This window comes from Pseudopodoces humilis, chromosome 2 (assembly GCF_049639895.1).
Source record: "Pseudopodoces humilis isolate 2021_Gansu_Grassland_sample_001 chromosome 2, ASM4963989v1, whole genome shotgun sequence".
NCBI lineage: Eukaryota > Metazoa > Chordata > Aves > Passeriformes > Paridae > Pseudopodoces > Pseudopodoces humilis.
In genome coordinates this window covers 62,181,946-62,326,124 of record NC_142201.1, presented here as the reverse complement: position 1 = coordinate 62,326,124, position 144,179 = coordinate 62,181,946, and the positions used below count along the sequence as shown (strand labels likewise).

The following is a 144,179-nucleotide window of genomic DNA, read 5'->3' as shown; positions in this document are numbered from 1 at the left end:
AATGCAAAGCACTGCTCTCTCACACACAGTGTGGGGCTGTGGCCCTTCTGTGAGGCCAGACCCTGCCCCAGGGCTGGGCAAAAGTGCAGAGCTCTCCAGGCAGGACAGCGGGCAGGGTGTAGTCAGGCACACGGAGCGCCCACTGCCCTCATGGCGCCGGCACACGTTGTCCCATCTGACAAACTTTGCCTGCACAGAAAGGTCAAATTCAGAGGCTAAAGAAAAAGGCTCCCCACCATTTATTTCAGAAACACACTTCTAAATGTTTCCTGTTCTCCTCCCTATCTCAGCAGAGCCCCATCTTCAGAACATGGGTGTGAGAAGAGGTCCCATTCACTGGGACATGCTGCAAACACAGGCACAACACAAATGTCTTCTCAATGAACAGCATCTGCCCTACTTGCACCGCAGTGTCACACAGCCAGAAGTGTCTGTGTCATACAGAAACTAGGTTAAATGAAAAGGGTGCAGCTCTGTGAACCTTAATTTCAGCATTGTTTTGCACCTTCTGGGTCAGGATCTGAAGGTTTTTATCCATTCTTGTACAGATAGGAGTAGGTCCGCAGGAGGTTTGCCTGAGTAAGAGCTAAAGCAGGAAATAGGGATTTGAGCCGACTGCTGTGAGGGGAAAAAAACACCATCCTGAAAAATAAGCCTCATCAGTGTCCAAGTGCTACTGTGTGTGCATGTTTTATTGTGTTTTTAGCTGCCCCGCTGAACCCAGCCTTCTCAAAGGATGCATCTGAACGTCAAGCGGCGAAGCTGCTGATTCCCCAGCTTTCCAACTACTCCAAGTCTCCCTGTCAAAATAATAAATACTTGAAAAGGTAAACAAGTTAGCACACTGTGCTGGGGGCAGGTGATTCCCCTGCTGGTATGGATGTACTCCCCATCCCTCTCCCCCCAACTCTCACATGTCCTCTCTGCCCAGGGACAGGTACCACCTTCCCAAAAGCCACTATTCACAACCTCCAGGGACAGGATGCGCACTGACATTAAAAAAGACTGTTGGGTTAGAAGATGTAGGAGAGCTATGAGCAGCCTGAAGCATAACTCTGGGCAGGTTACTCATGACTAACTCCTACATGGGCCACATCTTACTCTGCAAACATGGGGCAGGGGCCCAGGCTGCGCTTTCACAAGCAGTTCAGCTCAGTGAGAGTGAGAAAGTCTGCTTTACTCCTCATGGCAACAAATCAGTACACAGCTTTCCCAGGTGATGTCACACCTCCCATGCTTTCAGCAATTGCCATTTACACTGGGAAGGAAGGAAGAGGGGACTTATGCAGTCCTGGGCTTGTCTTTAAAGTGGGTATTGACCTTAAAAGGTGATCTAAAGTTTAGCTACACAAAATTTAATTTGTAAGACATCAGGACATACACTCCCAATGAACTTTCAGGTGGACATGAGTTGGGTAGGTAGGTTGGTTTACACTGTCTGTAAACTCAGGTTTTATGACAGGTAAGATATTTAAATGCTGCTTGTTCATGTCGAATGCCAATGACATTGTGCTGCAGTACTTGGTTTTTCCATATGTATCCATAATGTGGTCAGCAGCACCAATTGTGGTTTTTATGGCCTAGGTTGCGGCTTGTCTTTACTTTCCTCCTCCAAACTGTGCTCACTAGTACTGGCTACTGAAAAACAAGCCCATTAGCAGATTCAGAACATCCTCCCATCTCTCTACCTTCTTTTCCTTCCTGGAAACCTCCTACTAAAACACTGCTTAATACATCTAGAGAACAAGAGGAAATCAACATCATGCAATTGTGTTTTAAGCCCAAATACCAACCAAAAAGATTCTGCCATATTAAAAATTATGTTTACAATGTGATAACAGCATTTTCTCAGTATGAATGGTACGGGCAATCATAAAAACAAACACCTTAGGCCATGTCTACTGAGCACAGCTTAAGGTATTCGTCCTGGGGGAGCACGAGTGCTCCCGTGCTCAGTGGAGGAGCTCTGGTATAACATATCCACTGACCTGCACTTGAACCTACCACTTGCTGTTTTCCTCTTATAATCTAAATCTGGAAATGTGCTGTCTGGTCAGTAGCGTACTACCAAATCATTCAGCGAAATGCTCTGGATGCCATAAAAGCGTGCCTGTGCTTGCAGCGCCCTAGCAAACAAACTTGTAAAATATAGCCGGAGCACGGCTCCCAGCCACTGGCATCGCAGCCGGAGCATGTGCTGCTGCGAGGCACCTTTGTAATGCAGCCAGGCAGCAGCTGTGTGCATTGCAGACATTGTGGGTGGGTGGCTGTCTGCGAGCTCAACAGCTGTCCCCGCCGCCACGCCGGGCCAGCGCCCGGCCTCCCAGGAGAGCGCCCTGCATCGCTCAGCCAGAGACCGATTTCAGAGCTCCCCGTTAGAGCGGTACTGCTGCTCACACCCATCCTCCTTAGTGGACTTTTGAGGGATGTGGCTGCCCCAGTCACAGGGAGAACCTGGGCAGCCTGGGCACAGGGCTCAGCTCTGAGTAACTTGGTTGGCTGCTGCGTCCATCTTCACAAAGATGACTGCAGACACCGACTATCTGGCAGATATATTTGTGTTAAAAAACACCAGGCAGTAAACTGCAGCTTTGTAATTTTGCTTGTTTTTATTCCCCAGCCCTGAAGTTCGGTCAAATCCATGCATTTTGGTGAGCATGCACGTCTGCTGCCTTTCGGTAAATCCCATGTGTGGACCCTGGTTGCACTAAAGTTGCAGGTGTGTTTGTGACTGCAGCTTTTGTAAAGGTTACAGTTAATCCTTCCATAAACCCCCTTACCTTACACCACTGAGCAAGAAAAGCAGCTCTTAGTTTTTGTCACCCAAAGAAGTTCAAAAGCCTTCATTTCCAAGTCTACTTGATCTGCCATGAGTGGAGGCGTGATCTTGCCCACATTTGTAGAAGCCCCTGGCTTTCGGTGTGAGGGGGCTGGGGCAGGCCAGCATCTCAGAAACGTGAACCTCCAGAACTGCATCTTCTCACTGAAATTCAGAAATTGCTGCAGCAGATGTAGAGGCTACCAAAGGCTTGGATGGCATGAACCCCAAGGATAATGGCAGTCAGAGAGAGCAAAGTGCATGACCTCACCTAAAACCGCCTGAAATCACTCTGCATCTTTCTATTGCCTTCAGTGATCTTTGCCTCCTTCCCTGAATGAGTAACAAGGATCCCCACAGATTAGGCAAGTGAGAAGCATGAACAGACAGCAATGACAGCTTTGAAAGTGCTTACTTATATTTAGATACTTTTAGCTTTCTACAAAAGTCTGACAAGCTCCATGAGTCGTCATGGGTTGGCTTCTGGGGTGTTTTCCAGTTTCGTAGCAGAATCCCGACCAGCCATTTCAATTGATCCTGTGAGCACAGGAGCATTTTTCACTTTGAAGTGGGGGTTTTTCAGGCTGTATTTTGCACTGACACTTGAATAACATCAAGCAAACAGCTGACTCTTTTTAAGCTGTAATGTGTCACTTAGAAAGCCTTTAAGCAGGACCATACACTTTGTTCATTCTGATTAAAACACTGGAGTTTTTAAAGCTGCACAATATGCAGGAAAGCACCAACTGTGCAAGCAAAACCTTATTTTTCCATCCCAGGGGAACTGGTGAGCTCTACTGGATTTTCCATTCTGGTGATTTCCTCTGGCCACAGAGGCAGGGCTGTGGCCCTTGGGGTAAGAGGGGCTGGCAGGGCTGGGCACACAGAGATCTGAATCTTCAGGACTATTTGGGGAGTGCACAAAACATGAATGTGGGGGCTAATTTTAAAAACAGCATCTTCCTTGCAACTGTCAATACTGAAGCTCCAGCTCAGAACACAGGGATCACAATGATGCAAGTGAAGGCTAAGCAGCTTCAGTGCTGGACTAAGAAACCATAGCTCTAAACCCTTCCACAATGTCTTACTGAAAAAAAAGGACTTCCTACAGGGGCTTGATGTACATACTGAAGGGGATTTTTCTAGGCTTGGAAGAGCAAGGGAAGATGGAAAAATTAACAGGATTTTAAAAAATCCTTCTCTGTCTTCTTTTTATTTTTTCACATCAGAATATTCATTTCTTCTTTCCTCTCTCTTCATATGGCAAAGCAGCTGTGCTGCCCCCAAAGAGAGGCAGGCACGGGCTAGGTATTGGGGCCAGCTGGGCAAGCCTCATTGCCTGGCTGAGGTCCTTTCTTAGCCTTGAGTCTGCTCTGCCTTACCAAGAAACACCTTCTAAAAGCAAATTGAAATGGGGAAAGGAAAATGGAGTTATTTGAAGGATTTCTGTCCTGCTCACTCCCTCTGACCTAGCAGAGAGGAGAGGAAGGCAGAAGAGGAAAGAAGCTCAGAAAAAGTCTGAGCAGATGTTTTTGTGCTGCCTCAAAGCCCTCTAAGTGCACCAAAGAGAGCCCAGAGCCAGTGGCAGCACAGACACTGCAGGTCTCAGCGAGCCTGACACCCTGTGCAGTTTTGTGATGCTGGAGCTGCTCCATTTAGATAACAGTGACCAACAAGCACCGGTGCCCACGCTTCTCAGCAGGCCTCCAGGGCCTGGCAAAGGGGGCACAGGTCCACTTTGGGGACCTCTCTGTCCCTTGAAAGAACCAACTTACAAGCCAAAGGAGAGAGGTAGAGCTGTGGTTTCCAATGAGGCCTATGGGCCAATGCCAGAAGAAAACCAAATGATGTATTACATGTTGTATGAAATTATCAAATCTTAAACTGTGTGTTAAGAAGTGTCCAGAAACAGTTATTTTCATTACTCATTGAGGACCATCTATCTAGCAGCTGAGAGAGCTTGGAAGTTGTTTCATCAGTGCTTGCCAGACACCCACTTCTCTTATCAGACCTTTGCTCCCAGGGAGCACCAGGCTGGGAGAGTCCTCCTGTGCTCACGACTTCTTCTTGGATCACAATGATTTCTTTATATTTACAAAATCTTTATTAGCCCCCAGAGGCACCAGATAAAGACAAAAGACCATAAAAATGTCCTTAGGAGGTAAGACTAAAGGTCCCTCTAGCCCAATATCCTGTCTCTAAAGCTGACAATGGGGAAGAGTACAAGACTAGGGCAAGCCTATACTAAAACTACCATGATATACTCTGTCAACCTCCAGTGATTTGGAGGTCAGGGACTTCCTGACCCAGAAATGGTATGTTTGTGTTTGAAGGCAGAGAAAGATTTGAACCTCTATTCCAAGCATTTGAATGCTACAGGAAAAAAACACTTAACTCAGCTGGTGAGAGAAATAAAAGTTCAGTGTAAATACAAAGCTGGTGGAAGCAGACCAAAAGTTCATTTCAAAGCCCATGACATTATCTCCAAGAACACACTCAGCTTTCTGAGGCCAAGAAGCATATTTCAGCCTGAGAGGCTCTGACCGCTCAGTATTCCTGAAGCAGCACTCAGCCAGACCTCTTCTTTCTTTCAGCTGATCCTCCAGGAGAAAACAGGGAGGATGATGAGCTCTTAGCATGTAAGGCTGGGGCATTTGAAGCCTTCCTCTTCAACAATTCAGTCAAATGCTAAAGGTTAGGTAGGTGTTTCCTTCAAGCATCAGACCAAAACAGTATCTCATACTGGAATGTGGTGGGCAAGTGAATTATTTACTGGCCAGAGCACAGCTATTCCAGCTGCAGTCAGTGCAAGGAAGTAGCTCAGATATTGAAGTCAAGGGGTTATCACGGTGGTCCAGACCCAGGCCAGACCATTGAGCAATGCCTACACACTTGGCAAGTGTGTGCCAACAGCACCCCAGGACCACACAGCTCCAGCAAAATGCTGCCACACCACAACCAGCAGTGTTGGGACCCAGGTCATGAGGACAGCCACCACAATGGGTCTCAGCAGCAGCACCAACAAAAACAAGCACAGGTCCCTCTGCCACATGAAAGGCTGCACAAAAAATTCGTTGCTTTGCAACTTTTCTGCAGGGCCCTGGTGCTCACATGAAGGAACAACGGCACTTCAGACCTACCCCACTTTTCTCCGTCAGCCACCACATCCCTTATTGAAATAATTTCCTGTTTTATTTTTAAGATTGCTGTTGTCATAAGTTGTTGCTGGCATGGGGGTGGGGATGGGAAGGTGGTGTCTGCCCAGTGAGCACAATAGCCAGCTGTCACCTGCTTCCCAAGGTAGCTTTTACTGCTGCTGCTCTGCAAGAATGCATGGTGGCAGAGGGAACACCATGAGGAGCAAAGAGAATGATGCTTGTCACTTTGTAGCATCTATCCTAGAAAATCAAGGAAAACAGGCTTGATAGGACAAGCATAAAAAGCAGATTTGGTGTTTCAGATCCTTGTGGTGCAAGAACATAAAAGAACATAAAAGGGACAAGAGTATCTCTTTGAGCGTGAGTCTCTGTAATTGTAATAGAGATGCAAACCAAAAATCCAAATTCTAGCTAGCAAGAGTGGCAGCTGGCATAACTGTACCCTCTCCACATAGCACGCACAGCAGGAAACAGAAAAAAGGAAAATTCAAACTGAAAATGGTGTTAATGATATTGTTAAGCTGCATTATTCCTAGTATTACCATTGCCTCTGGGTCCCAGGTTCATGCTCAGTTTACACAGGGACAAGTCTTTTGGTCCTTCATGCCCTCCCATGAGGTTTCTTTATTCATCTTAAAAATATACATAGCAAGTGCCATAGGTTGAGTGAGATGAGGGTCAAATCGGAAGGCAGAACTGAAATTAGTAACAAACCAGCTGCTGGAAATTATTTCACAGACTCTGGGACAAACTACTCAGTTTCACTAGGGGCCACTGTGCAGCACAGGATGGGCCCTTCCGACAGGGCTGGCAAGAAGGACCAGTCACATCGTGGGCACCACTCAGGAGAGGCGGGTATGTTTTGGTGCAACAAATTGATTTGAGGATAGCCAAGATTTTTTCTCAAAGGAATTTCTTAAAAATTCACCAGCAATCCCGGTCTGAAGCCAGAGTAACTGAAAAATTTAAATTTAGCTGCTTTTTTTTTTTTTTTTTTTTAAATGCCAGAACTCATGTAATTTTCATGGCTGTGAATCAGAACATCTTCATTTTTGTGGCATGTTTTTCACTTTTATGAACACTAATTTCACTACATTTTTAGAGTGGTGACTTTAGCCACAGCGTGGCTGCTGCTAAGTTCCCACGGCTACCAGTAGGACTTTTATGTGGGAAATCTGTGGGCAGCAGGGAGCCTCCCTGTTTGTATCAATATGAACTTCCCAAGAACATCAGACTGACATTTTCTCAGCCCCAGTGAAAGCACACATGCTCTCACTTAGAGATCTCTTTTCCTAAGCTGAAGGACATGTGTGATCATTTTAATTTCATCAGTTTTCTACCAGGCCTTTTGCATACACAGAAATGCTGCACAAATGAGGTTTTTTTCTCTCCAGCCAGCAGAAGCCCGATCCTACAAACTGCTGAGTGCCAGTTGTAAGGCCCTAAGGGACTCAAGCAAACACCAGGAGATCCTAGTATGGGGCATCCTTCCAGCTTTCACGGTCCCAGCATTCTGGAAACCCTCAGTGCTGCAGAGACACCCACGATCCCTCTCCACCATCAGAGGCCAGGCTGTCAGTGCTGGCAGGTCATCACTGGCACAGCCGTCCGCAAGAGTTTCCCAGCCTTTCGCTCGGCGGCTACGCATTCCAGAGATGACCAGACACAAACACATCTCCTGTACTTGCATACTGGAGCACTTTCTGCAGCTGGGTAACGAGTCGAAGAGCACATTAGAAACATATATATGCTGTCTCTCCCAGCTGAAAAAAAAAAATCTGATTTTTTTTTTTTTTTTTGGTGGGGGGAGGTTGTTGTTTTTGGTTGGTTGGTTGGTTGGTTGGGTTGGGTTGGGTTTTTTTCCCCTTTGTTTTTTTTTCTCTCTCAGAATGTAAAAATGTAGTGGAAAGACAAAAGGTGAATTTTATGGCTTCAAGTTTCTTAGAGATAATATATTGCAGGGGAAAATTAGCCATGATGGGACACTGTTCAGTCAACCTTTACAGAAGCCCACAGACACAACAGGATCACACTTAGTGATCTTATCTAACTACTGCTTCCTATATGCAGAACTGCAAATCTGTGGAAAGGTTTCAGGTTCATGACCACTAATAGGAGGCATCCATACTCAGGAGTGTGAGGCATTGGGAAGTAGGGAAGCAGAAACACTCAATTGTTTATCACTTTGGTCAAAAAGGCTGATTTGTCAGTGAGAGATGCTCCAGCTTTGCATGAAGCTGAAGCCAAGAGAAATCCTTAAATCCTGATCCTTCAAAACGCTCCCCCTTTTCTATTCAAAGTGTTTAACTCTGTTATGAACCTGTCCTTTGGAAGGTGCTGCAACCTTCACTCTTTGTACCTGACTGCAGGTGAAGTCCACAACACACTGCTCTGGGCATATTCCTCAACATCATGCCACGTGTCCCACATGAAGACAGCAATATTGTGAGATATGCTGCCACTCAGCTAGCAGTGAGAATGTCAACATATAATTTAGAGGGCTTGAAATGGAAAGGAAAATAAAAAGCTGAAGGTAGTTTTTATTGTTGTTGCAGCCAAGATAATCTAGGACTATAAGCATGGTGAGGTTTGGAAAGAGGCCATATCTTTCCCAAGACCAACAGACATATTTGGGGGAAAAACAAGATAACCTTTCTCTAGCTCAAAACTGTCACTTCTGGGCTTTAAAGTTCTACATATTTCACTGCAAAAACCTGGAAACTCTTTTCCCAAGCACAATTGTCTTGCTGCTGTGCTCATTGTAGGCTTACAGCAGAAAAAGGAAGCATGTGCTCAGCTGCTGAGCACTGCACAGGGTTGTGCTGTCATTTCATGATCAGAGGGAGCCCTGGGCATGTCAAACACCCACACCACAGAGTGGCAGTGAGGAGAGAAAAGGTGTTTCCAGCCCATTGCTAAATGGTGTTATGTTTTGGCAGTGCTTTACTTAAAAGGCTCAGGACAATGAGGGTTTTTTTAGGAGTGGAAGTGTTGGAGAGCATACAGCAAAATTCAGAAGCTGTGAGGTGTACCAGGAAGACTTACCACAGAGGGTTTATGTACTTCTCTGACATCAGGACAATGTTTTAATTTACCTGTTAAGAGATGCATTGAGCCATTTGCAATCTCCTTGTTCTCTTTATCTCAGATAATGAGACTGGTAGCACATTCCAGGCCTGTTTCAAATATCCTCCAGTGAAAATCAGAAAGCGAAACATCTAGAGACACTACACCTAGGTCAAATTTCCCTAAAATTTCCCTTGGTGAAAATCCTCACCAAGGGCTAGTGCAACCACTAGTGCAAAAATGACAGCAAGATTTCTCTGCTGTCTATAATTTAGGACTGTTTTGAAGGCAGTGTCAGGGTCTGCATGTGTACATCTGTGTCTTTTCTCTTTGAAATCTGCTGAACTCCTTGGCCAGAGAAGCCAAATGAGATAAAGATCTCAAAGTTACCAGCTTTTCTAGAAGCCACATGAAAGTAATTGACCAAACATGAAGGAGGAGACCAATACACAACCTCTGGGAGAACTCAGGCTGAAAGTGGGGCTGCGGTATGAACCTCCATGTTATTATGTCCCCTGACACCCACCCTAGGGGGAAGAAGCTGTAACACTTCAATAGGGAGAATGGCTTCAACACCTCAGTGTGCTCACCTGTTATACAAAATCCACCTGCTCTCAGCAGCTCTGCTGATTCCTTATGGACATTTAGAAGCATGTTCATTTTCGGGGCATGGATCTACAGATGTGGTTTTCCTGGGGACCTCAGGGCTTCAGCCCTTTGAGTCAGCAGCCAGCTAACCACACTCTACTGACTCTCTGACCTCAAATGCCCACTGGGCAATCCCACCCAGCATCTGCAGGGAGAGGGCAAATGTGGAGGTGAGCCGAGTGCTGGGCTGGCAAGAGGGGCTGGAAAATGAGAAATGTGCAGAAGAATAAAGGGGAGCAACAAAAACGGGGCAGAAAAGAAGGTCAAAACTTCAGTCTCACTCTGCAAAACTTGTAAGAACTTTCTGGTATCAAGTTATATGAAGGGAAAGTGGGTGGCTCTTGAGACACAGTAAAAATGAGATTAACTCACCTACTAAATTCTCAGTCATTCTGCTCTTATAACCACTGCCAGGAAGTATGAATAACCAATCTAAATTTAAATGGAACAAAAAAGAAAATACTATACAGTGTGACTAGCCCACAAAGAAACCATGAATTTGCTCTTTTAATAATTAAAAGCAATACAACAAGTTTTCCAAAGCACTCATCTCTTGTTCATGAAATAAAAGACTATCTTCACTGCCCAAGTATGCCAAGTGTGCTGCATTATCTGCCCAGATAATTGCATTACTTTTCCCATTTGGATTAAATTGCATTTTGTGAGAGTGACAAAGTAATTCCCCAAGTGCCAGTTATTTCTCTGCTTAGAAAATACCATGTACAATTATTCTATTCATGGAAGAATTGAAATGTTTTAACTACCTACTTGCTCATATTTTGTAAATTATGGAAGAAAAAAAATGTTCATTGCCACTACCAGCATGAAACAAATGTTTTACTGCATATGACCAGGGATGACAAAATTTCCACCCCAAGCCCATTTGAGTTCAACTTGGGACAAGCCTTACAGATATTTTTGTTGGTGGTTTTTTTTTTTACTTCTTGCTGTGCAGAACCAGTATGCTCCTACAGCTCAGCTAACAGGCTATGTGTTTTGACCTTCAAAACCAGATTTCTAGATACCTTCACTCTTGGATATTTTTAATGCATTTCCTTCACCAGACATTAGAAATATTATTAGTATCTCTGTGTCAAGAGCTCTCCTCCAGATACTGCCTGCAATGTAGCTCTCTGGGAGCCATTTGGAGAGAGACCATTTTTAATCCCTTTCAGCGGAACTTTTTCACTCAAGGCAGTGAGTGCTGATATTATGCGAAATAAGTAAAGGTGGTAGGAATGAGTTCACAGGCAAAACTCTCCATGAGTCAAACTGTCCCCCAGCTACCACATTAAATTGTGCTGATAAGAGATGAGATTGCCAAATGCCATGAAGAGGGCTTTGGCACATTAGCATCGGAGAGCATTTTTCCCAGACCTAAGTGTGGTCCCAGATCTGAAGTCCATTAAAGCCTTTTAATCACTCTGGAGTTGGCTTTAGAAAAGAAGAGCAGTTTCTGGTGTTGTAGAGTTAGAGTGAGTGTATTGAAACAACCCAAGTCGTTGAACGGTCGGTGCCGCTGCGATGGAAACAAAGGAGGAAGCGGAGCTGAAAGGATTTCTGAGAAATGTCGCAAACCAGTTAAGTGGGCAGGAATTGGACAACCTATCAAGCCATGTGGAAAGAGGCTGCTTTCTAGAGATATGCCACCTACAGCCATTTCGTCTTTCAGTGCTCCACTAATCAGATCCATACATATGGATCATGCTACTGGGCAAGAAAAAATATATCATTCAACAATGTCCATAAATTACAGACATAAAGTAAAAAAATTGCATCTGTTTCTGCACCATTATGCACAGCAGCTCCTGACTAAAAACTAATAGCGTAATGCTTACTGTGTCTACATACTGAACCTCAACAAGTCTAATTTCATGTTAAAATCACAAACCTTTGCCTTTTATCAGAGAGAGAAAAAAGAAATTAGCATTCTCTTTTTCATATTTCAGAACAGAAGTATGAGCTTTGAAGTTCTCCATTTGTGAAAGAAACCATCGTAGCCTGTTAAAATGAGCTTTTGGTAGTGAGAAGGTTAACTAATTTGGTTTCCCCGATAAGTTTATCTATGATCAGAACTGAGTCATACAGAAAATACTCCTACAAGATTTGACCTTTTACTTGTATCCCACACTGAGATAATATACTTAAAATGGATATCAATAAGAACTTTGTTTTAAAAAGCATATTTAAAATAAATTACTTTTAAATAACAGAAACTGTTTTCAATTAGCCCTGTTAAAGGAAATCAGCTAGAAAGTTATGTATGCTTTTTTATTTTCTTTATATAAATTATACCCAGGAGTCCTATGATAGCAGCACTGTACAAACTATGCACTACCTTTATATTTATTTCTTATCAAAATAAACTTAACAAATTAGATTTGTTTTTACAGCACTTTATATCCAATAATGACAATGTTGTATTGGTCCCAGGATAAAAACAATGAAAGTAGCAGCTGAATGGTATTTTTATTAAGAGTTAACAAAAATGTCTTGTGCAAACAGAGTATATAAAGAAAATTAATTCCATAATTCCTCATGATGAAGGCGTTCTTCTCTTTTTTTCTTTTTTTCTCACAATATCAATCTCATTTGGAAAGACCATTTTGAGGGGAAAATTTTAAGTTTTAGCATGACTTACTCAGCAAAATGATATGGCTGAACTTAAACATTGCTGACTGCTAGGATTTAATATTAGGACCTGGCAAATGTTTTGATAACTTAATACTATTTAAAAGAAAACTTGTTTGTTACTGAAGATTTTGGGAGCCCAGAAGAAATATAATCTAAAAAATAACAGAACTAAAGAACCAAAGAGATGTTTCTTCTTTTTCCCATTTTTTTCCATTTCCTCTACCTTAAATTTGTTCCTCCTTGCTAGCATTTTAGAAGCCTTTTTACTGGAGGTAGATTCAGATATCCAAGATATTTACCATACAGCTCAGCAAGAGTCCACAGTTTCCTCCAGCAGTGGAAAAATGGCAGGGCTAATAGTCTGGGCTTTGTTACTAAAAATGAGTCCTTATACAAAAAAAAACCAAAAAATAACCAAAAAAAAAATTAGAACATTGTTTAGAACATGTGGTTTGCTGCTATTAACAGTGGAAAATCTCATTACTTTTAAAGTTAATTTTATTTTGTGGTGGGATTGTTCTCTAGTCTGAAGCAGATTTTGTTTTAAACAGAGCCTCTAATCCTACCTTACAGTCTTCTGTTCAGCAAGTCACTCTGCATAGCTTGGCTAGATGTATGTTTAAAGTCAAGTGATTAATTAAAACGTAAAAAGGAAGAAAAAGAACTTTTCTCCACATGTGCCCCTGGGGCTGCTAGCAGGCAATCGTGTGCCATCTTCTCCAGCTCTTGCTCTAACTACAGGAGTTGTCCAATAAAGATCTTGGGTTAAAGATGTTCTTTTAGCCGTGCTAACAATGTTTCTGCTTCTAATGCAAGATTAGAGTGCTCTGGTGGGACAAATTAGAGGTTGGGCAAATTCTAACACCAGCTCTATGCAGGAAGCACCATGGAGAAGCAGGGGTGTAAAAAAAGTGTAAAGTGGTCTGATGGCCCAAGGGCTCTGAAAATCAAAGGGGTGAAATAGAGAGGAAAGTAGTAGCCTGTAAAGATTTCTAGTCCAGGTTTGTTTTCAAATTTTGGAAGCAACAAGGCTAACCTCTGACTTTTGATTTAGGCTATAATGATTTACAGTAACAGAGAATGAAATCTGCAATTTGAGGGGAAAATGACCCCAAGACAAAAGCCTTGTTTATAGCCTGCATGATATCTATATCTATATCTATATCTATCTATATCTATATCTATCTATATCTATCTATCTATATCTATATCTATATCTATATCTATATCTATATCTATATTCTACTTACAAGTTACGATGACTCAGATCTAAACTCTCATGGTTTAAAATACCAAGTGAGATTCAGTCACATAATATTTGTGTTCCACCAACAGCCCAATGTTTTGGGGCTTTTTTTGGTGACATATGATCATACTACATAAAATTCACTCTTGTTCAAAGGTGAGCCACTATATTGTAAATTCCACTCACAATAACTCTTGTGTAGCTCATTGTGTGAGCTGTATTTCAAGACACCCTTAAAACTTTGTATTCAGCCATTCCCCTTGCACTTTTCTATAACAGTTCACCAGGAAAATTTGATACATGAATAACAAAAACACATGCACACAAGATCACTGATTATTTGATTTTTTTAATATTTTTTTTCTGACCATCTCTCTGGTTCTTCTCGACTAAGTTGCCAAGGTATGAGAGCTACATCTAGAAGCTGACTACCTTAGCCCCACTGCTGCAGAGGTCTTGCTTCTCCATCAGTGACAATTTAGAAAAATCAGGAGTTCAGTCCCTCAGTATCTTTGGAAAAAGAATATGGACAATCTGCCCAGCAAACAAAGGAGTTCTGACCTGTCTGAATTCATAAGCACTCAGCAATGCTCTGTTGAAAGTGTCTCTGTCTCTCACAGCTTAACCCCAGGTGGCAATCAAGTGCCACACAGCCGCTTGCTCACTTCCCCACCCGCACTGATGCGAATTTGAGGAAAAAGCAAACCTCTTGTGTTGAGATGAGCAATGATTGAAACAAAAGAAAATATTAAGATAATAATAATCATAATGAAAATATATTGGGGGGGCTAAGGGGTATGTAAATAAAACCCAGCAGAAACAAGTGATGCTCAATACATTTGTTCACCACACTCTGCTCAGCCCCCGAGCACTGACAGCAGCTCCCAGCCAAACTCCAGCAGTTTATATGCTGGCCATTATGTTCTGTCATATGAAATATCCCTTTGGCTACTTCAGGTCAGCTGTCCTGGCCATGGTCCCTCCAGATTCTTGTGCAGTTGCCCACTGGTAGAGCATAAGACAGTGAAAAGTCCTTGATTCAGAGTAAGCACTACTTAGCAATAACTAAAACATTGGTGTGTTATCAACATAATTCTCATGCTAAATCCAAAACATGGCACTGCACCAGCCACTGAAACCATTTCAACATCAGTGCAGTATCAGTTTGTTGAGTTACACTAAAATTTTACAAAAACTGAAAACAGAGCAGAGGACCTCTCACTGCCCCACTGTGAATAAGAGCACCTCAAGATGAGGTGTCTGATCTTCACAGGAGAATGAGTTCCTGCAGCTCCCATACCAGCTAGGGAGAGCAGCAGGTATTCAGTACCCCTGAAATACCAGGTTTTGAATTTAAAGTATATGAATGCTTGCATGACCACCAAGTGGGGAAGTGTCAACTCCCATTTTGGGACTAGGAGCCATATAGAGCATTGATAAAGACTTGGGAAATGAGTTCTCAGTGCCGGATGCAACCATAAAATACATACAGACTGATTTTGCGTCTCACCACAAATTCCTTGTTTTACAGATGAACAAAAGCTCAATGTAACTAACCTAGAACTGAGAGAATTTCATCTCTTGGCAGATGTCAAAAGTATAAACCAAAACAGAGAATGAGAATGAGACCTTGCTCTGACAGAAGGTGAAGCTTTAGAGCTGTGGCGTTTATCTGTGCCATGGGGTTGTGAAACCAACACATTTTTGATATCTCACACATGTGCAGTTGAAAAGTGAACTTGCAGAAAGGAGTTATTTCAAGAGCTGAGTGAAACTAGCTTGCTCAGTTTGCAGAGTTTTTGTGTTAACTTTCTTATGTTTTGCTTCATACAGTTCTACACTCCAGAAGTTTTGGTTTGACTTTTAGCTTCAAACAAAGCAAAACTGATTGTAAACTGCTGTATTTTGACTTTTCATGTTGAAAGTATATCTCACATGGAAAATTTCAAAAGCCAAAGTGCACAAGACTTGTAACCTGGAGTAGTTCAGCCTGTGTTCAAGCTGACTGAGCTGAGGGTCAGAGGCAAGATCTCCCTACATGCAGTGATGCTGATACCTATTTTTTCTGTGCAGTCCCATGTCTTTATTAAACTAACCAAACCCATCCATTTTTATGTAGTTTTCTTCCAGGAATGATAGAAGAAGCTTATAGACAGAATTGTCAGATTAAACTAACATTAAGTAGTGGAAAACCAGTATTTTTTTATTATTAGGTTTGTTTCCAGCTAGGTCCAATAGTATTATTATAAAGGCTTTTTCAAACAGAAATCCAGACATAGAGATAGCACTATTTTCTGCTAAATGTATGCTAGTTGTTTACCTGTATTGCCAGAAACAGCATGGCAGTGTCCAGAAACACCTTCTTGACAGAAGCTTTCCTTTTTTTTTCCACATTCGTGTTCCTAGCAGCCCTTTGGTCCAACTGTTAACACATTGGAATATTTTAAATGGACACAGGAAATAATTTGTGTCTGATTTCCAACAGCACTTTTTATCATATTTCCATGATCATCATTTAACTTTCCACTATATTAATAACTAAGACAAATTTTACCTAGCAAGCAGCAATCTAAAGCCTCTAAACTTTACAAAAATATCCTGTGCTTATTTCTCTTTCTAACCATCAAAGAAAGTCACTACAACAACCTTGGGTACCAGCATTTTTCCTGTGTGATTCACTTACACCAAGCAAACCCTCTAGACCTACAGTTTTCCTTTTTTTGAACTTCTGCTTAACCAGTATGATCAACAGGTCCCCTCCTCAGTGGGTGGTGGTAATGCCAGTATACCACTGCCCAAATAACCTTTCTATATAGGGAAATACTAACATTTAACTCTTTAAATTTAAGCCACGTGTATTTTGGTCTCATAACTGCACTCTGTATTAACTGATTTTTGTTATTAATTTCTATCACTAAAAATCTTAATGAAACCATTGGAAATGTTAAGTGCAGTAGACAACTAAAATTTGTGTGTGAGCTAACATAATTAAATGGTGACTAAATATTTTCCCCAGCCATTGTAGACATGTTTTCAGAATCGCTGATGACACCGCTTTGAATACGTTCAGTGTAAACCTGTGTCTCAGAAGAGCTGTTCTTTCCAGCTCATTCCAGGAAACGTAAGCAATGGCTTTCAAATTGTTTCTATCTCTTACCTTCACCTTATCCAGAAACATAAAGTGTCATTCAAGTGCTGTCGACATGAGACCTCCACCAAGGAGAGCAAATTCTGTGCACATTGATCACTTCCAGTTTCCCTCCTGGTATTTATTCCCTGTGAGAGGCACAGGGTCGTCGCATGCATTGCCATCAGGTGACCACAAATTCATAGCTGCCAGTGTAGGAAAAATGTTGGCATTTGGGGCAAATACTTGGGGACTTCTTGTTCAAACAACACAAACTACTGATTCAACTGTTTCCCCAAACTAAAGTGTTCCTCAGTAAAATTTAACACAACTGCAAATGTTAAAAAGCTAATACATGGATTAGCTCTAAAAGTTCAATTATATTAAAAACTAGTGGGGGGAGAGATAGAAAGACTGTATAAAATCTTAAAGTGTCTTCTGTAACCTCTAGAAATGAAAGAGTTTATATAATGTTTACACATATGTTTAGGTAGTATTTACACAGTTCTAACACTCATAGCCATTGTTTTGATTATACATTTCATTTTTCATCACACACATGCTATTTAATACATATAAAAATGTAAAATAATTATTTTTAGAACAGCATTTTTTAAAACAGATACCAACTCCCAGGTACAAATTAGCACTGCCATTTTTTTTTTTTTAATCTTAATTCTGTAGCAAATCCCATAAACTATGTTTCACTGCCCAGAATACCCTCCAGTCCCCTGGAGTAATAAAAGGAATGTATTTTCCCAGTCTGTCTGGGGAAGGGTACAGGGGTTTGTAAATTATATTTTAAAACAACAGTCATCTGAGATAGTTCCATCACCTCAAAATATTCCATGGGCTTGGTCACAAATTTCCGAATGTTGAGGTTGTAGTTCTCCACTGCTTCCCATAATGTGAAATCTTTCCCACTTCACAATCTTTCAATTAATTCCCAATTCGTAACCTCTTATCACATGTCCTGATATTTGGTAAAAGTTTTTAAACTGACCCCTCTTAAGAGACAAACCATTCCCAGTTCTGTGTAGGAGTTTTCTTTCACCTTCATTCAAGCTCTAATTCCCAGTGATCAGAGATGAATGACACCAAGAGGGTATCTATTTCTTATTTCAAACAACCTTTGCAGCCATGCCTTGGGAGTCCATCCTGAAAAAGATTGATAAATATTGATATAATAACGGTTATAATAAAGATTATTGATATAATAAATATAAAGATTGATAAATATTTAAAAAAATAAAAAAAAAACAGAGTACATGGAAAAAGTTCTCTCTTTCACTCCCAAACTATAAAATTAATACTGTACATCACTAAATCAGATTCTATGATTGCTTTGTAAGTCACCATTCATCATGACTTTTTTTGTAGCAATTTCATTTCTTTAACTTCTACAAAAGTAGTCCAAACTCCTATCAACCATAATGCTAGTGAGCGATTTTAAAAAGTTCACAGGAAAGTGTTCTCTGCCTACACAATCCTAATTAATGCCTCTGGTGGATTTTATCCAGAATTCACTACTTTCCACTAGCTGTAATTTTATTTTAGGATGGGTTATGTATTTTATACATATACAATATATAATTTTTATGTATTATATGCAACAAATTGCTGTTGTTATAAAATAACAATTCAGAAATGCTCAACCCCACATTGTGCAATTTATATACAATTATACTGACCAGTTAGTCAAGATTTTTAACTTCCTTCTTTTTCAACAGACCATCAAAACTGGACCTGATTAACATACGTTTCTAATTGTGTATGTAATTAATGCACTCTTTAACTTCATTTCTTTAATTAAAAAGGCTTTTGTTTTTGTTTTTTTTTAATTAAAGAAGTATTTCTAGTGTCTATCCTAGTGTCTTGCTCCCTTTAAATTACCACTTTCTTCAGGAAAATTAGTTTGCTGCACCATACCCAAAACTGGCAATTAAGCTTCCTTTAGCCAGACTCCCGAGAGTTTGTAACCTCAAACCACTACAGTCCTGATGAGAAACCCCAGGCTCCTGGCCAGGACCTTCTGTGGTGCATTTGCTCAACAAGAGCCACTCCCAGCTCACACACAGGGTCACTTCAGCCACTGGAATTCAAAACTGACCCAAAAAACAGCATCCCATTGAATACAGCAACTCTGTCCTTGTTAGAAGTGAAAGCACTGTCCTGCCTCTATGCCTTGTTAACCTGAAATAAAACACCTTAGAGGGGATTACCTTCCCAGACATGACATCTTTAATTTTCTTAAGCATTTGCAGAGGCATATTACCTTTTACAGCAGTTTTCTAAAGGGGAAATTCTGGTTCCTGAAAGAAGGTACCTAATGCCTGCTAGGATAGCCTGGAGTACCCAGGATATAAGTGCAGGGCTGGCATGATGTGGGACCCACAGGAGACTTTTGACCTTTGATAAAATCCCACACCTTTGAACTGGAAGTGAGAGGCTAGATGGGGTTCCTATGGGCTCTAAAATGCACAAGCCTATGTTTAGGCACATGAGTTTTTTCTAAAACTAGTAAAATAAACCACTAAAATTAAAAACCAAGAGAGACTAAACATAATTTTATATGATTTCACTTAATTAAAAACCTGGGAAAAAAATAGTAAAAACTTTAAAGAAATAACTTTGTCTGAATCTCATCCTTTACTGTACAAAAACCTGCTGGAGATTATCTTGATCCTATAAATGCCATAATGAACTAGGCATATTCACAATACTTTCATATTTTCTGACTTCAGATTTTAGTATACCACTACATTTTCAAAGTTAAATACTTAAAACATCAGAAAACATTAATACAGGCTTCATGCAAACCCAAGAATACAGCTTTTAGCTATTTTGGAGTGAAGTTTTTAATTCTATGTTTATATACTGTTTTTTCTTACTCAGCAACTGAGTGCTTGGTACTGCTCATAAGAAAAGTATTGTTACATTTGTAATTAAATAACATCTTTGAAAAGGCATGGCTGCCAACAGGACAGCTATTTTACATCCCTTTGTTGCAAATAAAAGCTCTAAAACTGTAAAATAAATTCCCACTTTAATGTGCTCCTTGCAGCCAAGCCTTGGAACTTGTTTCATGTTTTCCCTCAAGCAAATTTCCCTTTTATTCCAGGAAGAGTTTTGGTGGGCCATCATATCACAGTAGAACACAGTCCTTGGTAGTCCTTCTAAAAATGGCAGAGGAGCAGGTAAACTTGGCTGGACTAGACAAAGGGAAGATGATTACGATGAAGTTGAAAGAAAGAAATTAGCTACAGAGCTAAGATGTAGCAGGTGAAGTATTTCTAGAGGGGCATGGAAGCTCCTGCATTAAAGTTGCATGCAAGGCAGCGATGAATGGTGCACACTTCTGTGTGTTTTTGTTTAAAGCAGATCAATTTAACTTCAAGTAATGCCAGGGGATTGGAAACCTAAGCTTCTGGGAGAAAGCAATGCAAGTTGTGTATGTTCAGGCTAGGATGCTCAGGCCCAAAATGTCTCAGCTACATGTCAATGCAAATGGTAGGGGGGAAAGTAATGTAAAAGGACAATAGAGATACAAGGGATCCGGACAAATGCAAAAGACAGAAAGACAGAAAAATATTTATAATCATCAGAGCTGTGATGAGTTGGAGCAAAATTCCAGTAGCCTATAGGGTGGTCAAGGCAGCTCCTGCATGGATTTCACAGTAAGTTTGGTTTTAACAGCCAAAGATTAGACTTGATAGACCAGGAGCCCTCAGCAATGAACCAGCAGGATCTTGGTCCTTTATAACTCTGCCACAGCTTTCTCACTGTGATCATGAGACATCAAAAACAGTCTCTGCATATTAAAGGAGGTTGCAGCTAATACCCAGATGAACACTTAAAGGAAAACATAAACATTATAAGAGGCATTAAAATTATTATGAGATTATTTTCTGTTTGAGGCTTATTTATGGAGTAGAAAGTTAAATACTACTTTTGGTTATTTCAGACTAAATTCCAAACATTTCTGCTTTCAGTTGCTTCAATGAGATTACTTCAAATTTACCTTGAAGTAAATGAGATCTGAATTCAACACCTTAATTCTTTGTTTCTTGTGGGAAGATTGATGAATATTGCTGGTTTCATAGCCTTGGAGGGGAGCAGTGAGTAAGCAGTGGTAAACACATCACAGAAAACATTAAAAAGCAGAAGACAGCTATAAGTAGACATTGCTTTACCTTACCAATTGTCTGCCCTTTGTTATTTATAGGTCAAGACTATACACTGCACAAAGACTAAAAAATGCAGACCAGCCAGCTTTCTCTTGGTTTTGGTTTGGAGTAAAGTATCCTTCAAAAGTTATATTTTAAGGAAACTTTTTTTCTTCTTCTTTGTCACAGCCAAATTCTCCAGTTCAGGAATTTACAATATTTTCCTTTTTCCAGAATGACACCTGCTGGTGGGAAAAGCATGGATGAATTGCAGATATTTCAGAGGTTTGATTGTTGCTAACCAGACATATTCTCTGAGCATGCTCATCACCTGTGTGCAAGCCAGCTGTGGAAAATAAAGATTTGGAAACTGTAAAGGTGCTATAAGGAGTTTGTTTTAGAAGTAATATCATTTTCCAATATGATTTAATATTTACTCTTAGTAAACCACAAAGCTACCTACTAGTAAGACAGTGCTTCCATGGTGTTTCAGTGCTGGACACTAGTCCTATTTTGGGAAGCCCAAAGCATCATTCTGTCAGACTGAGATAAAAGCCAAAAGGAAATCCTCCCTACCCAATGCAAAAAGCTGCTGGGCTGCTTCAAACCCTCAGCTGCAAGTAAAACCAGCTGCAAATGCGACTATTTGTGCTCACCATCCCAAAAGATTAGATCTCAAAGGCAAGTATTGTGCACATGTTCCTGACTCAGTATGGCAGGACACAGCTATGAGAGACAGAAAGCAATATGCACTTTTGCCAAAACTGTGTAAGATTCTGCTCAATGCACCAGCAGCGTTAGGCTCTGTAGTGGGCTTCCATATTCACAGCTCCTCTGCTGCTGGGTCTGTTGCCACAGCCTCCCCTACAGCTAAACCAGACTCAGACCTGAGCTTTGGAGACTTCTAACACATTTATAGCAATATTTCTAAAAGTGATTTTCAATGCTAGGAACAATATATAACTCTATTTCCTTTTTCTGAGCTGCAAACCATCTACTGTCTTCTGTAAAGGCAAGCTGAAGTGTAAGATACTCAGGACCCTGAAGAAGACTCTGAAGTTGGACTCTAAACTGTATGTTTATTTATGAAGAAATTGTTGTGGGGAAAAACAATTTTAAAAAGACAGTTATAAAGAAAACTACTATATATTAAATTCAGAATTAGAATTTAAAGAAATCTTTCAAGGTATTTACAAGACCATAGGCAAATAAACACATTCAAATGTGTTCCTCTTGGATAAATACCTCAGTGTTGTTATGGCATACCTCACTGTAACACCAGAAAGCAAACTTTCTTTTGATTACTTGTTAATGGCATTAGAAGGCAATTTAAGAGAGTTGGCTTATACACCTGGATTTATCATTGGCCTCTTTTATGGCTTTGAACAGGTAACTTCACAGCTCTGTTCCTTTTGTTCTCCCATCTGTGAAAAGAAGGTAGCATTGAACTATTCTGATGGTTAAGAGGTTGATTTCCAAAAATGGATTTTATTTTGGTAAATACAAACACATGAAAAGGGGGTACCTTTCTACAAATTCACTCGTAAATACAAGACACACGAGACTTCAAAGGATAGTTTAGATCTGAAGAGTTTTTTTGAACATATTTTTTGCAAAATTGATCAGAGTTTCAGTCCTACCCATGGTTGTTCATACTTCTGTTTCTAATGTCCTTGTTTGTCACACATATGACTATCAAAATCTGGAAAAATGGTTACTGCCGTTTATCTTTCTTAACCTCCTTAAAAAAGCAATGGCTTCACAAAGAGCCCAGCTGCATCTCAGTGCTTTCAGAGTAGCCCAGGGTAAGCACTTTGCTGTGAACAGTAGCAGGATGGAAGCAGAGAGATTGATCTAACACGAAATCTGTGATAGCCTGGACATCCCTACAAGGTTTGAGCTAGCTGAAAAGCAAAGAGGAAACAACAGAAAAAATTCTTGTGCAAATATGTTCCTATTTTTTAGAGCTGGATCCAGTTTGGGGAAACTGGTTTTCTAGCTTCTTCCACTTAGCTCAAGGAGCGTCTCCTTGAGCACGTAATTTTCAATGACTGACCATGACCATCTCCATTCTGTGCTAGAATCCAGCAAAAAGACACTTCTAATCCCAAAGGGATAACACAGATTTTCGTGTCAGATTAGAGGTCAGCTTGAGTTTGAGCTCAGGTTACTGCTCACCCTTAAGCAGTCATTCCGGTTTTTATTGCCACACATGGGGAATGAAATACATGGAATACAAATAGCCTGGGATTCAAATAAACCTCTGCACAAGCATAAGAGCTCTGAATTTGGCCACATTTTTTGTCCTCTCTACTCCCTACCTATCGAACTCGCATTGTATGCAATAAACTTGGAGTTGGGAATACTTTCATACCCTATTCTCTTCATTTCACCTAGGACACTCTTAACTTCAACCCTTTAAGTCTTGCTGTCTGAGATGATGCTTGAGATATTCATGATTGCTATAGAGTCCTCCAATTTCTTATTCATCAGCTATTGGGAAACTGGTATGGGCCAGAGTAGTGCAGCTGCAATGTTTTTAAGCATTCTCATCACTTCTGGCAATGTATTTCCAGCATTATTTCCCATAGAACTCCTTCCATCCCTTCCCCCACTAAACAGCATCTACTCCTTGATGAGTCACAGCTCATCCAAACTCCCTTAGCTGCTAAACCACACTATGACCAAGAAGCTCTTCCTCAAAGGCATCCTGGCTCCAGCTGACCTCCTAAGGGACAGCCACAGGGTCTGCAGAACTGACCTCTAACATCAAAGTTAAACATTTCTTCAAATTGATACACAAAGAACAAGACACAACCGTACGTGATACCATGACTTCATTTTCTCACTAGTTTTGTGTGTGTAGGTTTTCTTGTGCCCAATGGACACACTTTTCTTCTGTCTGTAACCAGCTTCCTCCAACTTTATCTGGTTCTGTACTTCTAAGAGTACTTTCCTCCCTACAAAAAATATGTCCCTACCTTCCTCTCTTTTGTCTCAAGCTTTCTTTACTTGTCTTACCCGCATAATTTCTGTATTTATATGGATCTTTATCAGCATGTACTTTTTCATTTGCTTCAGAGAAATTTGTCTCCTTCCAACCACAGTCCTTTGCAGTCAAGTCAGAGAGAACTCCTTGTCTATAGGGTGCAGTAACTTCTTTGGGCTGCACAGACACTGTGCAGCCACTTCTGAGCAATCAGGTATTTGTTCCACAAGGATGAATACCAGGTAACATATAAGTTTTGGGCCTATATTGGCCTGAAGAGGTCTGGAATACCTAGTCCATTTCTCCAGAGTACTAAAGGCTGGTGAGTGCTGGGAGTCTCCAGTGTGCAAGGGGATGCAGGGGCAGGGTTTCGCTGGGAAGTGAAATACTGTGTAGGGAACCAGAGCTCCTGGAAACCTGAACCAACTCGTCTGTCTGCACATCTGTTTGTGGGTCAGATCTGATTGCAGACACAAGGTATGTGCTACCCTCACCACCCCTGAGGAAAGCCCACTGTGCTTTTTCCTGGGCAAGGTCTCCCTGTCCAGACCACAGGGCAGCAGAGGAGGTGTACACCACTCTTTCCTTCTTTTGGGAATTGTTAGTGCTATATGGGAGTTTGACTGCCGGAAGTGATAAAGATACAGAATCTCAACAGTTCCCTGCACAGTGGAAGTTAAAAACTTCCTGAGTGCTGCATTTTTTTGTATTTCTGCTTTTTTCATTGTCTTTTTTTCCTTTCCACACTGTTTCCCTTTCTCAGAGTTGTTTGTCATTTTACAATCCTACCCTGAACACCAAAACGACACTTACAGTTCTCCATCTAAAGACAAATACTTTCAGCCAAAATATATTTTTAACTTTGGTAAGAGCAAAACAAGAGAGAATCCACACTGTGAGTACCTTCTGCATCTGCACAAGACTGCTAAATGCTGCAGACTGCAAAGGTTATAATGTCAGTCCATAGGGGAAAAAGCATAATTACCTGACACAAACCAGCAGATAAACTCATTCAGAGAATTCTATTTCCCACTTTTCTCCACCTTGCATTTCCCCTACTTTCATACTTGTCTCCTTCTTCTCAGAGATATATTTTTATGGGGATATATCAAATATGTTCCTGTACCACAGAAACTCTTCACTGAGATCCAGAAAGGTTAGCTTATACAAGATGTCACTTTTCCAGTAAATCAGAGTACCAGATTTGCATACCATATACAAAGTGGAAGCTTTTTTTCCATTAATTTTCCCCCTCCTACCCTACCTTTACTGTATAAAAATGTCTTTCCTTCAATATCTCTTTTAAAGCTTTGCACCCCTGAGGTCAGGATAGGCCAGTCTTCATACCAATCTTTCCTCCCTTCATGCACAGAGGAACTCTCTTGTCACATGGCTCCTTTCCTCTTCAAGAGATATTCACACATATGGTTTCATACACCTGTTCAGTCTGAATTTTGAACAACAGTTATCCCACTATCCTGACTGGAGCCCATGAACTGTCCTAAGCTTTGTTACCTCTCTAGCTGGTTATCTGCCATTTCCACACCTTCAGTAAGCCTCCAGATGTTGCCCAGTTGCTAGATCATCATTAGTTTCTCCCACAAAGATTATAGTTCTTCTTCACAGCACAAGAGTGTTTCTCTTTCCCTTTTCCACATTTTTTTCTAGATAAGAACTTTTTTTTTCTCAAATGCTGCCTGAATATTTTTCTCAAGCTCCTCTCACTTGTTTTTACTTTATTCCTGCATATCCTGGCTCTGAGATACAGCTTTCTATTCTGATCTCTCTTTTTCCTCTGTCCTTGCATGACCTACCAACATTTCTGTGATGATTACCCATCCAATTAGACAAAGTGCTTTTCCAAACTGTCTTTTGTTTGGGTTATAAGTTCTAGGTCTCTTTCACATCTGAAACTTTAAAAACTTTACACCTCCTCTACATTTCAACCCCAAGGCTCCTCAATCCGGGTGACTTGTGTGCCTGAATCATATAGTTAATTAAAATTTTCCTCTTCAAAATCAGGAGCCTTCATTACAGTCCTGTTTCTATTTAGTCTTATATTTAGTGTAAACACAGTAGACCTGTGAACACTTGAAATTTCCTTTCTTTTTATTCTCCCACAGAAGGCATGGTAGTCCTCAAAACTAAGGCAAAACAGGATTGGCTGAGAGGTCATTTGATGAAGTATTTCACCTACCATGTTCATAGGTTCCTTAAGAAATAGATCCCTACTTCTGCACTGCTTCCTCCAGCCTCCATCTAGCAAGTCTGTCTCACTTAGACACATAATTTCCAGTTGTCACTTATTTCTCTAATTATACTACAGACATCTCTCTCCATGTCTAGACTATAAAGATGAACTAAGGGATACACCAGCTGTCTGGAATGATTTCTACAGGCTCTCTTTTACTAAGTTTTACCAAAGTAGTTTTGACACATATGAATTTTGTAATTTTGTCTTAGGCCAACAATAAATACTAATTATTTTTTTCTCTTTTGTTCTTTTTTATTTTTTTTTTTATTTTTTCTTTTTTTTTTTTCTTTTTTCTTTTTTCTTTTTTCTTTTTTCTTTTTTCTTTTTTCTTTTTTCTTTTTTCTTTTTTCTTTTTTTCTTTTTTTCTTTTTTTTCTTTTTTCTTTTTTTCTTTTTTTCTTTTTTTCTTTTTCCTACAGAAGAATTTATGACATACTGGGTACAGTATACAATACAGTATACAATATTTCGGGGTCATGGCCAAAGCAATTGCATCACTGGACTCCTGGTTGCCCTCACATTGGGATACCTCAAAAGAAGCAGTCTCCAGTAAAGCCTTGGGGAAGGATAACCAGAAGGGGCAGCAGCCTGAGGACTCAGTAGGCTTGAGGGGGCAGACCACAAAGGTCTGATCTGCCACCAATCTAGCAGGAGGCAAGGGGAGGGAGCTGCTAGCATGGACAAGGTGGGAGGGGGCTCTGCTAAGGTAGCAGAATTCATTATTTATTACCATGCCATCAGTCTGATCAGCCCAGCAAAGAGGCCAGGGCTGGCTGGGGGCAGCAGTGGGGGCCAGGCAGCAGCCCTTCAGCTCAGCTCAGCTCTCTCTGAGGCTTCAGTGGAGTTGGTGCACCCCAAGGACAGCATTTCCACTCTGCACAAGTTGCATTTTTCAACTGAGCATGGCCCCAAACAAATACTTGTGGCAAACTCTTATCTGCAGTTCTACCAACTCCAGTAACCAACAAAACATCTAAATCTTTCACAAGTATCAAAAGTGTGAAGCAAGACCGGTATTTAAGCCACTAAATGAGTAATATCTGAAGCAGACTCAGCAAGAAGCTTGTGGGAATTTTTGTCTAGCATTATTAACTACTACAAATTACTTACCACATCTAGCCAGTTCAGACTGATGTGCTTGTTACACTAACATGAAAAAAAGCTGAATTCTGGGAGTCTTTTTTTTTTTTTGTGGTGTACTGTCCCTCACTTTCACTAATACAATAAAAATAATGATGCCTGGAATTACAATAGCATGGTGGAAACTTTCTACTACACTGCTGTGAACCTTAAGAGAAAACACGTACATGTGCGCATTTCCAGGGACCTTGTCAAAATGGATCACGTGAAAAAAAAAAACCAATTAGGAAGAAAACTGCTTCATTAACTTCTTCCATTAGTCACACCATAGGGCAGATGTAAGATCAAAACCAAAAGTGTAATTTTCAAAAGCCTTTTGAAAATTTGAACTGGAATTTGGCTGGATTTCTTACCTTGTCACCTCCATGAACCCTGGAGAAAATGAGCAATCTGCAATCTTTCCAGAAGGAAAACACAACCTTAAGTACAAACATGGTTCAGGATTAGGTCCAAACACTGAATTGTTTAATTCAAGAACAAACCTCACTGTGCTTTACAAATGCATCTGCAAACAGAATTAGGAGATGATGAAACCGAAAATTCTCCTTGTGGCTTTGTGTATGTCATGCTTGCCACTTTCATAATTAGAGGACATAGGCTACCATTAAAGTCAATTGCAAAGTTCCCATTCACTTCAGTAGATGCAAACCAGGCTTTAATATTATGCTTTTCAGTTTTCTTGAGGTTTAAACACCTCATAAAATAAATTTACAGATGAACTGGTAAATGTACACTTACAAAGAAACCTCCTGAGGAGTCCCTGAAGCCATATTTTTAAATGCTGCTATTCATTTAAGGTTATATCAGATAGGTTAAGGGACTGTCAAACATAGATCAAGAACAGCAATAAGAAATGATGAAAATATACTCCAGAAATATAATTTTAAAAATATCATTTGATACATTTGACAAAACAGACTTAGAAGAGGGTTTTATATTATGCTACATATTTCACAAGCTCAGAAAACCCTATCTATCTGCCTATCCATTTCAGTGATCTGGAAATGAAAACATGTACCATATATACAGCAAGTTCTAAGAATCATTAAAAAAAAAAAAAAAAACCCACTCACATAAAAAGGCAAGAAAAGCAAGAAAAGCTAATTGAGAAAGAGAGAAAAAGTGTGGGAGTAGAGAGAGTCTAACCAATGAGAAGTCAGAAATACTACCATCCAGAGCTGACATTTCCTACTATAGAGCTATGTGCCCACTGGGCATAATTTTTGGTCTCGCAGATTTTCTACAAGCAAGACTCCAATTGACTTCAGTGTAAATGAATGAACTGCAGGATCTAATTAACCCTGCTGAGGTTTGAAAAACAATCTCATATACTGCCTGAATATTTCAGTATATTTCAGAGATTTTCAAGATAGTTTGCCCAATTCACTGACAAGTACTTATAAGTATGAAGAAGACATATAAATAGAAGGTGAACATTAGATAATAAACAGATATAAGGAAGCAATAATTACCTAACCCAGCTTGATGAAGGCTTTATTAGATGGCACGCCATAGACATTACCAAAGAAAGAGTAGTGATTGCTGGATGACATTTGCAGAGTCATCTTCTTCCAGATACTACTGAACAAGAAGAATCTTCTGGCAATTAATAACCACTGGGGAAAAGTCTGCCCATTAACACACAGGAAGACAATAGAGGAGGCAAGAGCACTGCCCAGCTCTCCAGAATAGACTTCAGATACCTGAACCTAGAGATCTTGTTTCCTTTTTCTACCATGTCCTGCTTCATTCAGAAAATACTTGCACCTGCTCAACAAGTGAGCTAGAGTTCTGCAGTCAGCATCCACCAATCCTCCTCAAAGTTGCTTCATCTCCAGAGCAGATCCATGCTAGATACAGAGATGAAGCCATAGGAGTGAAAACACAGTGTTATCACAAAACTAGAATCAGTGTTTCCACACAAACACATTTTGGAAGCACACTGAGGTTGCAGAGATCATTTTTTTAATCTTCATTTTAGGATACCTGTCCATGCATCTTGAATATTATCTTAATGAGGTGTTTTGAATACATTTGTTTTTAAAAATCAAGTAATAAATACTATTTTCACTATGTGCAACATACCTACAGAAACCCACCGACTAGGATGTTGCCTTTAGGCCTACTCACACCCTTTATGAGTGGAGAAATGGTCAGTAAAGAATCACAGAACCATGGACTCACTCAAGCTGGGAAGGACCCTCAGGATGTTGTCTATTCCCACCCCCTGCTCAAAGCAGGACTCATTTCACCATCAGATGTGGTTGCTCAGGGTCTTGTTGAGGTCGTCCAACACTCTACGTGCGTGGACATAGTCAGGCTAGTGGCAAAGGGAAGCCATGCTGGAGCCTTGCCAACAGCATACAAACTAAAGTTTGGGAGCCCTAAGATGCATTCCAGCTCAGGAAAGACTGGCTCCCTAATAATCCCGGTTTCACTGCAGAGCGCCGCTGCGGCTCAAAGGAACGCCCAGCGACAACGCTACAGGGGTTGCCTCACTTTTGGCCTCTGGTGCCCCCAGCTAGTGACTGTTCAGTCATCCTGTGAGGATGGTGTATGGAAAGTCTGATCATGGGAAGGAGCTGTGCAAGGCGGAGAAGATGAAATCTCTGGAAATATTTGCTGTTAGGCTTTAATAAACCTCTATGGGATATTTGGTAACTGCGTTTTTTTCCATTCTTGAAACAGTCAACCAAACTTGAAAGGCTTTGTGAGGATGGCAAAAGGCACATACCTGATTCAAAGGCAGAGAAAGGCCTGTCTTTGCTCAAAAATACAGGGGGCAGATACTATTTTTTTAAATAAAGCAAAAATCTTCTTCTTCTTATAAACGGTTCAACCACTTTTCAATTCAAAAATGTAAAAAGCTGGAGACTGGCATTGGATAAAAATTAATTTAGCCTAAATACATACACATTGGCAGAGCTCTGAGGGAAGAAAAAAAAAACAAAAACAAACAAACAAAAAAAAAAAACCAACCAGAATATTGAAACAGGAAGCACTGAAAGGCATTCATAATGACAAGAGCTGCCCATCCTGCCTGTAATATTGTTTGTTAAGCACTTTGGAATTCTTAGAAATTAACAAAATCATATCTCTGAAGTTTCTGGACTGCATTTCTCTGCTCCCCATTTTTCTGTTGCAGTATCTTGCTGTTAATTATTGTCATTATAAACCACAGCTGGCTGGTGGGAGCACCAGTCAAGTATGTTTTCCTCTGGAACCAAACTCCAGGAAAATAAAAAACTGAATATGCATTGCATCAAGATGAAAGACAAATTTTGAAGTTTGCCTCCAGAGAAAAGTGCATTTAAAGTGTATTAATGTACAGGGGAGGCAGTGCCAAAGGACGAGAGCACTCCACAAATACAGCTGCAATTCCATGAAGTCAGAGAGAGCAAGCAGCTCCTTGCCCACAAGATGAGGTAAGTAAGGGATGTAGTGTAACAGCCTACAGAACACAAACGGATCTTGCAGTTCTGTCTGAGGCCCCAAAACTAACAATGTTAAATACATCATACATATAGGTTTTGTATTCAGCTTGAGTTTTATTTGACGGTCCTAAACATTGACTTTTTAAAGAATATTCTTTTTATTATCATTATTATTATAAAGGGTTGTTTTTTTCTGAGCTTCCAGTATGCAATGTCACTAGCTGTTAAGGGATGGCTGATGGACTCTCCATCCATACACAGCAGAGTGTTTGGTTTCAGAGGAGAAAGACTTCACCCCACAGGAAATCAAGGTAAGTGGGAAATAATACTTATTTCATTCAATTAAATAGTAAAGCTCACACATTTTCAAGATCTCAGTCTACAGACATTTCCTTTTTCTGGGAAGGATATGTAACATAAAGTACAAAAAAAGGTGCTGTAACGCAGAGTGAGACAAGGGGGCCAAAGCTGTAAATTCCTTCCATCGACATGGTGATCTGTATTTGTAAAAGGCCAATATTGAGCAGGCAGTGAAAACAGAAATGCATAACCACATCACATCATTCCACTGCCAGAAACATACATACTAATTTCCACCATCAAACACACAGTGTGATTACTTAAAAGCTTTTTTACCTTATAAAAACAAAATCCTCAAGATGGTATAACTTCTCATTTTCATATTCTGTAACATGAATATACATTGGCAACAATCTGTACCTTGTGTACAAGCCTCCTTCAGGGTCATTAACATGGAATCAGCTCCTTGTAGTAAGTAAACACTTATTTTTCTTGGGTTTTATGTTAAAAATTGAAAATTAATCTCACAAGTCATTTTGAACCAGCAAAACAGGATTGACAAAGCAAGCACTGTAGTATGATATCTTTTATTAGGCCAACTTAGAGTTCAAAAGTATGCAAGCCTCCTTGACCACACACGGGTTCCTGTATGCAGAACTCCAGGCTGGAGCCATAAAATGTATTAAACTACTTGCTTTGTCACTACCTATATATATATAATATACATGTATATAATGCATATGCATACACATTTGAAATGCTTCAGAATAAACTGTTCATTGCCACAGGTTAAAAATAACAACTCTGAAGGATTTCTGTGGGTTGGCATGTAATCTTGCTATGTATTACCGGGTTTAATAATTTATCAGTACACAAAACCAATCCTGCTTCTGATTTCTAATGAGGTCTAATTCCTACCAAAAAAATCATAGTAATAATGTTAGCAAACATACATTGTTTGCTGTTTATAATAATAACAATGAGAATACCTGGAAAAGATACAGCACAGTGTTTCACATCAAGTGTTTTACAAGAAATAATACAGAGCTTCACTAACCTTGTAGTAGCTATGATACTTCAGGAGGCTTTATGTAGGTAAGACACATTCTAGGTGGAAATCTCTTCTGCATAAGAATTCAAATTTTCCTAATGTTGTTATGTGCCCCGGCAAGGTGTGTGCACTGCCTGCTCAGCTCTGCTCTCCATCCCACAAGCACATAAATAGATACCACCATGTCATTCAGCAGCTCTCAGTCCACATGACAAGCCTTCCTCCCCCAGAACAGAGGCCAGTGGTGGGAGCTATATACAAAGAATGTAGCGAAGAACAGTGACAGAAGCAACCCCTCCTCTTCCTTCAAGTTCTGGTACCTGTGAAGCTCTTTCTGGGTGTTTCATTTGGAGACCTGTCACACCAGGAAATGAAAGACAGTCATTGTTACAAAGACTGAAGAACTGGTGTCCCTCAAGCCTTTGGGCTACCAGCACATGTAATGCTTCATAAATATGAGTATCAATGACTGCATGGTGTCTCTACAGCCCTCAGCTACTGCAACTCTGCCAGCACAGGCTGTGGCAGTGCCTTATGCTCTCCTTGTACCTGCCTTGGGATGGGTTGGTGGGTCTGATAGCATCAAATGTGCCTCTGATAAGGTCTGCTAACTTATTTTGAATGAGCCTGAAGTTGATGCTACATTTTCTTAGATTTGATCCTGAACAACAAAGGCTGTTTAAGACCAAGGAACATCACAGATTTGTAGAAGAGCTTTGTCTGACTACAGCAGAATGCTCACAACTGATCAACATTTTGATCCTTCTGCTGGTGAACTGGGTCATGGGAAAAAAATATTGGTAAGTAGATATACTGATTAATAAGAAATCTGAAACTACCTTTAGAATAAATTTAAGATGCAGCCTCGGTGTTACCCTATCCACCTGAAAATAATATGGAGGATTAGACATGAAAGCTAGAATGTCATTTATCCCTGAGCTGAGGTAATGGCTACTAAAAATGTGGATTTCATTGACAAATGATTTAGTGAACATGATGACAGACACTCATGCATGGCTCCATTAAAGATAAAAGCAACACACTTAAATCTCATGAGGAGGGATTTTTTTCTTATTGGTAGAAAATGTATGTCAAGACCTTTAGAAACTTAGGAACCACATAATGAGAAAATAACAAAGAATCAGCACTCATAAGTCTCTGGCTGAAGTTCCCACTAAACAGGCTTTGATAGATCATTTTTTCCTGACAACAAAGGCACCAGAGGGATTGGCTGGATTCTAGCTCTCCACTACAACCTATGATGAAAAATACTTCCTGTGGCCAAACGAAAAGACAAGGAGAACACTTTCTCCCTGAAAATGTGGGTTTCTTTGCACTTCTAGAGTGAATCTAGTCCAGGGATATCATCCAAGAACATCAATTCCATCGGGGCTAAAGGGAAAGAGGTATTTATAAATATTAAATGTATAAAAATGTATACATTGAATATTGGGATATTGTGTCCTTTGAAGAAGAGAGTTTTATCAATGACTGAGAAGATACTGAAAATCTAGAGACTAAAATTTGCTAATCTTTTGCTTCTAAGAGTTCAAATTCCACTGCCAGCTGTAATGCCCTGCCTCAGTGTTCGGTGTCAATGAGGGGGACTCAGAGGCTAGCCCAGAGCTGTCCCCCATTTCTCTGTGGGCCTCAGTGACAGCTGACTGCTGCTTCAGCACTGGTCTTCCAGAAACACTGGTCTTGAGTGCAGCTGATGAGAGTGGGTGGCCTCAGCCCTCTCATTAACAGGACGCAAGAAGGCAGAAATAGGCACTTCTAACGTGGCTCTTCCCACCAAAAAAGAAATGCCAAAAATAGGTAAGATGAATAATTCCCCAGAAGTATCCACTCCTCTCCTAAGGTGACGTGCTTAGATACAAACATTCATGTTTCAGACTTCTACAATTACACTACAAGAATCCCACCTCAGACATCTGCATTTCAGAAGAGGAAAACATTGGAGCCTTATGGCACAAATGCACCTAAGAGGTATTATTATTATCACTGTAGTCTTATACATCTCAAAGACTAAAATTTTTACTCCCAAGTCTTCTCTGAGCATTCACAAAGGGTGTGAAACTGCACATTTGAAAGGAATGTGGCCCGTTTCTCAAGAGGAGAACATAGATTATGTCTATCATGTCATAAACCTTAGGTTCATATATGGCTTAAAGCCTGAGAATTTTATAAAGTTGATCATTAAAGGAAATTGCATATATATTAACTAGTATTTTACTTATTTGCCAACAAACATGGAAAAACACCTATGACAAAAACATATACTAACTATGAATTACAGTAATAATAAACTATCCCTAATTAATATACCCAAGAAAACACTAGGAGTGATCTACTACTTTGCCAAGGAACAGAAAAGTAAAGATTTTTAAAGTTTCGGCTGCTTTTCACCTTTGGATAGAGTCCTTGTAGAGAAAATATACATTCTTTGATTTAACAGACTCAAAGAAAAATAAGCTTTTAATATTGCTCTATAACAAGATTCCTCCATAATATTTTCATAATTAATAACTAGGAGTAGGCAGGTGAGAGGCAGAGCTGTTCCATGTGAACAAAGAGATGAGAAAGAAAGGCGTAATTTGGGCTCCTACTTCCAGTTCCTACTGTTCAAGCTATAAAATTGCTGTAATGTCTTTCTAAGAGAGCTTTATGATGTTTTTTTTCACAATGTCTTCCAAGCTAGAGTAGACCTAAAGGTATTCTTTGATATCTTTATACTGAATTAACATTAATTACAGATAAAGGGTAAAATGAATGACCTGTTCAGCTGACCAAATGTAAATGCCTGAGTAAGAGTGAGATGAATTGTCTCTAAGCTTCATTGACTCTATTGACTAGTCCAACTACCTCAGGGAAGGTTCAGGCTGGATATTAGGGAAGATTTCTTCACTGAAAGATAGACTAAGCATTGGAACAGGCTTCTGAGAGAAGTAGTGGAGTCACTGTCCCTGGAAGTGCTCAAAAAATGACTGGAAGTGGCAATTCATTATATGGTTTAGTGAGCATGGTGATATTAGATCTAATGTTGGACTTGACCTTGCAGGTGTTTCCCAGCCTTCATGATTCTGTGATCTATGATTGTATGACTCCAAAGGGCATTTAGACACTCAAGTCACTGGAAGAAATCTACAGTTATCCAAAAGGTAAACATCTAACATCTCCCCCAGGCATCACAACTCTCACAGACAGATAGATGAATACTCCAGATTAGCTTAGTCATGAATGAAATTATCCTAAAAAAAATAAAATAGAAATGGTCTTAAAATAGGAGACAATTCTATTGATACAAGAATAAAATTTTGCACTTGGCCAGCCATTGAAGGATACTAGGCTAAGGAATAATTCTGAGGAAAAAAAAAAAATTAACTGAAGATTAATAAACAGTGTCAATGTTTATAAAAACATGGTTATAAAAAACAAAACAGTCATAATATGATGGTATGTACATCTGACAAGGCAAATGAAGGGATCCTTCATTTTGTTTGTCACAGGTTATACTGCATCTAGGAATGCATGAGGAAAGATGGAAAATAATAATAAAGCTACAAGACTGGCTGGAGGTCAAGAAAAATAAGTTATCCTCAATCATTTTCAAATCAAGATCCAGAAAATGTAGCAAAGGGTTAACTTGCAGCAAAAGAGACTCAGGTTGCAGATCAGGCTTGTATGTGTAATTTGCACATGTCAAAAAGGACGGTTTTCTAAGACAATTCTGTGATAACAAGTCACTTTAGACACTTATCTTTGACTGCAACACTTTGTCATATCCAGGATTAGAATACTCTATTTTTCCCATTTTTTTTTAATAACACCAGCCAGTAATATTGGCCTATTCTTCAATAAATAAAAAAATTTTAAAAAATTTAAAAAAATCTCTTTTAAACAGCGACATAAACAGGTAATGAAATCATACAATAGTTTGGGTTGGAAGGGATCTCCAAAGACCATCTAGCCCAATCTCCCTGTCCTGAGCAGGGGTTTCTTTTACTAGGTCAAGTTGCTCGAAGGCCCATGCAACAAGACCTTGAACACTTCCAGTGATGGTGCATCCACAGCTTCTCAGGGAAACCTGTGCCAATATCTCACCACCTTTAGTAAAAAAAATCTTCTTTATGTCTAATTTCAACCTGTCCTCTGTCAGTTCAAAACCACTGCCCCTCTTCCTTTTCACTACAGTCCCTTTGTGTTTCTTAGAAGTTCTCTTTCTATACTGAAAGGCCACAGTTAGGTCTATCCAGAGCCTTCTCTTCTCCAGACTGAACAACCCAAACTCCTTCAGTCTTTCCTCATAGCAGAAGTTTTCCATCCCTCTGATCTTTTTTGTGACTCTCCTCTGGACCCACTCTAACAGGTTGTGTCCTTTACTGAGGAGTCCAGAACTGGTTGGTAATTGCCAGCATCCCGTCTTTACCACTTTAAAAACAGGGGTGATGTTTCCCTTCGTCCAGTCACTGGTGACCTCACATGATTGCCATAACTTTTCAAGAATGATGGAAAGCAGTTTGGCAACTACATCAATCAATTTCCTCAAGACTCTGGGATGCACCTAATCAGGTCCCACAAGCTTGTTTGTGTTCAGGTTCCTCAGGTGGTTAGGAACCCACCCTTCTCTTACAGTGGGAGGGACTTTGCTGCCCCAGTCCCTGTCTTCAAGTTCAGGGTTTTGAGAGATGCGGGAAAGAACATTACCATTGGAAACTGAGCCAAAAAAAAGTAGAGGAGTAACTTCTCCATTTCTTCCGTCATTAGTCTCCCTGTTTATAGGGGTAGGGGCTGGTGGTGTAACCCTTGCAAATTTAAAGAAGTGCATAACAGCATTATTGTTGAATCTTTAAATACAAACTGGGCAATTTCATCATTTCTATGTCTAAAAAATCCCACTCACATTTACAGCCACATCAATTACATGGTGCAATAAACATATTATGTAGCAGATACAAAACTGAGCATACAATGTCATGCAGTACTTTTGCACCTTTTTAAGTTCCCTGTAAAATCCCTGAAATAAAGACGTGAAAGAAAACGCTGAAGACTCTGTCATACATAAACATCATTGTTATTTTCTTCAGCAAATTCCCTGCAGAATAATGTTACCACAGACCCAGAAATGCAACCTCACTCTTTGACCTTTTCAAAACAGATGGGTTGGGGAATCACCATGAAAACTGCAATTTCATAATCTTTTAACGTAACTGTAGAAACCCTGTGCCTTCTCAGAAACGTGCTGCCCATTTGCACTGAGTTAAGGCAATTTTCTGGAATTATATTTTCATGATCTTATCCTTGGGCTGAAAAATTACTTAATCATTTGTTCTAGATGGCCCAAGCATACATCTACAACTTCTGTGAGATCCAATGGCAATAATATGGTACCTTCCAACAAAGTGATGCTTGGGAGGGGAAGTATGAACGTGGCAATTAGCATTTTAAAGCCAAGTGATCTTTTGATATTTGTGGCTACACCTGCCTATGCTTCTTCATTCCTGAAATTAATTATCATGTTACCGTTATCTGTTTCTTAGGAGTTCTTACCAAATTTTAGAATTGAATTAAATTGAATTGAATTGAATTCAATTGAATTGAATTGAATTTCCCAGTTTAGTTTCAGGACAGACGTTCTTATCTGCATCACAGAACACCAGGGGGAAATTCACACATAAATGGTGTTTCATGCTCTGCATACAGTTGTAAATGGATACATAAAATGTCTCTTCTCTGTGCCTTGGCAAAACCACCTTTAAAAACTGCTGTTCAGCATTTTGGTAGTTTATATACCAAGCTTAAAAAAGTAGAAGATGTGCTACCAACTTTTAACACTGTGACCCTATATATTAAAAAAGTCATGAGATCTATCAGATTACAATAAAATTTCAATGCCATTATTTTTCTTCTATAACCCCTCAAGTAGCAATGTAGAAGCCAGTGGCTCTGGGGCAGGCACTGTCTTCTAGAACTCCACCAGTGAAACTTGCCACCCAGACCCACAGGTACTGTAGTAGAACTGGCAGTTTATCTCTGTTAGCAGATCAAAGACACACTCAGGGTTTGTCTAGACAAGGCACTTTGAGAAAACTAATCTGGGCCAACCAAACAAAGTGAACTACATATTGGATTTATACTCTAAGTGTCTGCACATGTGTTTATTACTATTCAGTAAATCTGCAACAGTAATCTATTGAGATTAGCTTCCATGTCTCATAGATAACACAGTGGCAGTTTCTTAATAGGAGCTCCCTAATTCAGCCAGGAGAGACTTGATCTAAACTTGTGTGGGAATTCCAAGAACAGAAAGCTCTCAAAATCTTGTAAATGCAAGCTTAGACATAGACATGGAGACAGGGTTTGACTTAATACCTTGGAGAAGGCTTCCAAATTTAGAATCATAAGTAAGAACGTGAGTTTAAATCGGAAGACATTAAGTTAGGTTGTAGGAAGTTTTAAGGTTTTAAAGATAAGATACAGAAGTAGCTATAAAGATAATAAGTTAAAGGTATAACAAGTAGTTTTGTGTGCCATTATGTGATTGGTTAAGAAAATATACACTGCTTCATAAACATATAAAACAAAATAATTAGCTATTGGTGTGAAAGTAGAAACATTCTTTTGTGGCATTAGTTTATTGGCTAATTAACCTTTAAAGGACCTTGTGATCTGTAGTGTTGTGACCACTGACCACAAACAACTGGTGAACAAGGTGAAGATGCTCTCACTCCTTTATGAGACCATAAAAAAAGAATAATAAATCATGTTTTAAGATGCCTCCCTGTAGTCCCATCTCTCTCAAAATCCTGATAAACCTGCAGTTCTTAACCAGGCAACAAGAGGAAATGATGGCAGCTATGACAGAAATGATCTATCAAAATGACTAGAAGTATTTGGTATTATAATTGGATCATTTAGACAGTCTCTATTTAAATAGTGCCCTGTTGCTATCAAGCTTTCAAACTAATGATTCAAACTAAAATTCAAACTAATGGCACATTCCAAATGTGGAGATATTGCCCCTCTTTCCATAAAAACTGAGAGAACAGAAGTGATCTGTTATGCACAAGGGAAACCAAAAAAACCTGCATAACTTAACATTAGACACATTAAAATATGTATGTCTATATCTTACCTGTCTGATCGTGCTCTGCACAATTGGGTATTTATGGGTGCATGTCCTCTCTAAAATAGACTAGATGCGTTATGTATTCCAAGTACCTTCTTCTCTCTACTGACCATAAAGAAGTGTAATGAGACATGGTACACACTGTATACCTCTAAACTACATTAATGTGTATCAAATTTTCCCTAATATTTGTTTCATCTTGGCATGCCCTGCTAATGATGATCGAATTAATGACAGCTGGTTTCAGATCTCTGGCTGCAAGCTGTATCTCCCCTTCTCCTCTGCAGGTCATCTTCCATGCATTTTCATTTTGTATCTGAATGAAAGTCATATTTCACTGTTGGTGCGTTTTTTGGTGTGTTCCAATGATCCAGCTATTTTACTACAAATAATGACTGAATGTTACTTGGCTCAAGCACTGGTTTTTTAAGACACCATGCTCACCTGTAGAAAAGACAGATGGAAAATACTCAAGGGCATTGTCTCACATCAGATTGCTCTAACAGTCGCACTGCTGAGACTGTGACACCACAGTAACCCTGGCAGAGGTACTTCAGCCTGTGAGCCCCGCTTCTCTTGTCTAATTCCAGGCAGGTTGGTGCATCCCCTCAAAGACACAGCCTTCACCTGACGCCACAGTTTGGGAACTGGTGCTCCAGGCCTCATAAAGGCTTGAATTAAGCATATATTGCATTTTCTGGATAAGACTAGGTGGAATCTTGTTTCCTTCTGCGGCAGGATAACAGATGGGAGAAGCAGGAGGTGTCATATCTTGACTGTTTTTGACACTGACATGTAGTATTCTTCTACCTCAGACACAGAAACACAGTTTAGAGGAAATTGATACAGGACGACTAGAAGCTGCCTGGGAAATCAATCACTAGAAGCATTTATCAGTGGTTACTTATAGAAATGGAAGCATATATAGAGAGGAATTCCTCAGGAATCCATGCTAAATTTGGGGCTTTTCAATATTTCCATTAACAACCTGAATGAAGGAAGATAAAATATGCTTATTCATTACTACAGCTAATCCCATAGAGACCACCAGCTCACTGGAAAATATGACTGAAATTCAGATTATCTTGACAAGTTGGAGAAATAGTCTTGAAAATAGATGGCAAACTTATGTAAGGACATATGTAAAGTCCTGCACTTTCACACTACACAAATAAAGGCCAGGCAAGAAGTGGTAAGACAGCAGCCCCACAGAAAGGAGCTAGGGGAGCACAGCCAGGATTTAATCAACAGTAGTGCCATAATAAAAAAAAAATATTGAACAAGAGTAAATCCCACAGTGGGATAGTAAGAGAGAAGAGTAAGATAGCCTTGGGAGACTTGAACTGTGGCAAGGTCCTAGATGGAATACTGAGTCTAATTTGAAATACAGCAAAAGAGAAATTGGACAGAGTTCAGAACAGAGAGAGAATTGTGAGTGGTAAAAACAAATAGCACACCAGTGAAGAAAATGCAAAAGGACTGGCATGGTTTAGTGCACAGATGACTACAGAAGATGCGCCAGGAAAACACTTCCAGTATGAGGGGTGGTTAAACACTAGCACAGATAGCATGAGGAGTGTGTGAAATGTCCATCCATGGGTATCTTTAGGAACAGACTAGACAAATGGAAAAGACAAAGGGTAGCAGATCATCAGGGCATAGGGAGAGGTTCAGTAATCTCTGGGGTCCTTTTACCTCTGTTTTCTAGGACACAGTCATTCTGCATCTTCTAAACTTTTTGTTGTGAGCGGTTGTGTTAAGAGTAATTGTGCAAAGACCAGCATTTCTCATTCAGCATCCTTGGAGCTGAATGAACCTGAGCTTTTTACTTGTTATAAATTCAGTAACTCCGCTACTGCTCAGAGTTCACTGCACTAAAGCTAAGGCAGTTAGACAGCCTGCTTTTATAATGCTTTCAGTGAATAAATTTGCACAGCTGCTACCTACAGCCTACATTATTGCTCAGCACCACTTTGTTAATTTGGAATCCAGATCTGGTGACTGATTTAGGAAAACAGTTCAGCTAATCCCTAGTGAATAGAAATCCTCAGCCTAAGATTGTATGGCTCACCAGATTCCCACACGTGCAAAAGCAGCAGCTGCCTTGCAAAGGGAAGTTAAAATATCAAGCACAAACTTTAGGGGGTTTTTATATGACATGCTTATTTTCCTTCCTCAGAGACCTAGGGCTCCAAAAGGAAGGAGTAGAGACAATCACAAACTTTCCCAGTAGATGACTTTCATAGTAAGGTGGAAAGTGCATGTATGTGTTCTAGAGAGCTCTGCGAGGGCAGTGATCCTGACAGGATAACATTCAGGGCTAGTGTTAAAAAAAAAAATAAATTCTGCTAATTAGCCCTGTCTTGTTTCTTCAATTAGCCAATACAGTTAGTGTGCATAGCCATGTGATATCAATAATCCATATATTTTAAACTACTTCCATGTAGTTCTTCCATGCCTTCTGCATGATAAAACACATTCAGGCAGAGTACTGTGAATTGCAGTTCCTTGGTGAGAGTTTCTGGGACAGAATTCATTATTATGGGAAGGCTCCTGTGCATCCTTCATGCCAGATAGAAATCCCTTGACTGACCCACAATCTGTTGAGCTTTGGGAGACCACATAAGACCCATTACTTCACTCAAACTTGGCATGAAGTAGGCAAGCAGCTGGGATGTGGAGATAGGCCAACCAGTCAGACATATGTTATGTACCATTCCTGTTCCAGCAATAGCCATCCCAATTTAGAAATAAATAAAAAATATAATAAAACCAACTAATTTTAATTTTAAAAATGAAAATTTATTTCTTCCTCAAAATTATTGTTATAAAGACATAATAACTGCTCTCAGATAAGTCTTCTGAGTGGCACTGCATTAGTGAATGGTTCTACTGCAGCTGGAACCAGCTTCCATAAAGCACAAAATTTCCACCTACCCATATTCAAGAGCATATCCCCCAACTATAAGTCTCTCTATTCTCATATTTATAAAACAGGCTTTGAGAACATCATGTAAGTTGCCTAGCTATACATTGATTTCTATATGCCCCTGGATATCGCAAACACATGCCACCCTTTTTCATTTTTGCTGCACTCTTGAGATGAGGTTTTTTTTTACTTTCCCCCCCATACTTTCTTCCACTGTTTCTGAGACTTCTTTTTTTTCCTTCCAAATTAAGATGTATGGAATTAACTTTAGAGGCTCCTTTTCAATAGACTTATGCTTCTCTCCTGTTCTCAAGATCAAAGAGATTTACTGATGAAATACTCTCACCTCCTGCCAATCACAAAATGGAGCTCAGTTCTCTAACTGTGCAGGTCATTAGAGCAGAAGAGCTGAAATCTGTTCATCAGAAATAAGATATTCTTGTCCAGGGTTATTTTCTAGCAAGTGTACATTTACAGGTGCAATGAGAGATCTCTGATGCCTAAGGAAAAAAAAAATGAGGCTCAGAATCCAAAGCTATTTAGATACTTACCCCCTACTGCCCAGCAAGAAATATTTAAACAGGAGTCAGATGCCCAAGGACCCAAGATGAACTTTGGGGATCCAGGCCTATGCATCCCACCCAAGCACCAAATAATTCAAGATGCTCTCAGGTTAATAACAGTCTCATGTGGGAAATTTTTCTGAAGCTTCTGAACTAAATGTAATCCTGGGAAGTGAATTAGGTGTTGCTGGTCTGTTTTCTGAGATCTGTATTACAGATAGCCACTGTGTACCAGAAATGGTTGTGTGTAAACCATGTGTTGATTGTGCCAACTTACAGTTTTTGTAGTGCCACACATTGCTGAGACACCCACTTGACCTGTTAAAAAAAAAAAAAAGAAAAAAAAAAGGAAAAGCCAAGCTGTATTTACTAAAATTATGTAACTAGCTTTTGATTAGCAAATACTTTCTGAATATCATTTTAGACTGACAAGACTTCTTTTTCATATAATATTTTAAAATTTTTACCTTTAGCTAGATACTGTGATGTCAGATCAGGCCTCTGAGGTAGGATACACACTTCTCAATTCAATTTGCTGTGAAATACATGAGAAAATCTGGACTCTCAGAAGAGTGATAAATATACAGTTGCACATTAAACCATGTAGAGTCAGGTAATACAATAGGCCAGACATGTGAAGCTGCCAAAATCTCATTTCTCTCTGGTGTTTGCATACCTTGAAGCAATAATTCAAAACTAGTTTGAATTCTAGACCAGCACCTAGCATCATCTTGAAGCATTCAGCTTTGCTAGTATGAGTGAGCACTTCAGCAGGAGCAGTACTATTACATTTGCACATTGCAAATCTCCAAAGCCACAAGCACACACATTTCATCACCCAAATACTTTCATTTCTATCTATGCAGATGTATATTAGAGATACTGAAAGTTTCTCCATACATTAGCCATTTAATACACTAATCATTTTGGTTACTTTTCCTTCAGTTCACTCTAGAACACATCAATTTATGACTGAGAAGTAATACTAATTAATCTATTAAAAAGAGGAAATATACATTCAGATGTATGCAGGGAAACATCTTTTCTCTGTTTACTCTTAATTTACATCTTGATGAGTCAAATCCCCACTGTTGCACTGCCAAGTCAAATAACATTTCATTGTCGATTAAAATTGTCCCACGGGACTGTAGAATGCAAACCTCTTTAATGAATTTGGTCCGCTAAATTATTACGGCCAAGAAAAAAAAATTGCATTTTACACCTCTAAGCAAAAGTAATGAAGAAGACATCTTTTCGGAGCCCCTAGCTTTTGAGAGGGCGAATCATTTGCAGTTTCCACAGAGGAGTATCGCTGGAGCAGCTCCACCGAGCCGGAGGGGGGATGGCCATGGGTGCCGCCCCGGGTGAGTCGGGGTCTCCAAGGGGGGAGGCAAAAGAAAACTCGATCGAAGGGGGAAACCACAAGGTGTATTGGCGCAGCTGTACAGAAGCCAGAAGGGAATGATGTTATCAACAGCCTTTTCGAGCTTTGGGCTAATCATCTGTTTATACAGAGAAGAGATACGGGATGCGGACACTTTTTGAACGCCGCATTTCGGCAGCCCCGTGTTACCGGAGAGCCCGAAGGGAGGCGGAGGCCAACTGTAGGGAGCTCTGGGCGAGCTGAGCGGAGAGCCCCGGGCCGGCTCCGCAGGCCAGCCCTTCCCCGCAGGGACCCTTCTCCGGGCCGGGGCCGGGCCGAGAGTGTCCCGGGGCGGTCTCGGCTGGAGCGGCAGAAGCCGAGGCGGAGGCTCAGCCCTGCCGAGGCCCGGCCCCGGTGTGGCGGCGCTGCCACGGGCAGCTCCCTCCTCCCCTCATGTCCTGCCCGACTCGGCCTCGCCCGACCCGGCTCCTCCCGGCGCTGCCCCCTCGCAGCACGGGCTGCTCCGGCTGTCCCGGCACCGTCCCAAGAGGTGCCAGCACGGTCCTAACTGCTCCAGCACCATTCCAGCCCTGTCCCAGTCTGTGCCAGGACCGTCCCAAGGCAATTCCAGACTGTACCAGCACTGTCCCAGATGTCCCTGCACTGTCCCGAACGGTGCCAGGGCGGTTCCGGTCTGAGCCAGCTTTGTGCCAGCACCGTTCCAGGATGTCCCAGCACTATCGCAGCTGTTCCAACACTGTACCGAGTGTCCTAGCATCGCCCCAACTGTCCTAGCACTGCCCCACCACAGTCACAGACTGTCCCCGCGCTGTCCCAGACTTTCCCAGCGAGCTGCCATGAACTGTCCCAACATAGTGCCGGAGCCGCCGGCGCTGCCACAGCCCCTCCGCGGGTACCCATCCCACCTGTCCCCCGAGGACCGGCCAGGCGGCCACGAAATGGAGGGACTTAGCGAGTGCAGCCCTCGGTGACAGTTCCAGTGCCCCGGGATAGCACATGGCCACTGTTAGAGAGACAAGCACGGGAAAAACAGCCGGGGACTCTCTGCCGATGGGACCCACAAGCTGCTTTGCTGTGGTGTTTGCAGTTACTGTGCTCAGGGAAAGATCGGCAACGCTTCAGCTCCCCAGGAAAGTCCGAGCATGGACAAACCCGCAGCTCGGGGTGTCAAGTTTGCAGAAAATGGCCGAAGATACTTTTCTCTTTTTTTTCTTTTTTTCACTTTTTTTTTTCTTTGTTGTTGTTGTTTTTGTTGTTTGGTTTTGTTTTTGTTTGTTTTCTTCCCGGAAAACAATAAGCTGAAAGTGGAAGATAAGTGACTGTCTGGTGGCAAACACTGACCAGCAGTAGCAGCTGCAGCCGGAGGCGGATCACCAGCACTGCCAGCGTGTTAACAGCAGCGTTCAGAGGAGAGAGGGAGAAAGGTGAGATCTCCGGGCTGCCGCAGCTGCCTGTACGCCCACTGCCTTCACTGGCTCAAGTGTCTACGAGAAGAGATAAGAGGCTGGTGCAGAGAAACAATAACAATAAAAACAAACAAACAAACAAAATATTTAGGGGGAAAGCAAACAAAACATTAACCATTTGGAAGCAGCTGCAGAACCACTGTCCCCGGCCGGGGCGCGCAGAGCAGGTGGCAGCGGGTGGCGGTGGCGGTGTAGCTATCCCTCTGTCCTGCACAGGCCAGCCAAAGGGGGCAAGAGGGCAGCGAGGAAAATGAGTCCCTGCCGCAGGGAGACCCCGCTGTCCCCCTGGGAAACCTGCGGGAAATGGACAAGGCGCCCCGTAGCATGGATGGCAGGACAGGCGGTGATAAAGGACTCGCCCCCTCTCCAGAGGTGATGGAAAAGGAAAGTCTAAAATTCCCCCAAGTACACAAGTTTCAGTTTCAGCGGAGCGGTATGGAAATGACTGTCGTTCACCACGAGGTCCTGAAGACTTTTTGGGGAGTCAAAAGTTATGTTTCGAAGCGGTGTCATTGTCGTTTCTGTCTTTACATATTTCAAACACACCGGAAAGTTCCCATCCGAGCAATTTGAACCTTTTACAGTAGCCACTCTTTTCCCCGGAAGCCAAAACCAGCCTGGGAAGCAGATCTGCAGCAGGCTGGCAGCTGCTCTTTGCCTCGCTTCGCCTGACCAAGGGCCGATGATAAGGACGGCTGCACTGCCAGGACCCCCGGCCCCTGGCTCCACCACCGCCTCACTGGGAACTGCCCCGGGACCAGAATCGGGTCCCTCAGCAGCTCGGCGTCTTCCCCGAACGAGTAAATAACCCAGAAACAGAAGCTAACTCAATTCCAAAAGGTCACATTTGGGGAGGGGAACTCTAAACAGTTGTTGCTCCTTTGATTTTTTTTTTAAATTTTTTTTTTAATAGCAGCGTTCCAACGTTTCCCGACTCTCTGAACTTCTTTGCTTAATTGCACCGTTTGACCTTCTGCTAAAAAGACGTGATCTTTCGCTTTTTTCCTGCATGTTAAATAACTCCTGATGTGCCAGGAGAAATAAAAGTACCACCAGACAGCCAAGGTGCCGAGTATTTGCATTTGGTATTTTTACGACGAGATTTTAAATCACATCATTTAATTATGCCGAATAGGAAGATAACACAGTCTTCTATAGAGCTCAAATACCTGAATTTACACCCAAGTCTGTGCACAGTTTGACAAGAGACGAAACCCCGTCTCAGTGCCACTGGGACGGGATAGGGACGGACGGGGGACACACAAAAATATGAGCTTGGGGACACCCCTGAGGAAAAGGGTGTTCAAAAATGGGACGCTGATAGAGCTGACATAGAGGGGATGAGCAGGATGTTGAGCCTGGCACGAAAGCGAGTCGTTACACAGATATTTTGTTATCATTAGAGAAATCTTTGGACCGGGGAACGAAAAGGAGAGAGAAACTTAACGTTTGAGGAAGGCAGAAGTGATGTCCCCATGCCCATGGTCCCGGTGCCCGGCAGCCCCTCTCCAGCCAGAGGCGGCTAAGCTGCCATGGTGGACACATTTATGAAATTACACCCCCTGTTCCTGGCCACAGTTTTGAAATCACGGATGTTTAAAAATAAATAACTAAATAAATAAAATAATAATAAAAATTAAAAAGTGGGGGGGAAAAAAAAGGCAAGCGCTCGCTGGCACACCGGTCATCCAAACCCAGGCTACTGCATTTATATTGTTAAGCGCTGTCATTTTTTGCTGTGTATATCGTCCCACCAATCAATCGTGACGAGAACGTGTTAAAGACCACACTAATTTACAAAGAACAAAGACACTTTCCAGCTACGCTAAGAAAGAAAAACAAGAAAGGAGGAAACCAACCAAAAAAAAAAAAAACAAAAAAACAAAACAAAAAAAAACAAACAAAAAAAAACACCCCACCAAACCTCGACTCAATTGAAAATAACGATTTTGTTCTTGGACGGCTACCAGGTTTTTGCTCTTACCGTCCCGGGACTTAGATTTAACCTCAGTAACATCCTGAAAGGCTATAGTCACTTTGCATACATTCCATCGTACCTTTTCGGTCTCGAAATAGAGAGCAGTACCCAGCTGACGGCAGGCTCTCCAGAAAGGTACTTTTTTCGGTAAAAGAAACGTGACGAGCCGCACGGGGTTAAATTGAACCTCGCAGAAATCCAGTTTGTATGAACAAAAATCTCCCAGTCTTTAACAACCTGGTCATACACGCTGGACGTCGACAGCAGTGTCTGAAAAATGATTACGGAATTACGCGGGTCCAGGCGCACCCCTCCCCCCCCCCCAAAAAAATTAGATCAAAACTTAAAAAGCGCCCCAAAAATCTCGGTAGAAGTGACTGGTGTTAACTGCGGCTTACTGATCCTTCAGCTTCGCTTCGACACGCAGATCACGTCCATTTTCTCCACAGGTTTCCCCAAAATCTCGCCTTTCCAGCCCGTTCTGTGGGCTTGACCGTACGGAGAAAGATTTGGGGGAGCGGAGGGGGCTCCGCCGCCCGCCCTTGTGCCGCTGCGGGGCTGCCCAAGCCCTCTGGAGGCGTTTGAGCGAGGGGCAAGGGGAGGTCACGGAGTCCTGGGGCTGCCTCGCAGAGCCCGGGGAGTGCAGCCCGGGAGAAACAGCGGTGCTCCCGCACAATTCCCAAGAAAACCGCCGAGGAAGAAAGCGGGATGCCGGAGTCGCTTCCCGCTTCGCTGGAAGTACAGACGCACCGTGTCAGCCCCGGTACAGCTGAAGCCCCCCCCCGCTTCTTACTCCCTCTTCCCTCACTTCTCTCTCCTCCCCAGCTATATCTGGGGCTTTTATTGTTGGGCTCGGATTTTTGGGTTTTTGGTTGGGATTTTTTTTTTTCACTTTTTCCTCCCTTAAGCGCAAATATCTTCTCCCCTTTGACATTTGGGGCTTGTGAGCAAGAAGAGCTCTCTCTTTCCATGACACCACGGGAGAATTTTAGGGGTTCTTTGAAAAACTAAAAATCAGGTAGGCGAAGGCGTTGACTTTATTTGGTGGTAGCTGTCAGCAGCCGCCGAGCTCAGAGCCGGAGGTGGCTGAGCGACAGTGGCTCATCCCCACGGTGAGGCAGCAGGGATGCACCCCTGTGTCCAGCTCCAAACTCATCTCTTGGGAAACGGGGCTTGGGGACGTGCCACCACCACACCGAGAAACAACTTTTTCCTGACACCCAAAACTGCACGAGGCACTTTCCTGCCCCTTTCCCTGCTTAGGGACACGGGGAGCTGCTTTCAGTCTCTGTCTCCGAATTTCGCTGGTTTCTTAAGAGGAGACACTGAACTAGTACTCCTGCAAGAAACTCACAGCTGCTACAAGTTGTTACTAAAGAGCATCGAATCAAGTCTCTATCACTGCTGCGATATTTTCTTTTAAAAAATAAACAAAGGAAAGGAAATTAGATTTTTCTGTCCTATTATTAAATGCAGTAAGTTGCCGTACTCGAGCAATAAAACCCTAAAAGTTTATAAAAATATATTAGTAATAATGACAATAATACCAAAAGCAGCGCTCGAAGCGGTGTGCAAACCCGGTAAACTCCTGACAGGAAAACCAAGGCGTTTGGAGCTAAGTTTTGTCGTTTCAGTTCTCCTGCTGGTGGCAACGACGTGTCGATAAACAAAAAGTGAGAATTGAGGGGGAACGGCGGGGGACAAGGGAGAGGCGGCAAGAGCGGGTTTCCAAAGGCGGAGTTTTCTGAGGTCATTTCATCTCGAGTCTTTCGTCATTTTGAATATCAAATAAAGCTGACTGGACGATTTTCCCCATCCCTCGCCCGGCCGGTGTGATGCGGTACCTTCGCGCACAGATTACTTTAATCAAGATGTTATGACATTCTGAGTTCTTCCCCTGACGCTGACCGTGCGTTTAACAAACTCTCGGCACAACTGTCCGAGCTCTCTGAAAACTGCACTCAACTATGAATCTTGATAGTGTGGACATTTGGAGTTTAATCGTTGCTACTTTTACTTTACATTACAGAAGAAATATGGAAAGTTGTTTGGTAAGTTTTTGATTGGAACTTCAGAGTTTTCTTCTCTATTGTAAGAGCAAAGCGGCGTGCAACATGTAGTAACTTTTCCCTATAAGGGATCTATTTCCCGGTGCAGAAAACAATCAGTATCCCTTCGGAAAATAAAGTACAGCTCTTAAAAACTAGGGGAAAAGACCTTGTCCTCCGCTTAAGCTCCTTCCCCTTCAAAAACCAGCCGGTAAACCAGCGCTGAGGCAGGCAAGCTGCTCTGTCCGCAAACCTGGCAGGGGGGAAAAAAAAATAAAAAAAAAAAAATAAAAAAAACGGCGGAGGCATTCCTCAGAGCAGAAGTGAAACTGCCTCGATCCAGGCGAGTTTGTTTGTAAACCCGGGAGGCAGCGAGTCCGGGAGGCGGCGGGGGGGGCGGCTCCGCCCAAGGGGTGCGGGGTGCGCGGCGGCGGCGGGACCCGCCGGGGCTGGGGCTGCAGCTGCTGACTCAGAACAGCAATGTAGGTCATAACGAGTTTCCTTAAGTTACCTAAGTTCCAACAATTCAGCTTTTCTTTAGAGACTTCCAAAGTGCTGTTGCAACATTTCTGAACGCCGTGGCTTCTGCTGAAGCTCAGCCGCCGGCTCCGAGCCACCGGGCTGCGGCGGGGCAGCGCCCGGGGCGGGCATAACCACTTCGGTACTAATGCCTTTTTACATCTCTCTTTTATCATCACATTTCCACCACAACGCTGTTTTTCTTTCTTTACTCTTTTCTCTCAGAATGTTAAAAAAAAAGAAAAAAGAAAAAAAAAAATGCCAACGCGTCGCACTCCTTTTTCAGAACAGAAGCGAGAGAATTGCCTACCTACTCTCTACTCACTTCAGCTCTTTCCAAGAAGGCTTATTCACGGTTCACAGTTTGGATCTATCCTTTATTTCCACTATTTACTACTTTCTACCACCAGTCAGTTTTTACACAATCAGTTACAAGGCTGTTAAAAGAGCTTACTTGTGCCAGGGATTTTGTGTGCAAAAAACCAATCCGACACTCCACACAGTCCATCTTCGAACTACGTAATTTTGGATAATATTTTTTTTTTCTTTCCCCTTTATTATTTTCTTCTTCTCTCTCTCTCCTTTTTCTTTTTTTTTTTTTTTCTTTTTTTTTTTCTTTTTTTTTCTTTTTTTGCAACCACAGCAGAAGGAGCAAAGAGTAGCCGCAGTCCCCACGGAGAGCCCACGGAAGATGAGCAAGCACCGTGTTCTGTCCCAAGAGCAGCGATGTGGGACGGAGATCTGGCGGCGAAGTTGGAGAGGAGGGGAAAGCCCGGCATTCAGGGGACGCTTCAAGAAAGACACCACACTAAGGGAATTTATTTTATTCGCTCAGAGCTTTCCTCAGGCATTACCTGCGCTCCCCGCTCCGCAGGGAGCTCCCCCGCAAGCAGAGACCGTGCGTGGGTTGGGTGGAGCAGGAGGGGTAGAGTCCCGAGGGAATAGCACTCTCCCCCAGAAAATCATCACCGCGAAGGCATCTGCTGTCCGAAGCATGAGAAGAGAACTTATCCGCCCACAGAACTCACGAAATCAAAGAGTGGGGGAAAACCCCCAAACGTCGCCTGGTTCGACGGCTGTGTTTCTGCTGGGCAAGAATCGCCCGCGGGTCCATCAGGGGTATTTTTAGGGCGACCACACAACCGGTGTGTCACGGTCACGCACGTCTCCAACCTTCCTGCTTCACTCCAGCTCCTCTCTAACCCCACGGTGTCAACCCACCGGCCTGTGCGATAGCAAGGAAGGATTTTCCCGTCTAAACATAGAAAGATTTGCTCAACCGAGCAGGAGCCCCGTGGATGTTTCCCCTAGCATGTTACAAGTAACAGAACCAGCAGCTCCACACGGAGCCCCGAGGCCGGAGCCGGGAGCGCTCGGCAGACTCGGGCAAGCCCGGTCCCGGCCTCCGCCCGCCCGGGGCACAGTGGCTCTGCCTCCCGGGGCGGGAGGGACGAGCCCTCGCTCGCAAAAAAATAATAAAACAAAACAAAACAAAACAAAACAAAGCAAAACAAAACAAAAAACCTCAAAAAGCCCCCAACAAACAAAAACCAAAACTCAAACCCAAAAAAAACCCAGAAAAAAACCAAAAAACAGCAACCAGAAAGAGCACCCCAAAAAAGAAGTTGAATGGAAACAAGCAAAACAACAACAAAAAGGAGCACACTTGCTTTGGTTTTTTTCCAGGCTTGCTACCCTGCGCCGTCCCCGCCGGCAGAAAGTTCTCCCCCCGTCCCGCGGCACCCGAGGGCGGTGGCCGGGGTGACCGTGGGGGTTCAGGACCCGGAGGGAAACGAGACGTGGGCAAAGCTCGGCACCCCTTTGGGAACACGTCCCCTCAGCCTTGGCGGCGATGGAAGGCCCTCCTCTGGTGTTTGCAGTTTTCTTTGTTTACATTCAGTTTAGAAACATTGGCCTTCGGCCAGAACAGCGACGGCTCCCCTTCTCTCCCCCCACTTTTGTCCCCCCTCCCCCTGCTTCTTCTTCGGTGGCGGAGAAAATCCTTAAGTTTCACGACCCCCAGGTTTTAAAATGTTTGCCCGTCGGCTCCCCAAATTAACCCTTCGGCGCTACCTCGTAAAGAAAACGGAGCCGGGTGGTGCGTGCACCTGCCCTCGGAGCTCCCAGCCGAGGGGGTCGCAACAGGTTCTACCGGGAGACGGAGGGTACCGGCGAGCCGATCAGCGCCCAACCGAGCGGCGGGTCCCCCCTTCCCCGTGGCCCCGCCGCTCGGCTCGGCGCGCCTCGCCTCGCCGCCCGCGGGGCGGTGCTGTGCGGCGGCAGCCGGGCGGGGAAGCGGCGCGGTTCTCCCCGCCGCCCCCCGCCGCCGCCGCCGCTGCCGCTGCCGCTGCACCGCCCGGTTCCCCCCGTGGTCGCGGCGGCTGCAGCGGGTGGGGGAGAGCGCTGAAGCCGCTCGTAGTCGCCGGACTTGTGCGTCCCCCCTCCCCGCCCCGCCCCTCCACCCCGATATCTTCCCCCACCACCCCTCGGCGAGGAGTAAGTGCCACCGCTCCGCCTTCTCCTTTTCGCAATGTTGACGCAATCTATAAATAGTGGAACAAAAGGACCAACTTCCTCGCAGCTTTGCTGAAACTGCACAAAAAAGGCAACCGGGGGGGGGGGGGACACACACACACGCGGTTATTTTTTGATTTTATTTTTCTCCGGTTAAAAGGCGAATCCTCCTCCTCCTCCCTTCCTCCCTCTCTCCCCTTCCCCCCTCCCCCCCCCTCGCTACTGGAAGATATTTTTTTATTTTCCCTTGCTGCCTCCCTATGCTGGCAACGTCCTGCGAGTGGCTATTTTGCTTTTGCACCGAGAGAAGAGCTTCCCCCCTCGCCCTCTCTTCTGACAGTAAGTGCCATTTAGCTACTGCCTTTTCGGGGACTGGGGGGGCCGCCTGCTCGCCTACCTGCCTGCTGCCCCAGAGAGCGGGCAGCAGGGACCGGGAGCTCCGGGGAAGCGGGGCGAGCTTTGGAGGCGGCGAGGGAACAGCGCCGCGGAGCGAGCGGGGATGCGCGCGGGGGGACGGGGCGTGGGGGACCCCTGGATTTGGCCGGGGGGGCCGAACGGTGAAATAAGGTGGTCGGGAGAGGGGACCGCTGCTGCCGCCCGCCGAACAAAAGCTGACGCTGATATTAAACGGGCTTTTGTTAGGGGGAAGTGAGTGTGCGTGCGTGCGTGTGTGTGTGCGGGGGGGACACCTCGCCCGCAGCAAGTTGCCGTGCGGCGGAGGGCACCTCAGACTTGTTTACCGCTCGGCGCGGCGCTCACTGGCGTGTTTACCCTGCACACACGGCGCGGGGCTCCCCTCCTCCCCCCAGCCCCATCCCTCCTCCATGCCCCGGGGAGGGGAGGGATGAGCGGAGCGGGGTGTAAAGCGGCGCTGGGGAGCTGCGCCGTCAGGAGATGCTGATACGATCACGCGTAAAACAAGCACCCCCCTCCGGCTCGCAAGTCGGATCGGTGCAAGCGCAGGCAGTCACTGGCCGGAGGGAGAATTACATCATCCCCTGCTCCAGTGATGCTACCTTTCGTGCCGCTAACCATGCGCGCAGGCAAACAACCGGGGGCGCGCCTCACATCCCCCGGGCGGCTCGGTGCCACCCTGAGGGCGGCGGGGGGGAGCTGGGGGGCGGGGAGGCGCGCCCCCGCGTCACTCACACACACACACCCGCCCGCCCGAGTGTTTACAGCGCTCACACAGGCGTATTGTGACGTCGCCTGAGTGACAGCCCGCAGCTCCAACGGGGGGGGACGCACCCCCCGACGCCAGGGCAGAGCACGGGGGCCCCGCCCGCCGCGCCCCGCCGAGCCGCTCACGGCGCCCGTCCCGCGGGGAGCGGCGGCCGCTGCAGGGCCCCGCCGAGCCCGGGGCCGAACGCTCCCGAAGTTCAAGCCGACTCGCAGGCTCCAGCAGCAGCGTGGCTTACGCGATGCCGATCAGTTCGAGTTCGTGACGTTCTGTGACGTTTTAAGCGCTCGCTGTACAAGGGACTGCTCGTGAGGGAGGCGAGCTGTGTTTGCAAGCGTGGGGTGCCTGTGAGGTTACACCGCTCTCTCCGGGGCGAGCCGGGACGCGGGGGCCGGTCTTTTGCCGGGGAGCACGGTCATGATGGGACTTTGGGACAGGGACGCAGTCAGCGTAGAAGCTGTCATATCGATGGCCCTGGACACTCCATTGTCCAGACTGAACAATAAAAATCTTTTTTTTTTTTTTTTTTTTTTTTTTTTAAGGGATATAGACTTAAGTGGCGAGGACAGAATTTAAATTTCACACATCGTATGCTTTTCCCAGCGTTACAAGTGTAGTGTTATAAGGTTAGCAACTTGTTGCAATATGCTATTGGGCTGGGGAAAAGCGTCTGTGGGGTTTACTCAGCCTGTGAAAATACTGAAGCAGTACTTACCCACTGCAAAGTCAATAAAACTGTGTCACACTAAAACCAACAAAAAGTGCTTTTACAAATTGATATTTGTCAAGAATTGTCTGCCGGAATGCAGCAGTGTAAAAATAACCACTAAAACACCAGCATCTACTTGCTGCAAAATTCAAGTAACCACGAATCCCTGTTTAATAGTACACACAGTTTTTAATGTGTTAATGCTTTGGGTTTCTTCAAAGCATATTACTTTTTGAAGTCTGGGTGTTTCTATTTGTGCAGAAAATAGACTGAGAAGCTTTGAGCTCCTACTGTTACAAAAGTTAAAAGGAAACAAAGTTGAGCTGCTAAGTCGGCAGTCTGGAATGAGTCAATAGTATCTCCTTTGTCCTGCTAGCTTTCTCTGCTGCGGTGTATCTTTGCTCTATTTCCTCTGCAAAAGCAAATGAGCGTTTCTACCCTCAGCATATTTAATCGACTTAATAGAAGTCCTAGCTTCTAAATATTCTAAACTACCAGTAATATTACAATGTGCCTGCCTTTCCCAGCTGTATACAACAGTTATGATACCGTCAACGACAGTACGCTCACTTCTTTAACCCCAAAGATACTTCCACATTTTCCATAATCTATAATTAATAGAGCAAATTATTATTGCTTTGTTGTAGTAAGCCTTCATAACGGAACAAATATGCCTTTTTAAAGTACTCCATTATCTCTTGTGGTTTTGGTTGGTTTTGGTTTGTTTTGTTCTTAAGAAAAAAAAAAAGAAAAAAAAAGAAAAAAAAGACTGGGCTGGAGACATGAAGGAGATGTAAATAAGTCCCCTCTTCATTTACTTGGGGATTCCCTGGGAGTCTCAGAGGGCAAGGAGGTAACATAGCTGGCTTTTACAACAGGATGACAGGTCCTGACATAGGGTCACAGAGAATCTATGCTTGGCTAGCCCTGTGCTCCAGTTTTGTTTAGCTGGTAGCTAGTCCCTTGAGGGATCAATGTCAACTTAAGCATGCTAACTTCTACAAGTAATGGGCTGGCCAGTGACTGAGAGCTGTGACTGTCTCCTCCAAGGCTCCCTACTTCTGCTGCACTTGGAGCTCGAGTGCTGCCAGGCTGATTCTGTGGCTCTGCAGCTTGTCACAGAGAGAATCAAAGTGGCAACGGTACAAAGCAAGCTCCAACACTGCCTGTTCTCTGAAAACTAAAGGTGGCTAGATGTATTAGGTGGATAGGAAAAGCAGTTTGGGTAGGGACATGGCTTCATGACTGAGGCACAGAAACTGGAGCCAACTCCCATCACCATGAGCTGAGTTTCTGTGTACCCCAACCCACTTTGCCCTTAAATTCTGGCCTTGAATTTGCATTAGTAGTTCCACAGATCTGTCACACTCCCAGAGATAATAAACAAATGTCAATTCAATATCCCACACATAAAAGTACTAGATATCAACCTACTTTCTCTTTTAAGATATGTATATCTTAAATCTATCAATCAGGGAACAAGGTATATGCACACACACAAACACACCTCCTCACACTGATAGTCCTTTCTGGTTTAACTTTCAAAACCCATTGGAGATTAGACTTGGGCTAATAGAGTTCAAAGAAGAGTGAATTTGTATTAACTCACCAGGGTTGAAACTTGCATTTTAGCATGTACAGTATGTAGTTTTTATTCAGTTTTATGTTACAGTATGAAGGCTTTTTAAGTCTGCAAGATCATGATAATTTTTTGTGTTTATAAAAATAAGGCTTGTTTGTTATTAATTTATCTAACTCTGCTTTTCTTTTGATGTTTGAAGTACATAAAGAAGTAATTTAGCACATGATTAGCTGAATGACCCTTCCTTTCCTTTTTTCACACTTGAAAAAGATTATCAGTCGACTACTGCTGTATTACTGTATATGTGACCAGTCTGTCTGTACCGTTTGATGTCTGATACTTTTTAATTTTTTTTATTCTTCTTGTAGTCTTATTCTGTACATAAGATCCCAGGTATTTTTTAATTTTTAAATGCAGCCCTATAATTCCTAATGATAACAAGCAGTTTTCTCTGATCCCCATAAAGGCCTATGCTATGGATTTCCATAGCTTTCATTTAAAACTCTAGACACATTTCCATCTTTTCATTTGTGAAGGGTGTTACTAACTTACATTTGGAAATTTCACTGATTCAGACAGCACAGTCTTCCTGGTTCTGCAAGCGGGCAGTTCCAGTGTTTCAGCTTTTGCACAGTAGCACTTTAACAAGCAGCAACCATGCATAACTAACAAGACTGCAAGTCCAGTTACTGCTTTTTAGAAGCCTGTACCCAGCTCTTATGTTGTCCAAAATGTCCATTTTATGTTGTTGCAGCCGTAGGACAGTACTACTAACAGCAGGATTGTGCAGTAGTTATTTACAATGGATAAGATACAGGGTGAGAAAACAAAAGTTCTAAAAAATGGAGCCTGAGGCACAGGAAGAAAGAACAGCTCCAGCTATCCTTTTATAGTAACTGGTGTTTTATGGAAAGTGGTTAAGAAAGGAAAAAAAGGAAAACTCTCTCTTCTTTCCAGCAGTTAGCCAGTGATGGCATGATACTTCTAACTGAAGACTGATAACATTCTTGGATAAACCCTTCTGCAGGTTTCATTTCTAGTATCTGGAAAAAAGCGGTATTGTTTTCCTCAGCTCCTTCTCTTGGATCTACTTTTAGATTCTGGGTCTTACCCTCTAACTATATTGATGGATATCTAATAGAACAGTTATCAAGTTTGGCATTAATGCTTGATAAAAAAGTAACATATCCTTATGAATATTTTAAATTGCTGTAGTAGTTTTCATTAGAATTTTTTACACGTACAGTTAGCATTCTGAATACAACATATGAATAGATGACATTAGCTAGTCAGGGCATCACTTCAAAACATGTACATAATGTCTACACAAGATACACCTAGCACAGACTAAAAAAAGTGTTCTTAGCGTGGATTACAGGTACTATTAAATGAATACTTTGATGAATGGAAACTAGGAATTCAGTAGTTCACCAGATGAGAAATATGCCTTTAGACTCCACAAAGAAGTAAAAAATAAATATGCTGAAAACTAGGCAACACTAGCTGGAAAAACAGATTATTGAGACCACTGTGTTTTTTAGGCACTCTTAGTATCCTCATTTCTGTCTGAATGTTTTATTTGCATGAACATCCTTTTTTATAAATCAATAAATTTCACAAAGATTCCACTGTACGACACTGTACTGATTGGCTGTCGCAACTACTGACTAAATATTAATTTTGGTAGTCTTTCTGAGTTAAATCTATAAATTCCTATACCTGGATAACTTTTAAAACCCTACACACGAGTGAAACTCTGAGAAAAACAATTTCCTGATTTACACATTGTCCATCCTTGCTTTTAAAGATTTGGTTAGTAATTTACATTAGTTTGTCAAATTTACTTTTATTAGTTAGATAAAGAAAAATTAGATGGTCTCTTTTTTTTTGAAGTGTATTTCATCTTGGTTTTATTATATTAAGGAGAGCAATAAACACTCTAGGCTAAGTGGAAGGAGCTCCACATTAGTGCAATCACTTTGGTTTCATAACTCCTACAGATTTTTACCTCTTACAAGCAATGATTTACATACCATTGAGAGAAAATGAAAATGAGGGGGAAGCTCATTATGACACTGCAAAGTGTACTTAGCTTCTCCTAACGCGGACTAGATTAAACCTGGCCTATGTCACAAGAAATGTGAAGAGTGGGAGCAAAGGGTCCTTTCTCATAATAGTCCTGCACAATTAATGCCCTCTTTGCTCAATAGGGAAAACCAGACCCAAAATGAGGAGGAGGATATGGACTCCTATTCTTTCACCTTCACTCCCCACCCCCACCCTCTGAGCTGTAAAGAAAGGATCAGGTTGCACTATTTTAAAAGCTGGTGCAGTACGCACACTTCCTCACTACATTGGCAAGCACTGGGAGAAAATCTCTCTCAGAGCTCACTGCAGGAGTTTCTACTGCTTCATAACATCTTTTACTCAGGACTGTGATTTTTCAACAGAGCTGAGTCTTCAATAAAGTGATGAAAACTTCTCCCATAAACATACGATATTTTTAGGGACATATACAAATAACGGTATTATTGAAATAACTTACCTTTGACACATGGCTTTGAAAGCTTCACGCTTGATGCAAATCATAAAAATCAAACTATCACAACAGCTCAGCACTACAGGCAAAGTAGACCTGTAAATAAATATAAAGAGAAGTTAAGCAACTTACCATAATTTCCTGAATATGTTTAAATAAACTGGATTGATTAACACATTAAAGAAAATAATTGCTCTGTCTTTCATCCTATCCTCTGAGCACAGATTTCAGGTTACTGTTCCTATAGAAACTTCAAGTTAAATCAAACTGCTGATGTTAAATCTATATCATGGTGGAAGATGGATGGTGCTTTGTCCAAAGTTTGAAATGGGAGTCTAAACAAGGGCCATAATCCTGTCCTTGACTCAGAATTTCACCAATGGCTTTTCCATTCTAAGATAGGGACAGTTAAAACTGTCCTACATCTCACTGAATCTAAGAGATAAAATAATGGTTACGGGATGTGCCAATGCTACACATACCAGGGTTATACAAGTCTAAAATAATGTAAGATCTGAAATATTCTGTTTACCTGTACATTTGTCTTTATCAAAGTATAAAACTCACAGTTCCCTAGGCAAGGTGCCTAGTTAGCAGTGCCTAAGGGATGTTAAGAGGCTAATCCAACCATGAAGATCTCTCTTAAGAGGAGTTCCTATGCCATATCATATCTCAAAAGAAATCCAAAATTACAGTGATTGATATTCTCACCAGTCTTCCACTCTCTCCACATTAGATAGGAAGACCTGACTGGGAAAGGGCACTAAAAGCCTCGTATCTCACCCAGGGATCCTCCTGTGGGAACTGTGGAAGGAAGCCATAAACCACCTCCTGTTGGAACTGGGCAAGTTTCGCACTGGGAGAAAGAATCTTCACAAAGCACTGCATAAATGCTGGGCTGAGCCAGAGGCACTCAGAGGCTAGAAGAGCTGTATCAATCTGTCAAGTGGCCTAGCAGTGAGAAGGAATAAACCCTGTTTAGTCTTGCCTCAGCCGCTATTACCTGAGCTCTGAGAGTTTTAAAGGAACAAAATCTCACTCCAGGCTTAAAAGAAGCTTGAGGGCTATAGATAAAAAGCTGTATACTACATCTAGGTACTACAACTGTAGTTGTTAATAATACACAATTTCAACATACAGGCTGGGAGATATTTCATTTGAAAGCAAGAATGAAAATAATAACAGGTTTCGTTGTATGGCAACAAATTTACAAGTAATAGCAAAACTGTCCTTTTCTTATGCATAAGAGTCATCATTCTAGAGGGACACCCTGCTGGAAATACGAAAGAGGCACATGAAAATGGAAGAAAAGATAAGAAGCTTAATGAAAGATGCTGATCTGGATGACAGAAGTCTTCATCAAACAAGAAAGCAGTCTCCTACTTACTTTCTGATGCTGTGTAAATGAGTGAATCAAAGCCCACACATTCTCTTGCAAATCACGTCACAAGGATTTCATGTCTCTATGCCCCTGAGGTCATGAGTGACCATGTACTGACCCCTGACAGACTCCTGCTGCCTTTCCTTTAATACACCTCCCTAACCGCTTGAGCCCCTATGACATATACATTGCATGCTTCCTACCCTGCCTTTCTTTTATTTTAGCAATCTATACCCCACAAAAATTTCCTATAATCTTGCGTGTTTCTCTACAACCTTTCTTGTACTGAGAAGTTTCTCAATACTTCAGCAGATGTGTTAGGGAATAAGGAAAAACATAAAAAGATAAGATTATTTCAGGGAGAGACTCAGCAAGTTTTCAGAAAAAGGAATACTGTATTTTAAATAAAATAAGATTGTTTTCGACTGAAAGAGGCTCACACTTATATTACCAGTAAAACTTCTGCTGAAAGGGGAGGAAACAGTAACTAGAGACAGTAGTTCAAAAGGAAGTTCTGTTACAGTACAGACCAAAAAAATTAACTTCCTTTTACCAAGTATAAAATATGTAATTAATGCTGAACTTCTGCATATGCCTTAAATACTGGGCCGTGAGAGTGGATTGCTCTTTAATGTGTCCAACAGGCTTAATGCTGAAACCCATACAGGGAAATAATTATGACAATAGCATTCACCAAACACAAAACCGAGATATTCTTTCATTGAAACTCCTCCAGCTCTAACAAAGAGACAGCATTCAAAAAGAAAAAAAAAAATCAAAAAAAAAAAAACAACCCAGCATTCCAAAGACCACTGTAGATGCTGGGCATACTGGATATAGACTGATTCTTGAGTTAAAGACAGACATCCGCTAGCCAAAAGGAGTAACTAGAACAAAGAAGCGACTTTCAAACCTCTAGTTTGAACTTATCTATGTTTTCACACATCAGTAGGTTCAGTGGAGTTAGAAATATCCAGTATGTGTAATGAAAACAATCTCTATCAGCGGATACAGCACGAACATGATAACATATGTTTTCCAAGCCTAGAGCAATTGTCAAGCAATTACTGTTTGTCGAGACAACACGCTTGATAGTCAGGGTCACCTAACCCCAGGTCATCTCCTTCTGCCTTACCGTGAGGCAGGTCTCAGTAACTCAGCTGCCCAGACTTCTTTAATTTGCTCTGAAGCCAAGTTGCAGATGCAGGTTTCCCTGGCTGTGCGCAGCCAGAGAGCCGAGGGAGGTGGTGGTGACAAGGGCTCAGCTCCCGCTCCGCGATGGCTCAAACTGACAACAGATGCTGGGGTTTTGTTCCGAGGGAAGGAGGGCCCGGCGGGTCAGAGGGGACTCCTGACAACTGATTATTAACCACGGCTTTCTAAAGCACTTGCAAGGCCCATATTGTGTTTGTTTAGGACCCAGAACTACAAGTGCATGTTATCAGCAGACTGGGTGAATTGGTTTGTGTCTCTGAGTTCAATTACCAATTCTAGCTACCTTTTAAAACAGAAAATAGAATAGCCTTGTCTTACAAGTCTATTTTGGTCCAGTTTTATATTTCCTTTTTTTTTCCTTTCATTTTAGAGAACCTTATTCAATTAAATATATCCTCTTTATAAAATATTATTCTTTTTGCTATCTAGGTTTCATGCCTGCACAGTTTTATTTAATCACCTATATAAAGAACTTCTTATTCTTAATTTTTATACCTTATTATAGAAAATTTAATGGCTTCTCTTTACCATGACTTTGTCTTCCAATTATAACTTATTAAAAGTGTGTATGTAGATGGAGAATGGAATTAAATTAAAATGTAGCAAAAGAACCCTTAATTTTTTCTTGGTTAAATTAAATAGCTATAACTGTACACAACATGTAAGAAAAAGACTTATCAGAACATGCTGTATTGAAAACTGATTTATTCAACAAGGATGAATCACTGCTAGTTGGTGAACTCAAGTGATTGTTTCAGACCTTCAAGAGTGTAAAACTAGTACATCTTATAATTTTACAGATTCATGGACCTAATGAGAAAAAATGAAATTACCTGCTTTTTCATCTCCCAGTGGATTTTTCAATTTTGAACATACTAGTTGTTAATTTAAAGTAGATGAGTACATTAAAAGAGAAAAAGAAAAGCTATCAGAAGCTGGTTCCACATTCTGCAGGTAATAATTCCAAATGCTCTGCCAGTGACTTCCACCCCTTCAGTGGTTTGACTTTATCTAAAACTTTGGCATAAGAAATTGTTCGGCACAGTATTTTTATTGTGTTATTTTAAAATACTACAGTAAATTTAACCTTAATACTGGCTGCCCTAATTTCATAATTAATTTTAAATGGTCTTATTAAAAAAATAAACTTTTAGTTTAAAGAAAGCATACATAGAGAACTCATTAAACACATTAATTGTCCCAGGAGGCCACACAAGTAACAGAAAATGTGATTTCCCGCCTTTCTCTTATAGCCATTTAGACTATAGTATGTTCAAACCAGCATGGGTCCCTACTGTGTCTGCTGGTGTACGTACAAAGTTAAAGAGACAGAGCCCTGGCACAGAGGTTTGCCTTCATTTCCTCAGTACCTGAGGCATTAGAAGAAGCCAAGCAGGATAGGCTTTTTCTTTAATGCACTGGCTGTTCAGGTGCTGATTTACCAGCAGGAGGAGGGAAAGGGTGAAAGGATGCTATGAAGAGCTCCAGATCATTCCTTGTTCCTCCACCCAGTCTTCTCCTCTTCAAACTATAGCTGCACCTATGCCTATCTACTGAAAACTGGACAGACTTCAGGTTAACCAGGGAAATGAATGTAAGAATTCACCATCTTAATCTCTGCTAAAAATAGATACTTCCCATTAAATTTCCTTGTCCTTGAAAAGTGACTTAGAAGGATGAACCTTCTGTCAGGACAATTTCCCAGGTTTAAAGGGAAAGGAAAGTTATTTCTGAGAATTTTCTATAGTTGTGATCCTGGCTTGCTGCATTTTGGAATATGACTTACAGAATTGGTATCATAGATCTGTGGATTTGATCTATTCACTTAAGACAGATCAGAATGAAATTCCTCTTCCTCCCAAATTACTGTGATGGAAACAACACCATCCCATGGATTTTCTATTATTTTTCTTGCTCTTTTCTTTGTCAGGCTCAAAGATTTCCTCTCTGCAATAAAGAGAATCTGAAAGCCAGTATAAGGAACAAGTCACTACTCAGAATTACAATGGTTGCAACAAGTTTCTAGAGAGAGAAAGATGAATAAAGTTTGATTTAAGGAAGGGCAAGATTAGTGAGAAAGGAGGAGAGGCAGAGGCATTTTGTTAACATATATAAAACCTTTGAAATACTACAGACTGGGAAGTTAGCAAAGTTGAAAGTGCAGTAAAAAGAATAAGAATGACTAAGGTTGACTCTAGTTGATTTAATGTAAAGAGAGGAAAGTCCTATAAGTATTTTGTTTCATTTTTGCAAAGACTGTGAGTAGGTCATGATTCATAAACAAACTTTGTTTTAACTAGAGAGGTCAGATTGGTTCAGGCCAGGCTTGGCCCTTTTACCCATCTCCAACAGCTGACAAAAGCCAGTTCTTATCCAAATACTCCCTCAGTGAACAGCAGGACCAGGACAAGCACATTTGATAATGCCCATACACTCCAGCATCCAACTTTGTTTTAGCTTGGAGGGTTTCCTGAACCTGATGTGGTTTGTCCAGTCAGTGACCTTCACTAGAGCTCTCTTCCAGGGCTTTGTGCAATCTCTCCCTAGATTGTTGTGAACTTCATTAATCTACACTGTCTTTAGTGAAGGAATGTTGTGAGTATAATACCCATGAACATGTAAAGGAATATAATTTATTGTATTATTTACTTTGAACAGGCCTGTTGCTGTCCTCTGATGCACCTTTATTTTTCTTTATTTTGATAGAGAAGGTGAAAAGTTGATCCCTGTCCATCCTTTTTGTTTGTGACTTTAAAACATTTATTGCTGTTTTGAAAATGCAAATTAGAGAGGTGCTGTAGTTACAGTCTCTGAAGAAGACTGTATTGCCCCAAGGCTAGAAATCTATTTCTTCTTAGCTCTGCCAATCAACTACCAGTCTGCCTGCTATCTGTGGCAGATGCTGAAGTTGCTATTGCAAAGAAGTCCTTCCAAGTCCTGGGGAACTGGAAGCCTAGATGAGCACATTCTGAGAGAGCCATTCTTTTCCACTGTTAGGGAAGATGCATTAGAGGAAAAGATGCAGTCATGCATATTGTGCTCTTAAACCCTGCTGGTCTTTCTTCAAGCAGAATCTAAAAGAATCATAGGGAGTGGAAATAAAGAGGATAAAATTTGCCAATCCACAGAAATCAGCCCCGTTCCAAGAAAATTACTTGCTAATAACTAAAGCTCAAGGAATCAATGTAAATTTTATCTAAAATCTGAAGCAGAAAGCTGAAGCTAAAGTAGTTCAAGACTCCTCTAAAGGAGGAGGACATTGTTTCTAGAGTAGACCTTAACTTGGGCAGAGTTAATATCATAATGAAAACCACTGAAGCTCGTGAAGGTTTCCTATTGTTTCAGTAGGAGATTCTTAACTCATGCAGCATTCTTCCATTTTCCCTGCCATGTGTTTTACAAGACACACAAATATTTTTCAGACAGACAGGAAAGCACAGTTTCCATTAATAAAAAATTATGCAGACAGGTAAGACAGGTCTCCAAAAGCTTTTCTTAAGTCTTACTACAAGTTAAGGTGTATTATGTCATTGTGCAGAAGAAGATAAGCGGCTATTGCAGAAAAATTCAGTTTTAGAGAAATTATATAAACTCCACTTAGTGTCAAAATTATTAAAGAGTCCTGTACTATTGAAGTAGAAGAGGTTAAGGGAGACTAACCATGCCAGGATACTCAAACAGAAAGTCTTTTCATTCAGGTTTGTGAATAACTCTAGTTAAAGTGACTCTATTAGACACAAAATGACGTGTACTGTTGCAAAATAATTTCTGTCAGCAGATTTCACTTAGGCAACACCCCGTCTATCAGCTATAATCATACTGGGTTTGGCTGCAGGATCTGATTATTATTTCAGAAGGGTATGTTTGGCTAAGCAAGTTAAGAGAATGTACTAAAAGTTTCATAAGACACAAAGAAAGATTTTTGAAAAGGCACACAAAGCCCATGTTATAAACAGGTTGTCAGGAGCTCGCAGCATCCCTCTAGTTAGGACACCTATTTGTATGTTATGAACAAGCACACATTTAGAAGTCCCCATTTGAAAAATGTGACTCTGGAAGACAGGTCAGTGCTATTGACTCCCTGCTATGATAGCTAGATACACTGAAGGTTAGAAAGGCTCTAGCCTCTAATGTTATCAGCTCTAAGCCCAAATATTTCCTAGTTCTGACTGGTCAGCTTAGAGCTGTATGTCACGTAAAAGATCCTGAGGATGGTCTTGCACCTCACTGACTTGTTAACAAAAATATATGATTAATTATCATGTTAACTATTGGCACTTGGTTGAGAAGTCCCTGAAAAACAACCCCAAATTTATTTTTTGTTCAAGGCAGAGACTACTGACTGAAATATTTATATGGACAGCAGGCATCTCCTGAACATCACAAAGATTTTGAATGTGAGCAAACCCCTGTGTCTGAATAGATCTGTCTGTACCCCAGACCCTTGGTACTTCGAGGTACGAAGGCGACACTGTAATGAGTATCGTTCGTTCAAAGTTTAATGAGGACTCCTTTGTGTACCCCAGACACCTGATGCAGCAAGTGCCAGGTCATTGCAAGGCTTTCAGAATGTAGCTGAAGTACAAAATGTTTTGGGAGAGACTACAAATGCTGAGAGGTTTTTACTGATCTTGAAAGATGACCTAGAGGCTGATTTAATTGACCTGTTGCTGTCTACAATCTCTCCTCTGGGAAGTAAAAGGCTCTTGATAATATGACGTATAACAGTAAAACCACAACAAAATGTTTTAAATTGGTGTTGTTTCTGTAAGTCTGAAAATTGTTGATGATATAGTTTTAGATCTGTGTGAACTGAATCGATCTGTTGTGGTACTACACCTCAATGCTTTATCTTCTGAAGCAGGCTGTGCTGATGGCTACTTTTTCTGGGAGGAGGCAGGGCAAACAGCAAGTCAACAGAAAATTCCTGTTTGGTTCACAACACAGACTGAAGGGTAGCACTCTGTAATATAATCCAGAGCTCCTGTGAGGAATATAATGTCTTTTCTCTGCTGCATGGATCCCTATGTAAAAATAGACATCTTGCAGGCTGGTAGTTCAAAATCCCTGAGGATTAGTGATTGGTCAGGAGATTATGGATACTACTTCAATCTGAATTTGAAATAGCAAATGAAATTGTGGAGGCACTGATAGCTGACAGTGAACTGCTAGTCTCCTCACCCTTCCTGTAGAGACAGAAGGCTCTGTCTGATTTGGAATGGTACATTTGCTTCTGCAATCAGTTGTAGAAGGCACCCTGTTTCTGGTGTTTATTGTTTCTAATAAGCTGGACAACTTGCTAGAGAATGAGAGAGAAAAGCCACGAGGCCAACAAGTCACTCAGCACTATGTATGACACCGTGCTGAAATATAATCACTGCTATTGGGGCTATAAATACATAAGGCACTTAACACAAAGACAGCCACTATCAAGGTCCCTGAAGAAGGTATGCAAGTAATAAAATTAGTCATTTCAGGATCTGAACTTTAAAATACATGAACCAGAGACTTGCCATATTGCTGAGGAATATTTTACCCCTTCTACATGCATGGGCAGCAACCTGTAGTGAGAGTCACGCTCCTCTTGCCTCCATCAGACTTCCCTGCCAATGCAAGTGGATCCTGCTAATGGATATATCCCAGAAGATCAGAATCCCAGCTTTTAGGACACTGAACAAGAGACAATATTTTAAATCATAACTACAGCTTTACTTGTAGAATTTAGATATAAACTGATCTCTGTTTAAGGGAAATCTTCTCCCCTCTCACCTTCCCTTCCCTGCTCTATGTTTCATCTCAGAAAGAGGAAAAGTTACTATGGGATATGTTTCTCTCCAAAGAATCACACTAGGGAAAATCTTGAACACCAGTAGCCTATGACTCCTTTATCCATATACAAAGACCTATATCTAGTATGTTGACTCAAATTGTATTTTGCTAATGATCATCAGGGGACTTCATTTGTTGTATGAAATCAATTATACTATTACAATTAAAGTTAAGTAAATCACACAGTACATGTGCTGCATGATTTCCATTTCCGTAGTATGACGGAAATAATTAAATCATCCGTGTTTTTATTCACGTGGCTATTTAATGCCCTGAGGTCAGTAGACATGAGGGTGCTTCAAGTATCTGCTGATACCATTTAATAGACCTTTTCATTCAAATAATCTGTCCTTGCACTCAGGGGGCACATGCACACCAGCAGTGGAACACATCTACACAACCACTCAAAGAAGCATCCAAGAGCATCCCGGAAAAGTTATTCACATTCTTCGTAAAAACTGGGCAATTAAAGTAATTGTCTGTGTTTTGGCCAACATAGATGGAAAATTGGGCTGTGTAAATTAACACACACACAAACTGAATTAATAAAGTAACTATCTCTTTACGCTGTTGCTGTACCTCACACTGCTAGTCTGGAAAGCCCAAAACTGCATAGAAATGCAATTTCTACTTCTCCAAATATTTTTCTTAATTCTGACATTTTTGTATTTATTTCTCAAAACTGGCCAAAAAACATTAACACTCCTGAATATTAACACTTTCCAACCTATATCTTTCTGATCTATAGTTTGTACTCCTTCATTGAGTCCAGCTGCAGTTATGTTAAATAAGGGGACTACATTATTAAATCTGCTAAAACAGAATAATGCAGAATGACTGTACACCATGTTCTACCAATTCTACCTCCAATCATACATTCTTCTGCCAACTTAAAAAAATGTTATATCATTCCAGTTTCCTTGTATGTGGCTGTTTACCTCATTTAATCAAACTGCATATATTTTTTCTTCCCAACCATCCTTTAATTATTCTGGTTTTGGACGTCCTTATTTAATCTGTAAGTAATATTTTCAAAATTATTAAATGATAATTTCATTAACACCTTTCAAAATGGGGGTTAGATCCATCTATATATTATTAACTGTATATGTTGCTGAGTACCATACTATTGAAAATATATACAGTCATTTTGCGGGGGATTGATTTCTGCAGTAGTTGTGCTGGGCCTCATGCAGGAAAACTAAATTTTTCATCCTAATAAATCTCCTCTGGTTACAGAAATACTTTCTTTAGTCAGCTTTTTCTCTTTTTTTAACTGTTCAATAAAATATTACTAGGAAAGCTTAAAAAATATTGTTTGCATTTGCAACTTCAAACTTAAAAGTGAATGTTGCATTACAAAAATTCTTAAATTAATATGCATGTTGAGAAGCAAGTTCTCACAAGTAAAAACAGACAACTGTAGGTTTCAACTGTAAGTAAAAGGAGCTTTAGTATTTTTTCCTTAACTTGTTTAATTGATTAAGGCATCTTGCTATTTAAAACCATTATTCTCTCTTCAGGAAACACCTTGGATCAGAAATTACTTTTCTGACTTACATGAGAAGTCAAGTGACACAACTTTCAGGTGCCTTTTAAAAGCAGTATTCACTTCTATCCAGGAATTATATTTTCCTATCCATGTAAAAAACTGTAAATTAAGCATTCTAAAGTTATTTGCTAGACATGTGCCTCTAAAAACTCTACCTACACTGTTTTTCTTCTATATAAACTATATTAATATAAAGATGCAGTGTTATCTGAGTCATATTTTTGAATAATTCTATTCAAGCTGACAACAATCTTTCTTCAAACCCGCTTGTTATCATAAAGGTTTTAAGACTTTGGTGGTCTCTTTCTAAGTTAATTCTCAAATAGCATAAATAGCATAAGCAGATACCTCCTACTTCAAAAAGAAACAACAAAAAACACTAACCAATAAACCATAAACCAAAGCCAGGTAAATTTAAATGGTTCAGGTGCAGTATTAAACAAAAAAAGTCATACTGGAAATCCTTTGGTTCCTTATCAAGATAACAAGATACAAAGAGCCACAAAAGTGAAGGGGTGTTACTTTTCTTTTTTTCCTCTCTGAGGTGTTAACTGAGTGAAAGGTATTTGGTTCTCTGTACAATACTCACATTTTTAATACAGCTGCTTCTAATACTTGAAACTTTTCCAACCCAATTTGAGTGAATAAGGTAGAATAAAATGTCCATTTGCAAACGTTCACAGCCTTTCCTGTTGCAGACCCAAAACAAGAAAAACCACTGGAAGATGAACACTTTAATTTGAAGACTTTAATTACCATTTGATATAAGCACATAAGTCCTCAAGTGTCTAACAGAGTACAACAGAGTGATAATTAATAATACTTTTCTCATCATCCTTCAAGTTGAATTTCTAAGAGAGAACAGATATGCTAGCCAGTATTCTGAATAGTCAAATGATCTTCATTCCTTCAATATTCTTGTTCTTATGTTACATATTTTATGCTCTAACTAAAGCATATACATGGATTATTCCCATTTTAATCAAGGCCGTGGATGTTGGTAACATGAACCGTACATTTTCTGTAATATTGTTTTTGAGCACAGGAAAATGAAATAACTTGAGGTTTGGAGCAGAAATACAAGTGATACTTTCTAATATCACTAACTAATTTCACTTTAGGGTTCCATTATCACAGCATAGATACTAGGTTTCATTTTTATTACTAACAGACTTTATTTACCACTGTAAAAATAGCCTGTTAACCACAGAAAGTAAAATTCACCATCAAAGTTCTGGTTTTGTTTAGGAATCAGATTTTTTCAGATATTCTGTCAAGCAGTAAACCCTTGTTATCTATATGTGACTTAAAGGAAACTACATGTGTTTTGAATTCGGAATATTTGCCCGTAATACCTACAAAGCTATATATACCTGAAAAGCATGTGCTAGAGAGAATTAGAAGACAAGAAAAAAGGGCACTGGCAATGCTGAAATCAGCTTGCTGACCAGAGAACCAAGCAGCGCAAGCGGAATAATAGCACTGCTTGCATGAACAGGTAACATGCTTTACCCTTACTGTCGATCTGTAAATATAAATTATATATAAATAAACTTTAAAATTAAAGAAGTGAAAATTAAAATACAGAAAGGCATGCAAAACTCAAGAATACATCTATTAGGAAAATAAAAAATAAAGCTGCATTCATGCAGATTTATCATGTTTTCAGACTATACAATTTTACCTCCATTGTTCAAATTTATTTTTCAAGTTACAACTTAATGTTCTGGGTTATCTATTGTGTGGAGCCAACAATTACGGAAGAAAATAGATGTAAGAGCATTATTATGACAGAAACATTTTTTTTAATCTGTTCTAAATTGTCAGTGAGGAAGATGTTGCAGCATCACCAGATGACTTGGTTCCAGTCTTTAACTGTCCTTGTACTTCAAAGGATTTTCCAAATATGTAGCCTTTTTGACTGTAAATTAAAAAAAAAAAATTCTTTCCCTTCTGCAACTGGGTACAAAAGACCATTGGTGACCATGTTCTTCACAGTAATCTTCAGATGTCCTACTATTTTTCCCAGTCTTCTCTAGACTAAACAAATACAACTTTTTTGAAATATGCCTTACAAATCTTTCCAAAAACCTTTTAGCTTATGTGTTCTCCTAGGGATTCCCCTTCACCTGAAAACTGAAATAATTTTAGGTTTTTAGACTTTATTTTAACACAGAGATCAAATAATTTTATTCACTGATTTTTTTTCTGGCCATTTTGCATGTATGTTCTTTGATTTTGCTTCATCTGTAAAACTAGGTAGTATCCATGTTACTTGAAATTTTTTTGTAACTGTAGAGCAGTAGGCCCCACAGACCCTTGAAACAAAATACACCTCTACATCTCTTTAGTAACTTCGGGAATCAGTAATGACAATTTTCTTTGAAAATGAAGTAAGTCACTTTTTCTTATTTTTTCCTTTTACTTCAAAAATCTGATACACCAGGGATTTTATATATCTTCTTAGTTTTACATTTAACAGCTAAAACAAGAATTATAATATTCTTAATAAATAAGAGAATGGATGGATGGACAGACAGGCATAAATCCAGTTTTTCTTTGAGAATCAAGCATAAGAGAAGGGAAATTTGACTCAGCCCATGTCTCTGTCTATTGTCTCAAAATAGGAAATGTCTGCTGAAACAGTTAGAAGGATGTTGTTAGTTGAAGTACACTAGGAATCTCTTTTTGATGATTACACAACTACTAGTTTGTGGTAAAAATATATCACGTTTTGCATTATTTTCAATGAGTTTTGCCATAATGAAGAAGAAATATTGTGGACCAAGAAAAGTAAACCAAAAGATTTAAGATAGTAACAGATAAATTCTACAGCAACTATCTGTATTCACATTTATTCCCAAATGCCTGCCTTTAGAGAATCCAGTCTCTTTACGTTTTTTTAACCACAGATAGTTTATCCCAGGAACCTTCAAATTATTTCTTTAGAAAGAAGGTGGCAGGGGGGAGGAGGGGGAGAAGAAGTGATAAACTGCAGAGCAGTTTATGACATTTAGCCCAGATTTTCCATTTCTTTGCTCTACTTCACTTGTGCAGACTATGCAACTATACCATAATCACATATGAAAGCTCTTCTCAGAAGTGGTTTCTACAGTTTGGTTTAGCTTTTTGTTATTCATCTAGCTTGTTCATAGGGTACTTTCATAATGAATTTCTGAAATGTAGTAGTTGTTCTTTGTAATCTAGCTTATCTATCAATGAGCAAAATGTCCCTGATACCTAGGTGTGCTCTCAACAGGTTGAGTAAGTAGGCTGAAGGACTCCTTGCAGCAGTACAATCCTGCTCAGAGCCACCCAATCTCGATCTCCAGAAAAGACTCTACCCTTCAGCCAAACTTCTGAATGCAGTTATCTCCTCCTTCCCATACTTCAATTCAGCTTCCAGCAGCTCCTAAAAACTGTCCCCCCATTTCCTCAGGAAACACAGACAGGCAATCCTTCAACAAGTTATTAAGTAGGAGTGATGGGTATGGAGTGTAATCACAATGAAGAGAGAAGTAGTCTATGAAGACTTATCGAGCAGACCTGTCCTATCTGCCATAAGATTTTTCAGAATCTCTTTTTGCAGAAGTCTTGAAGCAACTCCTTTCCTCAAAACAGGAACTACCAGTTCTGGCAGTTCAGACATTTGGTTTAGCATACATAATATACTCCAGAGAGAAGTGGATAATTTCAAGTATTTTGTTTGGCTGTTTCACGTAATTTTCTAAAACTATACTTAAGGGCATCACAGTATTGTAATTTTATATCATTCACCTGCATTTCCAAAACACAAGGTCATTATGAGAAAGAAAACTTCTTTTTATTCAGCTAGGTGTGTAATACGTACAACACATTTGCTTTATGTTATTCTCTATGAGCATCTAATTCTAGTTTCTTATATTCTTAATTGATATTCTCTCCCTTCTTTTAAGGTAGTTTCTAGTATTGGCAAAACCATGATCCTACTGATGAAAAGCAATCCAAATATACAGATTCATACATTCATACCACAGAAGGGTTTTTTTGTAATGCAGTTCCCTACTGTGTTGCATATCCTGTCGATGGCAATATGGTAAAGCCAGAATAGCCAGTTTGTTCCCCTAGAAGAACTGCCTGCATTTCTGCAGAACAGCTTCTCCAAATGCTAAACCTACAGGCAAATTTACGCTGAATCGTTGTTATGATGGTCTATTTTCTTACCAGTGTTCCATTAGCAATAACTTCATATTAAAAACTGTTTCCAAATCCCTGCTCCTAATCTTACTTCTCAAACTATCGGCTATTTTCCTTTGATCTATAGCATCCTACAATTTGCCCAATTTCTTTCATTTATGTACCTTATATCCTCAGCACTCACCAGAGTAGCTGACCACTTTCAGAATCTGTATTTGTTTTTATTTGAGTTGTTTATTTCCTCTTTTTACCTCTAAGTGACTTAAAAGACAATGCTCAACTGAATGCTAATTGGTCATGTTCCAGCATTGTCTGATGTGCCATATTGTCCTTTCCTTTTTTATTTTCTGTCTTTAGACTTAAGCTGTTAATCCCAGGTCACAAAGTAGTCTATGAAAGTAATTTCATTTTTCCTTTTTGTGCAGTTTTTCCTGCACATAGTTTTCTACAACCTGTAAAATAAGAAATTATCATGGAAATAACTGGCGACCTCACAGGTCAAAAGGTGACCTGGAACCTAATGGTAATTATATCACATACTGAACACCTGTCCAAGTAATACAGAGATTGTGCTCATTCCAAGACATTGGGGGTTTTTGTTGAAAACTATATAAATATTCAGTAGAGCCCTTATTCCATCTTGTGCATGATGAGGTGACTATTTTACATTGAAGCATGCCCACTTCAGCATAAGGTCATTCTCAAAAGTCTCAGAATAAAATACCACAAGCATATTTCAGGCTTTTATCCTATAAGGTAGATGGGACCCAAACTGCACTTTAATAATGAACTAAATCTATTTACCTAGATGGTCCCATGCTGAGTTCTTTATTGTAACCTTGCTTATCTTGAAAAGAATATTCAGTCATCTATCTGGCTTTCAAGTTTCCATGTTAAAATACTTCCACATCAGGTAAGTACTGTTTTCCCTTCTGTTGTCCTCTGGCTTTCTTAAATTGCCAATTTTTCAGATTTTCTATCTTCCATTTTAACTGTCATATATTATATCCAAACGTAATAAAATAATTGACATTTCTGGTCAAGAAATAGTAAGATTACTGGTTTTCATGCCATTGCCTTTTTTGATTAGAGGAAGCTAGTACAGTTGTAATTACTGCCAACTGGATGTAGTTCCTAAGGTTACATCTGTGTTACTGAGCTGAAGAGGGCTTAGGCACGTACTTGAGCTCTACCATGTGATAATCCACACCCTTTAACTCTTAGCCTGCTCTTTGGAATGCTTTTGGCCGAGGCCAATAAGCACTCAGGTAAAATACTGCAGGATTTGAGGAACAGCATGAGTTAGAGAATCTTCTAATGGGCAATACAAATGAGGCTACCCTGGCTCAGGAGAGCAGGTGGGTTAGCCAGGCAAATGCGAGCTGTAGTTTGCAACTGGCTCTTGACTAGGTTGTGGTGTATTTTCTTTTCTATGTGACCTAAGAAATCAAATGCAGCCAAAACCTGGTAAAGAGACACCTTCATATGATGCCAGTCCCAAACCTGATCAGAGGATGGGAGCTGTTGGTATGGGAGAAGGACAGACCAGCGTTAGACTGTGACTTCCCTAGGGCAGGCAAATTCTCAGCCTGTGAGTAATAATGGATCTTGGCTGCCTTGTGCTACCTCCAGTGAGCAAAACAGAGGTACAGAATCTGGAACCCTTCGTATTTTCAGATCTTTTCAATATTTTTTTCTGTATTCTCAATTGCCACTTTTGTTTGCTGTTTCTTCAACTATCTTTTCAAATAAATTATCAGATTCGTAGACAGTGGTCTTAAGACTTCCTTTTATTCAGTATTATTCTATGGGGAAAAAAAAAATTAACTGCTCAAGTAACTTGAAAAAAATCTACTTTGTGTTCCTTTAAGATTTTCACATACTTTCAGAATATATTAGCAAAATTATACTAATTAAGTGGATAATTAGGTTTTTTTAGATAGCATCACATGGTCTGAGAGCTCCCTTTCTGTTCTTTCTTTGCATGATGGCAAGATTAAAATTCTCCTTTCCAGTTCTGTTTCCTTTTCTCCAACTTCTTACTTCACTAAACATTTTTTTACAATGGTATCTCTCTTATTCTATTGCAATGTTACTCTGAACCAGCTTTTTGCTATTACTCTTCAAACTCATTATATTTCTGTCAATGATTTTCACACTATGTTTACACTTTTTCTGCTCTTTTTATTAAACCAGAAGTATTGTATGGTCATAAAGCCTTAATTTTAGATCTAGTATCTCCTTTTTTTCCTGATTACTATCAGATCCAGTACTGCATTAACTCTCATGACTTCTTCCAGTTGTTTTAAGTACTATACAAAAATCTTGTAACCTATTTTGAAGTACCTCTTGCATGTAACTCAAATTCCTCTCTTACAGCTTTCCATACATTTCCATATATATATCAATATATGTATATGTATAACATGAATATAATATGTATATATATATATATATGACAATCATGGAGAGCCTCATAAACCTAGAGAAAGTCAAATGAACCAAACCTTCAATAAAATCTTCATGGATTTTGTTTCTTCCATTTTCATTTGTGAAATTATTTCTGTGTCTGCCAGCCATGTGATCTGCAGAATCTGCAAGCAGGGTGGTTGTTTTATAAATTATGTTTCCCTCACTTTTTATTCCTTATATAGCTACAGATAGTTATATTCTATTTATGTCTTAGCCAGTCCTGTTTCTAAAGCAATCAAAGAACAATTCTTGGAATTTGTAGTGGTATTGCATCTCTCAAGACCACCTGTACCAAAGCTGTATTTATGAACAGAAAGACCTCTTTTTTCATTATTATTTCCTGCAGGACTTTATAGATTAAGTATATTTTCACATCTCAATGTAGCAATACACTCAACTTTATTCTTCTCTGGCAAATGTTTCCCTATGGTTACACTTATTCATTTGCTGAAATATCTTTCCTCTTTTGTTAGTATTTCCAGCTATGCTTTTCTTACTGTTCCTAATAGATTTAAAAATAAAGACATTTTAACTGATCTTTTAAACCGAGATTTTATCACTCAAAAATTGCAAATCAAAAATACACAAATTTGAGTATAAAAATAATTTTATCATCAAACTGCGAGTCTGAATTTTAGATTAGTAGTACTATCAAAAAAGCAATAGTTTTGTAACTTAAGCTGCACCAATACAGTACTCTCAAAACTAGTTTTCTAAAACTGTGGTAAGTCAGTTTGATGTACTTCCTTCTAACAATAATATGCCATTGTTAGAATTGTATTATTTTTCATGATGAGCAAGGCCTTAGTCCATAACAACTCTGCTGTAAAATGTATACAAGTATTAAGTTACAGATTATTTCAGGATCTGTATTGCCTTATACTGTTAGTAGAAAAGACAAATCTTCAGCAGCCAGTAGTGACTTAACTGTATGCTGTCAATGTGCATCATTTGAGGATATACTGCAGAAAGCCCCATCAGGTTTTACATGGGTTTTAATATGACTTTGTTTTCTATGGATAATTTTCATATAGTTTTTCTTCATAAACATAGTCGTAGTCGATGCAACTTACTTTGAGTAAAAAACTTACTGCTTCTACTGTTCAACACAAACTCCTCATTGGTGTAACTGTTTTAGAAATTCTGAATTTCCTCTGCTTTCTCGTCATTGTCTGTAATGTCATCCTCATGCTCAGTACACACATCTGGCAAAGATAGCTTTGTTAATGGCCTCAAAATTATGCAAAGTCCTGCAGGTAACTACACTACTTAAAAACTTTTAGGCACCGTAAATGACATTCTCACTCACCCAATCATTTTCTAGTATATTACTATTATTAGTGTTGTTATTATTGCCAATTATTGTAGGTATCAGAAGAGGCTACAGAATAATATTTTACACATATAAAACAAAAGTTCTAAACATCACTGTTTATGTTTTATCACAGCATTCCTTTTACTGCAATCCAAATAATTTAGATTATCTAAAGAATATTTAGTATACCTAAGAAAATATGTAGGTATCTATCACATAAAAAAACATTAACTATCATTAAGTGTTTCTGCTACAGCTGAGCATGATTTTCAAAAATTCTGATTTTATACAACCTTTTACTTGTCTTTTTCAAAAAATTCAATCTTCTTATATTGCTATCAATACAAAGCACTCTTTCCAATAGCATTTTTCTTTATATGCAAACAAATCTGAAAACGTTTGCCATACCATTTATGAACACAGCATGGTTTCATTCAGATGCTCTTTTTAAGTTAGCATTCCTATATTGAACAAGTACCATAAGTCTTTATTTTTACAGGAATGTTCATCTCTGTCTATAGTTACTATTCCATTGATGTAGAAAGCAAGGTACTTTGATCCTCTGAAGGCACATGTAGCATAAAAAAACCTAAAATGCTGTCATGAATTGTTAAGTTTCTTCTCTGCTTTACTGGAAGTCCTAAAATAGCAGATCCATCCAGCATTTAGAAGTAAATATATTCTTGAGTATATATGTTCATGCTCAAAGCAATATTCTAGGCAAATGGATGCAAACATACGAGAAAAAAGGGATCAGCATTGGACCAAAAGAATTAGGAGAGAGACCAGTGTAGAAAGGAACCACAAACATAGGTTAACAAAAGGAACCAAAAAAAGGGGAGAAGACAGAACTCAAGAGAAGGAGAGATCTCTAACAGGTATAACCAAGAAAATATTACCAGAGGGAGAAAGAAAATAATTTGACCTTTTAATAATTACTGAACAGAAAAAGAAACTTCATCTTTTAGTAAGTCGGACTTTACCAGTACACAGCTTTGTAAGTCTACCCCACTTTTTGCAAGTGAGCCATGTAGGACTCATTTGTTAAAATAAAGACTAATGCTATATTTTATTAAACTTTTATGTCTTTAATATGGATTTTATACTCTTCACATTTCATTTTACATTTCTACAAACATCTTTAAGTTACAATTACATTGGGAAACCAACACATTTTATATGAAGGCAGAAGAACAATATTTTTTGACAACTCAAACCATAAAAAAATTCATGAGTGCCATATTCTTCTTTTTCTATGTCTTCATTACAGTACTATCAGTCAAGAAAATACTGGTATCAGGAAGGGTCAGCAATCTTCCACATCAGAAGTTAGGACAATACTTTCAACATGGAAAGCAGGATTGTCAGAGAGGTACAAGTGAAAAGCTTCAGAAAGGATGGCAGCTGTAAAAAGTCAGAAAAAAAAAAAACCACAAACAGGGAAAGATAAGATAACAAGATTGGAAAGGACAGGAAAAAACAATACACAGGAAATGGCAACAGCAACAACCGTGTTTATTCATACTAGAAACAGTACAAAAACACTGACAGAGAAGGTGAGTAATAAGGCAGCCATTCTTAAAGAGGTCTAAAGAAAATATCTACTATGGCATGAAATGCTCAGTTATTTCTCAGTGAAGGTGACAGGTCACTTAACTTTTAGCTTGAATTAGTCAGTTCAGAGCAGGATTCCTGTGAAGTCAGCAAACTAAAATGGGTACCTCCAGAGGGCGATTCATCCCATCCTAAGGTCTGAATCTTAGACTCTGAGTCACATATTTGAAATGTAATTAATTTTGTGAAGTTCAGAAGGTATTTATGAAGCTAGCATCTTACCTTCAAGATGAATATTTATGGATAACATCTGGATTAAAATAATAAGTGATTCAGCATATTTTCAACTTCCTTTAATCTGAACAAAGAAAATGTACTAATGACTTTCATCTGCACAGAACATGTAATAGGTTTGTGCTGCATAATATTTTTTACTACTGAACAGTACTTGTGTGCACTACACTGAGCACAAAAAATGAAGTCTGACCCAAATAAAAGGAAGTTTGCCTTTCTGTTAGAACTATGTACTACTAGGCTTTAAGTTTATCTGCTGTAAATAAAAATTAAGCTTAACATCAATAGGATACTCTGTTCCAAACTTTAAGACACAATTCATTAAATATCATATTTAACTGATACTTGACACAGCTGGTATTTCAGTAATTAGTTACTAAATACAGTAAATGCTGCTGTGAAAAAATGCTGAAATACAATGTCATGATCATGGACACATTTTATAATGGTTATTTTAAACGAACTATAATTAAATGAAAGAGTCATGGGTGAAGGGCTGCTTTTAAAGTTGGTATACAGCCCAATCTGTGCAGGAAAGTTCAGTGTGGAACTGGTCTGTGGAAACAACCTCTTCATATCACCTTCACCGGCTTGCCAGCCCAGATGCAGAGCCAAGACTGTGTGCTTACAGAACTGCAGTACCAAAGCATAAATAATCAGAGAAGGGGATGGAAAAGTGAGCTTTTCTCCTGGGCAGTGATCTGGGGGCTGGAAGACACCAAAGGACAGAAGTGCTCACCATTAGCACTTCCTTGTCAATGTGGAAAGTCTGAGAGACATAGTCCTGGGACTGGAGTGGTCTTCCAGTAATGACTATTTCAGAATACAGTCATCTTGATACTGCCTATTACATGAGGACAACAAAAAGTTGCCAGTTACAATGCAATTAAAAAGACACCTTTAAAATTTAAATAGATTTGGAATGGGAATTTGCACTGATCAATTTACATGATCTAAACCATTCTAGAATCATGCAACATGAAATAGTGTAACATAAATGCAAAACAACATAATGGCAAAGGCTTAACTATAAAATAGACCAAAAAGTCTCTTATTTAGAACTTCTAAAAGTTTTGTCTGCATTTAATTTCATTTTCCTTTTAGAATGAACATGAAGAATACAGTTATGTTAGTTTTTCTGTATTCCTATCTTTACTGGGTGCCCTTATAAACTGTTGCCCAGTGACAAACATGGCACAGGAATGGGAACCCTATCACACAGCAATTTATAGCATAGTTCTTATGCTGACCTATCTCTATCAGCAGAAATTAATACACTACATTCCAAAAAGTAGATGTTACCATTCCAAAATTAATTGTGAACTGGCACCATAAGGCCTCTCCCTGCCCCACCCATTTTCGCTCTCTGTCCCTTTTAGAGGGGATGTTACTCTGCCATACACCAGCTCAGGGCTCAGTTACACTGAAGTGTTGCTAAGGTGAACAGTTAAAATGTTTTATGCGTACCACTGAGTGAAGGTATGAAAATGGGAGATCCTTATCTCTGTAGTTAAAAGGGTTTTTTGCATGGTAAATCATGATGACCAGTTATAGTCACTGTATGAATATTTGTTAATTGCTCAATTTAAAAAGTATGGAATTTCCCTAAACATATACTCTTGCTATAATACTAAATATACTCATGGGAATCATGCAGAAACTAAGCACATCCATGAACAAATTATGGAATGAAACTTTGTATTTGCAATTTCCTAATTTATTTTATTCTATTACAGCTTATGGATCAAATCCACGCTGATGTCTAACCTGTAATGAGTGCCAATGTAAGTAATCCATTGTTCTACAACTAAATTTGATTATGAAGTGGTTGACTTTGCCTAGCCCTGCTGAGTAACAGTTAATGCAGTTTCTATTTTCAATTTCAGTACTATTACAATTAGGTTTTACACAGAAATTCCGACACTCTTAACTGTTATTGCGTGCCTGCTTGTGCCTTTTCCCAAATGCTAGTGACTAGAATTATCAGAAATACGTATTTTAAAAATGGTTTTGATTTTTCCATGTCTAATAGTGGGTTTTTTAAGAGCTAACTTGGGAAGACAAACATTGGGGTAGTCATCATTTCAGCAGAATAATGAATTTTGTGGTTCAGGTTGGCCCTGAAAGTCAATTGCAAGCCTTCCTTAGAAGTGCTGGTGCTAAAATAAAAATGCACAGTGAGTAAAATACAGCTCAGAACAGCAGTTAGAAAGCTGAAGTCTCACTCTGTTTTCCATGCAAGCACAAAGCATAACATATCAGAGCACTATATAAAAAATACCACTGGAAATACTCACCTGACTCCTCTCTTTTATCCTATTATTTCTCCTATGCTCATTAAGTTTTTTTTTCATCTTTCCTTCTGTAAAGGAGAGTAATTTCCTTCTCCCCCTTTCAGCTTCTTCCTTTGCTTTTTCCTACTCACCTGCACAGTTTCTGAAATTTCAGAATTTAAAAGAGCTACAGATCCAATCCTGGGGTTAAATACCAAGTTCTGAAAGTTTTAGCATGGCTGAAGATCAATAACTTAAATTTTAAGTGTTTTTGTTCTCTTATTTCCAGCAAAGATATAAAAACACTAGAATAAAGTTCAGCAATGAATCTATTTAGATAACTGCAACCTTAGAATGAAATCACCATCCTGTAAAGAGCCATACTCATACAGCAAAACATAATAATTTTTATAAATTTGAACTATACCATTTTCTCTGATAACTTATTTTCATGTTTCGCTGCTATGAGAAGGGCATGTCCACTTCTCTCCTTTAGTAGCCATTCTAAATTCTGCACACAGTGCTTCAACAAATGAAATTATTCATATCTTTAAATATTTTTAACCACTTTATATAAGATATTTAGGAGATGAAAGTAGCGAGAGCTAAGACCAGCATATTGTACACAAATATATGTATTTTCTATCCTGTAACAATTCATAAGCAACATTTATTACCTGCATCCATGACATACATTTTTAAATGCCAGGTCTTGTAAACATAAAATCCATCTGTATAGTATTTTTTAAAGCAGCTTAATAGCCGTAATATCAAATGTTGTTTCACACATAGTATCAACATTTGATGTTTCATTGACACAGTAACAGGAAGCCAGCTCAGGGTAAGTTACTTTGTAGAAGATAGTGCCAGAACTTCAAGGGGTTACTTCTCAGGAATCATGAACTCCGGCAAGTCTTTAAAGATAAAATGACATATGACAAACAATAAAAGTAAAGCAAATTTTTAGGGACCAGTGTTGACTAACTAAAATAATAATCTCTATATTCAGTATAGAAATCTGACCAAGGGAGAAACACAATAGTTTCCTTTGAAAATAATGTACCCTCTTAGAAAAAAAAAACCAAACCAACCAACACCCCCCACCCCAAAAGTATGGTTTTTTTTTTACTATTGTTATGTATTTTTTTGTTATGTTATTTTATTGTTATTGTTATGGTGATCTTGGTACATAATCTATTTGTATAGTCATGTGCTGACAGGATTATTAATTACTGAGTTCCAAACTTAAGCAGAAACCATGTATCTCATTAGCTAAGTTTAGTCACAGACATAAGTATGCAATCATAATCAATATTGAGAAGAAAAACTGTTAAATAAAAGCTTAAGACTTATGAAAATATCTGTTCCAAAAAAATCCCACCGCATTTAAAAAAATGCCTTTCATTTAAGGGGACATCCTATGACATTGATTTCAGTCTTTCTGCAGACTCTTTAGTCTTCATAAACAACTTTTTAGGGATCTGCAAAGTAATAATTAAGAAAAGCAATCCTGCTGTCCATAAACTTCAGTTTAACACCAGTAGGTGTAATAATACACTGGATTAATTTACTTTTAGAAAGATCATAGATCACAGGAAAATGCAAATCAAAGAGACCAGGCTTTAGAAATCCAAGACTTTTTATCCACTTTTTAAAAAGTAAGACAAACATTATCTAAAAGTCATAACTCATCATGTGGAAAAAACTCCATCATGTTCTTATGAGTGCTACAGGAAGGGAGAAAAGGAATAAATGACATAAAATCTACACTCAGCAGATTTCAAATGATGGGACCTGTCCCACGCTGAGAAGATGCCAAGTGTACATTGTAAAGGAGAAGCATTACTACTGTGCAGCCAGCTTTCCACAGCATCTCATTTGAATCCTTTTGTATTCACTGGTGAAGCCAGGCAGCCAGCACTGTGTTCAGTCTAGGGCTCCCTCACTACAAGAAGGACAAGGAGATGCTGGAGCATCAGAGAAGGGCAACAGAGCTGGGGAAAGGTCTGGATCTTGAGTCCTACAAGGAGCAGCTGATGGAGCTGAGGTTGATCAGCCTGGAGAAAAGGAGGCTCAGGGGGACTTTCTCTCTTTCTACAGCTGCCTGAAAGGAGGGAGGGGCCAGGTGGGGGTCAGTCTCTTCTCCCAGGTAACCAGTCACAGGACAAAAGGAAATGGTCTCAAGTTGTTCCAGAGAAGGTTTAGATTGGATATTAGGAAACATTTCTTCACTGAGGGGGTTGTTAAGCACTAGAACAGGCTGTCCAGGGCATTTAAAAGACATGTGAACACAGCACTAAAGGACACAGTTTAGTGGTGGACTTTTATTGATAGGTTTATAGTTAACTTGATGATCTTAAGGGCCTTTTCCAATCTAAATTATTCTATTCTGTGATTTATTTGTCTGTCTGCATCTGCAGTGTAGAACTCCACAGACAGGAGGCTGAAGAAAGTATAGCGAGACAGAAGACAAGCTTTAGATGTAAAGGATTTATAGGACCATTTGTGCCTTTGCATGTAATTGTTCCTGGTGAAAGCAGGAAAGTAGGTTTTTCACTTAAAAGGGTCATGTGCAGAAGGGTCATGGAGAAGAAGATGAGGTTCCAGAAGACAGGTAAAGGTGTAACTAGAATAAGTGTGGCATGAGCTAGAGTCAGACAGAGAGCTGTAGCCATGTTCTCTAGTAAAAGTGATTTCCAGCTGACCCAAGTGTATTTATTCAACTGTGATCTTTCCAACTCTTATTGATACTCCTTCTCTGATACCTATCCCAAATTTTTCATTCATGTGTGCTTATCCTCAGACCTAACCATACACCCCATCACTGCTTCTATATTCATATGCCTTGCCTGGACTTATAAATCCTGTTGTCCTGTCACTCACAGGTAAACTCAGGAAACCACCTTTTTCCACAGTGTAGCAGAAGTCACTCTCTCCTTCCTTGAAAATTGCTTTCTGATACAAAGCAAAGATTCCCATCAATCTCATATTCAGCTTGTTCAAAGCCTGACCAAAGACAACATCAGAATCATGTAAGCTAGCAATAGGTATTTAGCAAGATAATATAAAAACAAGCATAACCCCCTTCATTTCCACATTTGTATCAAAAGACATGAGTAAGAAAAATGGAACACAAAAAGGTTAAACAGAGCACCTGTTAACTTGCTCTACCCTTTAAAAAAACAACTGTCAGTATTTGTTTCTAGTATTTTGTTTAAATTTCATAAAACACATTATAATGATTTTAGATCAGAAAAAATATTATTTAAGATAAATATATTTGTATCACTTGAATACAGCTTATAGTCTGGTGTACCTCAAATTTGACAACATCACAATTCCTAACAAAAATATGCTCAGAAGGTTGGAAAAGCTAACATCTCTACAAATTACTTATGGATGTGCTTGTATGGTACTCAGGACAATGAGAAGTAAACTATCGGGGCCAACTAAAAGCACTAATAATAAAAATATTTTATGATGCTGGAAAATTTTCAATAGTAAGAAAAAAGTAATAAGAGACATGATATGAGAACAAAGAAACTTTTTACAATGTAAAATTATCATTCAGGGAAATAAATTTAAAGAAGTTGGTCAATACAACTGGGATTTCTGAAAAAGTAACCAACAGGTAATATGACATGTTATTAATTGTAAGGAAAGTGTACGCCCAATAATAATGACAGAATGGAAAATTCTAAAATCTGTTTTTCTAGCAATGAGAAATCAGTTTTTAATTCAAAGAAGGATATATATTGTAATCTAGAGGAGTTGACAAGTTTATTTTTGTCAGATGAGGACCCAAGACTTGAAAAATCATACTTATCAGAAAACTAAATCTACTAGTAAGGAATATATATGAAAAGTAGGACTAGTGAAGAATTTTTGGGATACTCAAGGACAATGCAAGAACCCCATATTTCTGTTTCTGGGGAAGATGTGATGGGGATAGAAGGATGAATGCTGCCAGACTGCTCTTCCTGACTCCCTTCTGGGAGCTCTTGCTGTTGCTTCTTATGGAGAGGCACACAACTTACCTAAATCTGAGAAGGAAGGGAATGCTCTCTACTTTTTCATACACTCCAGAACATTGGTTCCCACTTAGTTTTGAGCAACAGATCATTATCAGCTCTCAGCAATTTTCAAAAGCCACCACACACCCATCTGATAAAACTTTTAATTGGAAACACTATTTAAAGCACTGTTATGTTTTAGCCAAACACATGTTCAATTCACCCTAGCCTTGGAGTCCACCAGGGATTTGCAGACAACAGCTTGGAAACCATTCCAGCTGTTGCAAAGGTACAATGATATCTTCTACTCCGTCCCTCCCTCCAGACCTTCTGGTTGCTGCGTGAAACATTTCTGCTTCTTTATCTGATTTCCCCTGGGATTAATTTTAAGGGCTGTGAGTGCTTTTAGCTTCTGAATTAGCAGCAAACTGGCATTTGCCATTGCCCACAGGTTTGTGAACAGTAGATGTAAAACAGATCTGCCCATTGATAATACTGCTACTGCTAGAAAAAGGAACAATAAAAAAAATCTACAGATTTAAGAAAATGGGAACAGTATACACTTGATTCATGTTTTAAAATTTATCATCAATCAATGAGGACAACAAACTCCTATTTACAGATCCAGAATGATTTTAAGAAATTAAAAGAAGCTGCTAAAAATCCATGCAAACGCCAGTAAGGTGGCTTGAGAGCCCTGGCTTCTCACCGCAATAAGACATTACCTATCACTTTAACAGTGATATCCCACTAGGTAGCAGGCAGGACCTCCAAGTTCAAAACATGTACTTTAAGCTCATTGGGGTTATGAAACTCCGAGAAAACAGGGAAAAAGAATCTTCTCTTCATTTTGCAGCCCCTGCTGTTAAAAAGAACAGCTACAAGTCCCTGCCTTCCTGAGTGGCAGGACTGGTCACAGCCTGCTGAGTTCACCGTTTATGGGCTGATGGCTTCTGTAATCCAACAGCCACTGCCTCTCTCTGATGATGGATTCGGCTGAACAGTGGGGTCAGCGATATCTGGCCACTGTGACAGCCATGGCTCCTGGATCACCACACGTCCTGCTGTGAGATCCTTCTGCAGCTCTCCAGGGTCAACATTAGGTCTGCCTCCAACTGTGAATATTTTCCTTTTATCATCTGCAATCTTTACAATTGCACTTTTTCAGATTGTTTAGGAACAGGTGCCAGTACAGGAACAGCAAAGGTGCCAGTATAAACCTCTGTGAGGAGGCAGTGTTAAAACTGCCCATTAGTTGCTGTACTGTTCTTTATCTTCTAACCCTTTACTAATCCACAAAGAATTTTAAGTGACTCCCTACTTTATTTTGTTAACAGTCTTCAGTTACAGAACTTTTTAAAAACTTTTGGGTCACTTTTTCCTGTGCATCTGAAAATGTCTCCTTCAAAAAATCAGCAAAGCCCTAAGACAAAGCTACCTATACAAAAGCCATGATGGTTGCTATTACACCTATCCACGTTCCTATTAACTGTATGTTTTATCATATCACTGCCATTTTGTCTGTCATTGTAGCCTGATTTTTTGGTCCATTAGTCCATGACCATCCCTAAAACCCTTTTTAAAAGTAGGGTCACATTTGTTACTTTCTATTCCTCCTTTATCAAGGCTAATTTAAGTACCGGATTAAGCAACACAGTTCATGGTTTGCTCACCAATTTAATTTCTGAATTTTTCTAGGACTACTGAATGAACAGTATGTTATTGGGCAATTTATTAATGTTTATTCAATCAATTTGTTTAAAAACTTTATATTGAGATAACAAATCTGAACTATTCCCTATAAAAAAACAACTCCTGTTTGGGGATGTCCCTAATCATTCTGTCATAAACCTTGCCGGTGCAATGAGTTCAATTTCTTTCTGTAATGGCTTTGTCTTTCTCCTTAACCACAACTATCTATTAAACTCACCTCCCTACTAGCAAAATTTACACTGGAAAAAGATAGGGCTTGGCTTTTAAAATTTTAGCCCATTGCATTTCAAAATCTTTTTATTCTACCTCATATTAGGTCTACGCTGCCCAGAATTGTGCTCTTTTCTGCTTTGCTTGCTTGGATTTCGCTGTTTTAAAAACCTGAAATTATTTCTAGAAGCTTCTTTTACTGATGAATTATGTTGGAAAAGTCTAATTTAATCAGGTTAGAATCAGAAAACAAAGTCCTCATGTATTTTTAATATTTACTTAAACTGTGTCTTCATTAGTACACAATTCATTTTTTAAACAAGACTGGACTTTTTTTTAAATTTTATTTTAATCTTTTTTTCTCCTACAAGTATGACAAACTTGAGTATGACTATCTCACTGCTGAATGGTTCTTGCATAGTCATTTTTTGTATGTTGATCTAGACTAAATCAAGGGCTGTCTCTCACCTTCTGGATTCCCTATCTTGTTTGCTCAAAAATTAGTGCTCAATGATATCTAAATACACAGCCTGTGCATGATGGCCTAATGAGGCTTAACGTTAAATTTATCTAGTCTATACATATATAACCAAGAACTGCTACTATGACTTTGGGCTGTACAAACTCCCCAGTCTCCCACAGTATTTCACAGCAATTGCCTCCATCTCACCAACTAGCCCAGAGCTCTTACTAAAGTTCTCCTATTCAGCCATAGAACCATATAGAACTACATTTTGCGGTTTATTCTGATAAAATTAAACTATTGGACTATATTTGGTACATACTGCACCATTTGTCTGCACAGTCCAATCTACCATGTCAGTAATCAGCCAGGCACTCAACATTCCATCATCTCTGTACAATCTAAACACTGACATTTCAGTGTGCCTTTAAAAGAAAGGCTTACATGCAGACCCACTTACAGAAAGAGGGTGACACACCTGGGGAACTCTCGATTGAATTCATCCTTACCACTTTTCTGAAGACTCATTACTTTTGAGGCAAAATGGAAGCAGAGCACTATGAGATAGGAATGTGCCAAGATACCAAATAAAAACTAGTGGAGGTTCCTTCCCAACAGACATCAAGTGGCATTTGAAAAAAGGACTGATGAATGGCACAGTTGTGGTCATTCAAGATTTCTGTTCCAAGAGATGCTATGTCAGGAATGGAATACACGAAGGATGCTACGAAAGTGTAAGAGGTCCTTCTGCATACACTGCAGACCTTTGATATTTGCATTTACTTCCTTACATGAGAAGGGAGAATCTGTTCTTACTGCTGGGGGGAAGAGAAGAGAGGGATGCTTTCAGAACACAATGCCAGTAGCTATGGACTTGTGCTTGACAGCTGAGAAGGCCTCTGTGGCTAACATTTTTTCTGTTGGCTGCAACTCACTTCCTTTTGTGAGGCCTCTGGTTGGAGCACCTTCTTTCTGCATTAAATCATGACGTGGCATTAGGCACAACAGAATCCAACAGCTACACTGCTACATCCAGTGTATATTCATTATTATTTATCTGTACTACCATGCATCTTCGAAGGCCTCACCATGGGCCACTTTGTATTATGCTGAGTCATGAATAAACAAACAACAAAATATAGATATGCTTAAGTTCTACATAAAGAGACAACAGAGGGATTATGGAAGAGTCCAAATGCAATGACACAGTACTACTATGATACGCATTGGCATTAATACACCTGCAATATTACTGCTGTCAAGCTGGATTGCTTAAAGCTTCACAGTTCATAAAACTTCTTAGAAAAAATTGAGGGAAGATAGTGAACACTTCTGTTGATGAAGAAGTCAACGAATACATGAGAGGCAGCTGAGGAGAAAATATTCAGTGAGGTCTGAAAATTTAATGACCAAATGATGGAAGTTGGCATCATATGTTGATCAAAACCAGAGTTAACTTCTTGATACTGAAGGAGAGGTATCAGGTTGAAGTAGTTCTGATGAGCATTGAAAATAAAGACAGCTTATCTTTATTGCTTTAAAATGAAGCAGGAAATTGAAAATAGCAAAGGAGTAGTTTTGGAAAATGGTATTGCAGTAGAGCAGCTACTTTGACTAGCTAATGAGCAAGGCAAGGCTGCATTTTGTCAAGGCAAAGTAAAAGATTTTCTAATACAGACTTGATCCATGAAAAACCTGCTGACAGGGAAGAATTATCATCCTTTTAGGACTGGAAAAACATTCCCATAATGCAGGTTTACACTAGATTTGGTGACAAAACAAATGAAAGCATGATGGTATCATTCATAAAGGGTCCAGAGAGGTTTTGTGGGGGCATCCACCAAAATACAAAAAAACTACTAACAAAAGACCAATAGTTGCAACTGGAAATAAAGAACTGAGGGCACTGCTGAAGAAAATTTTCATGCACTTAATCTGCTTAGGATTGGAAAAGAAGAGGTATATGAAATGCATAAAACATTATTTTTCCAATAAATACTGCAAAATGAGAAAATTCTTTCGTGTCACATTCTAACTGGTTACTAGTATCTATGTTACCATGTTTTGACTTTCAAGGGTTGAAGAGAAACAATGTCTGTGATGTTACAATGTGAGCAGTGCCTCATTCAACGCAAATAAAGACATGCTACATTCAGGACAGTCACCATACAAGCAGAGTGCAAACAGCAATAGAGGGAAAGATCTCATAGACTTAAAACAACACGCTGAGTGTTCAGGCACATTCCTTTGCTCTTCCTTCTCAGTGTACAGAAGGAAGCTTACTCTGTTGCTGTAGTTTGGCATTTCAGCTCTTGAGATATTCAATATTTTGTCCTGGTTTCAGTAATTTAATGCATCGCAGCATGAGTTAAACCAAAGAAACAATCAGATCAGGTACTCAACAACAGGGGTAAGCAGCAGTGAATGCTGAAGAGCTGGTTACAGCAGGACACAAATCAGAGTTCCTTCTCTTCCAAACATTTGTAGCAGCACTGCTGCAGGAAGAACAGAGCTATGCCCAAACATTATCTCCCTCAAAGTCCTGGGAAGTTGTGATCACAGGAAGGGGAAGCAGTCACACCCAGGTGATCTGCCTCTCAGTGGTAATGAGAAAAAATCAGATAGAGATGAAACATGCAAAGGATTCCTCATATCCAACTCACTGGCATTCCACTTTCCTTCCTTTTCTCCTCTGAAACTAGATCTGTTCTGAGGCACTTCTGATCTAAAGACAAAGCTAAAAGGCTGTGTTTAGGGGTATTTTTGCAATCACCTAAACTCCCTCTGCTTTTCTTTCTTTTACCCAACTTACTGCAATTAAAAATATATATGGCAAATAGGACTAAAAGGTGAAAACATCAAACATATAGGTCTAAACATATTAAAAAGAAAATACATTGATCAGGATTTTTTATGCAATATGAAACATTCAGTGTTCTGAAACACTTCAGTTTCTGAAATGAAATCATGATTTCATGTCATATTGAAAAATCTCAATTTCATTTTATATTGCAAAAGTCTCAAAAGAATAAGAGTTCGGGTTTTTAAACGAGAACTCTGAAAATACCCATCCTGTAATAAACACAATAAAATTGTGGTTTAAGCACTGTTGAAGGTGATGCACTTCAAAATCATTAAGATTTGTGTTTGAACAAGAAATTATGGCTTCTGCTTAGCACTAATTTTATTTAGAAACCCATTGTCTTCTCTTCTTCATTCTAACAGTCATCTTGAATCCCCAATTCATAGTGTAATTCACAAGTAGTCACTGAGTCTTCTTTAATGCTTCAAAGTTCTTATACTCCTCTCCAGCAGAAGAAAACCAAACACTTCAAGAAAAGCATTTACTGAAAGTTTTAAACTCAAATCCAACATATATTCACTGCAATGAAAAATACCAGTAGCTATCCATTTAGTTCTCCTCTCAGGTATATTTTTCAAATGCATATTAAGGGTTTTGGTTTTGTTGGTTTTGTTTGTTGTTGGTTTTTGTCCTTTTTTTTAACTGGACTCTCTAGTCTACTTCTGATCTGAGTCTGATTTCTTTTTTGGTCTTGTTCTTTCTTCAAATTACTTTAATTTCATGCTGCTCTTATGCCAAGCAATAAAAATAATCCTGTGCTCCTTAACCTTTACTCATCAATTATTATCTGTGTCCTTGCTTCATGAGAAAGAATCTCTAATTTTCCTTACACACAATTCCTCCACACTTTTACAGCCCCTTGATAATGATCCAGAAATTCAGTAACATTTCCAGTTCTTCCATTTTTTTTGATATTAAGACACAGCTGAAAACATCCTTGACTTTAAATACCAGAAAGGAAATACAACATCATAAAAAAGGGCACAGAGTTTACAATGCCCCTTTTGTTATACAGGGAAAACACCTACATGTAGTTTTTGCTCATTTGTATATAAAAATAGGCGTCAAAGCAATGACTGTACCCATAGCTACAGGAAAAGAACTTCCTCCTTAACCCAAGCATAGATATTAATAGCTATTTTTGGGTGAATCCACTGACATATATTGGTAATATGTGGTTCCTGCCTAAGACTATAGCTAATCAGCATGTATGATCAAATTCACTCATAATGCCAGCTCAGTTTAATTTAACCAAGGTACACTGACACAAATATAAGTGTATATTTATTAACATTTCAATATTCAACCCAGCAAGACAATTATGTTAGTAAATCAGTTTGCAATATCTATACAAACATTAGTGGTATAAAGAGTTTTTACAGATCTATAAATTTCAAAAATTTATAGTCAAAACACAGAGCACGTCAGAGACACACCATTCTGAAAATAAAGAAAACAAACAACTTAGAACTCCCTACCTAATTGCAGTAGGGAAGAACTTCAGGGTCCCATGGTGAATTACCTAAGAATAATAAAATCCTTAATGGGTATTCTGTATATATTTTCTGAAGAGAACTGAAGTAATTTGACATAAGTCAAACCTCTTAATTCACATTTTTATCACTATTAGTTTGCCAACATCAGTAAAGACTAACTATTGAAAAAGTCAATCATTTTGATGTACTTACAGCTGAATTTTCTCATCATGTGACCAACTATCCACAAAGCCTCAGTGCCATTAAGAAGTTTTGAGGAATATAGATTTTGGTACTGCCAAAAAAACATAATTAAAAGAATGCATGTAAATTATACTAATTTTCTAATTAGAAATGCTTTATGATTAATTCACATCTAAAGTACAAGTGGGGGAAAAGAAGAACTTACATTATCCCAATAGGCAGGTTCCAGTACAATCAATGAGACAGTGACAGAATGCACAGTAAGGAGTCACAGTAGGGTCCTGATCTTGCAACTGCGCTTTCACAAAAAGAACCCTGCACTACTGCAGAATCTCCTGAATTTCAATAGGGCCCTACCCACACATAATCAATTACAGAGTCTGTCTATGTGGGAGTAACAACAGCGAGAACAGGACCTGTTCCTCCACACACCTGCAAAAACACCAAGATTAAAAAAAAAATAAAATTAGTAACACACAGCAAAACCTACTGATAGACTGTTTTATTACAGCTTTTAGCACATAATAAAGGAGTTCCATACATCTTTAAGTTGCATATTTTTTATAGGAATTTTTAGCTCCTTCTTTAAAGAATGTTGGTTTAAAATTGCTTATGAATTTTACATGTAGTGACGGGACATTATGGAAGCTTTTACTGATATTATTTGAAATATAATTTTTAATTATTATTTTCTAAAAATTAATTATTAGTTTCTTTGGTCTATTGTGCAAATCACTTTTTAGTGCTTCAATCTTCTTAAAATCTGCCCCGCTACATCCCTTTTAGGGACACAGCATAGGCCTGTGAATTTATTGAGGTTTTCATGACTTTCAAATTATCTGACCGCATATAATAGCATCCACGACTAAAGTCTTCAAAAATACATAATGAAAAGCAGTTTAGAATTAGTAATTTTTAACCAAAAAGCGGCAGCTTTTTAAAACAAAAAATCCTTATGAAAAACTTTGCTATGTTTTAGGACTTTGTGAACACCATTTAAAACACAGGAAGCACACAACATAGTGTTAAACAGGAATACACCACCACTGTGCTGTTCACAAAAAACTAAACATCCATTATTTGACCTTACTCTTCTTATTAAAAACACATCTATGTTGATCTTCAAAAGGAAAATGTTATAAATTACAATATTTATATATATTATAACTATTTAAAAGTCATAGGTTTCATCAAGTAATATTTAAGTGATGACACTAGGCAAGACTACTGGTGATGAAGGTTTTAAGAACCAATAGATCCTAGAAACACACAAAAAAACATTTCTTCATTCCTTTAATACAGACAGCTCTGCAGAAACAATGATACTTAAAAACAAATAAACAAAAAAGCTGGAACCAAATGAAATGATTTGAGAATCTGACAACCCAAAAGTTTCATAAATTTGAATGCAGTTTGTTTGAAGGTTGGTTTTTTTTTTTTTTTTGTAATGACTAATTTTTCTCTTCTTGGCTTTGATTTTGTGAAAAAAATCCCCACAAAAATTAGCAGAAAATGGAAAAGAATATCACAAGTTTTTGTTCCTTGGCACCAGGTTGATGGTTTTCAACTGGTAAACAAAATTTGACATTTCAAGACAGTTACCTTACGATACTGAACTGGAAGTGTTTCTTCTCATGTTACTTCTTTCAAATTTTACATTTCATATGCATGACTCTTAGGCTTCTGTTACTCTGAGAAATTCAACCATTTTTAAAGAATATGCTACAGCACTAAATTCTGTTCAAAGAGTGTTGTATCTTGACCCACGTCTAACATTACACAGAAAATTTAAGAATATCAGACATATGCCAAGTTAGTGTGCCTACCTGAGCCTGTACAGTAGACAGCACTTTGCCAAGAATAATCTGCCCGTTTCTCACTGACTAAGATGAATAGGCAGACAAGACTTTTCGGTCACAATTTTGGTGACAAAATCATGCAGCTACCGTATTTCCTAAGTTGCAATGCACTGTGCTAACTTGATGAAGCCTGATCCTAATATTGTTTTCTCTCCCTGTATCTAACTCCACATCTTTCTTCACAAAGGAAGTTAATTGGAATACAATGCATATTTTCTGCACTATTCCAAAAGAGTAGGTTGTAGTATGGGTCAGGGACACATAGCTGCAGTCTAAATTACAGTCAATTTCAGGAGAGAGCTGAAAACAGTGTTTTACAATTTTTGACAGCCTAAGGAATAGCTCAGCGCGAACATCCAAATAACCTAAAAATGAAATACTGAAGCTGTCTCAACAATTCCCTTCTCTGACATGGACAAGAAAAACGGGTTTTTTTAAATCCAGGTATAGAAGACACCATATCATGGAATGAGTCACAAGTGTTTTGGGAGACTAGAAGGCCCTGGGAAAACCAAGGCTAGCAGAAGTAATGAAGTCTAGTTACCTACCTGCATGCTTATAGATGCCACCAACACACTTGTGCCAAAGCTAGCCTGGCTGTTTTCCCATTCCCTTCTAAACAAATTTCTCTAAATTTCAGCTTCTGATGTTTAGGAGGAGGAGGCAGCTCACACTGTGGCCAGGTCTGAGCTACACGTGGTGTTGGTTGGCAGACCAACCAAGCATGCCGACCTGCAAGGCAGCAGGTTGAACAGAACAGAAAATTTCTGAGACCGTGCTGCAGCTTTTTCTACCCCGGGGGCACTAATTTGAGTCCTTTCTCTACTCACAGCTGCTAAATTTCAGTCAAATTGCAGAAACTCGACTTTGTGACCTTTACCTCTTTATCAAATACAGCTGAAATTAAGCAGTGGATTTGAAAGTTATTAGGAGATAACACGATCCTGTGTATCTTGTTGTGCTCAGAACCTAGGCATGAAAACACTGTAGCATAATCACCGTGAAAATAATTATTTTTATGTCACTTACTGTTTTCATTCAGGAGTTACACCACAGTCAGATACAACACAGCACAATTGTTACATAGTGATAGCATAAATGAATCCTGAGAATGTAGAGACTGTTTCAATAAAACTGGCTTCATTTTGCAAGGTGAACAAGGCTCTGAATACAGGTTGTTTCATAAAGGTGAAAATTAAACAAAAATACCTTTTTTTTTTAAAACTTACCATGACCATGACTGACTGCCCTTCATGGAGATCCCTGCTTCTCTTCCAACTCCATACTGTCTTTCCTAAGGCTTAAAAAAAGTTCAGTGATACACAGTTCAATAAAACAGCCACATCAAATCTAATCAGTCTCTTCCGTATACCTGTACTTTTGTGGGATTTTTTGGCTGGGTTGGTTGCTTTTTGTTTTGTTTTTTTTAGAATAAGCATAGTGATTTTTAAAGCATCACCTTAAAATCCTGTTCTTACTGACTGGATCCCAATATCCCAAATTAGGGAATAGTTTTTAATAATATGTAAATCCCAGTTTCTTTTCTATAAATAGCATCCACAATGCTCTGTTTACCCTTTCCATTGATATAGCACTACATTTTTAACTTGTGTATTTCTCACTAAAAAGGCAAACTTGAAATCAGAAGGGTTTATTTGTTGCTGGATTTCAGGAACTGATGAAGGAAGGAAAGAAACTGGGAAAGTATAATGACCTCTCTAAAATTCCAGTAAAAAAGAAGAGAGACAAAGAATAATCAGTGTGGAAAAGTTAATAGAAAACTGGACATAAGAGGAAAGGTTAGCAGGACACAACAGGTGTAAGAGTCAGGGAAGTGAAAGTGATTCAACCAAAAGAGGATGGAACAAAAGAAACAAAGTTATATTCTAAGCAGGGTAATGAAAACAAGCTTTTCAAAACTGTTTTACACTGGCCTACTTCTTCTGTCAAAGTAAAAGAATTACATCAATTTAAAAAATGCCTTAAGAAAACCTTAAAACTATTTAACTTTAAGCATTTGGAGTAGCTAAACTCTGCTCAGCTAAGCAACTAAAGAAGTGCTTAAATTTGGAAATTAATTTACATCCTATTTTTATCTTTCACTAGGTCTGTAGTATCAAAAACATTCAAAACTGAGCCTCAGCTCCTTACCCTAATAAAGCTCAGACTCACACTTTGGTGCTAGTTGGGATGCAGCCCAGTGGTTACCAATTAGGCAAAGTCAAATACAAGATGCAAGGGGCTAACGTGGATTTAGGCTCTTCTCTCCCATACTCATGCAAGTTTTTTTTATTTAAGTGTAGGATTAATTAGTTGAGAAAGAGAATGCAGATAGTTAAATGCTCAGAGTTAATTCAAGAATCAGCTCTCTAAAAGAAAACTAAAGAAAAAATGGCTGAGAAAGATCAGAGAAACAGATTGTTGAATCTGTATTAAAAATAAATTACCTTTGGGTTACATCTCTATCCATTGTGCCTGAAAACTGCTGCTTCTTTCTGGTTTAAGTATTAAACCTTGTTTTTAAAACACAAAGTGGTAAAGAACCCTGACAAATATTAAATTAGTGGTTGATAACAGTGCTAAAGTAATTCTTAATACAAGGTGTAGCTCAGATGTTGGCATAAAGGGCTCAGCATCTCCTTTGGCTATTTAAACACATTTGTGCTTCCAAACCCAGTTTGGTAAACAGCTGAGACAGGTTTAATATCCCATATTCCAAGAGGATAAACTGTGGAAATCATAAGCCACTAATAGGGTTCTGCCCCCTTTACTCCTTACTCTACAATACAGTTACTACAGGAAAACAGAAATTGAGCCATTTGTTGAGATACCAAAAAAAGGTCTGGGACATCACTCAGCATTCTCTGAACTTTCAGTCACTGTGATCCATCTCCTGAATTCTGTCCACCATTATTTTAAACTGTCACCAATCTAAATTACCAGGAAGTCAACAACAACACTTAACAACCATATCGTTACACAAGCAAGCCCCTGCTACCAATATTCTATCCTTTATTTATATCTTTAAAAGAAAGGAAACTCCTTGTTATTTAGATCTATGCTTAATAAATCCCTACATATAAAAATCATTACCTGGTGATTCTTATGAGTAGGATTAAAGACCTGATTAAGGCAGTGAAATAAAGAGAGAAATAGTTCCTCTCACTTCAGTCACTTTTTCACAAAACGGCTAAACAAAATAATGTTTTGTTCTTCTCAGAAGAATGATGAGCACTACTAAAATTTTATAAATGTTGTGCAGCTCAGAGTTCAAAATTTCCCAGAAACTGGGAAACTAGAGAAGCAAATTAACATCTTGCATCAGTCTTAAAAGAAACAAATTGTACAGCAAAAGAGCAAACAAACTAATACTAGCTAAAAGCACTTTCAGATCCCCCACTTGTGTGTTCATTTCAGTAGCATTTTATTTAGTTGCAGGCATACACATCTGCAAAATTTAAACTTCATCCTTTCAAACAGTTTCATATATCCTGAACTTCACACTTCTAAGTAGTGCTACTGATGAAACTATTCATGTGAACAGAGTTAAGCACATGCACAGGACTAAAGTTAAAGAAAGTAAAAAGAAATTAACTAATTAATTCAGTGTATCACGAATGATTATTTTTGAAGTTAAAGACAAAAAGGAATAAAGCAAAGCTTGAAAAATTAACAGCTGAAATATGGGGTGTGGAGGAGAAATTAGGTTATGGTCCCAGAAATTACCCTACAAAAATCTAACGTCAATACCTATAAAATAACAGAATCACTGCTAAACAGGAAAAAATAATAGAGCATCCCTAACAGTCATGACAACCACACTCTTTTCTCACCATTTGATGAGTCTTCTTCAGTTCAAGGTTGAAGTTCATGAAGTTCATGCTGTGGAGAAGCTCACTTTGCCACTGTTCTGCTGTAATTAATACATGAATAAAGAATGGGCTTCGTTTTTCACAGATACCAAGCCACAATTTTTCACAACCATTAAATCCACAAAAATATTAAAACATTTATAAGTTACAGTTAGAGCATTTAAGCAAAACTTTATCACAGAACCTAAGTTTAATACCAAATCCTTTCTTAAATCCTCAGGGATATGTTTGTTATTATGAGTCAGGCCTATAGATATGTTAGAGTCAATACCATAAGATGCTAACAAAATAGTGAAATCCAACCTTTCAATGACTACACCACTAGTCTTTATGCTATATTTAACATTTTAGTGGCTCAAAAAAATCTAAATAGAAGGTTTGCTATTAAAAAATCAGGAGGTAAAAGGAAAAATAGCTAGTTTTATTTTTCATGTGGAAGTTCATAGGAGATCTAATAAAGTATATGCATGTCCTTAGCCAGCACATACTTCTTGCAGTCCTTACAGTCCACAGAAGCATCCTTAGATCAGATTTATTCTGGCAAATTCAAAACTCTCTTTCCATTGTACAGTAGCAAATGCTGTCCACTTCAGTCCTTTCTAGATTACAACCTCTATCATTGCAAGCAGACTAAAATTGCAAAAGCAATGAATTCCAAATTCTGTATTTGTCAGGGTAAATTAGAGACTGAATGGCTACAGCAGAAAGCAAAACACACATAAAGGAGGATGCCCGACTACAGTTACTAGGTTATTAAACTGAAACTTTAAACTTCAAGTGATACGAAATGAACAGGGGACACCTGAAGGGAAGCTTAGACGAATCTATAACAAGGTTCTAGAAGGCTGGATGAGCACTGGGGCAAGGCAGGGCTCAAATTGGAAAAATAAGTAGAAAAAATTTCAAACATCCACTAGCTGTATGTCCATATACAATACAAACACTGAATAGAAAAACAATATGTAGGTGTGGCAATTATTACAACCATATGGGCATACCTTAGTGCCCCCCAATTGGTCTAACTCACCTAGGAACTTTCCAGATGAAATGGAATAACATGCAAGAACCCAGGCAAGCCAAATAATCTAACTGAAAAGTTACACAGTAATGACACAATGCCAGTTTTCATTACAACAAATTCCTCTAATCCTCATAGTTGTAAAATAAATCTTAAAAACACATAGCAAGGTAATTTGTAAAGTAATGCATGCCTGAGCCAGAAGACAGCCTCCAGCTTTCTAACCTAGCTATGAGCTTCAGTGTCAGAATTTCAGCAAAACAGTGCCTTGCTTTGGTTTTGCCCCCTCTCAACTGGGTCTAAGCAACCCAGTATATCCAAGCACAAAGCCTGCTGCATATAGGAAACTCCAAGTACAGGAAACGGGGGGGATGTCATCTCAGCAATGTAGGTTATTATAAGCCCCTCTTTATACTGATTATCTCTAGACTTTAAATGTACAAATTCGGGGTCTCAGGATTCTCCAGGGCACAAACCCAGGATTCCTAAAGAAGTGCCTTCTAAGTCTCTAGGCTGGATACAGTTGTCAACAGTTTCTCTTGTCTGACATAAGAGGAGCTATGCAAGAAGTGGGAAAAAAAAAGTCAAAAGTTCTACAGACAGAAGTTTCTCGGGGCTGGTGAAAGTCTAAGGAATGAAACTGCCAAAGAGCTAAGGGCCATCAGAAATCTAACTGCACCTTGCTTGAAGAGCAAAACACATTACTTCATCCTTACCTCACCAACATAAAGACATAACGTGTATGGAAGAAAAGACAGACACAATAAACTAAAAACATTCAATCGCACATGCTCCTTCCCTTGGCAACAAAAGAACAGATAATATGACAAATGCTGGTCACTTCACTTATTACTGTATGAGGAGGTTCTCTGACAATTTAATGGCACTCTCAGAGAAGAACCTGTAGTGCAGGACAGGCACTATGAGGAGGTGTTCAGATAGCGCTGTAATGAGAACTGCATGAAGAAAGGAGTCAATTATAGAAACTGCAGCTTAACCTCATATCTGCTACCACAGCAGATAAGACATCCACCACTCTGATGAGTCCAATTTGTTTAGGATGGAAATTTGATCTAAAGGATTGACATTACTTTTGGTGAGGCTCAAAATCCCTTTCTTTCCTTCTGTCCTCAGCTGTGTTCCTGCTGTGACTTTTTGGCTTGGCTAGTCACTGAGGAAACACACTGATGATCCTCTCCCAGATGCTACAGCTAAAGAATGCAATAGCCACCTCCTCTTACATGGATTTTTACACTACAGCAATTGCCTTTCTCACTTGTTCTATTTCTCAGTTAAATATTTACCTATTCTGATCTACAAATTATTAAAATTGTGCATTATTTAAGAGATATGGATAGAAGGTGTAAACTAAGACTATTACATTAGGCTTAAGCTTTATGCAGTCCTAAGTAATTCTGAGAATAATGATTGTGTAATGTCACTATTAGCTTTGTAAGTCCGAAACACAAGAGCATAATAACGAAGAGAGCTGTTCAGTGTGCTTGCACATAACAATATACATTTCAGTCTGCACAGAACTGGGGCCTATGTGCATTAAGAATGGAACCTGAGAGCAAGTACTAGATATTAGGGGATGTAAAATTTTCACTTTCATTAAAAACCTTTGTGTTATCTTAGGAATGATATCCTGAAGGATGGTAGTGTCCTACTCATATTAGAGAATACCATGTATCATGGAAACAGTGTATCACAGAATATTGACATACTATTTTCTACATCTTATTTTTATATTAGGGTTGGAAAAAATGGGTGAAAAATAATAACTAGAATTATTTTAGGGCAAAACTAGACATAATCTAAGTACAGAAAAGTGGTATCAGCAACACCATAATTTTATATTTTTCTTTACTGTTTTCACTGCTATTTCTACTGTAAAGTTTTCTTTTCATAGGCACATAACCTTCAGAAAAAAAAAATTAGAAAATATGTACTATAATTCTTTTCAGTTGAAAGGCACACTTCATGAAAATTTTGCTCAGAGTAATTTTAATAAAAGAGCAAAAAAAGTAAATATACTGCGAATCATTTATATTTCCTCCTTTTAATAGAATGGCTTTACAATCTGAAGTTTTGTCATCTGGCTCATTTTCACTGAGAACCTGGTTTAAAAAAATTAGGAATCAGTTTCTTTAGCAGCACCAAACTTCAATTCAGAGGAAAATAACATAAATGCATGATATTAGCTATGTGATTACTTACATGTTGCATCGCACTACTTTTTTTCCTTAAGGAGCTCCAGAATTACATACTCTCTGAGCCGCAGTAGTTTTCGTAGCCATGATGGTCTAAGCTCTTTGAGCCCAAAAGCTTGGTGCTTTGCACTGTGGCAGTGGTTTAAAAAAAAAAAAAAAAAAAAACGAGAGAAATTACCTCTCCCTTTCAAAAGTTGTTCTGCTTATATTTTGTCAGTGCAGCTCTAGCAGGGAGCAGTGGAATCATGAAAAGCATTAGGCCCTGAGCCTGCTAGCGCTCGTCTGCCAGCAGTCCAACCGAGTTCAAGAGGACTTGCTCACAGACGTGAAGGGAAGATTTTGAAAGTCAGTGGGAACAGAGCTCCCAGACTCCCATTATGTACTTTTGAAAAATCTTCCCCTAAGTCATAAGAACAACAGTTTGCAGGTCTGAGGCCCCCGCTTTCCTTTCTCTTTCTAAAATGTGCATCAGATTAGGAGAAAAACCCGAAACGCTGAAGGCAGAAAGCCCGAGGAGCGGCTGGTAGGGATGCGCTGGGTCTCGCAGCCGAGGCAGGGTCCGCGGAGCTCCCAGGGAAGGACCCTTCATGAGGCACAAGTCAAGTGCAGGCAGCGAGTGGCTCGGGCGGCACTGTAGCCTGCCTTCCCCCCGCGGCTTTCGGCAGCTCGCTAACCTCCATCTCGGCTTCCCCATCCCTGAAACGCGGGTGGGAGCACTAACCCGGCCATCAGGTACCTTACGATCAGTCACAGCTTGGGGCGGAGGGGAGGATGCGGCGTGAAAATGAAAGTTCGCCTTCTCTCCGAGCGCTCTGCGCGCAGTCGAGGCGGGAGCGCTGCCCGAGTTGAACCTCGCTCCGTCAAGTTCCTCCGAGAGGGCTTTCTGCCTTTTTCTTTCTCTTTTGTTTTTTTTTCGGTGTGGGTTTTTTTGGGTTGTTTTTTTTTTTTGGTTTTTTTTTTTTTTTTTGTTGGTATGGGGTTTTGGGGGGATTTTGGTTTGGTTTGTTTGTTGGGTTGTTGTTTTGTTGTTTTTTTTTTTGCAATGACCAGTGTAGCGCGCTCCGGGCCCGCTCTGCCCCGCTCTGAGCCCACACAGCCCCGCTCCGGCGCCCGGAGGCTGCTCGCAAGCCCGGCCGGGGGGCGGCCGGGGGGGCCCCGGGGCGCTGCCTCCCGGAGCCGGTGCGGCGGCAGGAGGGGGATGGGGAGCAGCGGCTGCCAGTCGGGATCGGGATCGGGCCCGCGCGCTGCGGGCAAGCGCCGAGCGCTCCCAACCCTCCTCTGGCTGCGGCGGGGTGCGCGGCCGTGGGGGGGGACAAGGGGGGTCAGGCTGCAACCTGAGCGCAGCGGGAGCCGCGGGGGTCCTTGGCGGCGCGGGGGGGCGCGGGGGGGAGGCGCTGTTCATATTTTCCTCAGGTCCTCTTGGCGCACATCCCCCTCCCCCAGCCGGGCTTCCTTTCCCTACCTTCCCAAAATCCGCTGTCGTGCCCCCCTATCCACCCCCCTCCCTTCCACCGGCGCCTTTACCTTGACAAGTTCGCGGGGCCAGCGGAGGTCTCGCTCCCCCTCTCTCTCTCTCTCTCTCTCTCTCTCTCTCTCTCTCTCTCTCTCTCTCTCTCTCTCTCGCTCCCTCTCTCCCACACACATCTCTAACGCGCCACCTCTCCCCCGCGGGCCCGGGCTCCGGGTGACATTTCCCTCTCTCTCTCTCCCTCCCTCCTTCCCTCTCTTCCCCCCCCACCCCCCCTTTCCCCATTAGCGGCGGTTGGGTCGGGAGCGCGCGGTGAGCGGGGAGGGCGTGGAGCGAGCGCGCGCGCGCGCGGGCGGCGGGAGCGGGGGGGTGGGGGGGAGGGGCGGCATTGACAGCGAGCGCCGTGTCCGTGCGGCGCTGCCGCCTCAGCCCCCGCGCGCCCCCCCCCGTTCCCGGCATGCCCCGGGGCGGCGGGGCTGGCGCTAACGAATTTGAATGAAGAGCCCTCCGCTCTTTCGGCGCCATTTTCGAGTGATGCCCGATCGCATCGCTGCTGCCGCCGCCGCGGGGGGGGGGCGGGGCCCGCCCGCCCCCCCGCCCCGCGAAACTCACCTCCCTTCCCCTCCGCTACCCCGCTTCCACCCTCACCGTCGCGCCTCGGAGCGGGTGCCGCCGCTGCCGCCGCCGGCACAGGCGGTAAGAGCCGGAGGGAGCGGGCGCGGCTGGGGCAGAGGGAGCTGGGCGGGCGAGCGGGGGAAGAGCGTCTTTGGAAAACGGGGGCAACCTGCACCCCGCCGCCGGGAAAAGTCACCTCGGGAGCCTAGCGGGCGGGAGGCTCCGGGAGGCGGCGGCAGGTCCTGGGCGGATCTGTCACTCGCTTCCCTCAGCCCCAGCGGTCGGGAGCGGCCGTCTCCTCCGGCAGGTAACCCCGCTTGCTCGCCCGGGGCGGCACTGCGCCCGGGCGGGGGTCCCGGGAGCGCCGCTTACACCCGGCCCGGGGAGAGTGGCGCGGAGGCGGGCGAGGGAGCGGGTAGGAGCCGCGGGACAGCCGGAGCTCCAGAGGGTCCTGCTACCCCGCACTCCCGGGACATGACAAGACAGGCTTCCCCTCATTTCTCCTCCGCTCCCTACCACCCCCCCCCCCCCCCCCCCCCCCCCAGCGGATCCCTCCCTCCCGCCTTCTTCCCCCCCGCTCTCCGTCGTGGAAATTTCGGGGCAGCGCCCGGGACACGGAGGCTCTTGCTTCCCGGCTCTGCAGCAGCCAGGATGACTTCCACACTTACATGCACATCTCCCTTTCTCGCCCGCCGGCCCCAATCCACCCCCCCTACTCCGCCTCCTCCTTCCTCTCTCCCCGTGTTTTCGTAAGCTGGATTAATGCCCCTTCGCTCTTTCTCTTCCCTTTCCCTTCTCCCCCCGCACCCCCCGCCACCCAAAAAAAAAAAAAAAAATAGAGGACAACCTTTGGGGGGTTTTTCTCCGTTTGTTTCCTCTCCATGTTAGCAGATTAACTTCTCCGTTTAAGCGCTTTCTCCACCTCCCACTCAATCGCTTAATTTCCCGTGTCGCGATACGGAGCCGCCTTTTGCAGGAACCCGGGTGACGATCGTGCTGCCACATGCTGTCACATTTATCATCTCTGCCCCTTTGGGTATTAACGAATGACCATAGTGCTCTTCATCCCCTACTGCACAGAGCTATTTTTTCCCCCTCGTAGCGTTTAAACGCGAGTTTCCTTCCTGGACTGGAGGGGGGGAAACATAATCCGAGACCATTTGAATCGTGCCAGCTATTTGTAGGTGTTTTTCCTCTCCTCCCACACACCCCAAAACCGAGTAAATACCCTCCCCATAGATAGCCCAGCCTAATACTGTGATCGGAGCTGGCCATTCACCTCCTCTTCTCCGCCTACAAAATTCTCTGTCTCTGTCACCCGGGTCGCTATTTGTCATTGGCTTAGCTATTTTTTGGTGGTTGTTTCTATGTCATTTCTCGGTGGCCAGCAGCTCTCGGTCTCTCGTAGCTGTATGAACGCGATCGTGCTTATTGTGATAGGCTCCGAGATCTCTCGCAGCCTGAGCGCTGGGCGATTCCCCCTCCGCACACACACATGCACACACACACACACACACACATACACACACATAATATGTGACACGGTGCCTTTTTCTCCACGACGCCGTTTAACCCCCTCGGGGCCGGCTCTGGCGTGGGCGCTCGCGTTTCGGAGTTGCGCACACAGGCTCACAAGGCATCTTTCTGTGGCGGGAGTGCCGGCGGGGACAGCACCGTACGGCGGAGCAGGGAGGGAGGTCGGGCGCTGCCAGGCCAGCGGGCTCCTTCCCAGCCACAATTTCTAAGCGTTACTTTTTATTCCTCTTCCTACTTCCCTCTTCACTTTCGTCCGCCCGACCTGTTTTTTTTTTGTTGTTGTTGTTTGGTTTTTTCTATCGTTATTATTTTAATTTTTTATTTTTTTTCCGGGAGGCAGGAAGGCGTATGGATATTTTCCCCCGTGCCGTGTGAGCGGCGGGCGCCCGGGGCTGCCGTCGAGCTGGCTGGCGCGCAGGATGCGCAGCGAATGCAGCATCGGGCCCCCCGTTAAGGCGCCCGTTCAGCGGAGGCTGGACCGGCTGCTGCCCCCCCTGGTTGCCTGCGGGGACGCGGGGCTGGGGCTGGGAGGTTGGACCGGGTCACAGCCTTTCCCCGCTCCTCTTCCTCCCCCCGGTCCTCCCGCTGCCCCCCCGCGCATCCCTCCGCGGCGTTCAAAGCCAGAAGCGGCCGCCTTGCGCTTAGCGCCCCGGCCACCGAAAATAACGAGTTAACCGAGGGACGTAGGAGGGACGTAGAGAAGAGTTGGGGTGCAGAAGTGCTGTACAAAAGATTTCTGTGTACATGGCTGAGAGCGTGTAGTCTTAAAGTGAAATGCAAAACTTAGCGTTTCCAGCATGGCAACTGGATTGTGATTCAAGGTATTTTCTGTGTAATGCAGAAATCCAACAGCTCAAGGAGTTTTTTCTGTCTCGAATCCCTAGTTTCCCTGGATTCCTTTAATCCAGTTTGTATATTACACTTTTTCAGTTATTTTTTTCCTGGGAATAGCTGCTTAGTTTGTCTCTGAAAAACATACCTATGTGCCCTGATAGAAAATTCCGCTTAATCCTTGAAATTGAGATACTAGTAAGATCCTGTTGAGATTTAGCACTCATTTCTTTAGCTCTGCATCATTATTTTCAGAGTGTTTTCAGAAACGTTTGTAACAGTATGGGAATGTGCACAAAGCTGTTTCAAATGTAGCTGTGTATACTTTGAAATATCAGGATTTGAAGAGATTTACACTACTCCGCTGTGGAAGTGCACTCACAAATACTGACTTTCACTTTCAATGAAATAACTGTCCTGACTCATAGCTAATTTACAAAAAAACCCTATAATTCAGTATTGTACAGGTGCGTGTGTGTTTTTCCCCGCTATGCGATAGTCATGTTCAGTAGCATGCAATTTATACCTATTTTTCATTTTAATTAAAATCTGTGCTTAGCACATATTTGACTACATGAAACAACTGTTCTTTAAAGCTTTCTTATTTCTCAGCTACACTGTTCTCTCATTTTACAATTACATAAAGGTGGGTGTGGCTAAAATGAAAGCAGTAAGCAATCCAATATGAATATATAGTGTATTTTAAGTAACTTTTCCTTTCTTATATTTGATGTACTCCTTATTTTGAAATATTTAGGGGGAAAAACCATGTAGTCTAAATAGACCCTTGTAGAGCTGCTTGCATTATTTACCTCAGTTAAAATGTAAAACATTAACTGGGATTACTTGGCCCTGGAAAAGTTACATTTGGAGGAAATATCAACTGAACTTAAGTATCTAAATGTATGTATTTTACCAATAAGTGAAAGCTAAAGTTCTGTGCTCAATTAAACCTTGCTCAGGTATAGCACGTAGCATAGTGTATTTTTTTTAATGTTTTTTAATTTTTTTTTCCTTTGTTTCTTTTGAGTCTAATCCTTTATCTTAATTCTTAGGAAAAACATCCAAATAAGCTTCATTTGGTTGGAGCTTGTTTTTTTTTTTCTTTTCCTCCTCTAAAGTCATACTGTAAGTTTCCAAGTGGTACCTTCTCATTTTATAAGTATATACTCTGTGTGTGTGTGTATATATATATATATATGTGTGCTTGAAGTAACTTTTGAGAATTTTTAATTTTCATAAATTACAGGAATTTGAAAGTGGTGACTGTGTGTATCTGTGTAACATTATAATGTGTTAGGCTAGTACTTCATGGGAAGCTTATTGTAGTAACATTTTAAGGACAGACTACATATACGATATCAAGGTATCATGGGTTTCTTTTTCTGTTTAGTTTGTTGTTTGGGGCTTTTTTACCCTTAACTTCTGGAATTCTGTACTTATTACTATTCCATCCAAAATGCAATGTCATGGAAGGAAAAATCAATTGGAATCTTTAATGCCTTAATTATTTTTATGTCTAGTAAGTCAGATTCTGCAGTGAAGTGCAAGTACTGGAACTGCATACAAACTACCTGGCTCTGTGTACCCTGCCTGTGAACACAGTGTGAAGTTGCACATCTCACCCATCCTGAGTGTCAGAAGCTATCCTAACAGGTGTATCCCTGCTTTTCTGATACACTTTAACACATGGAAAAGCACGGGAGCTTTCTTTACAGGAAAAGTAGCCACATATCAGTTAGCAGTCCTTTTATAAGACCTTACTGGGCTTTATTTGCTCTGGGGAGCAGTTAACTGCTGAATATGTAAGAAGAACCAATAAACTTATCATTGTATTCTATGAATATGCTGCAGGTATTCTGCTTTGTAGATGCAGTCATCCACCCACACCCAAAGGCCCAGTGCAAGTGATTTGGGTAATTCACATTCATTACAAACTGTCAAGGATAGAGTGCATCTTGGACTAGTTTTGACTGTTTGTGAAAGAAATAGGGAATGAAATTGTAGGCTTTTGTGTAGAAACAAAAATATTTTTATTAGAAAGTTTTTAAAACTAAAAATAACTTCATGTACACCAATAAGTGTTCTCCGCAGATTTTTTTTTTTCACTTATTTATTAGTATAAGTTCTAAACATTTAATATCTAACATTAGAACCTGATTTCAAAAAATGGTTTTCTATTATAAGTAATACTTGGAAAATTTTGTTTTAACAGCCTGCCCAAATTGGTTTTGAACGTAGTCCCCTGTGAGTCTTCTCACAGCCATCTATTTTTTTAATAGAAATAGTAATGTATTTTAAAGATAGAAAAAAATTGATGTGCCCCTCAAAGAGAAAGTGGACATCAGACAGAATAGAGAGGTATAGCCACAGACTTCCAGTCACCTCTTTTAGTAAGCGAAAATGTTGCTTTGCAAATTTTTTTTTTTTTTGGTGCTTTATTGGCAGGAGTTATGTTGAATTTTTAGGTTACTGGTGTATTAAGATAAAAGTTGGATTTCAAAAGGAATCTCTTTATTGGAAAATGTCTTCATTGTGGATACTGGACAATTTCAGAAATATTCAGAGTAAGCTAGGTATAAAAATTTCTGCCCATAAGGATGTGAGGCAGTGTCTGTATTGATTTTTAATTTTTTTAACCCTTTCATGTAAGTTTTTAAAACACTTATTCTAATAATGAAACTTTGGGATACAGTTGATATTACCACAATTTAGGAACAGTTCTGATCTTAGCTTTGAATGCTGTGTGAGAACTTCAGAAGATTTGTATGAGTGTTAGAGGAGGGAGCACAACTTGAGCTCTAGTCCAGCTAACACTTAAAGTTGGTCAATTTTCTATTGTAATATTTGCATGTAATAATATTTTTAGTGTATCATTAAAGACAAACAAAAATGTTCTTTTTACAGAGAATACTAAATTTTTAAACTTAATCTAATTCTTAACACTTTTCCATAGCTCAATAATGAACAGTTGCTAGTGTATAAGGATGACATCGCACACACACATTTATAACCATATGCACACAACAGTAGCAAATGTAAATAATGTACATTTAGCTTTTACTTTGTTAAAGGTTTCCCAAGATGCCTTCTAAAACTGAAGGCGATATTGTTATATTGCTCAAAACTGAAAGATAGGAGTGACTTTTGGTGATCGTTATTAATGTCTAAAGGAAACCACTGTTAGAAATAGGACCCCCCCCGCCCCATGACTATTTAGTTTGTTTTCAGACACTGTAGTGAGTGCATCTGCAGTAAATAGATTATTAATAAACTTTTCAACATTGAATCTGGTTACAACTAATTATTTTATTTATCATGAACTGAAATTCACTTGAAGATTTGGTCTGAGAAAAAAAGATAATTACACATCGTATAGGGCTTAGGCATGTATTTTCATTTTAAATAGCTTTATGTAAGTCCAGTTTCAATATAATCTTCAAGTATGTTAAATCTCAATATAAGAACAGAGGGAAACCACAACTTTCCTGGATTTGGTTTAAGAACAAAAAATTTTTTTAAAAAAGGTGAAATAGATGATATGTGTGTGGAATACATGAAAATACAAACTCCTTTTTTTTGTTAAAGCAGGGTGCTTATTATAAGTCCATAGCTGTGAGGGAGTAGTAGTATTTTCTGGAATACTCTTAAAGAATAAAGAAAAAATTTATGGAAGTATTTGTAAGCAGGTGACCTGATCTAGGTATCAGCTACTCATTTATAAGCCATAGGATGTGTCTTGTTACGGTGTCTAAAATGAAAAAGTTCAAATAAAGTCAAAACAGATTTAAGATTTTGGCTGTTTGAATGCAATATTTCCTCCAATAGCTATTTGGCTATAGTTACTGCATCTGCCAAAGTTATACTTTGTTCTTACCTGATCTGGGCAGCTAATTTATTTTTTTTTATTATTTTTTTTCTTTTTTTTTTTTTCCTTAAGTATTAAAATTTTATTTCATCTCTCAGAATGTATTATATAACTGTAATTTTTTCCATTAATATAATTAAAGATAATATTTGTAGGCTGAGTTTTAATAAGGGTAAAAATGGTACTGCCTTGAAGAGTAAAAAAAAAAAATTCAAACTCCTTAAAGTGCAACACTAGAATTTAAATACTTAACAGCATATTTTAGGAAATATGACAGTAGTAATCACATCTCCATTAAGTAGTTTACTTACTAAAAAAACTTACCTGTTTGCTTGTTTGAGGGTGGAGGGAGGGATTGGTAGTGGGTAGGAAGGGAGAACAACACCTCTTATTCCTATTTCTTTTTTCTTTTTATTTTTTTATTTTTTTCCCCTCCTCCTTCTTCCTCTTACTTTCATCTTAAAATGCTGCGGGAAGAATGAAAGCAGAAACATGCTAATCTGATTTGTTTCAGGAGGCTTCTGATAATAAAGAGGCATATCACAGGTGTTCCTAATCAAGTCAGTTTGGTTTTAAAAAAAAGTATTTTTAAAATTAGGATTTCCTGTAACATAGACAATGCGAGGGTCAAGCTGATGACCTACATCTATGTTTGGGGATCAACCATGAAACTGTGGGTGTTGGAAATATGTTATAATACATGACATTTTTATTGCAGGTTTTGACCTTTCAATAGAGAGCTGATTTTGGAGAACGGCTTACTCCTGTGATTGAAAAACTCTCTGGAAGGTTGATGGAGCATGAGCATGGTATATATTATATTAACATTTCTCTTATTACATATGTTCTTTATTTTAAAAAATGTACACAGTAGTATTCAGATTATTCAAAATAGGCCAGTTCTGATGGGATTGTTCACGAGTTTATTATATGTTAAAAGAATTCTTCTTTACACTCCTCCTGTAAAATTATAAAACACTAAGTAAAAGTATTAACATAGGCTGTGCTCAGAAGGAAATGAAGTGGCCAAAAATATGTATAAAAAGCTGAGTTTGCAACAGCCTTGATCCATTTGAGCTATAGAAATTCTCTGTATAGTATTGTTCTCATATTCCTTTCTTGGGAATTACTCCAACTGAAATGTTGCTAATCCAAAAACAAAGTATGGATGATATAAAAAAATTATTTTTCAATAACTTTATTTTTTTTTGTTGGGAGGGTGTGTTAAAGGATAGAATAGAGAGTTAGCTGAGTGTATTTCCACATAGTGTGTTAAATTTGGTTTTAAAGGCATTAATAAACTAGCTATCTGACAAGAAAAGAGGCAGAAAACAGGAAAAAAATCAGGTCTTCAGAGCCTGCCATCTGTACCAGAATAGTCAGAAATTTTATTTTTTTATATTATTAGTTGGCAAACAGGTATTATATAGTAAAACACTGAACAATTAAGAGGAATTAATATGGACTGTGCTACACTCATATTGCAAGTCCTGCTTTGCACTGAAAGTACTCATTTGGCTGAAACTGAGAATCCATTCAGAGTAATCATAACCTATCTACTCATATACGAATAGTCTTTAACCATTTACACAGACAATTGAAATTAAAATAGTAACTGGTCTTGGATTGAGTGAATTTGTTTAAATACTAAATGGAGTAGTAAAATCTGTAAGGCTTTATCTTCAGCAGAATATATTACAGTACAACAAATTTTATGAACATGTTGTGACTTTAGCAATTCCAACTTTCAGCTGGAATTCAGTTTTTATCCTTAATCAAATCTGTCTGTCTTCAAGAGCACTATTTTTTGTAGGAAGTAATTGTACCATAAAATCAGAGAAGTTCTAAAAACCCAAAATTTCAGTTTATCCCTGTAACTTCAAATTTCTACCAAGCAAATCCAGTTAGGTGTAAATTTCATATTTCCTCACTGTTGTAACTAATGGCTGGTAGAACTGAAGAATTACTGGGATTTACCAGTAATACACCTCCTGTTACAGAAATATTTGAGGCATATGGGTTCTGAATATAATTTTCTCTAGAAGGCCTTAGCTACCCTAAAATCATAGTATTGTATGAAAAATATCAGTCGAGTAAGAAAACTTTGAATACAGAAAGTGTAGGGAGTAAACCTTAACTTTGTATAAGCTTTGAGGTTTGTGAGTAGATAATTCTTACAGTTTTAATCCTTTCTTTATGTGATTAAACACACAGTGAAAGTACTTCTATTAATGCTGTGACCGTGTTTGGGTGACATGCTTAATATGCTCCCAAATAAATAAATATTTCGGTCTGTTCAGAAACTGCTTTGGAGGTACTGCATTGTTGTTGTTTCTTGCTTCTTTTTTTTTTTTTTTCTTTTTTTTTTTCCTTTCCCTTTCACTTTTTTTTGCTTTTTTTTCTACTAGCTTTCTTAGGAAAATAAGGATTTTAGAATTTCACTGAACAGTTAGAGTTTGTACTTTTTTTTTTTTCCTGTACAAAAGCAGTTACATTCTTGTTAATGAAAATCAGGATTATATTGCAAGGCAAAGGTATCTAAGGCTCCCTTGTGAGATATTTAAAAGGTGAAAGTTTGATGGAGTGTTCCTTGGTCTGACACAGGTTCAGAGCATTTCTCATAGATTCTCATTCAACAAAAAAGGTGGTTTCTGGTTCACAACTGTGAATCAAAGGGATTTTACATTTAGGGCCTAATCCTACAAACTTTAATATACACAAGTAGTTCTAATGACTCACGACCATGAATAAGGATTTGCAGAATGGTATTCTCATTAGATGTACACTTTCTTTCCTTTTACAAATTTAGTATGTATTAAAGTATTTAGAACTTTAAGACAAGTCTAAATGTTTTTTTAGAAAGTGCAAAGAGTTTTGCAGTAATGTAATAATTGAGTCTTACCCATTTACAAGCTCTAGTATCTTTTAAGAGTGCTGCAGTTGTCTTTTATGATTAGAGTCCACGTAAGGTGTTGATTTGCTCTAGAACATTTTTGTGCTGAATTTTGTTCTATATGAGTTTTTCTTTTCTAGAGCTGTTTTATACTTGGTAGTTAACATGAATTTTTCTTGACCCAAAGAATAGGTGAAACTTGCAAGAAAGCTAGTGGGGTACATTTGTTTTATTTTCCTACTCTTAGCCTTTCCTGTTGTAGTTCTTATTTAGCAGAAGAACCATTGATTTTGTTGGAAGTTCAGCCTGAATTAAGGGACTGCAGTACTTGCCCCTTAAAAATTGCTGGTGTGGCTATTGCAAGCTGTGTGCTTGACTTTGTAAACTGTTTTGCAATATCTAATTGCAATGAGGTTCAAAAGATAAAAACGTGCAGACTTTTTTTCTGAAGTGCTTCAGATGTGGAACTTTTCATGGCCATTTCTACTGTTCCTACTGCAGGTATAACACTTGAGGCTCTACAAGTCTTGTTAACTAAATCATAATTTGAAAGCTGGCAATTCATGCTTATTGCTCATCTAAAAGGAACTGTTGCTGATTACTTTTAATGTTTGATTATGATTTCTTTAAGGACTTCTCTTGCTTCACAAAGGCAACTGAAATAATTTTCCTGAAAGAGATCTGTAGCTCTAAATGCAGCCCCATTCCTAGTCACTACAATGCATGTAAAATCAACCATTGTTTGATATCTTGGGTATGGCTATTTTAAGTTTTAACTCTGAAACAACTGAACTTTCTGGATTTTGTTAGTTTAAACTAAATCCAGCCGTACATTATTTTAAAGTGGAGTCTTGAATACTGTTAGATTTAAATAGACATTAATTTTTATTATTAATTCAGACATTCAATGAAACATGTATATTGGAAGGATTTAAGACTGGCATACTTGCACATCATTTTTCCTAGTCTGTTGATAAAATGGTCTTACTAGACAATAGGAAAAGAAAAGCAAATGGCATGCAAATTTTTTAGGAAAAATAATTAAAATATGCTAACTGGGATATTTAAGTGCTTATTCTTCTCAATCAAATACAAATATATATAAATAGGGTATTGCCCCATTTATGACTGTTATTTTGTTTTAATTTCAACAGAAGTCTAAGGAAGAACTTATGTAGACCCATACATCAAAGGTTTCAGTGGTAGAATGAGAAATATAACCAAAATTGTTCAGTGTTCATAGAGTGTATTGATGGCTTGTTAATATATCTTGGTTTAGACTGCTGTTTGCACACTAAAAACAGGGCATGTATGAAGATGCAATTGCTAATAGAGTAGTGTGTTTGAATAAAACATTGTTTTTATCTTTGTTAATTTTTAATTTCTTTCAATCACATGGATATTCATGGTAATTATTTCTTCTGAATTTGTTTGGGGCAGGACTTTTTTTTTTCAGAAAAGGGTTTTTTGTTATTCTGAATTTTTAGACAAGTAGTATAAGAGAATTAGTTATTTTTATTGAAATACGTTATCAATATAATCTAGTCAATGCAAGATATAAGCAATATCTGTTTTTAATTTGTGAGGTACTTAAAAAATCTTAGTTATGTGCAAATACCTCTGAAGTATTTACACCTTTTCTTTAATCCACTAAATTTTAAGAGCTTATTTTTTTACTTCCTGTAAATGTCCTATGGTTTTTTTTGTTTTGTGGATGATTTGGTTTGTTTTGATTTGTTGGTGGGTTTTTTTTAAGCCTTTGGTCAAAGATTTTTATGATTTTGTGCTTCCACTTCCAATAGTTGACATGAAGAACAAATTAATTTTTTTAAAATTTTTTTTTTTAATTGCCCTTTCTCCCCACAGAAGGAAATGGATTTTAATATTCATATGGAAGTTAACTTAGACATTTATAAAGTATTTTAATTATGAATATGATTATGATCTCCCCAAAATTAATTTCCTACTTCAAAATAGATATAACATTATATAAGTCACTTCTAGATTTAACAGGACTTCCAGTGAATCTCATAAATGAAAACATTTGCTTTATAATTTCTGTATTCTTTTGGAGCAAAATTTTCTCTTGGTAGAATGGGTAGATACTGTGGTCTTAAAAATGTTATCACTTTATTCTGAAAACACCTTGCTTTCTCTTGTTGCAAATTAGTCCATATTTTAGTCAAGCTCAAAAATTAGACAAAGATGTTCCATCTGTTGTGAAACATTGCAATGTCTCTTATAAGAAAGTCCTTCTCTAAATGAAAATACATTGAAAAATTTATTGTGGAACAGAGTTCTCTTTTGATACTGTAACACTTACTGTCAGCATTTTCCACAGGCAAAAAGAACTCCTGATCAAAAAGAATGATTATGTACTGGTTACCCTGTCCCTATGCTCCCTAAAACCAAAAGATTTTTTCCAGGTTCTCAGGAGAAGGGAAAACGCTGCTTTTAATGTCAAGCACAGGAGTTATAAAAGCAGCACTCAAATCTTTACTTTTCTTCATCTGTGTTAACACCTAATTCTAAAATTTTTTTTTCAGCTCTCAGTCAGAGTAATGGATTGTAGCTCTGTATGACCAGAGTATTTTTTTTAACAAAAGGTCATACGCTCACCTTTAATTCTGTGTATGTGGAAATCCATAGCTGTATGACATGCAAGTGTTACTAATACGTTCTCCACACTTCTTTAAGTCCCAGATTCATTACCTCTCTAAACAATTTGAGAGCAGATAAAACATGGTTTGAAATAAAATCAGAGGAAAATGCTTGCCTTCTCTTCATAGTATTACCAGGTTTAAAATCTGGATCTTCATGGTGCCTGTTTTGCATCTGGGTTTAGGGTGTAACAAGGAGACTCTTGAATTAGCAGTGAGAGAATAATTTCTTCCAGGGTATTGGTACTGCTAAACTGTGCTCTGTTGACACCAGCAACTCCTCTGGTTTTTTTTAAGTTTTGATCCCACCATAATGACAGTGAATTTGGCTATTGACAGTGAATATTGAATATTTGCTTCAGAAATTGATATTTTTGTGCAACTGCATAAGAAATTCACTGAAATGTAAAATACAATGTTCATAATTTCTCTCATAAACTTGTTATCCTTGATTTATTTTTTTATTTTTAAATTTTTTTTTGCATTTAGATGTATAGACTTTTTATATTTTTGGTGTGTAATACTTAAATTGTCAGCCTCCCAGCCTTCTGACCTGAAAACAAATTTGAAACAGTGTTCAAATTTTTTTGTTTAATTTTTTTAGCTTAATATAACTTCAGCTGCTGACCCACTTTCTGTTATTAAAAACCTGAATAGGATTTGTCATTGAGGTAGGAATTAATGAAGGCTAACACTAGAGGGCAATTCAAAGCAGCAGCCTACCCCAGAACAGTTATGGGTGCCTGTGGCCCTGAGATGAAAAAGAGGGAGCCAATGGAGACTTTCCCAGGGTCTCCCCTAGGCAAAAGCTGCTCTTTGTGATTACCCTCCTAAATGGTTTATTTAACTCACTTTTCATGTCTTGGAGTGCTCCACTGACTGAGGAAGAAGTTAAGCCAGTTCTTATGCTTTACTGAATTACAAGTTAAGAAACATCCTCCACAGTGTCTTCTTACCTCGTTCACTCTTGCCATTGTCAAAAAGGCATTACTTTCTCGGTGGTGGGTTTTGTTTGGTTTTTATTTGCTGTCATGTGTTAGATCAAACTCTTGGAAAGATAACTGGGTTTTGGGGGGTAAGGTAACATTGCAGAAAAGCTTAAGTGTCTTTTGTTAAGTACCAAGGAAAATAGAATATATGGTAAAATATTTTCTTAAAAAATACTGCATAGTTAGTCAAATTAAGACAACAGTATGAAGAATTAATTTCATATTGGAAAAAAATACACACATGAAAACCAAACCACACAATAACCAGGATAAGGCATCAGATAGGTACTTTGTGTCTGTAATTTTATCAAGTAAAATATATTATATAGAATGAAAAAAAAATAGTTGAAGATGAGCAATAAAATGCTGTATTTAATATTTAACCGAGTAGAAGAGGTCATCTGTGTATATTGTACACAATTCAAACAATTTATATAACAGTGCATTACATAATAAATTACAGTTTTCACTGTTGCAATGTTCATTATAGATTTACAGAACATCTTAAATACTTGTAAATAATAACCTGTAATGCAAATGATGGTGTCGTGGTTCTTGAAAAACACTCTAGTACTCTTATTTTAGCAATGCAAATTTTCTCATTATATTGAAATGTATGCACCCAGCCGTGTAAATGCTTGTGGCACAGTACAAATTTGAAAACAAAAGGCATTTTATATGAGTGTGTGTGTGTGAGTTTATACCCATCTTTTATCTAACTTTATGTGCATATATATATGTAATATATATTTTGTGTGCTTGTATATAAATAAGCTGATCTATGATTAAAATGGCAAGTTTGTTTCAACACTCTGGATCAGGTTGTCTAGTTGTATTTTCTTTGCATTCTTTTACACAACTTAGTATTAATGTCTAAAATTTGCTTTAGCTGCTTTCAAGTGTTTTTTTTATAAAGAATATTTACTTGTAGTCACTCTGGCAGTGCCACAGATGAATATGAATACTGCAGTGCATTGTTACAGTAAACATTTACACCTATTTTCTACAGGTCTGATCAGCAACTCTAGTGCAATTTGAAAATATGTAATCTGCTGACAATGATGTCAACCTGTGCTGGTGCCTTTGAGAGATGCTGTGTCATAACACAGTATATATAGTCCAAATGGCCTTGATCAGTCTGTCCAAGAAGAAAGCAGTTTTCTTGGTTCTTAATTTGCGAAATGCACAGCAGGGAAAAAAGGAGCATGTGAAATTTAACCTACAGAAATTGTTAGGTTCTTTGGGGTTTAGGGGAGATTTTTGGTGTTAATTGGGGCAGTGGGTTTGAGGAATTAGTTGGCAGCCATGTACAGTGATACAGAGGTCTTAATCACACACACATGAACTCTTGGTTTTGGATTGTATTTCTACAAAATCTATCTGATTCTAGGTGATTAAACCAAGCGTGCATGTAAGCTTTTAAGGAACTGAACCCTTAGTCTTTGGCAGGTAAGACACTACCATTTTAAAATAAGTGCTTTCATGCCAATATGACTCTTTTTTCTTTTTCTTTTTCTTTTTTTTTTTTTTTCCTTTTTCCAGCTTGATTTTTGGCCCTAAATCAAAGAGATAAGTTCTGTCATTAACATTAAAGCTGTCTTCAGAATTTTGTTTATTTGAACAAAGCAAGAACAAATGTGTAAGTACCAGCAAAGTGCAGACCAGTATTGCAGTATTGGTCTGTTCTGTCTTTAAGCAGGTGGTTTCATGTGGCAGGCTGGAAGAGAGACTCTTTTTCTTCCCAGCTTTTGACAAAAAGATGACGCATATGACTCAGAATTAGAAGGGGAAATCTGCCAGTTTGCATCAGTTCCTTAACTTGTGGGCTGCAATTCACCACAAGAAGAATCAGTATACTCGCACCAGTGCTTCTTGAGAGATGAGGAGTAATCGTTTCCTTCAAAATGTGTAGGATGATTGGAGTAGGCCTTTCGTATGTTACACTAGGCTTTTCCTATATCAAGGTATTTTTCAATTATATTTAAAGAATATATATTTATAGAAAAAAAAAAAATAATATAGTTTTAGACAGAAAAATCCATATAGTTTTATTAAATGCCACATTTAATAATTAATATAGGAACCAGTTATTATAGCTTAATGTAGATCCAAAGCAAAGCCATTTGTTTTGTGAAACCTGTGTTTTGTTGGCACTGAAACTCAGCTGTTATAGATCTCCAGAGTCGAAAGGTAAGGGGTTTTTTTTATATTTTTTTTACCTAATTCTACATATCTGAATCTCCAGTTTCAGCTTTTAAGTACATTAGTAGGACTGAAAAAAAAATTAAAACAGTAACTTTGAAAACAGAAGCCATCTATTTTGAAGGGGAAGATAATTACTTCAAGTATGGAAGATCTGTATTTTCAAAATATCTTGCCTCAGACTTATAAAAGATAATGCAGAGAATTCTGATTGTTTCATATAGGTTTGGATTACAGTGGAGAGACACTTCTTGCAATACTGATGTTGCTCAAAGAGCATACTGCATTTTTATAACTTTTGTCTTTTAACTTTTTTTAAAAAAAATTCAGATGCTAGTTTTCAGAGATTTAACATCTTTTATATTTGTGGGTATTTATTAGTCTGAGAATAAAATTTTGGGTTTTTTTTAACTACTTGTGTACTTTAAGTATTGGATTATAAATCTTTTTTCTTAATATATTAACATCTAGTTAATTCAGTATGGTTTTACTTTATAGTTAATGAAGTACTGAAAATCTAATTTAATATAAAGCCATAAGAAGCACACAGCATCCTTATCTTTTTTTTCTTTTTTCTTTTCTGTTGGATAAAGTTCCTTTTGTTTGTCAAAACTGTTGTTACTGTTTTTGTAAAGCATGTTCTAAGTGAAGTTTGTTTTCTAGCTGGAAAAATGAAATTCACTGCTTATCGATCTGCGTCAGCCTTAGAAAACACCATTTTATTTTGTTTTAGCTCAGTTCTGTGAGTAGTGGGTATCATTGATGGAAAGTGGGGAACCAAACAATAAATGTTTTTGAAAGAGAGTGCACAGATCTGTGTGTTAGATTATATCTATTAAGATTAGTAGTATTCTAGAAATATTTCACAGAGAGGTGGGGGAAAGATTACTGCTCCAGCTATGACTGAATAAACAATAAGATAATACAGACCAGGAATCTGCACCCCAAAGGTACTATGGACATCTGAAACTTCTGCTGAAGTGACTAATTAAATAATGAAGTTGCAGAAATATTGCTTACAGCTAGAAAAGTAGCAGTTACTAGGAGGTGTTCTTCTGCTATTAACTAGTGGATTCCCTTAAGCTGATTTGATGTCTTCAAACAGGTCAGTCTCACCTTTCATAAGTCATGCTGTTGTCTGGCATTTTATAGAAGTCATGTAGTGATGATGTTAAGAAAAAGACAAATTTACTGCCTGAGCCAGAAGACAGGCTTACAAAAAGCAACTTCTTTCAGGACACGAAAAGCTCTTTGTTCTGTGGCCTTGGTCTTTTTGTGCTTTGACCCTTATTTTATAGCATTGTCACTCTGACCTTAAATCTTTGAAAGCAGACAAGCAGCAAATTTAGCCCTTTACAAGTGGGGTTTCGTTCTGAGCTATGAGCCTGGTTTTTATCTTTAGGCATTATAGTCCCATATAATACTGAGATATAACAAAATCTCAATTTAGGATTTGTGGTTTGGCATAGTGTAAATAGTTATTATTTATATATAAGGCAATTAAAAAAAATATGTTGCTCTGTTACTGGCCTATGATTTGTAATTATTTACCAATTAGAGATAAGACAGCAACTAGGAAGGCAGTCTGGTTAATACTGACCAACATATTTTTCACTTTCCTAGAAGTACTTTGGAAATTGATCCTGTGCTCAGACCCACCAGGATTTCTGCAAAAGTGACTTGAATATTCTGTTGAGGATGAGAAATGCTTTGCTGTACATTGTAGAGTTAGGAAATAAATAGCAATACTTGCATGGTCTTCTTTCATAAAAGACTGTGCCAGCTTAGGGGAGGACAAAATTTTACACGAGGCTTGTGACTGTTACATGAGCAAGTCTTCTGAGAACTTCATAAAACTAATTATTTTTTTTTGTAAGAAAGCAGAAATTAGTGAATGTAATAGAGAACCAATAGTTTATATATTTTAAAGGTTTTTTTTAAAAAATTTAATATGTTTAAAAGGAGAATCTGTTTCCCTGTCTTAATAACTTTACATTATATAGCTGGTTTGCATTGTAGAGTTGTTGTTTGGAGAGAGGTTGTCACATTTTCTTTTATCACTAATGATTCTATATACTTCAGGTTTTGGGAAGCTTTAGCTGTAATAATAGGATAAACTTTTCTGAATGTAGTAGTGTAATAATCTAAGTCTATGTTTATTGGAGAACTTGAAAATATTTATCTTTTTAATATTTTTTTAATCTGAAAATGTGTTAGAAATTTTTTTTAATACTCATACAGAAACTGAGGATTATATTTAAGAAAGATCTAGCTTTCTGATGAATCCACTATATTTTGTTTTAATATTTTTTGTGATAAAATTGGGGAGAAAAGAACATTTTAATTACTACTGCAATGAAATATAAAACTTACTTTGTAGAACTTAGAAAATAGCTTCATTTTTCTTAATTTTGTATGTGTCCTTTCAAGCAGAAAGAATGCTGGTACAGATTGAAAGTGTTCACACAGTTTTTCTTCCTGTGTGCTTGCCAAAGGTGCAGAGAAGACAGATTTTTAGAAGTTGTGTGCAAGCTATACCAGTGCAAAGCTGGAAAGCTTTTCTGAAGTGCAACTTTTACAAACTCTGCTAGAACTTGGAGCTTGTTACACTTTACAAGTTCCCTGTAAAGTGTTTCATATAGCAATCTAGTTAATGCATCAACTTCTGACAAAACACTTCTTAGAAGCTGGGAAAAGAGGTGGGGAGGGGTTAGTCTTATTCAGTTTTATTTTTAAGCTACAGTTTATTCTAAAATACACTGATAATATACCTAAAAAAACCCTATGCATTGATAAATTTTTTGTGTGCAATATCAGCTTCCCATAGTTATGCTTTTTTTAGCTAGCAAGTTATAAAAATTGACATACTGTACTTGTTTAAGTCAGAACTAACTACCTTTCTTGCCTTTCACAGAACTCCACTGCATTCTGTTTGCTATTCATCACTCCAATAGAAGCATCAGTATTGCAGAACTAAGTAACAGTCTTCACTTTGTTTTGTCATCCTGAGTGCAATCAGCGGGGGGGGGGGGTGCACCTCATACAAATTAATACATGAGTCAAGTTAGTATAAGCAGTAGTGAGTCTTAGATTAAGTAAAAAGGGTGTAAAATAGAATTTTATGCTGAGAGCCCTTAACTGCACTTCTAAATTTCCAGGTATTTTTGTACTTCTGAATTTCTCAATGGTTTTACTTCCTGGTTTTTATTTTTAGCTGGCTTTGTTATTTCATGTTTATCTTATGCAGTAGTTCTCCAGCTAGTCTAAATCTGTTTGTTCATGATCCTTGGAGAGATGGCTGGACACATGATATAGATTCTCCAAATTTAGTAGCAGTAAATTTCAGTAAACAGCAGTCATCTGCTTTACTTTAGTTATTAATACTTCACATTGCAAAAAATGAAGTTCTCCCAGTCTTTTGCCATGGTTATATGGGGCGTATTGCTGACACAATCAGGAAATAGTCAACGTGCAATTTTTTTTTATGTCAAAGTGTGCTACCAAAACTCTAAATTAGTGCTAGTTACCTCTGTTCAAATATTCATCTTTTTGTTCAGATAATTATTTAAAGCATTATTTGTGTGGGATTTTAGGTCCATTTTTTTGTTTGTTTGTTTGTTTGGGTTTTTGGGGGTTTTTTTCTTTTTTTTACTCAATTTTATAATAGTCTTAAAAAGATTCAGCTGCTTGCTTGAGGGTATGGAAGGACCTATTACACATGGGGAGTGTGTATAAGCTTGATCCTGGATTACTGCACCTCTTTGAGGTGAAGTGAGGCAAATTTATTGTTGTGTTAGAGTTACTTAATTTTAGAAAAAAACCAAACCCATGCAATGAAATTGCTAGTTTGGAGAAAGATTTTTTTATTATTATTATTTATTTTATTTTATTTTTCCTTTTTAGAACTGCATTCTTAAAAAGTAATTAAAAATCTGACTGTTACTTCAGGAGAAGAGCAATCAAAGTATATAGTTCATTCTCTTAATTCTTCTTCCTCTGACCAGAAAGTAACCTCAATTAAGTTGAGTGAATTAACTGAGTGTTGTAGGTTATGCCTGAAACAAATAATAATGGAATAATAGCCAAAAGTACACTGCTACCCTTAAAGTTAATGTTCTGAAATATTTCAGTGGAATCTCTACTTCTTTAAATAAATACATGCATATCACTTTAAAGGCTGCTGACACCACAAATTAGATGGAAACATGGTTCCTTAACAAAGAAACAAGAAGGCAGGAGTAAAATAATACACTTCTAAATCTTGGATTCAATAATGAACAAGAGTTATAAATTCTAGCACGTTTGCAGTATAAATATGCAGTGTTGAGTAAGCATATGACAAAAATAAAATGAAACTATTGTTTTAACTCAGAGGGAAGGGTGTAAAAAGCGTATGAGAAAGATACAGCTACATACGCTTTTAGATCTTGGAATCTTGGAGAATGGAAGTGTTCAGATTTCTTGGTAGTGAACAGTGAGATTATCTTTAATTCTGTCTTTTTCTCAGATTAATTCAATAAAACCCTAAAAGTATTTTCCAGTGTTGAACTGCCATTGTGTTTATTCATATTTAGTGGTGTGTTTGTGGCACTGAACTGTGAGAGGAGAGCTTGGCAAATTCACCAGCAGTTGTCCCAAAAGCTAGGCTGCAAAGTTTCCTGTCTAACATAGAAGTAACTTACTTCCATTAATGGAATGCACAGAGCAGGACACACTTGTCAAAGATGCTGCACTTCATGCTGTGCCATCTCAGTGCAAACCCTGTGTCATTTCTGGTTAAACTAAGATAACCTGGGAAAACTTGAGATATGGACACGTAATTGCTGAAGTCAGGGCTTTGGAGGAGAGTTGCACTGGTGGACAGATGTAATGCTTTTAGACTATGGAACACTTAAGTCTTTCAGGTTCACATTCAGTTTTCTAATTTTAATCTGAAATAAGGTTGGGAAAGGGTCACAATAAACAGTGAAGCAATAGCCTTGCTTTCATATTGGATCTGTGTTTTGAATTAATGAGTAAGGAACAAAAGCAATGGAATATGGTTGTGAGCAATGGTGTAGAACACTATTGATGGAGGAAGAGGTTTTGGCCAAGAAGTATCAAGAGAGTGCTTTTTTTTTGGTTTATTTTTGTGTGTGTGACCAAAAGGCACAAGGTAAATGTTTAATTTTACATCATGTTCCTGGTATTAGAGACAATATACAGTGTTTAATACAAAGGCCATGGTGTGTTTTACTCTGTCACTGACCTGTCAGTCAGATTGCAGGCCTAGTGGTACCTCCTGGGTATAGTATGTTACACAAAGGTTTTAGATGTTTATTAGTAGTTGTAGTAGCATTTAAGGAGCTTATTAGTACGTATAGTAGCCAGAAATTGACTTGTAGCTGGTTTTCATAGGGTCAGAAAAGACTGAGTTTGGCTTCGTGTTGTCATAAACTCTTAACTATAAACAATAAAAACTGAAAATGATATTTTATATTGGGCTAGGTCTTTGATAAATCATCTAGGAAATACTGAAATCAAGGAAAGTATCCTTCATTGCTTGGGAACACTCCAGTTGCTAAAACAAGCACAAATACATATGCACACACACGTTCTCTTTTTTCTTTCTCTTTATTTTTTCAACAGTTCCAATACTTTTTTTCAAAGAGCATTCCTGACTTGTGTGTGTGAGCTGCTTCTGTGGAATTTCTGTTTTGCATCTTCAGAATCCTTTTTCCTCAGCAGAGCTCTTACTCTTAGGGACTTGAGAAATATAATGGAGCTGCTTGCATGCATGATTCCCAGCTTTTATTGAGGTCTCCTTTGTCTGTCTGTCTCTCATCCACAGATGTAAGACACAAGGATGGAGGTAGGAGAAGCACTCATGGTAACAACTATATTGACTTTATGACCAAAACATTATGGTACACAACTTTGTGCAGACACTCCTGGATTTCAGTACATTCCTGGCTCAGCTATCAGTACACTTCTTATCTTAAACTTCCTCCTTTCATCCTTTTCCTGTTCCACAACCCTTTCTCTCACATAGACTGTGTTCAATTTATGTGATAATCTGCTTATTCTCCTTGCAGATGATATCTATTTTAATAGCATGTAGAAAACACGCAGTCACATTGTGTTGAATTTTTGGGTTGGTTGGTTTCCTTTGGAGCATTTTGTAGTAAAGTTTAAAAAAAAGAGCAACAAGACACCTTCCAAAATAATTTTTAAAAACAAAAAAACAAAACATAAAAACACAACTCAAAACAGCCCAGAATTTTGTCATTCATGCAAGAATTCATGTAATTGTGTTCATGTTTTGTATGGGTGGGTGGAATTACCTGTAAGTTTTCTTACTAATGTACTTACTGCAGAAACTAGCATAATAGTTCTGCCAAGTCTTCATTTCATAGTGTGTATGTATTTTTAGAGTGGTTTAGTTATGCAACAGGAAAAAAACCCTCCATACTTAAGCTAGAACCTGAAATCAACCAGGAAATTGAAAGGATAGTATCAGCTGAACACATGGAGTTTCAAATGAAGAATTTGGCCTGAATGTAAAAATGAGAAATGCACTTCCAAAGGTATTAAATGTTGCAGGTGTCTTATTTAAATAATTTTCTTTCAAACTTTTAAGGTAAATCTACAAGTACAAAGCAGTATTTTTTCTTGCTAGAGAACATTTTTCATGGTTGTTTTCTTACTCTTAAAGTTGAAGTAAATCTCTTACTGCTGGCTAGCATTTTTGCTCACATCTATCTTTATCTATGCCTTCCACATTACATATATATATGTATATATGGTGGAGATTGTCTTTACTTTTTATTCTCTTGGCTTATGCCTAGCACCGTTTCTTCTTTTTATTCTCTTGGCTTATGCCTAGCACCGTTTCTTCAGGGGGGAGACCAACTGTCATGGCATACATTTACAGTATAGGTTTATTTTGACTTTGCACTCCTGCTTTAATTCACCAATGGTAAGTTGGGTAAGTCGTGCCTATTTAATTTAGTTTGCCTACTTTAGCTGCCTGTTTTTAAAAACAAACATAGGTAGCAAGAGGTGGGGTGGGGATAAGTGTAAATATAGCTGAGCATGTATAAAACATACCAGAAATGGCTCTTTGATGCAGTTCCTAGAGTTAGCATTCCTACCTGGATAAACCATATAAAGTGTTGCTGCTGTTATCTGTAAATTTACACCAGCAATCTCGCTTTAATTGGCACGTTTGTGGCAATGGACTCTTCTAGCAGATATTGCCCTGCTGTATTACTGTAGGAACAAAAATAAGAAGGGAGGAAAGAAAAACTCCCCAATTTTTCCCCCCCGTGGCCTGCCAAATCTCTTTTTGTGCTTCCAGATAGCCCTGTTAGTTTCCAGTTGTCTGTCATGACCTGACTAGAAGGCTTATTGCAATGGAGTGGCGTGTTTGGGTCCATGCTGTGTAAGTAGCTGTTGTCCTAACAGTTTAGTATAAAAACATTAAAGAAAGCATAATTCGTGTTAACTAGGGAACCAGTAAAAGGATTGCACATGCTTCAATCTCTGGCATTCTTTAGTCTAAGAAAGTGATAGCTAGCATGGATGTGAACTCCACATCTCTGGCTTACTTCAAGTAAAGCTTGGTCATTCTAGGCTGGGGGCAGATGAACTCCTGCTCATAATGTCAGATAAGTTACTATTCTTGCTAACAATTGTTGTGGGGTTTCTTAATTTTTTTTTCCTCTGAAATTAGCTAAGACTCATTTGTGTGCCCAAAAATTGCAGTAAGGGTAAGCTGCAGAGCTAACAAATGGCTTGAGGACTGATAGAGTAGGTGATAGAAGCTTATTTTGAAATTAGCTCTTATTCTCTTATATATGAAAGTTGTTGGAGTTTTCTTTTCACATCCGAGTTTCCAGATGACAAAAAGTTAGATTAGAAAATAACCCAGATTTTTTTTGTTTTCTTTTGAAGTAAACGTCTGCATAATCATTAGTTTCTCTAGTCAGACACACAACTGTCCACTTTGGTGGTTCATGTCCCATTAAGGTATTATTAGAGATTGCAATATAGTCTAGAGCTCCACTGTAAATAAAGTCAGCTTGGCAATGGACAGATGTTTTCTAAACATTTTGTAGTTCTTTAATACAACTGATGTTACTACATGAAAGTTGAATAAGAAAATTCTGCATTCAGCTCTCAGAGAATGATTGTTTCCTTGAAGCATGGTAGACACCTTGGCATAACGTAGCAGCACATAATGGTTTGTGGGTTTTGAAAAGGTGCAGGCCATATTGTGCTGCCTCAAAAATACAAGGATTTCTTCACCCTGAAGAGACATACCACTTATGAATTAGTCAATCTTGTGATGCTGATGTCTGTCATACTTTAGCAGCACGTAAATATTGGTGTTAAGACTGTAAATATCTCCAGTATTAACTGTGCTGCTGAAGTAAGGCTAGCCACTTCTGCACGTGGGTCATGGAACAGGAATTGCATGTATTTCCTATGCCTTTTTATTGGTATAAATTTGTATATTGTTTGTATATGAACACTTTCTTAGCTTTTTTTTGTATTTTCATTTATTCAGAAACTATATTTAGAGCTTCATAGTATCTAATGGTAAATATAGAGTAGACATATATATAATTTTGCTTTGGTTTATGTGAAAACTGAACATTTAAGGAGCCATCTCAAGCTACACCTGTCTAACAGTGCTTTGGTAAGTGTGTTTATATCTTTAAAAGCTATAAAAATTGTTACTTTAATTGTCAGCACATTTTTCTATTAAAACTCTTTAAACTGTTCATTTTTACAACCTTTGGAACTGGAACTGTGAAGTTTTTGGTCATGCTTTTAGGAAAGAGAACTCATAAAGAAAAAGTGCCTTCCAATTTTTTTAACAAAACTTATTAACCACTTCATTTCTTAAACCACTGGGCTATAGACAGGTAACTGTTTTATGGTTTGAAGTTTAAACTGTGTATCACTGTGAATTTACTAATTTTTTCTCATCTTCCACTAAGATTTTTCTCTTGCAGGACAGTCTTTCATTGAGATGATTGAAATTGCTGCAGTGAGAATGGAAATTACTTGGGCTCCTTTCCTTTTAAAAGCTGCATGCAAGAACTGTGTGGTGAGTCAAATGTAGACTAATGGTTATGTAAATGTCTCTAATTTTAGATACAGATCTGAAAGAGTGTTTCCTTTTAAGAATTTATTTTCTTCACTATCATGACTCAGTATCACTTGCTAATCTAATTTTATTAGCCCTGTTGTATTTTACCATTTAAAATACATATACCTTGTTCAAATAGGTGTTCACAGAGTCAAATTAACATATCATATAAATGTTTTAAAAGGAGGAGAAGCAGCTTATCTTCACTCAAGAATTGCTTTGATTTTAGCCTTCATGAGCCTGCTACTGGTGCAGTTGCACACGTACAAACATAATGTAGATGAATATGAATCCAAGTTGTTGTAATTTGTAAGTTTGCATTATTTGACCATAGTTCAGAATTTAACACTGGTAAAAATCACATCTCGTTTACAACTGCTATGGATTTGAACTAGCAAAATTACTAATGGTTAAAATTTCCAATTTAGTTCAAACCTGAACAGTTCTCAATAGCACAGCTATGCAGAATTAGCCTTAGTTCTTTTCACAAAGAACACTTGTGTACACATTTACCTACTACATTTCCCTTAAGATACAGGACCAAAGGTTGACTGCTTATAAAAAATATCCTATCTGGCTCAAAGTTGGATAGCTTTGTCATTGAGTTTCTGCAAGTAGCAGTGTAACTGCTAAATATTAAAGACCTGCACATAAACTTCAGCCATTTGAAGACTTAGAAATTCTTGGAAAGACCTTAAATGTTGCTGATTTTTTTCAGCATGCTGCAGCCTGGTACTTGCAGCAGGCCACCCATCCAGTTGCTCTTGTATATCTAGTATTTTAATGTACCCAGGATTTTTCCCAGGGACTTTTATGAGTAGATGTGAATTTAAGGAGGTGATCAGAGACTTGAGAGCATACAACAAGTCAATTTGTGTGGCTTTGTCAAAGTCCAGTGGCCAAACTGCTTGTTCTTGACAACTTCATTGTGCTCATGTTGGCCTTTGTGCAAAGAGTGAAACAGACTGTGCTTCCTTCTGGCTCACCATGCAAGCTCCTATCACTGGCACAAGGGCAGGAAATAGCAGGGAGCAGGAAGAAGCAGAAGGGCAAAGGTTGGAGCGCCTTGTTCGGTGGCCCTAGCGGCTTAGAATAGTTCAGTGACATGGTGAAAACACAGTTTGAGCGTTTGCAGAACCAGAGTTCAACTGAGGAACCAAAGTTTCTGTCTGGATTAAGAAAACTACTTCAAGTGCTTATGTAGGCCTACTCAAATGATTCTGTTCCTAAACCTTTGAAAAGGATGTGACATTTCTCACATGGTTCACAGGTGGCTTAATATTAGCAGTTCAGAGGTTTGCCTGTATGGGTGGTGCCAGAGACTGTGGCTGGATCAAACTCATTTTGTGTTGCAGCTCTGGGGTCCTAAGGACTGTGCCTGATGTAAGAAAGAAAAGCTCAGTGTTTTTAGTTCAGGTGCTTATTTTCTGCTAGGTAGGAACTGTATGGGAAAAAGATACTTAATTCACATAAAAAAAGTGAGAAAAGATAGGTCTGCTTGAAAATAAACTAATAGCTGTATGTGAGTGAAGACAACTAGTGCTAGGAGCATGTCTAAAAATGTGATGTTAAAAGGTTGGAGCTGAGAACAGATACAGGAAGGACAGATCTGATGAACTGGAAAATCAGAAGGATTGAAATCCATTGGGCAAAGATTTGGGGGTTTGATTATTTATTGAAATTGGAAGAAGCAGCATCCTGACAGAGGGGATCTGGCATGAAGCAAAGAGAATCAGTCAGGCTTAGGGAAAGAGGCTCATCCCTCAGATGATCCCTCAATCCTCAGATGATTCCTAACATTCACTGGAGCGCTTTGCACTTCAGATCCAGAAGGGAATGCAGACTGTTTAGTAGCTTTTGCTGTCATATAGGAAATCACTGTCAATTTCATCCCCCTCATCGTATTCCACAAAGAGGGCAGGCCTATTATGACCCTGAGCTACTTCATGGATTTTGGTCCTGAAAATAAATCCCAAAGTAAGTAGTTGAGGTTGTAAGGGAAAGCTCTAGTTCAAACAGGGTCATTTCTTTAAGGTTTGTCCAGTCAATTTTGAATATATTCAAGGATGGAGACTCTGCATCCTGCCCTGTTCAGCTAGAATTTCATGCAGTTCATTTCTTACCGGTTGCCTCTTGTCCTGTCTCTGGACACAACTGAGAAGAGCCTGACTATGTCTTCTTTACTCTCCCATACCCCCACCAGCAGGCATTTAGGAACATTGCTGAGATCACACAAACACAAGCCTTTTCTTCTCCAGGCTGGAGTCTCAGCTCACTCAGCCTTTCTTCGTGTGAAAGATTCTTCAGTTCTCTCATCGTCTTTGTGGAAGTAAATAAAATGCTTCATCTAATAAGGGGAATTAGAATTCAACGGAGAAAACGTTTTTTGTGAGGGGGGGAGAAAAAGCCAAAGCACAAGCTAATAACTGTAAAAAGAACAAGAAGATCACAAAATGAAACATTAAGAAGTTAGATAACTCCTGCTTTAAGATTCTGCAATCTTCATTTGCCCCCTTGTGTCAGTATACTATGAAGCAATCTTCATGATCACACACAATGTTTAATGTATTGATAGGGTCAGCCTGTTGTGGTGCTGGGCCAGGGAAGATGTTTGTGGGCTGTGCAAGCAAGAAGCCTGATATTGTTACAGGTGCTTCAGAAACTGGTAAAAAACTCTGTAGGCAATGGAACAAATGGCTGCAAATAGAAGAAACCATGTCTTCATGGTTATATCAAGTGAGAATTCCTAAGAATTTTATGTGATGTTTATTTTTCTGCCTTTATTCTCACTTGATGCTGGACAAGTAACCAGGCCATTGTTTCTGTAATGCATATATTGTGCTTTACTTTAGAGGTGTCTGATTTAAGACTCATGTGTGAGAGAAACACTGGTGGTTCACATTGGTAGCTGAGCTTCTTAGGAGTTGTCATTTGAATTAAAATACTCTGTAAAGTTATGTCTGCTGACACTCTCCTGTCTTCTTAAAAGGAACTTCAGATTGTTGCATACTATGATAGTTTCTACACCTCCTTGTCACATTTAAAATGGGAGTAATGGACACATACCTTGAAGGGCTGTTGGCTACTTTTGTTTAGTAGCTGTACTACAGTAATGCATGTCCTCATGGAATTTTCTATGGCATTTAGTAATTCTGATTTCGGAGGAAGAGGTGAGTACCGTGCATCTTTTAAAGACCAGATCTGCAATCAACTTATCAATTGTTATCAGCTCAGGCTGGGAAGCAGAGTTTCTGTGCTATTTATTCATAGTCTATTTCTGCAGTCCTGTGAACGGCAAAATATTCTGATTTGTGTCCTGTCTTGTCACTGATTCATTTTGCAAATACAACTCATTATTAAATACTTGTGTGTGTCGTTTTTTGCTTGTCATCTTTGTAAGCAACATCATCAACATTCTGCAAAATCTTCCATATACTAAAGGTAATGTACTTATTTGAACTTCAGCATATTTGACAATAAATTTACCTGTGAAGATCTATTTTCCAGAAACAATGAACTAGTTAAATTGTAAAAATTTCTTAATGTACAGTGGTAAGCACTTAATCTCTAAAAATGTAAAGGGACTTATACCAAAGTATTTAGGACTTCTAACCTAAATGAAGCCATTTTCTTCAGATTTCAAAGGCAGTTTTCTTGATACTGCCTATGGCAGGCACACTTTGCTAAGTAAGAGTGGTCTGTACTAGAAATTTGGATGCAGTGATCTGAAAATGTTTCAGCTTTTCCCTTAGTCATGGTATCTTGTTAAGTATTGGGGAAAGTCTCTTCTAATTAGGTAGCCGCAGTAGCAGTTGAAATTTGAAGTGTTTAGACTTTTCCTTTATCACAATCTATTGTCACAGAAGTCACAAGAAATTATAGAAACACACCCAGAGTGGTGAGCTGCTTATGTACCACTTTAACAGCAGCAGCAATTCTTCATGTGGAAAACAAAGACATTTAAAATGTACTTGAAAGAAAACTTATGTCTCAGATATATGTGAATCTCCTAAGGTGGCAGTTGTGTGTATCACAATAAAATATTAAGCTATAAATAAATAAGGGAAAAATGATGAAAAATGCAATGGCGTGAGTAACATTGTTCATCTTTCTGTGAGTGGGATAATAATCATCGGAGTACTTTTTCACTCTAAATAGTTCATTCTGTTAGAAGTTATTTAATGGTCATCAGGTGCAACTCTTATTTTTTTCCACATTTTATTCACTTATAGCTCTGTGTTTGTTAATAAATAAAATTAAATTTGTTATATTGCTTCTGCCTCTTAATATAAAATTTGAATCTTATGTTCAAAAGTTCTGAAATTAACATAATTATAGGAGCATTTATCTACCTTGTGTCTTCAATCTAAAGTATACAGTGCATAGTAGGTGAAGGTTTAATTTCTCTTGAGAAATAGTAATAATATATTTGAAGGGTTTTGTTCTGCTGTTTATAGCCACAGGAGTCGGACAGAAAGCTTCACATTTCCCTGTATTTCTGCAGGGCAAGTATGTGGCTTTATTGCCCATAAAAGAACTCTGTCAGCAGCTTTTACACTTTTAAGTGGTTTTAAAAGTAAAACATTTTGGAATCTCTCAACAAATAAAAAAAAAAACCAAAAACCTTAAGTATTATAAAATTTGAAGTATATAAGGCATAAATTATAGCATAGAAAGTCTCAAATGTTTACAATTTTAATGTTTTATTGAAATAAAGGCAAAGGAAGAGCTTCAGGCGTTATATTATTTGACCAGTTAGACTAGTCAACAATAATATAAGACTATGGTTCTACAGCTTTGTGATTCTTGAGCCAGACAAGTTTGGGAATGAGTCTTCTTGTTTCTTTCGCTATTAACCTGGCCCTCATATGTCTTTGGTGGTTTCACTGAGTGACTAGTTTAGGTTTTTGGTAAGCTCAGCCAGCTGAATGTGCTTGCTGTATGCAACAGTGCCAGCACCAAGAAAATACCCTTCACTCCTGAGACTGGCACCCAAGTTTTAAAGCCCATTTACATTGCTTAAGTCACTGTAAGGAATATTCAGGGCATTATTCTTCCTTTCTTGACACTACTACAGACAGACTCTGCCCATCTACTCTTTGAATCAGTATCAAAGGGTCTAAAAACATTTTGGTCTATCTCTTTTTTTTTTTTTTTCAGAAGATTAGTATCAACATATGAAACCAGCACAGAAATGTTCATATAGATACAGCTTCTTAGCATTTGGAAGCAGCTGTGGTATGCCTTTCCTTTTATCAAGACAATGTGAAAGTCTCCCCCTTTTCCAACAAGCAATATCTATTATTTTCAGACACATCAATAAATACATTAAAGCTGTATTATCTGTCTATAATGGACCTTCCAGATCAAAAATATTACGTTTCTAGTAGTATAAGACAAAGATGGACAAGAACTCTAATGTTTTGGAGGTATGAAATCTGTTAAATGACTTGTTCTTCAACCAATTTTAGGAAGTGTGCATGAATGGTAGGTTGTACAGTCAGGAAAAGGATTTCACTGCAGATTTGATAACATTGTGTAGCCAGACAGCCCCCTGTTGGTTGTATTGCTGTGGAGGTTCTCAAAAAGAATTGTGCTTGAATTCAGCTGTTCACTGCACTCAACAAGAATTTTTTTTCAATCCCATATCACAAATAGAAAAAGTGGAGAGAGAAGAAAAATGTGTGTGCTCATAAAAACTACCTTTAAATTAAATTTTATCTCTTGTGTTTAAGAAATGTTAAAGCTTGGTTAAATAGTGTGCTTGCACACAGTTTCTAATGCCTTTATGGAAGTTTATTTTTAAATTGCTGTAGTAAAAACATAGAACAGTGCTTTGTCCTTGTGATAAAACTTAAGACTAGCATGCTTTAATATCACATTTACAGCCTAAGGCAAAGTATTTAGATAAAGTTCTGTCAAGAATGCAGGATTTTAAAACAAAAAGTTTGTAAGCTGGCAGTGAACTAAACAATTGCAGCCTTATTTAATGACTGAGACTCTCTTGCAGAGCTTCTGCTATTTAACAAGGTACAGTTTTACCAAGAGTCTTGGGTGTCTTTTAATCACATTTGCTTTGCTTTAAGATGTTTTTTGTATGTGTTTTAAGTTGCTACCAATGCAACTAGCTGCATACTTCAGTTTGTGTTTTCTCATCTGTTGAGAAACAGTTATCTCTTTCTGCATCAGGTATGGCCAAGGTTATAACACCTTATCTTCATTTAAGGAATTGGATTTGTGGCTAAAAATCCATAGCTGCAACAGTGCTAGAGAAACTAATGTTACAATTAGTTTTCTACTACAGCACAGAAGATTATGAAGCATGATTGCCAAGAAAGCCAGTGTGTGGAGGACTTTCTCACTCTTAGAACACATTAAAATATCAGTGATCTGATATCTTGGAACAGCTGGCAGAAACAAGAGGGTAAGGCTACAATGCTGTAGTTGAAAAGGGGGAATGGGAAAGATGGGGACAGAACAAAGAGCTGTTTTTAAATTGTCAAAACTTGCTAAAATCCCTCAAAAGTTTTGAGAAACTAGCTGAAACAATCTCAAAGCAAGGAGACTCTTCCATGAAACAGAAAACCTAGGTTTCAGAAGCCTGAGGGGAGATTCAAGTTCACATCTCCTGCTTCTGAAAAAATACCCAGTGGAAGTTGGCCACAGATGTTCCCCATCTTTCTTGTTAAATCAAGGATATGTGCAAAAATGTCACAAAAAGATTTTGTTCAAAGGTTGTTGGCAGTGATAACTATGGCTGTTAGCAGATGAAAGCAAGCTGCAGGTAGGATTTCAAAGGGTAGTGGAATTTGCTTTTATTGGACTAACTGTGCAGTTCCTTGCATGTTCCATATTCTTTTCCTAAAATGTTTCCTGAAATAATGGTAAAGCCAGCATACAATAAATATAAGTACCCATTAAAGCACACTAAAGGAATACCTTATGTTTCCAGTAGATGTACGCTGAGATAACGAAGTATTTGTGAATCACATCACAGTGCTCTGTTATGCCAAAGTTCGGGGTTTTATTGCTGGAGAGAGCACCAGTAAAGGTGGCTTTAAATTGCTTTATGCTCCTACATTCTCTAAATCTGCTGAAGATGGAAAGCAGGGAGCAACTTTAAAGAACTTCATGGCTGTTCAGCAATCTGCAAGGAGATTCACTTCTTCCCTCCTGCAGTCTACCCTCAAACTGCTTGCTTTCTGTGTTTGAAGCAGCCTTTTGAGTCTTTGGGTTTCAGAAGTTTTTTGGTTTGGGTTGGGTTTTTTTCATGGGGGAGTTTACAGTCCCCCCTCATAAATTAGCAGCATAGGTAAGAGCCTCTTCTAGGTTGAAGAAGATTCAAATAACTTATCCTGTTCAGAAAAATTATAATATTCTTCCTCTTCTGAGGAATGGTTACTCCTTTCCCAAAGTAGGATTGAACTTCAGGACTTCCTCATGGTTCTTGGAATATATTTAATTTTTAGTTAAATAATTCTAGTCACTTAGAACATACAGGTACTTGCAGAGCTGTTACATTGTGTCCCATTATTTTATGCTTATTCAGACATAAAGTAAGTAGTCTGAGAAAAGCACTACCTTTTGCTATGAATGTATCTCAGTTTCCTTTAAAACTGCAGGTTTTTCTCTTTAGCTGTGAAGAATTGTCCAGAGCAGCAGAGATTTTCAGTCATAATTGACAGAATCCTAGCTTTATCTCTAGTTTTTTCATGTTTACTGCAGAATTCTTTTAAAAACAGCACCTGGTCCTGGTGGATTTATAGTGATTGAGTTTCTCAAGCTTTCGATAGGCTCTTCTTTTGAGACATCTAGGCCTGGGGAAACTACTTTGAATCCCCATAAGGCACATCCTTGAGACAGGAATCTCTCTGTCAGCCTTTGTAAAAACCAATTAATTTATACTGAACTTCTTTACCTGTGACACTCATCTGCCTCTGGATATTACATAGACAAAACTAAAAAATATCTTCCTGAATTCTGACATCTTTAAGAATACTTGTGATTCTTCTGTGTGTGTGTTGTGCATTGATACACGGGTGCTGCATGCAGCCATTTGTACCCATGTGTACCAATATAGCAGAACATTTTTCAGCAGCACCTGTGAAAGCAGTAGCTGTGTTCTTTGTGCAAGAGTAGTGTTAATCTATCCCCTCATTCTTCAGACTACCAGTGGCTACAGAGAGCTTCTCATTAGCAAATGATAGTAGTAATTTTATTTTTCACTGATCTTCTTTAGTTTTTTTTTTACTTTACTTTCTTACTTGTTCGTATTAACACTTGCATAACTATTAAGATGTGATTTAGTAAAACTAGCATTTCTGGTTTGTTTGTTTTGGGGTGTTTTTTTTTTGCTTTGGTTGGATAAATTGCCTCAGCCTAGGAAGAATTTCATGTCTGCACATACCCTGTGAACGAGCACGACCTCCCTAGCATTCAGACATTTGCTGTGTAATGTAGTGGTGTCATTAAAGACTATCTACATAAGATACACTTTATTCAGGTGGATGAGCATCACATGAATCTTCTAAGAAGGCTGAGCAAGTGAAACATATTGCCTCAAGATGTTACAAGTGATACAGGCACCTGGCCTCTGGTTCTAGTTTGCCTGAGCAGAAACATTTGAGAAAGACCAGAGCTCTTTTGCTTTTCTAACTTCTTGTTCTAGGCTGTCAACAAGTCTTCTAATATGGCTAGACCTTGATTAGATGGAGACAAGGAACATTTGCAAAACAGATCCTGATTTTATCCTACATAAATTCTTCTGAAGAAGTTAAGAACAGCTCAGACCTGGAAACACCAGGTAGTCCAGTGATGCAGAGCTGGAATTTTCATGATACAATGGTCTACAGTTCTTGGATTCCTTGGCAGCCATAATTCTAAAGAAATTATCAGTAACGATGTGGCACCAAAATTAATTATAGCAAGGTTCAATCACTTTTGAATCCTTGAGCTTCATCATAGAAATCCAGCTCTTCCTCACTGTCAAATCAGGTTCAGAATCAGCCCTCAAACTGCAATGGGTGCCTAGCCTTCGGTATTGATTCAAACATTTTCTACTCTGCTAGTACTCAGAGGTCATTTTTTATAGATTTCCAGCATCCTGTAGGACTAGGTCCATATAAAATACACCTGTGCTTAGTCAGAACCAGAAGACGGAAAGGTTCTGTACAGTTCTGTTTAGCTGGACATCCTACACCAGTAGGGAGGTAGGTGTGGTTCACACTAGGGCAGCTTATAGAGATGGAAGCTTCCTGTATTTTTCACCATCTCACAGATTCAGAAGCCTTAAGGTTGGAAAAGACCTCCAAGATCTCTAGTCCAGCCACTAACCCAGCACCACCATGCTCACCGCTAAACCATATCCCCAAGTGCCACACCCATGTGCCTTTTGAGTTTTCCTTGGGATGATGATTTTCCCTGGGCATCCTGTTCCAATGCCTAGCCACCCTTTCAGTGAAGGAAATTTTCCGGCGCTCCTATCTAAACCTACACTAGTACAATTTGAGGCCATTTACTCTCATCTTGTCACTTGTTATCTGGAAGAAAAGACTGACACCCACCTTGCTACAACATCCTTTTAGGTAATTGCAGAGAGCTTGTTTGTTGTTCCAAGTAACAAGCGAGAGGATGAGAGGAAATGGCCTCAGACTGTACCAGGGGAGGTTTCAGCTGGACATTAGGAGGAATTTCTTCTCAGAAAGCATGATTAGATATTGGAATGGGCTGCTCCAGTGGTGGAGTCACCGTCCCTGGAGGTGTTAAAGAAAAGATGAGATGTGGCACTTGGTGCCATGGTGTTCAGTTGGTCATAGGTTGGGCTTGATCTGAGAGGTCTTTCCCAAGCTAACTGATACTGTGAAAGCTGCCTCCAATAATAGGAAATATTGACACCTAGAGCAAAAAGATGCTGAAGTTTTATCTCTGCTTCAGAAAGAATTACCTTCTGAAAATGAGGGTCTCAGATAGAGTATTATTAGTTAATATTGCAAATGCTAATTTGAAATGGTAAGCATTGCCATAGGCATCTAGAAAGGAATTTAGATACGGTGCAGTAGAGAGCCTTTATGGCAGTAGTGGCATTTCCACAGACAGACATCTTGATAAAAAGTATTTCTTTATGGGTTTTCTGAAGCACAAGACCTGTTGAATGCATTCTCTTTGTATAAACAGGGTTGTACACACTCTTAGATCCCCAAGATAAGTAAACACCAGTTGCCAAGCACAGGCATCACAAGAGCATAGGCTTTCCAACTCTGCAGGCCTACATGCCTTCCAGCAAAACAGCACAAGACTTAAAGAGGAAAAAAAAGACAACTTTCTTGTTCATAGCAGTTCACCTGCTTCTTCTCTCATCCACATGGCAGTATCTGACTTTTGCACCAGAACATTTGGAATGTTTTTTTTAAGTTGTACCTCTTCCTTTCCAGCACTGAAATGGTTTTATAATGTGTTAAAGCCTACCAACTGTCACAGAGATTTGTGTACACTATTTTAGTCACTCATTGACTCCTTTCAGTCCAAGGTGTTTCATGAGACCCTGTTAGATCATTAGTAACACGGCTTCTCTTCCTATGGAAAAGAGATCCCCTTTTTATCTCTTAGAAAGGGAAGGGGGAAGGTGGTAGTGACCCAATTGCAATTCCAGTACAGTATTCACTTTGGCTGTCCCATATCTCAGGAAATGCAAATACGTACAGCTGAAAGATGGGATACAGAGAGATGTTTTCAACCAGCAGTTTATCACTACCAAGTTAGTAAGCCCTGAGAACTCTGAGCTTTCAAAACAGTTATTTCCACACTGTTACCTACCCTGCCTGAAGGAACTGTGTGGTCTTTCTAGCAGGCGTCATTGCCTCCAGTATAAGACCTGTGCGCTTGTCACGGCCTCTTCCAGAAGAACAAAAACCCACATATGCATGCATGTCCTGAACGCTCCATAAGTGATCTAAGAACTGTCATTACATCCTTCACTTACGGCTTTGTCTTGGTCCCGAGGGTAGACAAGAAGTCAGCATAGGTCCCTCCACAGAACAGAGATGACCCAAACCATAGCAGTCTGATGTTCCATTAGCCTTCTTTGACATCACATAACATTCAGCTTTTCTATTCAATCTCAGAGCCTACCTCAGAAGCTCACAGAGCATGGATCATGGGTCAGAGGGTGTGGGGCACTGGCACAGGTTGCCCAGAGAAGCTATGGAAGCCTCATTCCTGGAATTGTTCAGGAGCATGTTGAATGGGGCTTGAAGCAACCTAGTGTAGTGGAAGGCGTCCCTGCCTATGGCAGAGGCATTGGAACCAGATAGTCTTTAATGTTCCTTCCAATGCACACCATTCTGTGATTCTAGGGGTCAGACTTTTAATAGCTTAGCACAAGACACTGTTACAGCACAGCTTGTGAGGGCAAACTGTAGCCAACAGAGGAGTCGCTCAAGTGTTCCTGTGCCTGCTAGGGCATCTTCCAGCAGGAAGTCTCCAAAAAAATGAATCTTGCAAAAATAGGATTGTTTGCCCATCATTTTTCCAACATGCATTCATAGTGATTTTGAGACTGTATATGGACACCAGTGAAGTCTAGATTGCACTATCACACTTCAATTGTCAAAAAAATTTATAAAATAGGAGCAGAAAGCAGTTTTAGGCTAACCAATGATGGAAGAAGCTTCTGTTACATGAGGAGCCATGCAAATAAAATTTTTAATTTACATTCTTGACATGGCCATATTTAAGCTATTCATGTGTTCTGGGGATCCATGGTTTACTGAGCCATCTTCAGAAGATAATGTTTTGAACAACTATGGTAGCAAATGAATATTATATGGCTTAAAGCTAAATTGCGGATGGAGAAAACAAAAGGTAAACCAGTCTGTTCCAGGAGATACCTTTCCAGTTTATGGAAAGTTAGGAATTTAGCAACAGGGTTGGTGCTCACCATAGTGCAACTGGCATTGAAACAAAGGCCACCAACAGGACATATCCAGTAAGTATCCAGGAGGCTTATCACCCCAGCACTACCAGTTTATCTATTTGACCTCCAAAAGTTTAGCTTCTGTTTCCAGATGTGAGGTGTCAACATGACTAATACATCTGATGTCTGGATCCTGCAATGTTTCACTTGACAGCACATATGCAGAAATTACCTCCCAAAGAGAAATTTTCTTCTTCAGGTATGCAAACTATTACTGGAAGTTATTCTATGGATGCATTAACCTAACACATTGGAAAAAAAAATAAAACATGCCTGTAGTCTCATGAACATTTAAGTCTCCTGTCTGTTCTGTCTCAGTTATTCTGTGCCATTTCCAGTTTTGTACAGCAGCTGTTACTCACTGATTTGTTCACCCCTGTGAGATCTGCTTTTCCTTGTCCAGTGGCATTGGCATTTCTGCCAGCTCTGTCCTCTCCTCAGTACAGCAAGTTGTGTCTCTTTAGTCCCACAAAGACCATGACTCTTTCCAGGCTAGTTTTATTACATTACTTCCTCTCTGTAATGGGAAAGCAGTGAGTTTGCCACCTTCTGTGGATCTCTGCCTGCCCTTACCGCATAGCCCTTTCCTCTGTTCCACCAGGGCCCAGCTGAGGAGCAGGCTGAAGACATAGTAAAAACACAAAGATTAAAGGATGGAAGGATCAGCATGCCTTCTGTTTATTGTTGAATACAACATTGTAAATAAACTGGCATGTCAGCAATTATTTTATTACTCAGTTTAGATATCACTGGGGAAGAAAACCAAAAACCATAAACCAGCCTTTTCAGAAGGCCCTCAATGAAAGCTACAAACTGCCTTTGAAATTCAAAAAAAAACTCAGTTCCTGACTCCTAAGTACTAGTAAAACCCCAGACTTGATGTTTCCAATCTATTGCCTTTTTTTTCCAATGGATAATCAGGATGGAACAATGTTGCAATGTTTAATTCTTCACAGTTTCAGCAAGCACTCAGCTGACTGCTGTAACAGTAACTTGCTTAGAAAGCAAAGCCCTAAATTAATTTTCTACAGCAGACTTGTACACATTACTGTTTCCAATCTTTAGGGCTACATTCATCATCCTTCTGACCAGAAAGAAGACACCAATTATTTAACCATTCCATTAGAAAGAAAACAGAGTAGAAATGGAGAAAGGCTTCTCAGAAAAATTTACACATGAGATCATACAGGAGGTTATTTCAGCAGAAACTACATGACGGTCAAAAAAACTGACCTTTTTTATTAATTATATAAGTCAGATTGATTTGTATTTTATATGATGACTAGTGATTTATATCTCACCCACCCATCTGAGAATATTCAGGGCTCCAGGCATATCTCCAGCCAGAACCAGACTATTCAAATAATTGTAGGTCCATCCATTTACTAGTTACAGCAAGGCCTTCTGTGACTAATTATGGTCTGACTGCAGCAGGAAAGGCAGCTTCAAAGAATGGGAATCTTCAGACACACTAGCAGTTCCCTTGGTTCCCAAATTCGTTATTTATGTGGATTACATTGAGTTGACAGATTTAACTGTGCTGTTGAAGATATGGTCAAAGAAGCAGAGTCACTCCCTTCCCTTTTATTGTCTTCTGAAGACATAACAGTCATATGCATCTGTCACTAGAGAGAGGAAGTTCTCCATCACTGGACTTCATTTGGGGTTTTATAGGCTGTTTCAGTAGCATTTGGGAATAGATCAATATAATATTTGGTAGGGAGTTGTATTTCTTCATGATGCACTGTAAATCTTTTATTGAAGATACTCCCACTGTTTATTGTTGAAAATCGATAAAAATAAACCTTGTAAAGTTAAAGCCCGGCAATGTTTCAACACAAATCAGAGGGAAGGAGTAAGAGGCAATGAACCTCCCTCGTCTTCTTGGATAATTCCCAGCTTGTTTCTCAATGAATATTTAGTAACACTTTCCAGGAATCTAGGAACAATTTTTTTTTATTTTTTTTTTTTTTTAAAAAAAAAGTATTCAAAGTTATGAACACTTCATTGTCAACTCAAACAGGTCTTTTGATCCACTTTGGTGGCTTTCTGGTACTGACTTCAGCTGTGGATCAAAACAAAATGTCACCCAGGTTGTGTTGGATGTACCTGAGACTTACCTACTCAAGAGACTGACAAAAGCACATCAGCCTTTCTCGGGTCAGATTGACTGAGTTATTTTTGAGCATTGGAAAGCTGGAAACAAATCAAAATAGGTAGAAACTGGGAAGAGTTCACTGGACAGAAAAGTTTCTCCAAAATTAACAAGTTACTATCACTAATACAGTTACTCCAGCATCATTTTGCCCTATGGCTATTCCTCATATACAGCATTGTAGGGAGGGTCTTCTACTACTTCCATGAAATTCAGTTATGAGGGTAAGTGAAAAATGGTTCAAAATTACTTAGTAAAGGGGAAAAATTCCCTGTACTATGGTCAGTGCAAAGAGATCGGTCTTAGTCTATTGTATCAATTTCTAGAGCTTTATTTGGACATCTACGCTTAATCATTTATACAATCACATGAGTGCTGACTGCAGAACCCATAAGAATGCAGTGACTGCGCTTCCCAAAGAAACAGAATCCCTCATGAACTGTCATTGAAATCAATATCCAAAGAACAAGAAGGTATTTCACAATAGACTGTCCTTCCTGGTATCAGCAGGACACTGAACAATTCAAGTGGTAAATAAATGATGTGTCTTACCTGAAAGTAAGAATGACACAAGAGAGACTTCCCAGTGTGTAAAGAAGCAGGAAAAAAGTTACTTTAAAAGCACAAAAAATGTCACCAATCACTAGAAGAGGAAGTCTTGGTGCAAGAACAGGGGGACGGAAGAAGTGTGTGGTACCTCTATCCTGTTGGGACATACAGGAACCACAAGATTGTACTGGCAAAGCCCTTGACAGTCTTGAATGTAGAAACACAGGATAAAACCCAGCTATAAAGGAGGGAAAAGTGATCAAGATGAGAAAGTGTAAAGTAAATGAGACATTGGTTTCCTGAATCATCTGCCTTTTGCAAATCCCGCAAACTATCACCTCATTTTGGATGATCTTCTGCCATGTAAACTGCAGTCCCTGTGAGTGGGACAGGATGATGGTGCTGCCTCACCATTCAGTTTCTTTTTACCCTAGGGTTCTGTCTGCTTGCCTTTTACAAAGCCATAGAGAGCTCACTGTGAAAGAGTGAGGGGGCTGCCCCAGCACTGTGGCAGTCCCTACTGAGCATCACAAGCAATGTAACAGTTTGCATATTTCTCCTGAATCCAGGGAAGAATGAAAAGGCAAATACAGCAGTGAAGTTTACTGAAATCAGCAAATTTTGCATCTTCACAGGAAAAAAAGGAATTCTCTTGAGAAAGTTGGCAATGACTTGAAGTGGATTATGTCAAGGATTAAAATTACTTTATTGGAAAATAGAAGTCTAAATGTCTCAAAACCCTATTCCCATTTAATCAAAAATAGAGCTAGATGTGAGCAATCAGAGCTTCTGGTTCTGTTACATGTAAAAGCACAACCAAGTCACCTACAACACACTGCTAGTCTAGCAGAGATTGTGTTGTGAGATACCAGAGTTGCATTGCCTGCCAAGGTTTGGGTGGAAGTACTCGGTTTAGCACATAATCTGGTTTTGACAAAGCAGCTTTCAAAATCACTCAGACTTGTAGTTCCTATCAGCCAAATTCACTTGTACAGCTGTTCCCTTCTGTGTGAACAACTCTGCTGAGCAACACCACACAGTCCGCTCTTTCCTCATCCCTTCAGAAGGGAAGGTGCAGTAAAAACATTGGCCACTACTTCTAAATTCCTGCCTTGGTGCCTGCAGGTTACACTGCATACCACTTCAAAGAGGGCACAGAAAAATTGCCATCCTGGCTCAGCAACACTTCATAGTAGCATAAATAACCTCTCAAGGTGGAGGCCAGCTGAAGATCCTCCTAGTAAATCAGTGCTATTTTATATCAATTTGTCTGCGAAGGAACATAATTTCACTTGCTCCTCCATAATTACTGCTATTTAGTTGTAGCTTGAAGCTACACACCTGTAGCTCTACCATCACTGCTTCCTTTTTCTGTATAAAGAAATAAGGTGCTTCTCTTGAAGAAGCAGCTTCAATAAATTTATTCAATTAATCTACCATTAAAGTCATGGGTATCCTACTGATATCAGTCAGACACTTTCAACAGATTTCTATCAGGTTGTTCACACACATGCCATCAAACTTACTTAAGGAACTACCAGTTAAAAAAAAAATAAAACAACTAAGTGAAAGCATTGTGTAAGAGCCTAGCCATGTTCTCTGCAGGAATACAAAATGACAGAAGGTGACACTTCTCAGTTCAGAACTAAGTAAGAATAAATGCTAGAAGAACTCTGGGAACCCAAACTTGTTGATGGTCATGTGCTTCGCTTCCAAAAGAAGCACAGTCACAACACACTGTTACCCAAGGGCAAGGTAAGGCACATACGGCTCTTTACATGACAGCAACTTGCACTGGGTATATTTTCCAGAGCCAAATATTGCATCCACAGAATGATGCTGGTGCTAAATAAAAATTAACCCATGAAGGGAACCAGAAAATGCTCAGTCCATCATAAAGTGTTACTGAAATGGCTATACCAAACATTCATTTTGCCAAAGACATGGAACATGGATCATGGCATAGGTAAAAACTTCAGGGCTCTTTAAAAATGGAAGTATTTTTTCTTTTCTTTCACTTTATTAAAAAAAAAAAAATTAAAAAATGGAATCCAAACTTTCAAAGTTGTGCTGCAGCAAGGAAAACTAGGTCCCTACTTTGTGTAATTGTTACTGTGAGGGGTTCTGAAACTTGTCTCAGCTTACATCACTGCTGTTGGTGCTCATTTAGGGCATAATGTCTACATACAGCCTCAGGTCTATTTTTTTAACTTTCCCTGGGTTTTTTTTTTGTTTTTTTTGGTCTCATTCTTCACATTATAATTGGCTAGTCCCTCTACCTACAATATCCACAGTCAATGACTCACCCAATAATCAACATTACAGTTTCCAAACAAGGAGCATTGTCTGCAGCACAACTTGTAGGGACAGTCATCCCACACAGCTTGTCTGCTCAATCACCCAACAGTGGTCAGACCTCAAAGCCCATGACAGACTTTCTGGCACAGACCTTCACAGGTCTCCACAGAATCATGGAACAGGCCAGGCTGGAAGGGAACTGAAAATATCATCTGGTACAGCCTTTCATGTGAAACAGGGCCTCCATGAAATCATTTAGCATCCTCTTCTAAACTTCTAACAATGGAGACTCCACCACATCTGTGGGGAGGTTCTTCAGTGAATGATGGTTCTCACTGTCAGAAATATCTTACTTCAAGACAAATATGAACATACTGACATTACTGACCCAAAAAATCCCATTTGAAGTGGAAGCATTGACTCTTACATTCCCATTTATTACATTACATAACCTGTAAGCAGCTTAGGAGA

At 39.2% G+C, this 144,179-nt stretch overlaps 2 long non-coding RNA genes across 5 annotated transcripts; one reads left to right on the top strand and one right to left on the bottom strand.

Annotated features, from left to right (window-relative positions):
• The first annotated feature begins 52,680 nt into the window (after positions 1-52,680).
• Positions 52,681-130,630, top strand: LOC106628156 (uncharacterized). Of its 2 annotated transcripts, XR_001331448.2 has the most exons (5): positions 52,681-52,899; positions 80,095-80,142; positions 109,571-109,661; positions 126,599-126,693; positions 128,939-130,630. It is a non-coding gene; the product is annotated as an uncharacterized LOC106628156 (long non-coding RNA). The 2 variants fall into 2 exon arrangements; XR_015771954.1 differs by having other exon boundaries at positions 126,599-130,630.
• Positions 79,673-103,675, bottom strand: LOC106628155 (uncharacterized). 3 transcript variants are annotated; one of them, XR_015771952.1, is made up of 8 exons: positions 103,465-103,675; positions 100,542-100,663; positions 97,265-97,344; positions 94,661-94,731; positions 91,778-92,004; positions 91,582-91,663; positions 91,372-91,415; positions 79,673-81,545 (listed from the first exon to the last, which is right to left on the bottom strand). It is a non-coding gene; the product is annotated as an uncharacterized LOC106628155 (long non-coding RNA). The 3 variants fall into 3 exon arrangements; XR_001331446.2 differs by lacking the exon at positions 103,465-103,675 and adding an exon at positions 102,059-102,212; XR_015771953.1 differs by lacking the exon at positions 103,465-103,675 and adding an exon at positions 101,271-101,439.
• Positions 130,631-144,179: the final 13,549 nt, after the last annotated feature.